Source organism: Talpa occidentalis, unplaced genomic scaffold (genome assembly GCF_014898055.3).
Source record: "Talpa occidentalis isolate TD23 unplaced genomic scaffold, MPIMG_talOcc4v2.1 talOcc4.15, whole genome shotgun sequence".
Taxonomy (NCBI): Eukaryota; Metazoa; Chordata; class Mammalia; order Eulipotyphla; family Talpidae; genus Talpa; species Talpa occidentalis.
The window spans coordinates 2,440,999-2,562,894 of record NW_023601543.1 but is presented as its reverse complement, the minus strand read 5'-3'; the positions used below and the strand labels follow the sequence as shown (position 1 = coordinate 2,562,894).

The following is a 121,896-nucleotide window of genomic DNA, read 5'->3' as shown; positions in this document are numbered from 1 at the left end:
GGTACAGGCCAGATGTGTGGGAGGGTGAGAGGATTCACCAGAGACAGAGCGGGGAGCAGAACAGGCAGACTGACTGAAATACACTGCTGAGGGGAGCAGCGGGCGAGACAGGAGAGGTCTGCTGCGCCATGTGGGTGTCTCCGAGGCCAGCCAGGATCGAACCGGCACTGCGGAGGCTGCGGACAGCTTCACAGTGCTGCGCTCAACCGCCTGCGCCACAGGGGAGGCCCATAAACATTTGACGGTAATTCTGGAGAACCCAAAGCCTAAAGGAAGTGGAACTCCAGCGTGTCAAGATCTTTCCTACTTCCTCCCAGCCTTCTTCAAGTTGGGGCCCTTTCACCCTAGGCTCATTGTAGGGTAAAGAAAATGTCAGGCTTTTCTGCCCTTCCGCCATCAGGATAGATGATGGATCCTTGTCCTGAATGCATGCCTGATGGCGGGCACCTGGAATAGGGTGTGGGCATAGGTAGATGGGATTCAGCTGAGCTAAGACTGTGCTTTTTAAGGGCGGCGTCATGGGGGGACACTAGTAGCAGCAGCAGCAGCAGCAGCAGCAGCAGCAGCAGCAGCAGCAGCAGCAGCAGCAGCAGCAGCAGCAGCAGCAGCAGCACCAGTAGCAGCAGCCGCAGTAGCCGCAGTAGAAGCCGAAGCAGAAGCCAAGAAGCAGCAGAACGAACGCCAGAGAGTCCAGATAGAGTGAAGACTTGCTGGGGGTTGGGAGGCCTGCCAACCTCCCAGCCCCCCAGCCAGCACCCCTGCCTGCCATATGCCTGGTGAACCTCAAATAAAAAACCTGCAAAACTACTGAGGACTCTGACTCCTCCTTTACCCGGTCTGAATGGGATCAGAAAACCTGCACTGTGCCCAGTCCTGCCCTTACACTCATCCACTCTTGGGTATAAGGCGGCTGCCGAGGCACCAGGAATCCAGGTCTCAAGGTTTAGTCTGAAGTTACTGGGTGGGCAGGGTCTGGGATGGCAGCTGGTGCCTCTCTGTCTACAGCCCTACCTTTCATCAGGAAGCAAACCATTTTCTTTATATTTTCCTGGCCACACTTGGGTCAGAGGTGTCTGTCCCTACACGGGGCGGTCCAGCTAAGGGGCTTAGTCATTGTTTCCACTCCAACTGAGACGGGAAGGGTCCTGGCACAAAGACAGAACTTTGCTGTTTCTGTTGTTTTTATCAAGCTGATAAACAAGAGGTTAAACAACCTGAAGGCTGTGGGGCCAGACACCCGCTGCCATCAATTTCCTTGGCCCATGGGTTTTATTACTATTTTCCCCCAGCTTGTGCATTCCTGAGCTATCTCTTTACAGCTTATCAAGTTGGTTGTTGCAGAAGGGAGTAACACCCCTTGAGAGCAGACTGGTTTAAAATGGAGCTGCTGGCACAGGGCCTCTGAGAGATAGTCACCCACAAGATGGTCACCAGCCTGTTCAACCATGGAGCTGTAGCTGAGTGGTGCCCACTATTAGCAACAATAAATAGACTCCAGGCAATGGACAGAGATTGAGGCTGTAGAATGAGGCTCTAGGCAAGCCTACGGCCCTTGCTTTCTCAGCCAGTAAAGTTTATTGCCTTTGTTCTCAAATGTCAGTCATAATCCTACAAAAACCCCTGGCCTTGGCACCTGAGGAAGTCTCTTATGCCCAAAGAGGTGTCCAGAGTTCTTTTCTGGGTCTTTCCCTAATCAATAGGCTCTGATTCCCGGCCTAGCCTGGCCAGTGTCTGTGGAGGCCTCTTTTCAACCTTGGCCACAGGGCCTCAAGAGCCTTTTCCCTGTGTGGGAGCAGGGTACCTTGGTCCATCCGTCTGACTCCCAGTGGGTGGAACAGTGGGCAGTGGGTGGTTTACTCCCAGCAGGTCCTACTGTGTCGTGAGAGAGTGGGATCCGGCCCCCCCGGATCCTCCCCCTTGTCCAGGGACACTACCCCAACAAAATCACTGTCCAGTGACACAGCCTTGAGAGGGGATGAGCTGGTAGGTCATCAAATCCCAGCAAAATGAGTACGGATGGAAGCCTAGTGCAGGAAGCAGAAGTCCTAAATGCTTTCCTCATCAGATATTGGCTTGATTGTCCTGGTGGTGATTTCACCAGCCGAAGTTAAATGTTACTACTCTTAATATAAACCAAGGGCGGAAGTTCTGAGGGTGGCATCAGAACACTCGGTTGCCCTACAGATGGCGGGGAGGTGGGTTTGTCGGGGCGGCAGGGCGGCAGAATGGGTGGGGGAGGAATAGCTGAAATGTGTGCCCTTGCTCAAGCTTCAAGATGTCAAGTCCAGGGACGCCCCGGGTGGGGTGGGGGGGGGCGGAGCAGGGCCTGGGCGTCCCTTACTCCCCAATTTCACTAGGAAGGAAACTTGAGAGAAACAAATCGTTTGTCATCCTTGAATTTCCCTCAGGTTTTTAAATAGCCCTGGCTGTCTAGTCAATGCGGTTGTTTACCGAGCAAATCACGTCCTGCAAAATCCGGTTGTAGATTTTGACCCCAAGGGGCTTGGGAGCGGTCTAGGAAGAGTCCCGCCCCCGCGCCCCGGCTCCCAGGCGGGCGCCCCGGCAGGGCCCGGCGGGGTCGAGGGGACGCGCCGGGACCCGCTCGCCTCGACCCCGCCCCTCCGCTGCCGCCCCCTGCCGTTCCGTGCACCGACGCCCCCCGCCCCGCCGCGCGCCCCTCCTCCCCACTCCCGGCGCCCCGCCCCCGCCCCGCCCCGCCCCGCCCCGCCCCGCCCCCCCCGCCGCGCGCCCCCTTGGCCCCTCCCGGCGCGCCGCCCCGCCCCCGCGTCGCCCCCCCCCGCGCGCGGCCTTGTGGGTACCGCGGGGCCGCCAGGTGACAGCTAATGGCGGCGGCCGCTCGAGCCGGCGAGCGGTGACGCGGGGCGCAGCCGGTAGCGCGGCGGGACCTCCCCGGGCGCAGCTCCCCTCGACGGCGGCTTCCCCGCGGCGGGCTCGGAGCGCCATGGAGCGGCCGGCGGCGGCAGCAGCAGCGGCAGCAGCGGCGGCGGCGGGTAGTGAGGGCGGCGGGGCCCCGGGCCCGGGACCGGCGGGCGCTCGGAGATCCACTCGGGTCGCCGGAGGCCCCTCCGCCGGCTCCCGGCAGCCCAGCGTGGAGACCCTGGACAGGTAAGCGGGGCCCGGGCCGCCGCGGCCGCCCGCGCCGCGATCCCTAGGGCCCGCGCGAGGCCTGGCGGTCCCTCCTGGCGACCCCCGGCCCGGTCCCCCGGCCGGCCCCTCACTCCCGTCCTGCGCGCCGGAGCTCCCCGCACCCCGGAGCTTCGCTGCCGTCCGGCCTCCCCCGCGCCCCCGCCTTCTGTCTCTCCCGGCCGCCAGACTGTCCGCGGCCGGCCGCCCCGCGCAGGGAGGACGTGTCACCCGGGGCTCCTCTGTCAGCGAGGCTTGGCCGCCCGTGGTCTGAAGACCCAACTGCCGCCGCCGCTGCGCGGATGTCCGCTGGCGCGGGGCGCGTGCTGGTGGGGGGCGGCACCCGCGGCTGTCGGAGCGGGCGCAGGTGCAGGCGGACCTACCCTGGTTGGCAAAGCTGGCTTGGCAAAGTGCCCGGCGGTGCGCTGCACGAACGCACAGGGCTTCACCTTTCAATTCCTCAGCCTTGCAGGGAGCCGGTGGGTGGTTTTCGGGAACAGAAACGCCCATCCCTCGGTAGGCAGTTGCAGAACCAAGATCAATCAGCTCCTGGGAGGGCCAGCTCAAGGCTCGCGGCCCAAGGCCTGGGCCGGCCCACAGCCCGGAATATCCCGTTTCTCCACCTCTGGCCGTGGCGCTGACACGGGTGCAGTGAGTGAGGCCAGGGGTGTTGTTGTAAGGTGCTGGGGCGGCCACGCATGTTCCTTCCTGCCCGTCTTAGTCATACCAGTGCGATGAACTTGGGGGAGTTTCCAAAGGCAGAGGAACAACAAGAAACACTCCTTTTGTCTCTCCCTCAGTGTGATGACAGGGTATTTTCTGGAATCGCCAATACTCAGCCTCACTGAAGGTGAACGGCAGCTCAGAGGATGCAGGGAAGGGGCAAGATCCCACTCCTCTGCCAGGCGGGGGTCAGAGGCCAGCAGGAGCCCCAAGCCCAGGGCGCTCTGGTTCGCCATCTCGTGGGTCAGATGCAAGCACAGCTGCCGCTTAGGTGGAAGGTGCTCAGTGCCACGGCTCTCCCTGGCAGTCCTCCCAGACGTTTTTAAAGAATTTCAGGTTCCCACCCCTGAGATTCTGACCCAGGAGCTGGTGGGGGGGTGGGGTGGTGGGAGTTATTTCCTCCCAAAGTCCTGTGGTACTTGGACATGGGGTACTTGCTTTCTTTTTCCGAGGTGGCAGTGGGGTGGGGCCAAATCGGGGAGCATACTCTAAGCGAGGTCCTCTGACACTCACACCGAAGGGTGAAGAATGACAAGTTGGTTACTAGTCAGGCTGGACAGGGCGTTTGGGCCCTGGTGAGCAGAAGACGTGAGCGCAGATGCGGGCAGGTCCCGAAGGGGCTTGAGTGCCTTCCTGGGGACTTGTGCTGGGGCAGGGTCCTGCATTCTGCATGGCCGGAGTCGGAACCCCCTCCAGTGCTCCATGGACATGCACATTCTGGGTCCCCCCCCCCGCCCCGGGACAGAGCCGGGACCTGTGCTTGTCATGGCTTCAGCATGGGTGGTGTGGACAGTGCAGTCTGGCCCAGGGCGGACCTGATCTACTGTGGCGCCGGTGTCGTTATTAGCGACATCCCCCTTTGACTCACAATAGTGTCTTCGTTCCCATGAAAAATTGATATGGTCACCCTGGCTCTGCAGACCGCAAAAGGACTTCCTTCAGGGGAGCTGCAGGATGGGGTTGACATGGAAAACGACTGCTCTGCAGGAGTGAGGCAGATGGAGGCAGGGGCCGGCTTAGCGGGTTTCCAGGTGTGCACAGCTCAGTCATTTGTCCTCCAGGTACGAGCACCTGCTCCGTGTCAGGTGCTCTGCTGGGCCTGAGGACATAGCAAGGGACACACCCCGTGCCCCGCTCTCACAGAGTGGATGTTTGGCGGGAGAGGTAGACAAAGAGCAAGTCAGCTGTGTTCTCTGCTCCGTGGTGATGGGGGCTAGGGCAAAAACATCAGCTGGGAAGGGGGTAGACATGCTGGGGTCCTGCACCTTGGGAAGGAGTTGTATTTTAGGTGGGAGGGTCAGGCAGGCCGAGCTGACAAAGGTGAGTAAGGCCCCTAAAGAGGCGAGGGCACTAATCATATTGATAGCTGGGGCCAGAGTATTCCAGGTGGAGGCCTGTGCACTCCGGGGTGAGAGGGGAGTGAAGAGTTCAAGGGTTATCAAGGAGGCCGGCGTCATTCGTAGGGACGGAGGGGACAGCCGGGGGCGGTCAGAAGTCACAGGGGCAGCTGGTGGACAGTCAGGGCGCCTTGGGAGTTTGGAAGCAGAGGAGCAGCCTGCCCTGGTTGGCTTCGGTGAGCGCTCCAGGGCTGCTGTGTGGACCACGGACTGCAAGGGCGGGGCAGAACAGAGAACAGGGGTTGGCGGCCTTGCAGTCAGGGAGGGAGGAGGGTCTGCTTCTGGATACCACTGGCAGGAAGCCTCCAGGGTGGAGCCTATAGGGTTGGCTAAAGACTGGTTGTTGGGCAGCAGAGAAGAATCAAGGAGCCCCCAGGTTTGGGCTCATGGCAAAATGGTGCTGCCAAAGAGGAGCCGCAGTGGAGCCGGATGAGGAAGCTAGCAGGCTGGCAGCTGAGCTTGGCGGTCAGGACTCTCCGGCGGCCGGCTGGGTATCCCGGAGCAAGTGTCAAAGAGGCAATAGGCACATCTGAGCCTGGAGTTCAGGACTGGTGTCTGGGCTGCAGACCCAAACTGGGGCATCATCAGCCTATAGATGGGGCTTGAGTTCACAAAGCAGGAGGGGAACACTGACCGATGGGAGTCTGGGAAAGGGAATTGGAATAGGCAGATGGTCAGGACACTCACCCATGGGCGCCCCAGCGTGGTGAGCATTCAAGGTGAGAGTGAAGGGGTGGGCTCCAAGGTGAACCCCGGCTTGGGACCCGGGTGGCCTGGGTGACTGGCTGTGCTTTTCTCTGACTTGGGAAATACAGGCGGTGGGCGGGGTAGATAGGTCGGGTTGGCAGGGCCTCTGGACCATGGGCCTCCCCAGGCTTCTGAATACTGTTCTTCTCTTGGTGACAAAGCTGCGGTCCTGCAAGAGGATGTGGCTTGCTCAAGGCCACAGAGCGAGCTGGTGACAAAAACAGGACTTGAATTCAGGCCTCCTCTCTATCAGCCACTCACGCTAGCAGGCTGTTCGGAGCTGTGTTGACTGGGACTTCTCTGGTTGCCGGCGGCATAAAACAAGTCATTCTAGTTCAAGCCAAGAAGTGTCCTGCCTGACATCGCCCCTGCAGATGGGGCTCCAGAGCTGCACACTCTGGTCAGGGCCCCTGTGGCTGCTTAGTTCTTATCTCCGGTTTTTATCTCTGTGGGTTCCCCAAGGTGGGGGTGGCTTGGGGCATGGGACACATCCCTGAGCACCACAAGGGTGGGTTCCAAGAACTTGAGCCAGATGGCTCCCCTACAAGGGGGCAGGAGGAACAGGGGTTCAGCCCCCTCCTCCGCTGGGGAGCCAGGAGTCAGATGGCAGCCACAGGTCACCCCCAGGTAGGCCCCTGCTGTTGGGTTTACAGTCTGGGTAGGTGCTGGCAGAAGGAAGCACAGCCCCAAGAAGCGTGATGAGAGCAGGCAACAGGGGTGAACTAGTCTCTACCACGGCCCCAAACTCCTCCCTTCCTCTTCCTCCCCCCGCCCCCAGCTAGAAATTGTGCTGATTCTCACCCTTGATGGGAAGGCCTGCCTGAGTTTCAACCCCACAGGCGGCACTGGGCAGGCTTGATGAGAGACTGCAGTTCAGACCACTAGTAGAAGACGGCAGTGGCCTGGCACCTCCTGGTATGCCTCTGTGGTCTGTGGGGTCAGGTGAACACTGCTCAGCCACTTAGCAGTCAGGTGACTGTGGTTCCACCCTGGCCCCCAGCTTCCCGGGCTGTTCAATGGGTCACGTGCACTTGGGGACTGGTTTTGGGGGTGGGTGCTGAGTGCTAGAGCACATGCAGGCAGGAGGTGCCACCGTTGCTGTGTGCTGGTGTGTGCAGTGCACCCCTCAGCGCCATGAGCTTGTTGGGCACTCTTGGTTGTGCCCTGTCCTGGAAGGAGGGCCCCAGTGGAGCTAGATGCAGGCTGGTGCCTCTGTGCCTTAGTTTCCTCATGTCAGAAACCAGTTGGCTAGTGCCTGTTCTGCCTCCTTACCACACCATGCTTCTGAGATAACAGACTAGAAGAATCTTTTGCGAATTGTCAAATCACTTATAAAACCTAAGGCAGCCTCACGACCACAGGCGAGACATCATTTTTCTAGTCTGTTTAAAATCATAGTCTGTTTAAAATCTAGTCTGTTTAACTTTGTTCCATTAAGAGTCACTTCAATTCACTTGGAATTACACTATTTTCTAGATTCAAAACTACCAACAAAAAAGAATATTTAAAAAGCATATGCTATAAGATAAATATTTCACTTTAGAATTTTCTGTATATAGAATGTTAAGAATGTTCACTGTCATTGTAATAGAGTAAAATTCAACTCCACGAAATGATAGGGAATGGCATGCTTGGCTCTCTATAGTGTCTAGAATCTTAAACTTGAAAAAAGTTAGTGGCCGTATTTAAGATCAGCATGGAGCTAGTTGTCAGTGTTTTAGTTCTTACATTAAATGTAAAGGTAACTGAGTACTCTAATAAAAGTTCATTTTCTAAAAAACGAAATGTGCATATATCCCTAGTAAGTGCTCATTAGTCTCACCTGGAGCCTGTGTGTATTAAAATTTTTTTAATAACATGATTTCTTTTAGTCCTACAGGATCTCATGTTGAATGGTGTAAACAGCTTATAGCTGCCACAATTTCTAGTCAGATTTCAGGTTCAGTGACATCAGAAAATGTATCCAGAGATTACAAGGTAAGCGACGCTGAGTTCTTAATTCATTTCTCAATATGCCAGATAGCCAAGAAGACTTGCAATGTTAATTCAAGGGCATTTTGGCCCTTTGATGCTCATTTGGCCATTTGCTTAGAAATGAGGTTCTCTGTTGTAAGACCTGAAATTTAGAAGAGGAATTTTACTGGAATCTAGTGTATGTGCTCATAGTTTTATAATTGAAAGGTAAAGGTGTCTTTAGATTATGATCATTCTTTAAAAAATCCAGTTCCATTATTTTAGAATAAATGTGTGTATTTTCTTTGTTAATATTATGAATTTTAGAAAATATGTGATATACAGTGTTTCCCTAACTTGCAAACTGAGTATTCTGCATTTCCGTGATACTAGAAAGAAAAAAAGAGAGAGAGAGAGAGAGAGAGAAAACTAGCAGACTCTCAAAGGAGTGTTGTATGGGTACCTTCAGTTTGCACTCCCAACCGAAGTGAGACATCTCTTCTAGGATTCCTTGCTTATTCTAAAGCTTAGAGTGATAAGCTCTTTGTCAGCAGAGACTGGGGCGCTTTTGCTCCCCCCTGGTGCCCTAGCACGGTCCTAGAACATAACGTGTGCAATAAATACTTGTTGGCTCATTTAACAAATAAATAATATGCCTGGCCCTTTTTCTTGAGGCCCCACACAAACTGTTTTAATGTGCGTAAGCTGTTAACAGGTGCCCGAGCCATGTTTACTTTCAGTAGTAGTGTTTGCTTGGATGGAGGTTTCAGGTTAATGTAGCCATTTCTGCGTGCTAATAACAAGATACTTGATTTTCACAAGTATGCCGTGAGGCCTCCCTCGTCAGCCATGTCTGAAAATCACGTCCTTGCTAGACAGCACATCTTGCAAGCACTGGAAGAACAGCAGTAGAAGTCCTGTTCATTCATGATAGCCGCCCCTCGCTTAAGGCCTCTGACCTCAGTTCCTCCTCAGGCTATACTGTAATAAGTATGGAAACTGCGTCAGGAGGTCTCACCATGGAGAGTGGGCTGCCCTGCTGGAGGGCTGGGTTGTAGTTAATAGGTTTCCCTGTGCTCTGCTTTTCACGTTTGCCCACATAGGAGCTGAGGCTCTTGGTTCTCAAACCCCATCTGGGCGAATAGGCTATCCCCAACCGAGGGAAGTGTTTGCTGTCACCGAGGCCTCAGTCACCGAGGTGACTGAGCAGCTGCTGACTCTGCAGCCGGATTGCCCTCTTGCCCCTGCCCTTACTGCCCACCCTCAGAGTGGAGAGGCTCGAGGACCCACGTTAGCAGAGCTCAGCGCTCAGAGCTGCAAGGGGTCTTCTCCACCGACAAGAGGCGCTCGCCGCAGGGGCGTGGCGTGGGCGCGGGGTGGCTTCTGTGAAAGCCCGCGTGTGGGCCACGTGACCAGATAGGGCGGGCCCCAGCGGATTTTAACATGCAGCAGCTACAGCTTTTGACTTTAGTCTACTCACACATATTGTTGGCAGGATTAGCTCGTGTTGGAGTGGTTTAACAGACGGTATTCAGGAAAAAATAAGCCTTTTCTGTATTTTGGAAATTGAATTTTAAATATCTACAGCAGATCATAGCTGAATCCTTTGATGAATTGCTGTATGAGAGCGTGTTTATTATTGTCTTTGCTCTATTTGCCCTGTGGCCAAGTCTGCAAAGTTGGCGCTAAAGTTATAATCCAGGAGTTATGTTTACTTAAAGGAGAGTTTTTTTTTTTTAAATAATGAAAACATGTTTCTAAACCACAGGGATAATTTTACACCCTGCTTATAAAGTGATTCTTAAAATCAAGTTAATGAGATGTGCTTTGGGGACCCTTCTGGCCTTGAGGCCATTGTGTGGGGCTGTCCCTGAAGGTCCAGATACAATTTCTTGAGGATTTATTTGTAGTCATCAGTCCAGGATACTGAAGTTGTCTATTGTACAAGTATCTTATTTGAAATGCACGCTTGCGGGGGTGGGGCATTGATAGCATAAAGCTCGTGTCAGTAATTGCAAGGAGCAGGCAGTGCTTCTGGTGGGGAAGTGGTGTTTGTGGAGCGGCAGGCTGCTGCTCGGCTCTGCATCACCAGCCTCCTCACTTTCTGGCACATGCTGGTTTTATAATACTTTTTGACACATTCATGTCTGCTTTAGAAACAACCCAGTAAAGTGGCTTTTATTTTAATCCCCATTTAATAGACGAGGAAACTGAGACTCAGAGAGGTTAAGTGACTTGCTTAGTATCACACAGTTAGACTTGGGATTTGAACCCAAGACCTCCTATTGGAAAGTCAGTGAGTGTTTAAATTTTGTGTGCCCCCTAAACACGCAGTGGCCCTTGGGTCTTTGCGTGCCGGCACTCCCTGGTGTGCCCGCAACAATGCAGCCTCCTGGCTTCCCACCCCCTCAGTGTGTGGGCATCTCCGAGGAAAGTAAATGCCTCCTGGATTTCTTAATGTACCATAAAATTTGAAAAACTAGCTTCCTAGATTTAGATCTGTTAAAATTGGTGATGGGCCATGCATTTCTGGTACATTTCTACAAATGTGCATCATTAACATCTGATGTTAGATTTGGAGGACAGTTGTTTTATTATTTAAGCATATTTTCAATTGACAGCTGTTAAACCCCCCAAGAGAGGGAAGACTGTCACTGGTATCACCTGAGGTGAGTTTAGACGCCGTGGCCAGGTTTTGACAGGCTTTGTAATTATTTTAATGCATATGCAAAGAACTAGCACATCAAACTCGTGATTTAATGGATGATACTGCTTAGAGTCTGGCAAAGTATGCAAAAGGAGGGCCTTTAAGTCAGTAGGAGGGCAAACAGGCCGAGGAGCTGAGCCTGGTGGTGCTCAGGCCACCAAATTAAACTCGCAGAGTTGATTTGTGAACTGACAGAAATCTGGGAAACGCGTCCCTGCTGAAAGAGTAGGTAGCTGGTAGGTTGAACTGCCCCTGCTCTTATGCCAAGGCATCCTGAAAATCTGCCCGGTGGTTAAGACTGTTAGAAGAAGTGTAAAAAAGTGATCTGCTTTGTCCCTCTCCTACTACCAACTCAGTTACTTTTATTTTTTTCTGGGCTAACACAGACCAAACATCTCACCCTTGAACTTGTCAAAAATGTTAAGAATAAGATCTGAAAGTAATGTTCCACAGGTTAGGAGAAGTACTGGACTTACAAGCTGTAAGGAAACCTGACTAGGAACTATTAGTATCTACGGCGGCTAACAGGTGTCCATTGTTTGGCAAGTGGAGCTAGGCTAGGACGAGGTGCCGCCCGCAGTTCTGCACCCTCCAGAAGCCTGCAGGGTCAGCGTCCTCATTTGTAAGGAGAGTTTGGATTGGAATATAAATCTCTAAATCGCTTTCTTTCTAGAATATTCTTCAATTCTGTTTTATCTAAAAGGGTTTGATTCTGGCCAGTCTTCAGGAAAGTAGAACATTACAGTTTTCATCTGGTCCCTCTCCTTTCTCTGGCTCTCCTGGGCTCCTCCCATCTTGGCCTCTCTGTTCTGCTGCTCCTGCACCCTGGCTACCCTCTCGCAGTAACCAGAGCTCTTGTTTAAACACTGTGAAGTGAAGGGAGAAAATCGATTCCTGTACTCAGTTTAATGATTTACAGTGACTGCATTCTGGAGGCTCAACACAAAAGCCTTCCTTCCACATGCTTGGCCTTGGGTAATACAGCCTGAACTGAGTACTAACCTAGGGAAAGGCAAACTTATTTTCTCATCATTTTAAAAAAGTGTTTTCAAGGGCCTCCCGGGTGGGGCAGCGGTTGAGCGCTGGGTTGCGAAGCTGCCCGCAGCCTCTGCAGTGCCGGTTCGATCCCCGGCCCCCGGCGAGGGTCCCACATGTCGCGCAGACCTCTCCTGCCGCGCCCGCTGCTCCCCTCAGCAGTGTACTTCGTCACTATGCCTGCTCTGCTCCCCGCTCCGGCTCTGGTGAATTCTCTCACCCTCCCACGCTTCTGACTGTACCCAGTGCTTATATAAACAAATAAATAAATCTTTAAAAAACAAGTGTTTTCAATTGGCAAGTGGAGGAGCAGAGACGTGACCCCATTCAAGTTGTGCAGGTGCCACCCAGCGCTGAACGGACGCGGGGCTGGTCTGGTGTGCTTCTCACTGGGCGGCACATCTCGGGAAGCAGACTTGGATTTCGGGTTTTTATTGACATATGTGTCTCATTTTGAGGTTTTTGAAATCAGCCTATGCATGTGTTTTATTGATTTTCTGCTGGCTTTTTTGAGATGTAATGAATGGATGATAAAATGCACATAGTATTTCGGATTATTTTTAATGATGATACAGCCTCTATCCCGTGGTCTTTATCCTGAGTAAAAGTTAGACAGCTAATGAGAACCTTGGATGATCTGTTTCCATAGAACTTCTAGTGAGGAGATGACTGGCTTTCCGACTTGGGAATGGGGACCAGAGACAACTGGAGTCTTCCTCTGTCACCACTGTTGGCTTTTGCAATGCCCCAGCCACTCTGAGGGCTGTCCCTCTGCCCCGGGCTTCCTGGTGCACCCACTGTGCATACACTTCGGGGTGGCGGAGGTTAGGGAGGACAGCACTGGAAGCGGAAGCAGGCTCCGACTCCGGCTCCGGCGTGAGAAAGCTTGCCTTCTCCTGGCGTGGTTAGCAGCTGCAGGCAGGGCCTGTGCCCCTGCCTCACCCTCCCCTTGAGGACCAGCCAGCTACCTTTTTGCACTGGGAGCTGCCCCTTTTGGGGCAGTAGGCGCTGGGTAAGGGGTGCGCGCCCAGCTCTCCGTGGGGCCGCCACATCAGCGAGTTGAAGTCTGGAGTCCCAAGTACGACTGGAAATGTCATTTCAGTACAAGCCAGGTTACGATTTGTCGTAACCGAACTGCGCTCTGGGTCAAATGTGGGGGCTTTTGTGGATTTGGTTTTGTTTCTGTGGGAGCAGAACTGCCTTTTTATGCCATTGTTTCCGTGGGGAAAATACATCCAGTATTCCAGACAGACACAGGGACTGTTTCAAACCCAGCCGGCTCACAAGGCTTGTAATGGCGCTTGACAGAAGGAAGGGGTGTGGCGCTCACAGTAATGTGTTGGTCTCAGCCTGAGGGTGGTGAGTTTCCCCAAAACATAGACCTGCCTGAAAATTGTGGACAAATGTGTTAGGATTGACTTAATACCGAATAAAACTTAAAAGGGCAAATGTGTTAGGATTGATCGGCTTGGTTTTGTTTGGCGGAGGAGGAGGTTTCTTAGGGCATGGGTGTCTTAGGGAATGGCTCACAGGACGATAGCCGCGTGTCCATGACGATGATTTCTGTATTTTAACTGACAGGTTTTCAGGAGGCCTGATATAAGGGTAAGGATATTTGGCTTTCGGCAGATGGGCCTCCTGCTCGTGTGTCTCTGTGCTTTATTGAACACTTAGTCTATTTAGTGCTCTTTACTTTCTCCCTGTTATTTACGAGCCACTCAGATCAATTTGCTCTGCTGTGTCAAAGCTTTAAGTGTTCACTAGAAATGCTTCATCTGTCATGACGTTGTGTGCAGCACAGCCGCTGTGTGCGAAGGCCAGACGCTAGACGGCGCTGCTCTGACTCTGTCTTTTGTCGCACGCCATGACTTCCAGCGAAAGAAAGTGTGTTAGTGACAGGGCCCACAGCGCTCTCCGAGCCTTGCCCCTCCTGTAACTCATGCTAAAGACTATAGCAAGGGCAGTTGCTAAGTGGTCAGGTGAGGGCCATCCTACCTAAATGAGATTTCAGGCCACCTTTGTGTTTATACGAATCCAAAAGCAGAATTAGTTTGCAGATAAATAGAGTGGAATCAGACCCACTTCGTATTCCTTAAAACATAGATGTAACTGTCACAGCTAGTGGGTCGTAGCTTGCCCTTCCCTCACGACTTTCCCTCCCTTTATTTCAGAGTATTCATAAAGCAAGACAAAGATCGGTAATGTGCATGCAGTGCAACCTGAGTTTCAGCTGTCAAAAATTAACCTATTTCCAGTCTGTGAGCAGTGTGGGTTTTGACAGTAATTTAATGACTTCGATTTAGCATGTTCAGTCTTATAAAGCCAATGGAATCATACAGAAATAAGCAGGTTAAGTCAGATTCTTGGTATTTTAGTTGGTTTGTCTTTGTCTACCCTTGCTTTTTTCTGCTCTTGGGGATTATTTTCTTTCACTGGTTCACATTGTTATACATCCATATTTGGCTTTACACTCGTGCATGGACTTGGAAATACCGGGTGCCATTGGTTTATTCATTCATTTTTCTGTTTCTAAGAATTTTGCAAAGAATGATAACGTTTTCTTTGTATTTTGGAAAGTGGAAATTTCAAGAAACTGGCTGCAATTAAAAAGTTGCACTGCTTTGAACAGCAGCAGTACCAACTGTGTAGGACTGCACTCTGCAGGGGCATGGGCATGTACTGAATAGCTATTGTCCTTCATGCAAAACGAAAAGTGGGGGATGTGGTAAACTCTTTGAAGCCTTCACTCCCTCTTCACTTGTTGCCTTTGGAGAAATAGTCTATGGAACCAAGGCTTGGTGAAGGAAACATTTATTCATGCTAAATTTTGATTCAGCCTCAAAGACTTGAAACAACTTTTCAAGGGGACTACAGATTTGATCTTCATTATCCATATTCTTTAGATCCCCAGTGACCAAGTCCAGTTTTTTAAATTTCAAAAAAATAATTGATTCTATGAGGAGATTAACAACAGTTTTCCTTTAAAGGAATTGGAAAACTTAAAGTCAGTTGACTTTTTAGCTGTTCGAAGCACGTTGATACTGTAATTAGAAATATTCAATATGGTGTTGATTCACATATAAGTAGTAATAGGTTATGTATGTGTATGCTGTGTCTCTTGGCATGTGACATGTGCATGCGCATGTGTGTGGGCATTTTGTTAATACCAGCGGCCTTGACCCCGGGCAATATAGTTCTCTAGAGCAGACGGACACTTGTGCATGCGTGTATATGAGCTGCCTTTGTATTCTGGCTTGGTTTGGCTCTTTACCTGGTTTCTGTGTTGTGCTTTATTTTCTGTGAGCGTATTATGTGTCTGATTTTTTCTCTTTGCCGTGAACATAGTTTGTCGGATTTAAAAAAGATAGTGTGTCCTTTGAAATCCATGATGTTTATTTGCCTTTCATCTTTTTACCTCAACACAAACACAGCAGATGCCCTGTCCTAGGCCCCGGAGGCTATAGGTGCTTGCCCGTTATTTCCTTTCCTGGGGGTTGGGGTGGGTGGGTGTTGAGACTTGCAAAGCTGTGACAGGAGTGTCGACTTTTATATGCTTACTGTCTCTTTAAAAAAAGAACTTCTGTCCTTTCACCTGTCTGTTTGCACGTGTTTCTCTTTCTCCTCTTTGCCTTTTCTTGTCCGTGCACCTGGTGCTGTGCAGGAGCCTCAGGAAGAGCACAATGGCTACCCTTCCGAAGCTGAAGCTGATCAGGTGGCAAGTTCTACATGTTCATCTGTTTGTAGCTACAGAGCGTGTATTTGGAAGCCATTTCATACTAGATCTCTAGGCGATAAGCAAAGCTTTCCAAATGCTTTCGCCACTACCGTAGTGCCCTCCTGTCCAAGGTCCGTAGATCCCATTATGACATTATTTGCAAGAATTGGTTTATCCAACATTTTGTCAAGCAGAAACCTGTTCCTCTGTGTTCCTGGGCATTCCAAGAAAGGTTTATTGATGAGGTTAGCCCGCCTCCTCCCATGACTGGGTTCTGAAGCACCTTTAAAAGACTTAGAGGCACAGGTGCCCGGGGACCCCTAGAGGTGAGGACTTGGCTTTTTTCACATTTGCGTGCTCCGTGCCCAGCACCATACCTGGTGGCTGGTAGGTTTTTGTGGAATGAGTCCCTGTATTTCATATTTATTCATCAGAAGGAAAAGATCACCAAGTACTCCTTGAGTGCTTCGTCTTTCCTCAGTACCGCTAGACCCTCTGGAGTCTTTTAAAGCTGCAGAACATTCCCCCAAGCTTGTGTAGAAACTCCAGGTGTGACACTGCTGGGGGAAGAGCCCCAGAGAAGGCTGGCAGGAGGCTTTGGCCCAGCCCCATCCTCCACTGGGGACCCTGGAAGCACTTTGATGACCCGATTTGGAAGCCCCTGCCCTTGGCATGTGGTCGACACAGAAACTGTCCATTCTACCGCCAAGGGTCGGGATGAGGGGCAAAGCCATGGAGAAAACAGGGCCATCCTGGTGGGCTGGGGCCCTCGGGCACAGACCCAGGCAGCTGGAGGGCCTTCAGCTTGGCCCTCCATGGTCCCCGGAACAGGGTTTAGATGGGAGCAGTTGAGAGCTGTCCTCAAGTGGACAACACTCAGAAGCCAAGAGGAGTGAGCGTGCTCACCTGATCAAACTCGTCCACACAGACACTCCATTCTCTGATTGTGCAGGACGTGGTTGGATAAATCAAGTGTCAAATCATGTCCCATGCAACTTGGTGGTTGCAGTCAAAGCCTGAGTCCCCTCTCCTAACAGCAGCTTTACGAGGGAAATGTGCAATGCCCACAAAACAGTGAGCCTTCAAAAACTGTTCTCTTGAATTCCTATGCTAAAGCTAAATATTTCCTGTGCAAAACAAACCTTTATGGGGAAAAGCAAAACAATGGAATCATTTCTTTGTTTTATCTGATAGTTGCTTTTTCGTCGCTTAAAAAGCATATCTCAGATTTAATTATTACCAGTGGAAGTTTGTCTCACCACATTTGCCCCTCATTCAGGTAAATGCACAGGTGTTTCAGGCCAAATTTAACAGGACTCTCAGAAGAGGAGAGGAATGTTTAGCTTCAACCTTTATCTTGAGAGCTGTGCGCACCTCAGAAGACTCCCAGTCACGCCCTCTCCCATCTACAGCCTTTTATCCACGAGTCCTGGGTTGCGGACTTTAAAGCGCTTGATGTGGCTGGAAGTGGATCTGTTTCCTCCCACCACTTCCAGATTCAGCTGATCAGCTTATGTTAGTAAATAGATGCCAAAAGAACCTGTTCCTGTTTATTTTCAAGTGCCAATTGAGGAATTAAAGTTTATGTAATATATATGATTATATTTAGCCCTTAAAATAAACTCTATTAATGTCACATTTGAAGTAATTTAAAACCTGGATATTAAGGTAGCATTTTTGCTTTGTAACTAACTATACCATAGTTAGTCACTCGTTTGAGTAATAAAGCAGACTTTCAAACTAAGACTTTTATGAAGATTGGTGACATTTTTAGTGTTTCTCAAACTGGACATTTAAAAGTATAGCTATTGGTTTATACTTTATTGTGTAAAAGTATATTTCCAAATCAGATGTGAGTATAAAAATGGATCCTCAATTGCTTCTCCATGTCCCCTTTAGCAGCTCTCTTCCCACAAATTTTGGGTGAAGAGAGTCAGTGTGGCCTAAAAAATTTAAATGAGTAGAATTGCTTGGAGGTAGCCCTAAATCCTAATCTCTGTTCTTTCAAGGATGCATCTGGAGGAGGGGATGGAGGGCACCATCTGGCGTCCTCCCTGTAAACAGACTGACCCTGACCACCGTTGAGCATTGAATTTGCTCTTTATATTTTGACTTTCCCCCTCTATTTTATTAAATTGGATTAAACTGCTCTCTAGTGTTTTTTAAATTGACCTCTGAATCCTGTTAATAAAACATCAAAATACTGTTATAACTGAAAAACAACTATTTCGAATTTTTGATAATTTAGACTAGAGTTAGAAAAGATATCCATTTTTAATGTTTTGTTTCACCAAGTTATGCTGAAAGTTTAGCCTTGTCCATGCTGTCACCAAACACCCGTGGCCTCCCGGCATCAACAGGTATTTTCTGGAGAAAACTGCATGCTCTGGCGCCCTCTTGCGGATTCGGTGTGCATAACACTAAAGACTTGTGTCACTAAAAATGACCAATTTGTTTTCTTTAACTCAGCATTTCCCAAACTTTTTTCTTTTAAAGACTTATTTATATCCCTTGGGAATTTAATGCTCTGTGAAACACAGCTTGGAAATTGCTGGGCTTTTGAACACCTCTTATTTGTGACACATCACATTGGAGATGCTAGGGAGAAAGTGACCAATTTCTGTGGCAACATCTCATGGGGCTGTAATACCTTAGAAGAGGCCTCGAATTCAGACTCTCTTCCCTGGAGATGTAGGCACCATTCCTCAGCTCCCCTGAGTTATCAGTACTATCCAACCAAGCTCAGAAGAGATCGACCAGTGAGCTGCAGCACCAATCTGGACATTTAGAAATGTGCGCATGTAGCTTCCTGGCCATCCCAGACATCCTGTTACCAATATCATATTGGCCAGGAAAGCTAACCACTCACTAGCAACTTGCAGGGTGAACTAGTTGGCTGGGAGGAGCTTGATCACCCCACCTGCTGCGCTGTAGTGGTTGAAATACTGCTGTCTGCCAGGTGAGGGCGCACTCTCACAGCCTGGGTTGGATGCACCCTGACGCAGCCCTTGCCAAGTCTTTGCTCCTCCGCTGTGTGCATATGTAGCACACAGGGCTGAAGTACAAAAGTCTAGGACCTTCCTTAGTAATGTTACTGCCCCCTCCCTAGCTACTTTTCATTAGACTTCAGGGATGCCCACATTACCTCATAAGCTGGCCCGTTTCTACAGTTAGCTAAGCACCTACGCCACATGTTGATTTGATTTGTGTTAGTTTTCCGCTTAGAAGGTAACCTTTTTCTGCCCTTGTTTCCAGATTCGGGAGACACCTCCTAATAGCTATCTGTGTAATGATTATAGTATGTGTCATGTCAAGCCATTTCTGTATTAATGCTTTCTAACTGTGAACTTTAAATATGTGTAACAATTTGCTAGAACATTCAGCATGGTGTCCTGTGATGCTGAGCTTTGAGATTGTCTTGTCAGGGGAGGGGCCTATATTTTGCACACTGCTGTAGCTTTGTAGCAAGAGCACAGGGCCCCCCCCTTTCCCCAGGTAGACAGACAGAAGTGAGTCTTACTCCTGTTTGTTTTCTTGCCAGGCTCTGAGGGATGGAAATAAGCTGGCACAGATGGAAGAAGCGCCACTTGTTCCAGGAGAATCAATCAAGGCCATTGGTAAGTGTAACAAGTTCCCATGGCTGGTGGGGACCTGGAAAATGAACAGCACTTTATTTGCAAGCACAGGTGACGTGTGTGCTGGAGACCAGCCCGACCAGTTTAATCAGGGCGCAAATGGACTTGGTCTGTTTAGTCTTACTAATGTCATCCTAAAAGCTCGAAGCTATGGAGGATCACTTTACGCTCCAAATGAGTATTCTGTGGCGTTACCAGCAGGACCCAACTTCCCGACAAACTGAAAGTGATAAGACACTTGGAACCCTTCACTAGAAAGGAAGTGTACCCAGTGGTGATCCACACCACATTTTAATGACAGTTCTGAGAATTTGACAAAGGAATTTTAGTGGATTTTAAGCTTGTTAGTGCAAGAAGAGGGCATGTGTTCTCACCCTGCATTGGGGGGTCATGGCCTGGCGGCCAGCAGCCTCCCTGGGCCAGGTGTTTGTTCTAGCAGGTAGACCACCTGGGGGTGGTGGGCAGCTTCCCGCAGCCTTTTCGTTTCACAGTTGCCAGGCTCAGTGGCCCGGTTTGGCCGGCTAGGCCGAGTGTCGCCGCCGTCCCTCCTGGCTCTCCCACAGATGTGGCTCGGTCTCCGCGGACAGGCCTCGGCGTCGGGGACGCTGGCGTAGCTGGGCTCACCTCCTGGCCTCCCAGCACGTCTCCCACCGACAGTCCCGGTCTGTGTTCCCCGCTTCGCCCCACTTGGGTGTGGAGCTCTGACTTTGGCATCTGGAACTTCATTCACTCCTGGTGGCCCTCTGGCCTCTCTGGCCCTTCCCCGGGGTTTCTAGTCCTCCTCTGCTGCTTTCAGAATGAGCTGTTGCCATTGCAGGGCTGAGTATGCCACGCCTCTGTAGCCGCCCGCCCGGCGGCAGGCTGCACAGACTTCATGCATACGACGGGAAGAGTACAGACGCATCACCCACCGGGAACGGCATCGTCCCGGTCAGGGTAGTGAACATATCTGTCACCTCCCAGAAGTTTCCTCGTGCCCCTTCACAGTCCCTGTCCGCCTGTGCCTCCTGCCCCACCCCAAGCACTAGAGACTAGTTGATGTGTTCTAGAAAGGTAATTGCTGGACATGTTCTTTTTTGGCAAGCTGCTTCCTCTCGGCGTGTGTGGTGTTGATGTCCCTACACTGTCGCGTGGGCCCTCAGCCCCCGCCCTTGGGCGGCTGCACCATTTGCTTATGTGTTCACCTGTTGACAGCTGTCTCGTTGCTTCAGTTTAATTAATGGGTTTCTGAGGATGATTAATTTATCATTCAGGAAAAATGTTAACCACCTGAACAAATGACAGTTGTAACTTATTATGGGGCCCTTTACTTAAAACCTCATTAAGTAGCAAATCAGAATTTTGTTTTAAAAAACGGGATTTTATTAGAAGACGATCCATCTGTGTCTGTATTTTTAAAGTACTAGCACATTTAAAGTTCCTAGAAAACTCGAATCATGATATGTCTATCTGGAGATGGGGTTAGGGCCGATGCCGCGTGTGTGTGCACGGCAGTAGCACCCGGGTTTGTCTTGCAGTGAAGGACGTCATGTACATCTGCCCGTTCACGGGCGCCACGAGCGGGACGCTGACGGTGTCAGACTTCAAGATGTACTTCAAAAATGTAGAGAGGGTGAGTGCTCAAGATCGTTTTGTGCTTCTAAGACCACTTCAGAGGGTAAACCAATGTGTTTTGACCTAGTGAAGACTTAGTGTCTGTAAGCTGTGTTGGCTGCCACTGGTGCGTGTGTATCTGAATTTTCAACCCTAGGATCCGCATTTCATCCTGAACGTTCCCCTTGGAGTGATCAGCAGAGTTGAGAAGATCGGGGCGCAGAGCCACGGAGACAATTCCTGTGGCATAGAGATCGTGTGCAAGGTACGTCCAGACACAAGTGGAGCAGAGCGGGTGGCGGGATCCGAGTCTTTCTGATGCCTTCCTCTGGTCTCCGAACTCAGAGGAACTGGTACCGCAGCCGACTCAAATGTTTTCAGGACAGATGTGTGTCAAGCAGTACCCGCCATTGCGTATGCCCCTGAAGGAAAGTGCTTCTCTCTCGCGGCGGTGTGCTGATAGACATGGAGCTCTGGCCTAAGCACCAGTAGGATTTGTAACATTTCAGAGAAATCAAGCGCAAAGCAGAGATCAATATTTTTTCCAGTTTGTCATTTTAAGATTACTTTTTTTTAGAACAGTGGATGGTCATAGACTTTGAAAGGGCAGCAGTATTGGTAAATTCTGTGGTTAAAAACTCGGCGAAGCTTCTTGTCGGTTCTGGAATGTCCAACTGAGCCACCCTTATTTTCGGTGTGTGCCCGTCTTCCAGTTAAGTAGAAGGGATGACCAGCCTTGAGGGGAGCACCTTAACTGACCTCTCTTCATCCCTCTGACATTACCCTGTGGAATCCAGCTTAATGACAAAGTACCGAGAAAGGGATCCACCTGCAGAATCATCAGGGTCCTTTCCAAAATTGGGGTGTGCATTCCTGCCATGTGTTTGCTGTGGTCACATCCCTGAGGATAGCTCCCCAGGTGGCCCTGATACTGCAATTGAACCCACTTTTCTCATAGAACCCTTTACTAGTCCAGGTCACGAATCTGTTGGCCGGCTAGGCCCCATGAGCACTGCTTGGCGGTTCTCCCCCCTGGAAATGCTTGTGTCCTTCTCAGGTTGGGCTGCGCTCGTGGAGCAGGCGAAGCAGCTGCAGAGTATGCTTTCTGTGGAGGGTAGCTTGCCTGGCTCTGCGGCTTGGGAGCATGTAGTTCCCCTGTCAAAGTTTTGGCACGGTCTGTAGGCTGGAGGGAACCTCCCTTCCTGCCCCCATGGACCCAGCAGCCACCTGCCCGCCTCCTTGCCCTCCCAGTCTCTGGAGTCGCTCACACTTGCCCCACTCACTGTCCCCAGCCAGCATCTTTACACATGCCCTTCCTTCGCTTGTAACAGTTTGCGCCAGAGCAATCCTACGTGCAAATCAGCCTACCAGCATGATGCACGTGTGAGCAGTGTGGCTCAGAGCTGGGCACACTGGAAGTCATGCTGCTCAGGTGGCTGTCCTGTGGCTGACTTAGTTAAGATAGTAAAAGAAAAAAAATCAGTTGTTCAGTGAGATTCTCCGTAACAGCAGCTTGGGAGGGTCAGTGCTACCTGCAAGAGCAGTCAGCCAGGGTGTCCTGGAGCCAAGGACCAGCTTTGATCTTGGCAGAATTTGTGAGCCCACAGCTTTCTGGTCAACCTGGTGCAACTCTGTCATCTGTTTTTCTTTCTCTGCGTGGAAGAGCTCACCTTCCTGGGGTCGGGCCTCACACTTCTGCTGCTGCTTGAAGTCATCACCAGTGAGCTGTTCAGGGATTTTCACACCATGTCCAGCAGTTTTGTAGGGGTGGCAAAGACACATTTCTGGTGTGTTCTACACAAAGGAACCTGATGGAGGGACTGAGGTCCAGTCCCAAGCAGCGAGCTGTTTTAGGAGAATCCCCCTCCTGCCACTGGTGTCAGCGAGGGTGATCGGAAGGGCCCAGGAGTGGGGCTCGCTTGCAGTTTTCTCACCTGCTACCGAAGGGTCTTTGCCCAGTGGCTTCCGAGGCCTGTCCTCAGCAGGACAATACCTAAGCATTTTGTGGCACTGAACCACTCGGGCACCGCCATTCTTGTCACCATCAACTGCTTTTGTGTCAGTAGCAAGAACCTGCTTTTTCTTTACAATCCTGGATTTAATGCTAAATATTTCCTCTCGTACACGGTCTCTCTGCAACATATGGCGCACTGGGGATCTCTGGCAGTTCCTCTAGGTAGGATGGGTTTTGGCTGTGGGGCTTCCCCTTCTTAGGCACTTTGGCCTTGGGGTTCCCCTTCTTAACCTGGCTGCCAGCATCAGCGTTCTTGGCTTTAGGATTCTTCTCTTGAGTAGCCACATCTCATCTTTCTCGCCTGCGGTCTCGCAAGATGGGAAGGAGCACTTACTAAGCTATTTTTATCGTGGGGATTAACATTTGTTAATAGCTGCTTTAAATTGTTTTCCAGCCTACAACGACTAGGGCTGTGCTCCCAGCCCTCAGCTCATCCCTGAGAGCCTGGTGAGGTGTGGGGTTTGGTTTTTAAATAGCTGATACCCAACTCAAAAGGTACAAAAGTTGTGTGGGGGGGAGCGTCAGGCTCCTTCCACCTAACACCCAGCCATGCTGCTCCACTCCCTGCGGGCCCCCGCTGTTCCTGACTTCCACATGCGATTGTACGTGTAGTCTGGAAATGTGAGCAGAAGCATACGACACCTGCTGTCTGACCCGTTCGTTTCCCCTTAATAGTATGCCTTGGGGTTCTTTGAGCTCTCTACATGAAGAGCTGCTGCTTGTTTGCAGCAGCTCCTTAGTACCCCTGAGCTGTGCTGCACTGTAATTAGCCATCCCCGATCAATGGACATTTAGCTTGTCTGTTCTTGTGCTGTATAAATATCACGGCAATAACTTCTGATTAAAGCTGTTGCTTTAATGTTCATGGTCATATTTATTCTCACATTTCTTCTAACAAATAGCACAGGAACATAGGTTTAAAAAAGGTCTGGGGGCAGAGGGCATGGATCAAGCCAGGCCAGGGAAGGAAGCACACGTCAGAGCCCCCTGACTAGGTGGCTCCTCCCCGCTTGACTTGCAGGGGTGTGTGGGGCCATGTTAAGAACTTGTGATCTTGGTAAGCAGCATTCTGAGTGCTGTCACGAAGTCACTGCGGGCCGTGGTCTCCATGTGACAGAGCCCTTGCCCCGAGGACAGGGAGAAACGTCGTGTTCCGGTGGGCTTCGAGTCCCATAGTTGCTTCACACTCACAGCTCATTCTGTGGCCAGCCTGCAGCCAGTGAGTGCGCACGACCTGCCGGCACGTCTTTGATGCACTAACCTTATTCTTGGTTCCATCTGATGAGTTTTCTCCCCAACAAGTCCCCTTGGCTTCAGTTTCCTTGATTTTATTTTATTTTTTTTGTTTTCTTTTTGAAGTTTTTAATTAGAATTATTACAACTGACAGTTTAGATACAGAATACAAGGAAATGGAGGAATCAAAGAGTGATTTCAGGGTAGAAGGCCAGGCTGGAGAAAAAAGTCATTTGCTTGGATTTTTTTTTTTTTAAAATCAAGAAATGTGGCTTGAGAAAATCTAGGATCCTGACAACACAAAGTATAAAGATCAGATGTTTTGTTTGAGGTGATTTCGTTCATTGCCATATGTTAGTTGGAGCAAGACAAGAGTGTAACATGAGAAATGAATAAAAATATTTACCTGTTTATATCGTGATAACTGGTCCACACTCAATGCGTGTTGAATAAATGACTTTGATGATTGTTTGACAGGATATGAGGAACTTGAGACTGGCTTATAAACAGGAAGAACAGAGTAAACTGGGGATATTTGAAAATCTCAGCAAACACGCATTTCCTCTTTCCACTGGGCAGGTAAATACACCGAAATAAGCCTCTTTTGCATGCGTTTGTGGAAAATTTCATGTTTAATTCTTTTTTGTAACTTCTGTGTAATGATGAAGAAAAGCTGCCAGTTTGTTGTTTCAAAATTTACAGATTAAAATGAGAGTCTTGGGCCTCCCCGGTGGCGCAGCGGTTGAGCGCTGGGTTGCGAGGCTGCCCGCGGCCTCTGCGGCGCCGGTTCGATCCCCGGCTGCTCCCCGGCCACGGGAGGAGGGTCCCACATGGCGCGCAGACCTCTCCTGCCGCCCGCTGCTCCCCTCAGCAGTGTACTTCGGTCCTTCTACCTGCTCTGCTCCCCGCTCTGGCTCTGGTGAATTCTCTCCCCCTCCCGCGCTTCTGACTGTACCCAGTGCATGTATAAACAAACAAAAAAAAAAAAACAAAGAAAGAAAGAAAGAAAGAAAACATGCCTCTATATAAAAAAAAAAAAAAAACCTAAAAAATAAATAAATAAATAAATAAAATAAAATGAGAGTCTTAATATATTCAGCTTGCCACTGGGTGACAAGCTTCAATGTTGGGTACATGATTTAGAGAAGAAATGGTGATGTGTATTTTGTGGTGTTTTTTTTTTTTTCTTTATATCCAGACACTATTTGCATTCAACTATAAAGAAAAATTTCCAATTAATGGATGGAAAGTTTATGATCCAGTATCTGAATATAAGAGACAGGTAAAGTATGTTGCTCATCAAACTGAAAATAATAGGTTGAACATCTTTTTCTTTTGTAAAAGGTTAGAAATGTAGTGGAGAAGAAACCTTTTAGAAGATGGTGTATGTAGGTATGATCCACCCAGCTGGCAGGCTCTTCACTTGTGCATGCCTCTTTCCTCCAGACCAGACCCTTGCTACTGTTTGTCCCGATGTCAAGTGGGATGTGAAGACAGGGTTTAGAAGTGAGCCAGCCAGATAGTTTTTATAAGCTGTTCCGGTAACGAGTTGATGAGTAAGGATTAAGACGAGTGGTCTGAATTAGGGGTCAAATGCATGTTGCGGCCACATCGGCCTGACGGGAACTCCTATACCTCGGCACTCCTTGGTGTGTCGTCTGAAGATAGACCCACATGATATTTTCATGACATTTGAACTTTGTCCCCACCTTATATTTGGTATGGTAATTTATATACTTATTTTAGACACTTGTAAGAAGTTTGTGTCACTAAAGAATCTTCATGAGTGTTTTCAAAAATAACATTATGCTCATTCTTGAGAGAAAACACACAAGAGGTGGGACTTGAGAGCTGGTATGTAGTTTTCATTTTATAGCATGTTTGAAAATCTTTGTGCTTCATTAGGTTTTTAAAAATAGGTCAATATGGCTTATGTTAGATGAGTGTATATTTAAACAGGTAGCAGTGAATAACGTGCTATATGTGGAGTTTAGTAGAAACCAAGACTTGGATGTGGTTCGTGGTTAGTACTTGTTGAACGTGTAAAGGCATGCTTTGCCCCTTGTTTCTTCTCCCCTGTAGGGCCTGCCAAATGAGAGCTGGAAAATATCTAGAGTAAACAGCAATTATGAGCTGTGCGACACCTATCCTGCCATCATTGTTGTGCCAACTAGTGTAAAAGATGATGACCTTTCAAAAGTGGCAGCCTTCCGAGCAAAAGGCAGAATCCCTGTGAGTAATAAGTGCTGTCATTTAGACATGAATGAACCCTGCTTTAGATCTAATATGGAAAGAAGCAAAACGGGAAAAGCCTAGTGAGTAAAAGGCTGAGTAGAAAAATAAGCCTGACAACCTGAACATAGCTTTGCTTTTCAAGAACTACCTGATGATGTGAGAATTCTGTCTGCTCCGCCTCACCTTGCTAAGTACTGGGGGGCTTCTGGTAGCTGGGAACTGTAGTAGAGGAACTGGGGGCCACGAGATGGTGCGGCCTGCTGTCACTGCCTCTGCCTTAACAGTTAACATTGCTGGGTTCCCCAAATCCTCCTGGAGAAACTACCCTGTGTCTCAGATGCAGAGTGGAATGCCACAGCTGCACAGGGGGGACCCATTACAAAAATAAACATAGCCAGCAAGGCGGGGGTTGTGCTTAACAGCTTTATTGAGGTTTCAGTGATATATCAAAACCCCCTCATGTGTTTAATGCATAGAATTTGACAAGTGTGGACATATGCACACACCCGTGGTTCCATCTGCATCACCAGGGGGGAGGGAGAGGACACACACACTTTTGAGCCCAGAACATGCAGTCCTTGCTGCCTGTGTCATTGTCGAGATACTAAGATGTCTTTAAACCAGGAGACAAAATAAAAGTAGTCAGTCCAATAGGAATGGGGCTTAATGTTAATAATAGTTTGACTTAGTTTCTGCATTTCTTAGACTCATCAAATTTTGGAGGTAGAAGGGTTGGCCTGATGCTGATTGGCCTGGCCCTCTTGCCTTGGAGAAAAACATGCAGAAGAAGCTGTGTTTGTGAAGAGACATTTACTAGCTCGTGCACATACCGTTTTCAGAACCCTACTAATATGTGTTGCTTACAAACACTAGGTGTTGTCATGGATTCATCCAGAAAGTCAGGCGACCATTACCCGCTGCAGCCAGCCACTGGTGGGCCCCAATGATAAACGCTGCAAAGAAGATGAAAAATATTTGCAGATGATAATGGACGCCAATGCGCAGTCACACAAGCTCACTGTCTTTGATGCCCGCCAGAACAGCGTCGCTGACACCAACAAGGTAAGTTCCCCACTGTGTTGTGGAAGTGGCGTAGTGGCTTCAGGGCCTGGAATCTTCTGCAGGTTGAATCCCCTGTCCAGTTCCTCCCTGCCCGAAGCTGGGACCCTATGAGGGAGCCCAGCGCTCCCCGGTGTGTGACTGTGCACCAGGCAGCATCCCACGTGGGCTAGGGTCTCATCCCTCTCGAGGCTTCCTCACAATCTGTGCACTGGATAAATTAAGCAAAAACCCAGAGAGAGATTATTACGGAGCAACCTGGGCAGACAGCTGACGAGCCGCAAATAGCTCTTCTGAAATGAGGGGAACCGGGTCTGTCCGTCAGCTGGTTGCACCTGAGGAGTGTTTAGCTGTCTCTCCCATGAGGGTAGGGGATGGGGTTGGCACCACGCCTCTATCCCATTGTTCTTGGGGGGCCTTGGGAGCAGGTGGATGACAGTGTCCCATCACTGGCTTATCTCTGAAACACTGCTTTGTCCTCCTAGACAGATCTGGTCAGCCAGTTCTTGCCTTCCAGAACTTTCTGAAGCAACTCCAACCCCCTCCCCCACCCCCCTACCCTCCGCATTCCTGCCTGGGTAGAGTAGAAACCCTCACCACCCACTCCCCCTTCTCCTGTGTTCTGTGTCCTAGCACAGAGAAGGCACTCTTACTTTCTTCCAGAACCCCATGTTCTGATTGGCATTGGTCTCAGCTGCATCAGTTTCTAGGCAACCAGTCACTCTAAAGCTTGTTCTACTGGTTGATACCAACTCTGAGCTCGCGCTTGCTCTGTGCTGAAGTGCTTGGTAGGCAGATGGTCCAGCTGCACCCCCAGGCCCTGCTTCCTGCCCCTGAGCACTCAGCAGATCCTGTGTCCTCCCGTCCTTCTCCTGACTTTGTACCTGGCGGGTGGCTGGTGAGGTAACAACAGTGCCGAGTATCTTTGGCTGGGGTGGGGGTGGGGGGCAGGCATCAAGCTTTGTGTGGATTAGCTTTCATTCCAGCCACTTAGTTAGGGAGCAGTTAATCCCCATGTACCCTCTGATATTTTTATGGGTGAGAAAGCTGAGGGGCAGAGAGTGGGCGAGGCCCCTATGGCTACTTGGGTGGCAGAGCCAGGATTATGTATGCCCTGTCCCTGGGCCCTCGCTGGCTATGTGGGCAGTTGCCACCTGAGTCAGCAGTGTCCTCAGGGGCTGCCCAGGTTGCTTTTTTAGGAACGAAACTATGCCATGAGGGCAGGGTAGGGCGCTCCACTGTCCACAGTTGGTGTTTAGAAAGTGTTTCACTGGCAGTGAAGTGTCTCATAGTTCCGTGGCATGACTCAAAGGCTAAGCTGGTGAGCAAATGTACAGAATTCTGGGCTTTTGCTGTCATCCTCTGCTACATACACTTGATCAGATTCTCAGCTCCTGCACTGACCCCCAGGTTGCCAGGCTTCCAAGCACACTGGCTCTGGGCCGCCCTGCAGTGGCCTCCCTCTGACCCCTCCCTCGGCGCTGCTGTGCGCCTCGGCCTCCGCCAGCTCCCAGGCTTGCTCCCCAGCTTGTCCATGCCCTGCCCGGGGCCTGCTGCCCCGCCTCTCTTTCTTGGGCCGTCCCAGCCCGTGTCCTGCCAACACCTTGGCTCCTTACCCTTAGGCACCTCTGCCTGGCCCAGCTCTCCTGCCCACTCCCTGGGCTGTGGGGTTCCAAGAGAACAAAAGGCCACCCCTGCTCCAGCTTGAGAGCTTCCCCCCAGTCTCCTCAGGGGCCACTTCGGCCCCTTTATAAAGACTGAGTGTCCAGGTCCCTGCCGCCCCCATGGCTCCAGGCCTGCCAGTGTGCCCCCCACTGTGTGCTCCCCACTGCATGTGCCCCTCTCTTTACCCACCGGCCCCACCAGACTATGAGTGCCTTGAGGACCAGGTCTCCCCTCGTTCCTCACCGCTGCCCCAGTATTTAGCTCAGAGCATTCATAACCACTGAGTAAATGGTAGAAGAGTAAAGGAAAGTATGGGCTTTGGTTTCACTGATATGTGAATATCACCTCAATTTCAAAAAGCCCAGGAGGGGATGGTGGTCACACCACTGTCCAGGAGCTAGCTCCGCGGGGCTGTCCCCAAGGTGGCCATGGGACCCCGGGCTTTTGGCCAGAGAGGTCCTGACTCAGTAGTTCCCTGGTGCTCAGTGACCAGTGGCCCAGAAACAAGGCTCCTCCCCAAGGGCATTCTGAGGAAGCACAACCCTGCAAATGCCCTGACTTCCAGCCTCCAGAACCCTGAGAAGACATTCCCGTCGGTAGGAGCCCCTCGGCCTGGGTGCTGTGTTCCAGTGGCCACAGGAGAGGCAGCCAAGGGTGCAGGAGGCTTGTAAACAGCCATGTGGCTTGCTGCTTTCATGGTCTCGGGTGACACTGGAGCGAAGAGTTAACTCAGACGAGGCCACGCCGATCTTGTGTCTTCGGCAGGCGAAGGGTGGAGGATATGAAAGTGAGAGTGCGTACCCAAACGCGGAGCTGGTCTTCTTGGAGATCCACAACATTCATGTGATGCGGGAGTCTCTGCGCAAACTGAAGGAGATCGTGTACCCGTCCATCGACGAGGCCCGGTGGCTGTCCAACGTGGACGCCACGCACTGGCTGGAATACATAAGGGTAAGGGGCAGCCCGCATGGGCCTTCGGGTGAGACCTCTGTGCGCCCAGAGCTGTCCGTCATGTGTCTCTCAGCACGTCTCTGTGGACTCAGTAGGTGGCCTCGGGACTGGGCTCCAGGTTGGGGGGCGGCTTTTGTGACAATAAAAAGGGACAGCGGTGGCCGGAGGCAGGTTGTAACACTGTTTTCCGGGGCATTCGCAAAGGGCCCTGTTTCCTGCCATCGTTTTTTGAATGAAAGCTTCCCCCTGCGCTGCTCACGTGTCCTAGAGAGTCAATCACATACTCGTTTGGCTAATTGACCAGAACTTCCAGCCCCCTCCCCCAAGGCTTTTGTGCTGGAGTAGAAGTGAGATGTGGCCTGGCCTCACATGCCTTTTAGATGCTTCTCGCTGGTGCGGTGAGGATAGCTGACAAGATAGAGTCCAGGAAGAGCTCGGTGGTGGTGCACTGCAGCGACGGCTGGGACCGCACAGCCCAGCTGACGTCCCTGGCCATGCTCATGCTGGACAGCTACTACCGCACCATTCAAGGCTTCGAGGTGCTCATAGAAAAGGAGTGGATCAGCTTTGGACATAGGTTCGCTCTGGTAAGTGGGAGCAGCGGGTGCGTACTTGACTGTTTTGCTCTACCATCTGCACGTGCCTGTCACACACGACACGGACACACGCGTGCCTGGGCTTTCTGCTCTGCATAAGCTCTCTACGCCATACTAATGCCATGGGCCACGGCACCGCGCATTCCTGGTGGGCCATTCCCCTCTGTATTTTTTTGTGTAAGGGTGCCTTTTAAAAAACACTGCAAAATTCCTGTAACAGTCACCCATCTGAAGCGTGTAGTTCAGTGGCATTGAGTGCATTCACAATGACGTGCAGCCTCCACCCCCTCTGTCCAGCGCCAGGACATTTTCATCAGTCTGAAAGGAAACCCCATACCATGGCAGTCACCCCCTGTTCTTCCCTCCCTGGCAACCACTAATCTGCTTTTCAGCTCTGAATCTGCCTGCTCTGGGTGCCTCAGGTAAGTGGAGGCGTGTGTTTGTCTTTCTGGGACTGGCTTCTCTCAGTCGGCACGAAGTTGTCCAGGCGCCTCACGGAGCAGCATGTGTCAGCGTCTCGTGGCCGATAGTCTTCCAGTGTGTGTATTTTGTTAGTGGCGTGTCCATCAGGAGGTGAATGGATCTTTTCCGCTCTGCGAATGTTGTGACTAGCGCTGCTGTGAACACCAGTGTGCAGGCTTGGCCATGCAGGCTGCACAGACGGGGCTTACCCAGAAATTTGTCTCACAGTTCTAGAGCCTGGACATCCAAGATCAAGACTGTGGCAGGTTGGTTTCTCCTGAGGCCTCTCTCCTTGGCTTGATGACAGCCACCTTCTCCCCTTCTCACGTGGCATGTGGTGTCTGTCCCATTTCCTCTTCTCATGATGTCCCAATTTCTTCTTCACCGAGACCCACCCCAATGGCCTCATTTTAACATAATTGCTTCTTTCAAAGGCCCTCTGTCCAGGCAGTCACATCCTGCCATACCGAGGGTCAAGGTCAATGGTTGAAGTTTGGTGGACACAGTTCCACCTGTAACAGCCTGATTTCACAAACGGGCATAAACCCAGGAGTGGGATCACTGGGTCATCGGGTGGGGCATTCTGGGTTACTGTTTTCCCCATTCTGTCTTCCCCTAAGTGGCAGCCACTTTCAGGTGAGTCGGACCATTGAATGGTTGGGGTTTGATCTGAATTGTGTACGGAATCGAAATAGCCCGATGTGTGCTTGGCCCCAGCATGGGAGGCAGGACGGTGAGCAGAGGACTCCAGTGGACAGGTGCCGCCTCTCTGCCTTGGTGTCCCTCCTCTGAAGTCAGGTGTGTGGGGGCCTGGGTTTCCATACCAGGTTCCCGGCTGGCACCTGCCCTGCCCCATGCTGTTTCTGTTTCAAACCTCATTGTGAGCCCCTTTGTTGAGTCTGCCCCCAGCAGGGCTGGGCCCTGGGGAGCAGAGAGTGGCATCTTCCGCGTGTTTGCCCCCTATCAGCTCTGAACACTCAGAACCCGTTCGCTCCCTGTCTCCTCCCCAAACTGCGTTTTGGGGAGGGAAAGCTGGCAGGGCCTTTTACCAGAGGTGCGGGGGATAAGGCCACGTGGAGATCTAGGATGGTGGCAGCCAGTGTGCCAGCACACCTACAGTGCCCTGCTCCCATGCCCACTTGCTAACACCGGTGCTTCCCAAGGCCATATGGTCACAAGCTTTATACTGGCACCACTGTGTTTCCCACAGTCGTGCAAGACTCACCTGGTTTAACCTGCGGCACCCCGTGAGACAGGCGCTGTCATTGACACAGGCGGAAACTGAGGTTTCAAGAGTGTAAGTTACCAGCCTCAAGTCACCCAGCTAGTTAGGGTGGAGCCAGCGTGTAACCAGCAGCTTCCAGCTGCCCACCTGCTGGGCTCTGCCCCTTTTCCCTTGAGCTTCTATGGATGAGCCTGCTGAGCACCTGCTGAGGCTGGTGCCCGGCCTTGCTGGCCTGCTCCATCAGCTGCCTCATGGGCTGTTTTTTAACCCTTCCTGCCCCCGCTTCCTTCTCCCCTAGGTCATTCCCACTGGTCAAGAACGTGTTATTTATCCCACCCTAAAAAAATCAATCCTCTTGACCTGCCTTCCCCCTCTGGCCTTCAGCCCCAGGTATCTGTTCCTCTCCACGGCAGCGCTCCTTGATGCTGTTATATGTTCTCACTGTCGCCATTTACCTTCTGGTCAGTCTTGAACCCATTTCAGCCAGACTTCCTCCTCACAGCCCCGCCTGTCCCCAGAACTGCTCTTGTCACGTTGTCTCCGATGATTACCACACTGTCAGGTCCTCTTTTTGGTCTGAACAATGAGGCCTCATCTTACCTCCCTCACCTTGCCTCGTGCCCCGAACCTCAGCTGTGCCCATCCGCTGCTAGTGCCCTGGGGTTCCTTGCCGTGTCCCCACTGCCCCTAATGGACTCTGTGTCCACCCCAGAAGCAAGCATCTCTCTGTCCCTTCAGTTTATCTCAACTGGAACCACCTCCATGATGGTGACGTGTGTGACTTTCCGTCCTCGTCCCCCCTTAGCCCCACCCTAGGACGACCTGCTTTGTCCTTTGTGGCCCAGCTCAGACTTGGAGGCTCTTAGGGCATTTTATCACCCTCATCATCTACCAGTTTCTCTCCCATGGCCAGACCAAAGGAATCACTCACAGGGCACTCATCCCTCTCGGTGCCCCGGGTGCCTCACCAAGGCCTGGCTTGCACTTGACACCATGCAGACGCCTGGACTCCGAGGGCCAGGCAGGATGCCTCACGCGCACTGTAGGAATCACTAAGTGGTTATTAGCAGAAAGAGCGAACCGTAAATTGTGAGCTGTCCGTGCAGATTCATTCCCTGCGTGCCCTAGTAGCGAAGCGTGGGGTCTGCGTACGCTGTAAAGGAAGCGCGGGCAAGGCAGCCTGGCAGCTGCTGCGAAGACAGCGTGGCGCTGCCTCACAAAATTAAAATCAGAACCACTGCTGGTGTAGACCCAAATGAAGGCAGAGACTCGAAGCAGGGACTCACGGTAGTCACATGCTCGTGTTCATCACAGCACGAGTCATGGCAGCAGCCCCAGTGGCCGACAGGCGAATGGATAAACTGGACGTGCTCTGGCCGTACGGCGGGATGTTACTTGGCTTTCAAATGGATACACTGTGAGGGCATTATGCTGAATCGAAAGAAGGCACCCACAAAAAAGACAAATACCGCGTATTTCTACTTGTACGGGGTACCCAGAGCAGCCAGGCCCAGAGCCAGAAAGTAGAACGGTGGGTGCAGGGGGCTGGGAGGAGAGGGCTGCGGAGTTGTTTCCTGGAGACAGACTTTTAGTGTAAGGAGAAAAGGTTCTGGAAGTTGGGGGCGGGGGCGGGCGGTGGTTGCACAATGTGAGCACTCCATGCCACCGAACTCCCTGTGCACGGGTTAAGATGGTAACTTTGTTCTGTGGTTTTCACCAGGTAAAGGCGTGGACGGCCACTCGGCCGTTTTCTTGTTTTGGTCTTTGCCGCTGCCAGCTTCATAGACCCAGGGACTCTGTAGCTTTCTAAAGTTTTTTGTCTCAGCCCTTGGCTTCATCTTTAGATTATTTGAAGCCTCTCATAGAATGATCGTTCTTGAGCTGGTTTTCAATTTGACATTTTCTTTGTTTTGTCGATCCTGTTCATACATTTGAGATTACCTTTTATGTTTTGGGATGAACCTTCTATCTTAAAATACCAAAAGATGTGAAATACAATCCTGGACTGCCCTGAGGAAGAACTCCCCATTACCATGGTAGAGTGAGATTTTGGGGTTCTCTGAGTCATGCAGAATTGGTTAAATCGTATAGATCGTTAATCACTGTTTTGACTGTCAGGCTACTGACGTTTCTGAAAAATGGAAAAAACTGTCCTTACGCTTGGAGAGAAATGCCCTGTGGAGCATGCCCTGTGAACCGCCACTGCCATCGTGCGTCCAACCCTTGCGCTCCACAGGGCCCAAAAAGGTAGCCAGCTATGCCTACAGCTTCTGGATCTCAACTGCATTAAAGAGAAGTTATAAAACTCTCAACATGTAAAACTATTGGCCACTTAGATTTTATTTCTGAAGAGTAATGGAAATCACTGCAGTTCAGTGACTGAGAGCTGGTTTGAGTTCTGTTAGGCCTCAGGACATACAAATGAGACATGGTTGTTGCCACTAGGCAATTTAAAGAAACTTCGAGAAGACCATGCTTACCGACTTGTTTTTTTTTTTTTTTTTCAGCGAGTGGGCCACGGCAATGACAACCATGCAGATGCTGACCGATCCCCTATATTTCTTCAATTTATTGATTGTGTTTGGCAAATGACAAGACAGGTGAGAGATTTCAAGTGTATTTCTGACCTATGCAGTCTGATTCAAACCTCTCTTGACGTTGAGGGTTAGATACTTTCATTTAATATCATTCAAAATGAAGACGTGTGTGTGTGTGCTGTGAAATGACCCTTCAGTTTTTTGTTTTTAATTCAGTTTGATTCTAACTCAGAAATATTGTAGAAAATGAGAAACAACCAGCTTCGCACCAAATATTACTTTTTTTGTGCGAATGGTTTTTGTCAGTCAACTTTTTTTTTAATATGTATTTATTTATGCACACAAGGGCTGGGGTACAGGCCAGAGATGCGGGGGGTGAGAGGATTCACCAGAGACAGAGTGGTGGCTCCTCTTGCTCCCTTTCTGTCAGTAAGGTCGCCGCCCTCTGCGGAGTGGCTCCTGTGATTCACCCAGGTGTTAGGAATGGGATGTGACCCAAAGGCCTGCCAAGGGGATTAGATGAAGGACTACAGGCCCCACCCTGCCATCCCAAGCTCACTGAGGGAATGAGTGTCTGAGAAACAGGGGCAGGTAGGAAGCTTTGGGGCATCTTGCCATTTCCTGGTGCTTTATTTCCAAGTCCCACAGCCCAGGGACTTGGGAAGCAAGCGGGCCATGGGGGGTGCCCCTGGCCAGGCCCTGATGACCTCAGTTCATAGTGGGTCAGAAGACCTTGTGTCTCCAATATCCAAACTGAGTGTGGGGTCTGACTCCCAACATAGGAGATAGTGCCAGGAGATGGACTTGGAAGTAGAAAGAACCAGGGTAGGCACGCCAGAGACAGCTGAAGTGTCAGAGATGTAGAGGGAGGTACAGAGATGGAGACAGCGAGAGAGCCTTTGAGAGAGCACAGCAGAGTAGTTGTCAGGCTGGCTGGAGATGGCTTGTGGGGACTGGAGACGGGTGGGGCATGGAGAGCAGCTGTCCGGGCTGTCTCCCGGGAACCCTGGCCTTGGCTGTTTCAGTCCTTTGAGGGGACCCACCAGAACGGCGAAGACCTGCAGTGACTGCACCAGCATCGACCTTCCTGGCCTCCTCTGCCCCCACAAGTCCGTGAAATGCCCGTCCTGTTTCTCCAGTTACCTATAGAGTGTGTGTTTTGGGAGGGATGGGGGTTTGCCCAGCCTCCCTGGGGGCCACCTGGAGGGCACAAATGGAAACTTTTAAGTCATGCAGGCTGGGGCCTCTGCTGGGGGCAGGGTCTCATCTGTGAGGTCTCAAGGTCCTCAAGGCGGTTCTGATGTGCAAATGAGCTAGATACCAGCCAGCCCAGGTCCCTCCCCTCCCCTTTCCCGGCCCCACCCAGCCCTGCAGGCTCTGGGCAGCCTGCTTCAGCCTGGAGCCCACCAATCCCCAAGGGGCTGATAAAAAAGCTGCTAACAAGCTGGCTCCCAGGTGGCACTGCTGGTGCACAGACCATGTTGGGGTAGCTGGGTGTAGACAGGGTACACAGACCTTCAGAAGCAAGAAGAAAAGGCGGGACGGATGTTCTGAGTTGCTGAAGGCTCTTTGGAGTCCCCAGCCCCTCATAGAACTTTTAGACCTGGCCTCTGGGCGCTGATGATTTTGGAGTCCCAGTTAGGGGGAGCCACCTGCATACCTGGGTGGGGCAGGAACGCTGCCCCCGTGTATAGCAGGCACACCGGAGGCTCCCTGCGTCATCTTGTCACAAGGCCTCACACTTTGCTGTTTGTGTTGAAGCCCAGCTGGTAACAGTGAAGTGAGCGTTACACTCAGGTTAAGACAAAGTGTGAAATACACTTTAGAGGGCCTCCCTGGGGATGCAAGTGGTTAAAACGCAGCCTATGAAGCTATCCCCAGCCTCTGCAGCACGAGTTCGATCCCTGGCCAGGGAGCTACCCACATGGCACAGCAGACCTCTCCTGACTCGCCCACTGCTCCCCTCAGCAGTGTTTTTCAGTCAGTCTGTTCTGTTCCCTACTTTGTCTCTGGTGAATCGTCTCACCCCCCGCATCTCTGGCCTGTACCCCAGTTCTTGTATGCAGAAATAAATAAATCTTTAAAAAAAAAAAGAAATACACTTTAGAAATTGCATGAAAAGGTTGATACAAAACTTGGAATCAGTGTTTCTGAGGAGATGAGTGCCATTTCGTGGCTGTGAAGTAGCTTATTCCCCCCGAATGCCTAGAAAATGTGTGTGTTTTAACGTCTTCAAGGTGACTTTTGTTCTTCATATTGCTGAGAGCCTATTTCCGTGTCTGTATCCTTTTTGCACTGTTTATTGGATTTAAGAAAGAAAATAAGGGCTTTGCACTGGAAGATGTCAGATGCCTCTCATAGCTTAGAGGTTCTTTCCATGGAATATGTGTATGATTTTCTTTTAAAAACATGAATGCATTAAAGCATGAACATGATGATCGCTCTTTATCAACTAAGTCGCGCGTGAACGAGACGTAGCTTATTAGAAAAGGCGCATTCATGCAGCCAGGTAAAGCTGTCGGAAACCTCAGAGGAACACGACCTTGACTGTGAGCCCGGGTTGCTCTAAAGGGAACAGAGGGAAAGGAACCGGGCCAGCGGAGGGAAGGCTGTTACACTGGGCTTATTGCGGGTCTTTGCAGTTCTCCTGCTGTGGCCCCTCAAGTGCTTTCGGGCAAGATTCATAATGGTGGCTATTTTGGTCCCTCCAGAGGTGCAGAATTTTGTGCAGAATTTTATCATAGATTTCTATGGCATTTCTGAGCCCATGGTTTTTGGGGAGATAGTGTCATTTCCAGAAGCGGCCAAAACAAACTGGGGGGCACAGAGACTTCGTGTTTTCTTTGGGTCACTCTCGCTGTTGCTACTTCTCCTGTGACTTGTGCTGAGTTGAGTTGGATGCCATGATGCCCTCTGAGCTCAAAGAGCATTCCCGTGTTCGGGTTTGCGGGCACTGATGTGCTCGGGCTGAGATCCCATACTTGCTACCTGCTTGGCCAGAAAAAGGCGCTAGAGCATGCTCAGACAAGCTCCCCGCTCCAAGAATGTAGGCTGGGGGTTAGGAATGAGGGTTCACGCAGCTTCAAAAATGGGCTGTCTTGTGAATAAACATCTCTGTTTCAGTGTTTGAAGATAAAGTGGAGACCATACATTTCTGTGCTTGATTTAATAAGGCCCTCAGTAGACATAAGTGGTACATAGTTGCTTAAAACTCAGAGTTCATGGTACCATTTCTTTGTAAATGAGCATAACTAAGCTGCATAGAAAAATACTGACAAAAGTGGACATAATGTATTTGGCCTTTTTTAAAGAGCATTTTGGAATGTGAGGCATGGTGGGAGTTGCAAAAGGGCAATGTTACACTCTGGAGAGGGAGGCCAGCAGCAGTCATTAGCATTTTAGCCAGATCCCATTGATTTAGTTCATGATCAGTTCCTTCTAAGGACAAGAATACTACTTAGAAGCCACCACAGCTGGCTCCAGGGAGGAGAGGTCTTCTGACAGGCTCCTGAGGAGAGTATTGTCATTCAGAGGTAGATGAGCACAAGCTAAGTTGGAAAATATAATAGCCTTGCAAGGAAAATACCAGTTTCTGGTGGTGTTTGGACAGTCCTAGACGGCTGTTTCTAGTTCAGAAGCTTGTCTTTGGTCTGGTAAAGTAATAAACTAAGCCGAACAGTGAACTTGCTGACCAGACCCCTGCCTGTCTCGTCAGCGCCAACAGGATTAGCTGTGACTGCACACGCTCACTCCGAGCAGCAGCAGGCCTTTGAACTGCCCTCACAGAGAGCAAGAGGGCTGTCGTATTTGCTTGTCTTCTGCTTGGCTTTGTTTCAGAAGGTCAGGGGTATTTCACTGGGCTTTATAGTAGAATTTTGGCACGTGCCAGGCCCCCAGTCCACGCCTGCTGCTAGGATCATTATTACCGTTTCCACATCCTCACCTCACGGCTACTGAATGAATGCCCCTGCTGCTGGCTAGAACCTCCTGGCCGTGCTAAAGCCTTCACTGGAACTCTCAAACACCCCGTTAAGGGCTGCCTCATGGTCCCGTGAGGTCTTTCCTCCTTCCATTAATATGGTAAGCTGTGGTCATTGATTTTTTTTTTTTTTTTTTGTAACATCGATCTTCAAATGCTTAAACCAGCCGTGCATTACTGAAGTCAGCCTCATTTGGCCCTAGGAGTTACCTTTCGCATGTGCTGCCTGACTGCCTTAGTGTCAGGTGAGGCTTTGGACATGTGTGTCCACAGAGCTGTCTCTGTGGGAAGAGCTTCGACGGCGAGCTGTTTCTTGAATTGATAGAGGTGTTCTATGTCTTCTTGAGCCACTGTTAGTGCCTGCCTCCCCCCTCCCTTCTCAGCTCACCACCAGTCGAAAAGCTGGGACAAGATTAGGGCTCCCCTCATGTGTCCCCTTCTCTCAGGAGTCACAGTCCCAAGCTGCTTGTTGCCAGTGTCTGCAAACAGCTGTTTCATACATTTTTTTTTAATTTTTTTTTTTTAAAGAGGCACGTATTTTATTTATTTATTTATTTGTTTGTTTGTTTGTTTATACATGCGCTGGGTACAGTCAGAAACGTGGGAGGGTGAGAGACTTCACCAGAGCCAGAGCGGGGAGCAGAGCAGGCAGAAGGACCGAAGTACACTGCTGAGGGGAGCAGCGGGCGGCAGGAGAGGTCTGCGCGCCATGTGGGACCCTCCTCTGGTGGCTGGGGAGCAGCCGGGGATCGAACCTGCGCCGCAGAGGCCGCGGGCAGCTTCGCCACCCAGCGCTCAACCGCTGCGCCACCGGGGAGGCCCTGTTTCATACATTTTTCTCCAGCTTTCTAGTTGTTTCTGGCAGAGGGGTGAGTGTGGGCCACCATCTTGAGGGGCCACGGAAGCTTTTTTAGGCATAGGAGAGCACAGCGATTCTTGCCTCAGGTTTTCCTCAGGCAGACCTGTAGGTGTGGGCGGGAAACTCCAGGTTGTTGAATGCTATGTGGACTCGGTCTTCCTTGTCATCTTCCACTTTACTCCAAGTGGCATGGAGCTTTCACAAAAAATGTGGGACCGTTTTGTTTCAGAAATTGAACTTTAAAATTAAACCTTATTTTTCTTTTCATTTAAGTTTCCTTCAGCCTTCGAGTTTAATGAACTATTCTTGATTACAATTTTGGATCACCTTTATAGCTGTCTCTTTGGGACTTTCTTGTGCAACTGTGAACAGCAGCGACTCAAAGAGGTAAGTGTGTTACAGCCTGTCCGCCCGCCCCACGGCTCGGCCGGCTTCCTCATTAAGCTCCCCTGCAGAAGGGCGTGTGTGCAGAGGAGGCGGGTTTAGCCCTGCACTGGACACCCTCCAGGGTGTCCCCTCCACCCCAGTGCCCGTGTCTCATTTTCCAGCTGACGTGGCACCCCCCTTGATGGACGCTGGGGACGGGGACCCAGCGAGCCCACAGCTCTCAACAGCCTAAGCTCTCGGCAGTCAGTACAGGCCCTGGGCCTCTAAACTCCAGGTCCGCGGGCTTTCCACGCACTGACTCCAAAATGCCACGCTTCTGCTCTCCACTGCCTGTGCTGCAGGGGCTGGTGACCTTGGGAAGGGGCGCCTGTAGGGGAGCCCAGCACCTCCTCTAAGGAGCAGGCTGGTCTCTTCCATCTAGCTGTGAAAGCAGCAGCCACCAGCTTCTCAGTTATGTCTCGCCTCTTCTTCCTGTTCTCCTCACTGGGGGGCTGAGACAGACATGATCAGAAGTGAGGGGAGCCTTGCAGAAAGACAGCTCAGAGCAGCCTCTGGCTAATAAAAAAAGAAGTGCAGCCCACAGACTGAGTGTACGTATTAGAACAGCGTAAAAGTTAGGGCTGTGCAAGTCACCGGCACCTGCCTCCCTGTCTGTCCTTGAGGAGCCTGCCCTCGTTCTGTGCCGCCTCACCCCAGTTCTCTGGCACCAGCCGCCCCTAGGCTCAGTCTCCTAGGTTTCCCTGACACCCACCTCTGACCCTGGAGTGGCCAGGGTCCAGTCTTGGGGCATCTTCTACCCCCAAACTCTGATCTCTAGGTGACTTTGTCTATGCCAGGGACCTAAAGGCTGTGCTCCTCCCCTGCCCCTCCCCTGCTCTCTGCCTATGCACACGGGGACCCCTCACTGCTCCCCTTCCCCAACCGCCGCATCCAGTCCATCCACAAGTCCTGCTGTCCTGTCCCCCAATTAAGTAGCCTCTTAATCTGCCACTTCCCCCTGCTTCACGGCACCGCCTGCATCGGGCCCCGCTGTCCTGCACCTGGGCTAAGGCGCGGCATCCCAGGAAGGGGCTTTGGTGCCTGATTTCCGGCCCCCCCCCCCAGTCCACTCCAAATGCCCTAGCACTTCCGACGTCAGCCCCACGCCGGCCTCTGCCCTGGCGTCCCACTGCTGTCAGCTTCATTAAAAAAGAAACAAAAGTGAATTTTAAAAATATTAGCAAAAGAATGAAGTTCATACGCAGAATTTAAATCTTTTCTGGTCTTCATTTTTTTGTCCAGATGTGTTCTTTACAAACTAAAATGGGTCTCTCAAGGTGCTGGTACATGCCGTACAAGACACCTCTGCAAAGTGCACGGCCTGTGGTTTGTGGCGCCCTCCGTGCACGACCACCGACACCGTCTCATTTCATGACACTCATCACCCCAAAAAGAAACCCCGGGCCCACCGGCAGTCACACCCTGTTCTTCCCTGTCCCGGCAAATACCCACCCACTTTCTGTCTCTGGGCCCGCCTCTCCGGGCGCCTCACATGACTGGCGCCTTGCGATGTGTGCCCTCTCACGACCGGCGGGTTTGCCTTGGCATGTTTTCAAAGTTCACCCAACCGGTAGACTGCCCGGCCCTCCATTCACGCGTGTGCGGCCCGGCCGCGCTCCGCTCGTGGCCCGGCAGACGGACGCCTGGGCCCTTTCCGTTCGGGGCTTGACGCATGGTGCCGCGGCGCAGGGTCACGCGCACATCTGCGTGCGGACATGTGCTGCATTTCTCTGGTCATTTGCCCAGAGGAGGACTGCGGGCGGATGGCAACTCGACGCTGAACTTCTGAGGACCCGCCGGGCCGTTTTTCCAAGCGGCCGCCACAGCGGCCATCCCCACCGGCGGCGTCCGCGGGCCCCGCTCCCCCGGTGCTTGCAGATGCGCGCGTTCGGGGGCTGATCCCAGCCGTGGCGGTGCGGTCGGGTGGGATGGCGTCGTGGGGCTGATGGGCGTTTATCACGTGGCTACGGGCCGCCTGTACAGCTTTTGGGGACAAGTGTTTGTTCAGCTCCCTTGGCCCTTTTCAGTTGGGTTATTTGCCTTTGTTGTGGAGTTGTAAGAGTCCCTTATATATTTTTATATATTATATATTGATTATTTCACTGTAATGCACATTGTAGGACTAAAGAATCACTATTAGTTGTCTTGCATTTTACAAAAATCCATTTGAGAGGCAAACAATGCCATCTTACAGTGTTACCAGGGGGGTTCTGCCTGCACTGGAAAATAGCTCAATTTCTTTCAAGTGAATTCAAGGAGATCTGTCAACATTAGCAGCTATCTGAGGCAATCCTTTGTTGTCCAGTTTGTAGATTAGTCAGAAAGCATCATTGTACCCTACCTATTTTTAATTCCCACATTTTATTTAAATCCTGCTATGTTCCAGATAGATCTCGCGGTTGGAAGTACACAGTGAAAGAGACATAGTAAAGCTTCTGTTTGAAGGAACTTTTATTTTAGGGGAAATAGGGGGAAAGATGTGATTTGCAAAACTTTCTCCATTTCTATGCACTGTCAGTTTTTTGGAGTGGCGTGATTTGAAGCCCACAAGTCTTTAACTTTGATGAAGATTCAATTTCTCTTTTTTTGAGATTCTGTTGCTTGTACTAATGGTTTCTTATCCAAGAAACCACTGCCTAACCCAAGAGCATGAAGATTCCTTCTAAGGGTCTCAGCTCTTACATTTCTGTCGCGGAGCCACTTTGAGTGAGGGAAGGCTCCAGCTTCATTCGTCGGCGTGTGTTGTCCCGCTTTCCCGGCACTGTTTGTTGGGAAACCCCCTCCTCCCCAGTTTTCCTGGCACCCTATTGAGAAGCAGATGACTGAAAATGTGGGGTTCATATTTGTGTTCTCCATTCAATTCCACTGGCCTAGGGTTCCTGTCCATCCCGTGTCCGCACCGCCTCTGTTGGTTACTGCAGTTCAGTCATGGTTTTGAAATTGGGTGGTGTAAGACCTCCGCTTTCCTTTTCAAGACGGTTTTTGCAAGTTCCCCTGTGGCTGAGGGGTGGCATGGGCCTTGCTAAAGGCACCCGGAGGCACATCTGAACTCCATTCTTCAAATCGTTTTCCCTAAGTGATGCTAATTCTGGAGGCCATGAAGAAAAGTCGGCTTTATTTCCGGGTGTCCTTTTTTATTTTGCAGGATGTGTGTACGAAGACTGTATCATTGTGGTCTTACATCAATAGCCAGCTTGATGAATTTTCTAATCCCTTCTTTGTGAATTATGAAAACCACGTCTTATATCCTGTCGGTAGCCTGAGTCATTTGGAATTATGGGTAAACTATTATGTGCGATGGAATCCACGCATGAGGCCTCAGGTACGTTTTTGTTCATGTGAAAAGCGTGTTTTTCCTTCCGAGTAGAGCAGAAGGGTGCGCAAGCTTGTAGCATCTCCTCCCAAAGGTCCTCTGCCCGCCCTCCTGGCGCTCAGGCCCTGGGTTAGCGCTGAGTCTTGGCGCCTCTGCCTTCTTCCAGGAGGCTTGGTCAAGCTGCCATGGGCCTTGCCTCCTGGGCTCTTGCCTCTCTGGATGATGGGGGGCGGCGGGAGTGCCAGGGTGCAATCCAACCCGCCTCTCTGGGCTCTTGGGGAGGCAGCGCGGGGCAGGACAGCGGGAAGGGGTCCGCCAGGTGGGGCCGCCGACCCCGCCCACCCGCCTTCTTGTGGGGCTGGCCTGGCACGCCTGCCTCGCGTCTGAACCTGCTCCCTTTCACACCTCCTTGCGCTTACTCTGTCCCGTCGCCTCCCTGCCCGCCACCTCTCTGGGCTGGCACTGCGGCCGCCTCCTGCCGCTAGGAGGCCACTGCCTCTCCTCCCCAGCCTGCCGTGCCCTCCCCGAGCCTCTTCTGCCCCGTTACCCCGGCGCCAGGACGACCACACGCTTGCCCTCCAAACAAGCGTGTTCACAGAGGAAGGGGGTATCCTGGTGTGTGGCTGCTGCCCCCACAGACGATGAGCTTGAAACTGCATGGGCCCAGCCTGATTCAGTCGGGTGTCCCCAGCACCCAACCTGGGGTCCAGCAGTTCCTGGGCTCCTACAGGTGTGGCCTGGTGAGTGAAAGTGCACGAGAGAGGCTGCCTCCGGCTGGTCCCCCTGCAGTCAGCTCTGACTGGCTGCCAGTCACCCGCCCTGAGCTCCCAGGTTCTGCTCAGCAGGCTGCGGTGAGAACATGGCATCTCACCCCTCAGCCTCTTTGTGCCTCGCCACATGCCCTCTTTGTCCTTGGATCAACCCCCCGTGCTCCCCACAGTGAGGCTTGTGTTCGGGGGAGCACTGTCTTCGCAGCGGCGACTCGCAGGCCTGGGACAGGCGCCGGGGCCCCGCTGTCCTTTCGCTAGGGCCCCTGGCAGAGGACGCAGACGGGGGGCTTAGGGGCAGAGCCAGCACCTGCCCTCTGTCAGCTCCCCGACGGGTGCGCGCTGTGGGCTCCATGGGCACAGCACCCCGATCTTCACCAGGCAGGCCTAATCTCTGCCGCAGCCACCAGGAAGATGCGTGCGGAGAGCCGGAAGGCACTGGACGCCGGGGCCCGCAGAGGCGACCGATGGCGTGTGGGGAAGCCCCGCGCGGCCACTTGAACGCGGCGGCCTGCGCTCGCCCTGCGCTCTGGTCTCTGCAGGGCCCGCGTGGCTGCGCTGCATCTGGGGTCATGGGCGCGGAGTTGACATGCCGTCCCCCGGCCGCAGAGGCGCCTGCCCCCCGCACGGGCCCCCTCTGCTGGTGGCGCCCCGTGAGACGCGGTGCCCGGGAAGGCCGTAACCAGCTGTGTCGTCCCCAGATGCCGATCGACCAGAACCACAAGGAGCTGCTGGCCGTGCGCGCGGAGCTGCAGAAGAGGGTGGAAGACCTGCAGCGGGAGGTGGCCACCCGCGCCTCGTCCTCCTCCGAGCGGGGCTCCTCGCCGTCCCACTCGGTCACGCCTGTGCACACCTCGGTCTGACGGCGCCAGAGGCGCAGAGGGACCTGCCCATGGGCCGTCGCTTGTGATGTCTGTTAGGATTAGGCCTGGTGCCCCCGCATCTGAAGGGACTTCCAGCCCCTGACCCGTGTGGTCAGGGCAGCTCCCCCACTGTTGATGCTTCGTGTGTTGTGAGCACTCCGTCTCCCTCCTGTCGGCCGTCTCACAGGCCGGCCGGCCCGTCCACCCCGGCACCGGCTTCCTCTCGAGCCCCGCGCCCCGCCCCTTGGCCAGAGAAGCCTGCGGAGACAGCCGCGTGCTGGGCCTACGGGGTCGCCCACAGCTTCCTGTAGCTCTGGGCTACCGTCGGGGAACTGTTCTGGAATGAAGTATGTGGTGGGGAGGCAGCCGATGGCCTCTGTTCCGCACTTGTTTCCATGCAGGGGGTCCGTGGCCCCAATTTAGTGGCGCATACATAGAAGGTATTTTTTAATAAGAGAAACATACCTTTATTTTCCTATGTCCTCTTAGGGTCAGAATGGCCGCCCGAGCAGGCATCTGCTTGAGCAGACTGCGAGGCACTCTTCAACCCTCGCTCGGGCCCGCCTGTCCATGGTACACGGACGCGCGGCTTGCGGATGGCTGCGTGAGTGGCAACGGCTTTTGTCCCCACCGCGCCTTGGTACTTGCCTCCTGAGGTGGCTGGGCCGTCGACGGCATGACGGAGGGGAACCGAGGGTGCTGGCCTCCCTGAGGCACGCCTGTCCCCTCCTGGGCTGGCTGACGCCCCTGTCTGCCCTTTGCTGCCGCTGCCCACAACGCGGCGCCCCTGCTTCCCACGGCCTCCCGTATGGGAATCCCTCTGACGCCGTTTCCTCCTGCACGTCAGCATTTTGAAGGAGCCAGCGCCCGGCTCCAGTCGCCAAAAGCACGACAGCCTGCCCCTCGGGCCTCTGCTCCTGCTTCCCCAGCTGGGCGCCCTGACTTGGAGCTCTGGGGCCCCCCTCTCTCCAGCCGGGCATTCATCTACACAGGGCCATCCGCTGGCACGAGACCACCCCCTCCTGGAGGCACAGGGTCCACTTGGGGTTGGCACTTGCCGGGTCAGAGCCCAGGAAACTGCCTGGTGGTCAGCGCCTTACGGGGCCCGTGACCTCGTTCAGGGTTTTTACAGTCAGTTACTTAGAATAGATGTTTTTTTTAACTTGGAACCTTCTGATTCTTACAAAGGTTTTTCTGGTATAATTCCGTATTTATTCAAGGTAATTTGATAACCTGAAATCAATTCTCCATTTTTATCACCTGGGGGATTTGTTTGTACATCATCGTTTCATCCTAGTTTGACTTATGTTCCCAGCACATGTGAAAGCTCCTGTCCGCAGGCGCCCCGGACGAGGCGTGCGCAGTGGGGCGCGGGGGCGGTCCCCACGCCCGTGCCCAGGTCTCACTCTGGCGGCCGCACTAGGCCCGTGGGCTTGATCTTCTGCCAGAACCACCCCAGCAAAGCAGGCTCACTCTCACTGAGGTCCGCGCACGGGGGGCACCCCTAGAAACTGCGGCTCCGCTGGGCAGCAGCCGGCCAGACACCCTCTGTCCCCAGGGCAGACGACGTTTCTAAGCCAACCTGAAGTCTAGTTGTGACCCAAGCAATTCCTGTCCTGTCTGTAAGTGTCCTAGAGCGTCAGCCCTTCACGGTTTTTAAAAACTGGTACAATATTGTATTTGCTGCATCTGATGCACCATATTTCAACCTGGAATTAAAATGTTTGCTCCGAAGTCTGTTTCTTGTCTCTATTTCGGTGGACTTTTCCCTTGCGGGAAACTTAGTAATAAAATGTCCACTTAATGTTTACATGTGTGAACTGGGCTTGGCAGATAAAGTGCCTTGTAGGATTTGTTCATGTAGTAAATCAGAAATGCAAGGTAGTAATCACGTGGCTGAAATGGCCCGCGACCTTAACCTGGAGATGTCGTCCAGGCCACGGGAAACACTGGCGGCCCCGAGGTGGGGGTCCTGAGGCCCGGCCCTGCGTCCCAGACCTCCAGGAGGGGCCCAGGTCACCCCCCCATCTCCAGAAGGAATGCAGCCTTTGGGGTTATCAAGGCCTGGAGGACAAAACACCGCTCCCTGCGGGTCACCCTCTTCAGGGCCTGGGGTCCCTGTCCCTCCCTCTCCAGACTGTTCCCAGCGCTGACACATGAGCCGCAGCTGCTCCAGGCCTCGGTGGCCTCTTGCAAAGGGGCGACATGTGGCGGGTTTGAGGACTTGGGGTCCTACCCTCCAGGCCCTGAGACCACCTATCTGCCTCAACAGATGGGCAAATCCTCCTCCAGCTCTGACCAAGGGTGGGGCCGTCGGTCCGGGACAGCTGATGACGGTCCCACTGAGAGGGCGGGAGGCACTGGGAAGAGGCCCGCCTGAGACCTGCGCCTCCCTGTGGGTTCATTTCCTGCACTTGGGGAGGCCACGTTCCCCTGCCTTCAGGGCCCACAGCCTTCAGACACGTGCCCCTGGCCGACCCGGGTGGACCTTGGGGGTGGGCCTGGCCTGCAGCACTACCACTGACCACTCAAACCAGCTGCTGCGAGGAAGTGGTCGGTGGTGGATCTCAGCCTGTGGGGTCTGTGGGGGAGAGGGCCACCCGTGCAGTGCAGGGACACTTGAGCCTTCGGACCTAGGACCCTACCTTCCTGCCTATGTAAATGATGCTTCCAGAAGTGCTCTCTGACAATGCAAATTGATTATGACAGACTCGATCAACCTCAGTGCAGAGGCCCGGATCGAACCGCATGTGGGCCAGAGGGAACATTCCAGGAAGCCAGCTCTGCTGCAGTGCAAACCAGACAGCATCAGCCGGCCTGTGAGGGCCTATCCCGCCTCTCCCCCGTGCTCGTCATCAGAACAGGCTGGGTCCCCAGAGACAGACCAAACAGGTGTATTTCACTAAAACAAGCAATCAGTCTCTCCCCTCAGCCACCCCTCATTTTTACAAGCAGCATGCTGCAGGCCTCAGTCTTCGCTCCTGATGTCTGAGGCTTTAGCGGCAAAACGAGCACGTGGGGGGAGAGGGAAGCCCCTCTCCACCAGCATAAATTCATCTCCAACACAAAAAGGATCCTAAACCTCAGTGGGTCAGCCTGGAGCCCGCGCCGGGGCCCCTGTGGAATCAGATGGGCGTTAGGGCCTGAGAGTCGCGGCTTCTCCATCCTGGCATTCACGTTTACACTTCATAAGGAAAAGCCTGCATCTCGGCCAGCTCCCCGGGAACCCAGGGTGGAAGAGCAGGAACTGGAAGGGTCCTAGGGCAACCCTGGGGGAAATAGGGGGATCCCCGGTTTGAGGCCTTGCCCAAACACTAAACTTGGGCCAAGATCCAAAAGCATGCAGGGAGAAATTAAAACCCCAAAAAAGGTCTTATCGACGAGGGGATTGAGAAGGAGGCGAGAGGTGAATTGGCTGACACGTTCTGCCAGTAATGCCATCGGAGCCGAGACACCAAGGTCAAGTTAAAGCTGGAAAAGCAAAAGAGAGCATGGACGTGTTCAGCCCTTAACCCAGGCCCCAGCAGCCGCCCCCCCCCCCCCCCCCCCGTTTTGGAAGCCAGGTTCATGGCAGGCTAGGAGTTGTAATCCTTGGCACCTGAGATCTGGTCAGCGGGGAGAGGGGATGGGATCCAGGAGGATGTCAAAGGGTGGAGTTTGTTCAGTATCGTTCACTGGCCCGGAGTTTGCTCCTTCCAGTGCCTCTGGCAGAAGGACTGAACCCCCCCCCACCCCCACCCTAGGGCGCGTGTGCGTGGTGGCGCCAGAGGCCCCGTGGCTTGCTCCTTGCAGGGCTCCCAGTGGATGTGGTGCCCTGAGCCCCGAGTCCTGGAGGCCAACGCCGAGTTCTGGAGCAGCACACACACCAAACTCAGACGCCGAGCTCGCGGGAGACTCGAGGAGAAGCGGCGGCATCGAAGGTGAAGGTACGGTGTGGCGGGTGGGCCGCAGGAACGAGGTGCCTCAGATGTGGGAGGACTCGGCTGGCGGCTGCGCGGCCTGGGACGGCAGCGCCATGTAGGTCACTGCAGAGAGAGCAGGGGTGAGCGGGACCCGAATCCACATAACGGCCCAGCTGGGGGGCCCTGGGCCAACTGTTCCTTCCAGGATCCTCTCCCTGCCCACGGCCCCTCAGACCCCCCGGGCCTCCCCTTCCTGGGCTGTCTAATGGCCAAGGGGCCACCGGCAGGAGGACTTGATTTTACTAATTTGTGTTCCTTGTTTACTAATTGAGGTGACGCTGCCTTCTGACAGGACGTAAGGTTCAGGTGTTCGTTGTTGAGAATCAACCTGCGTGTCTACGACGTTCAGGTCTTTGCTAAGAGTCCAAATCTAGGAGGATTTTAGGGGCGCGCTAAGGGCAGTGTAAACCCATCCTCCCCGTGTTCGAATTCACGCAGTGTGCCTGGAGCCCTGGCCTCCCCATGCCCCGGCTGTGGTACCCCAACACCCCAAAGGCATCCCCACTGCTGCCCTTAGCTCCTGACTCAAGGTACACCCAGGTCCTGCCGACTGGCCTGCTCGCTCCCCTCAAGGCCTGCCCCTCCTCCTGAAGCCTTTCCTGGCCACCTTGCTGGCCTTCTGGGGCAACAGGCTGTACCTCCCTTGAGCGGCTGGCCACTGGCGGCCACAGGTGCGAGCAATTGTGCCAACTGCTGCAGAAAGTGCTGGATGGCCCTGAAGCGGGCACTTGGGGGTGGCATGGACCCTGACAATAGTCTCTGTGTTTTAACCAAATTCCCTCTAGCCTTAGGCAGTTTCCAAGCAGCGGTTCTGGGGGTCCAGGTTAAGAGGCCTGTGCGTGTGGGGAACTCTGCACATGCATCTGCTTTCACAGACAGGTGCCCGTGGGCCTGGGGCTCGGCTTGAGCTGAAGCGCAATGAGAGGTGGAGCCCACCAGGCCCGGGAGCCCAGGCCGCGCGTCCAGTGTCGCTGATGTCACAGGGCTGGAGCCTGGCTGGTCACACAGTGCGGGGACCCCCAGGCCCCTGTAGTCCCTGCTCTGGCTGGCAAATCTAGAAACAGCGCGGTGCTCCCCAAGCATGGGGACTCAGCACAGGCCGGCGGCTGAGAAGTCCTCACCTTGGGGCTCCTCGCACACCACGGCTTCCAGGTTCTCTCCCCTCACGTAGTCCGCGCTGAGCCCCTCTGCAGAGGGCGAAGGGTGCATTAGTGAAGACACGGCTCCCAGCAGTGCCCTGCCGTGACCGGGACCTCCTGCCCGAGTCCCACCGCAGCGAGAAAGCGCAGCTCCCGCAGGAACCCCGTGCCTGCGCCGCCCTGCACCGTGGGCCCAAGGGCTGGCCGGGCTCCGGGGGTGCAGGGCGGGCCAGGACAAGCGCGGCCGGGCCCTTCCCTGTGGAGCGGGGCGGGCGGTGGGGCCGGGGAGGCTGTTCTCAGCGCCCTGAGCCACCCGAGCGGGCACCGGACCACGTTCCCCCTCAGGGACGACTGCCAGCGGGCACCCGGGTCCCAGATGGGCCCCACCCCGGGCACCGAGCGCAGCCGTGCTGGCGGGACGGAGGCTGTGGCGGCCGCGTCCTCCATGCGCGTCGGGACGGGGAGAGCTGGAGGCAGCGGGCCCAGTGGGTGTGCGGCGAGGGGCGGGGGGGTGGCGAGAAGCGAGGGCGGAGGTGGGCAGGGCGCACAGCGAGGTGGAGGCCAAAGCGAGGGGACAATAAATAGAGCACGTGGTTACCTTGACCTTCCGCTGCATCTGAAGGCAAGACACAAAGCTTAGGACCCTGCGGTGAGAACTCGCCCAGCGCCCACACCCGGGCTTTCTGCACACGCGCTGGCCCTGGCACTCAGGGCCAAGATGGGGGACGCAGAGTGTCCCCCAAGCCCGGGCCTCCTGGGTGGCAGCGGAGGCCGGGGGCCCTGAGTGCCAGTGGGGACTGGCCATGCTGGCAAGCACCCCGGCTGCCGGAGGCGTCCCGGCGCTGGGTGCCACGCGGTTTCTGCACTCCCTCCCCAAGGTCACTCTGGGTAGAGCCGCTCAGGGGGCTCAGCACCCCACACATCCACAGGCTTTGGAGGCTGATGTGCCCGGACCGGCCCCGCCGAGCGCACCATCCCAGCACGGACAAGCCTATCGTGCCCGGTGGGCCCAGGCCAGGTTGGCAGGGGGCGCTGTGGCCGCGCGGGCCAGGCGCCTGCGCCCACAGGCCGCCCTGGGAGGCTTCCTGGGTGGGTGACCCCATGTTGGGGCAGTGCTAAGGGAGACAAGATGCCGGACATAGCGGGCACGCGTGGGGAGGTGAGTCTGGCTGCCAAGAAAGGCTTCTGTGTCCGCAGAAACAGTGTGAAGATGTGGTGGGAGCGGAAGGATGTGCCTGGAGGCGGGGGCTTGGAGTGCCGAGCGCGGCGGCTGGGCCACGGCAGGAGAAGGGACCCAGGGCGTCCAGCACAGCGATCCCTGTGCTTTCAAACAGGTCCTCTGGCTACGGGGGGAGGGGGGTGTGTTGCCAGCAGGTGTGGAGGGACTGGGGAGCTGGAGGCCTATGGAACCATCCAGACGGAGGAAGAGGAGACCTTGGCCCTGGCCTGGCAGGGGCCACGGCAGTGGGGTGGTGGAGAGGTGGGACCCCAGGATCAAGGGGATGTGGGGGAGAAGACCCAGGGGCTGGTGGGATTCGTGAGGAAGGCCATGAAGATGGGTGGGGACCGTTTACAAATTCCCCAGAGGCTGTGGAGCGCTGGTAAGCTCAGGGAGCGGACGTACAAACAAGGGAGAACTTTTCAAATTTGGGGGACACGCCATGCTCAGTTCCCTTTTGTGTACACCAGGGGTAACGGTGGTGCTAGTGCAAGTGTCTGGGTAAGGAACTCGGCAAGGTGTGGATTTAGCAATGACGTCACTGACAGACTGAACGCTGAGGGTGGGAGGGTGCAGCTCACAGGAGGAGGGTTCCAGAGGGTGAGAGGGGTGCAGTGTGAAGTCTGTGAGGGCCGGGGAGGGACCTGCTGGCCTAGCTGGGTCTGGCTAAGGCTCCCACTCAGGGGGCTACGTGGGCTCAGGTGCCCCAAACTTCTGCAGCGCCATCAGCCTTGCGGGCAGCTTGCATGCAGTGGAGCCCCTGGCCGGGCCCCCCGCCCCAACCAGGCTCAGCCCCCACTGCCCTGCCCGTTGAGGCCCACACCTGAGGCTGCGGCCCCAAGAGGCCACATCCGCATCTGGCTGTCATCAACGACACCCCTGTTTTTGGTTGATTCACTGGCAAACATCGTAGAAACTGTACCGCTTTACACACCGAGGCCTCCGTGCTTGCACCTTCCATTTGCCTTTGCAGGCTCATCCAGCTTGCAAAACCTCACGCCTCTTCGTTTTAGGGAACAAGCGTGAAAATAATGTATTTTCATTTTACCTTAATGCCGCATAGAGACCGCGGGCACACTTCCGACACCTGCTTTGGGCCGCAAGTTGACTTCTCTCACCCTCTTGGTTCCTACTATGGGCTCCCCTGCCCTGCTCTTGGCTCTCAGGTAGAAGGACGTCCCTTCCAAAGCCCCTGGAGGCCCCATCTCCTTGTCTTGAAGATGAGGGGTTCTCAGGGCGGTCACCCATGGGCAGCAGGCTCAGGATGGCATGATGCCTGGGGAGCCCTTCTGACTATAGCTATAGGCCCAGCTCTGATGTCGTTTCTCTTTCACCAAACGTGCTTTGGGAAGGCCTGAAGCCTTCCTTGCATGTGAGCCATCCTGGTGACTGGGGCCTATATACATCTCATTGTTCTGGGGTGAGTGGCCCCCCACAGGCACATGCACATCCTTGCGCCTGGAACCTGGGACGATGACCTTACTCAGAGAAAGAGTCCTTATGGATGTGACGAAGTTAAGGATGTCAAGATGAGATCATTCTGAACTTAGAGGGCCCTAAATTCAATGACCAGTGCCCTCAAAAGAGAGAGAAGAGGAGACACAGAGAGGCCATGTGAAGACCAAGGCAGAGATTGGAGGATGGGGCCCCAAGCTGAGGGATGCGTGGGGCCAAGACTTGGAAGTGGCTGGAGGATCCTCCCCTAGAGTCTCCAGAAGGAACCAACCCTGCTGACATCTTGATCTTGCACTTCCGGCCTGCAGACAGTGAGAAGAACACGTTTCTGTGGTTTTAAGCTCCTTGGGCTCTTTGCTCTTGAGCTGGGCAGGGAGAGTGCTAAGGACAACCCAGCGTCCAGCTCGCTCTCCTGACCCTTTCTGCTCATGCCACTCTACGGCCCAGCATCTGGGCCCGTGGTGGGTCGACAAGGTCTCAAGCAGGGTGACCACGAACAGTTGTGCAGGTCGCACACTGGGATGGGACTCGTACCCGTGGCGTGCTGCCGTGCACAGCTGCGGGGCCGCCTGGGGCGCTGCCCTGGAATGTGGGACCAGAGCAGGAGCTTGGCCGATGTGCCGGCCGATGCCAAGATGGCTGGAGACTTGGCAATAACCACGCTCGAAGCATCGCAGTGCCCCCGTTTTCTAGAAAGGTCAGCTCTAGGATAGAAGGGTGGGGGCCCGGAGCAAGGGCAGGGGAAGTCACAGGTGACGCCCCTAGCTTCAGGCCAGGGGAAGACTGGCCAAGTCGGGCTCTGTCCCGTGACCTGAAAATCACGGACCCTGGCGCGGAAACACCCAGCGAGCCACCAACGCCGTGCTTGTGAGAAGAGCAAGCGCTTGTTCCCCCTCGACAGCACCCCCGGGGTGTTCTGACGTGGGGTGACTATCCCCCTATTTGTGGACTCGCAGCTGGGGCAGGGCCCAAAGCTCTCAACAGAACGCAGCCTGTAGGGGCAGGTGGCTCTCCGGGCCTTCCTGCGTGTCGGAAACATTTCTGATGGACCGGACTGGAAGATTCTCTGGCTCATGGGGGGAAGATCAGGGCGCCCGCGCGCTGGCACCTCAGATCTGACACGGAAGGTTCTGGAGCGGCAGAGCGCTGGCTGACCAGGGCCTCTGAAGACCCGAGCCCCGCCCCGGGGGAAGTCCTGGGCCATTTGGGGACTCTCGGGCTCCTCCTGTTCTACTGGCAGAAAAGTCTCAGGCCACCTCAGGAGCAAGAGCCCAGGGCGGGTCAAGGGCGTCGTGCCCGGCCCTGTCCTCCTCTCAGGAGGGCTGGCCCTGCGGGTCGGCTGAGATCCGGCCCTGAGGGTGTCCCCAGACGCCACTGCCGCGCCGCCTGCCCGGGGAGTCCGCTCCGGACCTGGGCTCGGCCAGGTGGGGCCGCGACTCAGCTCGCCTCACCCGTTTCTGCCCCTTCGCCGCCCGCCGGTGTTCCCGGCGCGGGCCGCACTTACGCTGGATGCTGAAGCAGAACTTCTTCTGCTGGTAGGACACGTAGCTGGAGATGGCGCCCACCAGGGCCATGGCGAGCGCGCTGGCCACGCCGGCGATGGTGCCCGTCTCGGCCGACATGCCTGCCGAGACAGGGAGGGGGCCGTGAGGAGAGGCGGTGGCGCGCACGGCGCCCGGCCCCCAACCGCGAGCTGGCCAGGCCACCTAGATCTCGGGGCGCTGCCATCCCCCGGGGCTCCCTGTTGAGCAGCTTGGGCGGGGCTGTGGAGGCAGCGCCGCTCTCTATAGAGGCCCACACAGCCTTCTGGCGGGCCAGCACCCCGGGGGTCCCCATCTTCACACTCCAGTCCTGACTTGAAGAGTCCCTCTGCCACTGGCGGGGGCGGGGGGTCCCCTGGGCCCGGGTCCTAGTGGAAACGCACCAGATTCGGAACCATCGTTGCTGTCGTACCTGCCATCACCTGCAGAAAGAACACAAGGCTTAGTGGCCGCCGTCACCCCGCGTGGCCACCGGCCCCTGCCCGACAGCTCCCACGCACTGAGCATGTCATGGCCGGGGGGGGGGGGTGGGTGCCCTGGGGCCCCGCACAGGGCAGGGACTGGCCACCGTGGTGGTGGCAGAGTTGGCCTGAGCAGGTGAGCCTGCTCGGTGCTCCCCGCTGCCGTAAGATGTACTGGTTCTCTCTCTGGTTGCACAAACGTGCTTATGTCAAACTTGCTTTAAAAATAAAAGGATGAATGAGCAGCTTACAAATGACTCCAAACCCCGCAGCCCCGGGACCGGCGGCTCACCTGCCAGGGCACCTCCCCCTCTGCCTGCCAACCCCCAAGCCTCTCTGCCCACAACTTCAGTATAGACGGGTCCTCATGGGGCGCCGCAGGATGCACTGATACAGGGGGGCCCTGGTAGGCCTTGGCTTCCAGCTTGGCCTAGAGTTGGGGTTATCCTGGGAACATTAGCACAGGCAGGCTGGCAAGCCCTTGTGCAGACACAGAGACCAGATCAGAGGTGGGGGTGGGGCAGGGAGCATGCTTGGAACCGAACAGGATCCTGGGAGGGTGACTTGTGGCCACGAACTCTACGTGGTCGGACACCCCACACCGCGATACTATCTCATGGGCACGCATGCACGCACGCACAGGGCAACTTCCTTAGCCAGCAGTGCTGACCGGTCACTGGTGCCATCAGGACACTTACTGGCCGTGAGGGCGGCCTTGCCAGTCGCCTCTTCTCATTAGCACGAGGCGCTGTGACAGCCCTCACCAGAGTTGAGGTGGGGCTTGGACTGTGCATGTACCTGGGGCAGGCGGTGCCGTCGAGGGGGCGGGTGTGGGTGTGGAGTCAGGGGCAGAGGGAACTCTGGACTTCTGCTGGATATTGCTGGGAAACTGTGGCTGCTCTGCCCCCAAACAGTGCTCATCTCTATTTAAAAATTGAAAAAGGGGGGTACACGAGGCTCCCTCTGTTCCCTCCGGGGGCCAACCCTGCAGCTCAGCACATCGTGCGGACCCTGGTAGGGTGCAAGTGATTGCCTGCAAAGAAAGAACTGCCAGCTTGTGAGACCACACCCTCACAGGTGTCCTCTGCTGACGTACTCAAGTCTTGGGGTCTCCAGAGAGACGTGAGGGATCCAACCTACCCCTCCCTCACCTCCAGGTGGAATGAAGCGTCGTATTCCCAGGTTAAGGCTGGGTCACAGGGCCCACTGCGACTGGACCCTCCCAAGCCGTAGGTGGCGCTCCGGGGGTGTCACAGGGAGCATTACCAGGGCACCCTGCCTGCGGGCCCTCTGCAAGCCTGCCACCCCAGCTGTACTGGACAAATCCTAGGGCACATTCAGCAAACAGACCGTGCTTCAGCAACGTGAAGGCCGTGCATGACAAACAAGCCTGAGAAGGACCCCCAGGTCCGAGAGGCCAGGGTCTTCCCATGAGGTGCTGGGGGAGAGAGGGGCCCGGAAAATGAGCACTGCTCTGCAGCTGCCAGAGGGAGACTCGTGCACTGCCACGTCATGGGACATCAATGGCAGGAGGAGCCACAGCCCCTCAGTCCATCGGGCAGGCGCCGAGCTGGGAGCCAGGGAGGCCGGCTGAGGGGGCACACAGCCTCAGGTGCCCTGCAGCTGAGCACGCGGCGGGCAGAGACACCCGGTATGGGCCGAAAGAGCACCCTAGACATGGATGGAGCAGAACAGAGAGTCCAGAAGGAGGCCCCGAGGCTACGGTTGGTGGGTTTTGGGCACAGGAACCGAGACAATTCAACGGGCAAAGGACGAGCTTGTCGACGAGTGGCGCCGGACAACTGGCTGCAGAGGGGCAGACTCGGGCCCACCACAGACCAAGGAGCTGGAAATGGGGAAAGACGCACGTGTAAGAGCCAAAGCTGTAAAGCTCGCAGGAGACGACATGGGAAAATTCTTCATGACCTTGAGGGCCCTCAAACACCCAAACACAGGTCCGTACGAGCAAAAATTGAAAAATGGAATTTCATAAAAATACTTTCATTCCTCACACACTTAAAGGGAAAAGAAAAGCTACAGGCGAGAAGAAAATACTTGCAAACTCATAGACCTCATAAAAGATTTATATCAGCTTATATAAAAAATCAATTTTTAAAACGGGCAAAATAGCTGAACAGAATTTACCAGAGAAAAACATAAAAAGATGCGCGACATCGTCTCTCGTGAGGGGTCTGCGAAGGAAGGCGAAATTGGCGCAGTCGCTTGGGACCACAGCTTGCCAGCCTGCCACGTGACCCGGCAGGCACGTCCAGGTATCCCCCCCAAATGGAAGCCTTATGCCTACACAAAAACCTGCAGCTGCGTTTGTGAATCTTTAGGGCAGCCTCAATCACAATCACCAGACCCCGGACGCGAGCCAGGGGCCTTCGAGAGGCGAACGGACAGGGTCCACGCAGACGACGGAACGTCACTCGATGCTGGCAAAGAGCGAGCTGTGAGGCCCGGCGCCCCCCAAACGCGCACTGCTAAGGGAAGGGGCCAGTCTGGAAGCCAGTGCTGTGTGGTTCTGGAGATAGGGCGCTCTGGATGAGGCGAAAACGAAACGGCAGGGACAGGGAACAGATCAGGCTGTGGAAGGGGAGGCAGGCCGCTCTGAGAGGGGAGGGAAGTGTTCCCGGTTCCTAATGCTGTGGGGCCCCCGGAGCTGGGGTGTTGCAGTGTCTACGTGCACACTCTAGTTTGGGGGGTCCCTATCGCTGTGGGGGTCACTATTTCTATAGCAGCAGCAAACCCTAGATCTACGGTGCTCCACAGAGCCTGTGTAGAGGTTTCTGGCCCTGGAGAGGTTCCAAGGTCCTGGAGAGGGCCGCTTCTAATGTGATCGAGGCCGCTGTAGTGTCTTTGGTAAACAGCTGTCAGCTCAGAAGGCAGGTGGGGAAACAAGTTGCCCTCAGCAGCAACAATCCTGCCTGTGGCCTGAGGCCTGAGGCCTGAGGAACAGCCTCTGTGACAGCTCCTGCCACTGCAGGAAAGTAATGTTGGTTAGACTTGCATGGGGCTTACACACTTTAAATATTTTTTTTTAATTATAGGAAACGTACTTGCTTATTATCTAACCATCTAGAAGGGTCACCAGGATGCCTCTGTGTTCATGCAATATTTTTTCTATACATAATTATGCCTTGGTATATATTTCTGTTGATTTTTATAGAAATGGGATCCTTTTTAGAGCAGTTCCTATTTAATATCCTGAATCTCTTTCGCTGTCATGGAATAGTCTAAAACGCCATGTCAATGGCTGTGAAACATGTGACATACCTGGTCATCTGACCAGCTCCTCTAGCCCCCCTCAGCCATCTTGTGCCACAGCATTGAGGATGCAGTTAGAATCATCTGCCACAGTCTACATGCCACCACGGGCTCCCCCACCGCCTATAAGACGTGCGCAAGGGAGAGGCAGAGAAGTCAAAAGCCACAGCAGGGCCACAGCACTGAGGGCTGTGGCCAGCAGGAAGTCATGGGGGCCAAAGAGCAAGTTCAGGGGAGAGGGAGCGGAGCTGCCATGTGCTGGCGTGGCAACGACAGGAGCCATGAGGAGCTGTAACCCAATAACCGCAACTTTCTAGCTGGTGAAAGTGCTGGAACTGGAAGCGGAGGGTGGGTGGTGTGGAAATGGCACCTATAGAGCCAGGGGAAATGATTTCTGGAGAAGAACGTGTCAGCACGTACTTCAGAAAGAGGCTTCAAAACTGGAGTTGAGTGGATGGGCCCAAGCGCTCCGGTGAAGACTAGCTAATTGGGGTTCTTTTCTGCTGGAGACCATCATCGCTTTCAGTATGGTATTTTGTCTCTGCTCACGGCATTAGCGTGTTTGTGAATTTCATCATGGGCTCATCAGGGCCACGTTGCAGTTTCACGCTTGTATTTTCTGCCGGACCCACCCCCCCATTTTCTTTTGCTGACACCTATAGCGACAGAGGGTATAACTTAAGCTAACAACTGATTACTCTTTACAAGAGAAGTTCAAATATGAGCCTAATTAAAGAATTTCCTAACACTTCCTCCTTACTAAAACATGTACTTTTAATAAGGAACCCCCCCACTCCCAGACATGTCATTCAGACTTTCACTTGTGTGTGCCTGCACACCACCACTGCCCTCGTCTCACCATCTGGAAATACCATTTGTCACCCACGAGTAATTGGCTAATTTGCAGGGTTTGCCCTTTAAATGTCCCATGTTCTCCTGACACCCGTGAGCTTCATTTAAAGGCTTTAGAGCCTTTTACTTGAGATGAGACAGTCTGGAAAGCGTTCCATAGGCCACACTGGACTACCACATCCTTCCGCGGTGGGCCCAGCTCCCGCGTGCGATGGTGGCAGGTTGCAACCAGGTACGCCGCAACTTCTTCCACGCACACCCACAACAACCTGCCATCGGGAAGGGCTGCAAGCACAACTCACCATCACAACGTACCATCACCACAGGTGCAATCCAGAACACTCACCATCACAACAGGTGACAAGCACAAGTGACAATCAAAAATTACAACCAGAACCTGTTCGGCCACATGAAGTCTGGCTCGCAATGTCTCCCTGCTAGCATCCAACCTCAACTGGTATTATGGTAAAATGGTAAAGATTTAAATGAGGGCCTCCCCTGGTGGCGCAGCGGTTGAGCGCTGGACTGTGAAGCTGCCCGCAGCCTCTGCAGTGCCGGTTCGATCCCCGGCCACCAGCGAGGGTCCCACATGGCGTGCAGACCCCTCTTGCCGCCTGCTGCTCCCCTCAGCAGTGTACTTCGTCGGTCTGCCTGTTCTGTTCCCCGCTCTGGCTCTGGTGAATCCTCTCACCCTCCCGTGCTTCTGACTGTACCCAGTGCTTGTATAAATAAATAAATCTTTTAAAAAAATTAAATTAAATTTATATTTAAAAATTTAATTTTTAAATTAAAAGGGCAATTTAGGGGGAACCAAAAATATCTGGGGGCAGAGGTGACACTGAAGGGCTAATATGGAACACGTGTGCATCCTTCATGCAGGTTATGGGCCTGGTTGCTGAAACCTCCACACGACAAATTTCAAGGGTGTGTACACACACGCCACACACGCCACACACACACACACACACACACACACACATGCAATGCGAGTATGCAAAATCTGATGGACTCTGAACAAGAGCTGCATTTAACCAGAACACTGCACCAACGTCAGCTCTGTGGTTTAGACAATGTACTGAGACTATTGCAAACGCACTGTGGCCTGACATCATTAGGGGAAGCTGGGTGAAGGGTACCCAGGAATTTTCCTGAGCAATTTCACAACTTCTTAGGAATCGAACTATTTCAAAATTAAAAAAAAAAAAAAAGGATTTTACAGTGAATTTTGCTTCTCTTACCCCAAGGGCGACAGGACCCGGTTTCGGGCTGTTCCCAGAGACCCTGACCCCCAGGGACTGTCACTGGCGTTTCTGCGGGATGGAGACCTTAACCTGTGCAGCACGCGGCCATAGGAGCAGCAGGTGAGATGTGTGGCTTTTCCAAATGGCTTTGTAAACGCTCCCACCACGAGCTGCACGGCCCATGTCATTCCAAGTGAGCCCCAGCTTTCAAGCAGGGGTGTCTGGGAACTTGTTACCCAGAGGCTGAGCCATACAGCTCAGTCAACCTGTGCTCACGTGATCATGTTTTAATGAGAAGAAGGGGCGCTGCTCCTACCTTTACCCTTGTCGGGCTTGTAATCCCCTAATATGTCTTCAAGATCCTGGTCCGTAATTCCTGGAGAAAACAAAAGAGACATTTCAAGGCCCAGAACCACTTTTCACCAACAGGAAACTTGCGTCGATGTGGCTGATATCCCTGGAAAATAATTGCCCCTCAGAATGTTCTTGAAGACTGTGGGAGGCACAACTCCCGAGAAGTGCACGCCTGTATCACATGCCCTGAGAACGGCAGTGGGACCGTGAACAGGGCGCAGAGCACCTGTGGTGAAGGGAGCGGGGTTTGCAGATGGAATGTAGGTGCCCAGTCAGTTTGACGCTGCATTATTCAACAGACAGATTAACCTGGGTGGGCCTGACTTAATCATGTGAAGCCTTTACCAGAGAGTTGAACCTTCCCCAAACTCAGGCACCAGAAGCAATAGTCTTCCTCTCATGCTGATCTTGACAAAAGCCTGAGCCTAAAGCTCACTGCACCTGAGCCAACGTCAGCTGACACCAGACACCTCGCCAGCCAACACCTGGCTACACCTGGCCAACACCCTGAGGCAAGCCTCAACAGAAGACCCACTGAGCTGTTCTGGGAAGTCCTCACAAAGCAAATGGGAGATACGCAATAAACAAGTGCTGTCCCGACTCGCTTTGGAAAGATCAACACAGGGAAACAGCAAACTGACGTTTAGAACATTCCATGTGGTGACAGTGAGTGTTCTGAGAGCACTGCTGTTCATTTTAAAGCACTGACGTCACCCCAGAGCACGTGAGCCCAAGTCACTGTGGAGCTGTGCTCGCTCCTGGTGGCAGGGGAGGCCTCTGTCACCAGGAAGAACAGCGGTGGCTACACAGTGACCTGTAGCTGGGACATCTAGCAGATGTATTCTGGACAGTGGCCACAATAGGGCCTCTCAAAGAAAGCCACTGGTGGTATTTGTTGCCAATGATAAGACTTCAAGAAAAACTAGAATTTTGAAAATCTATATGTCCACTACTGTGAGCTTAGCAGCTTCCCAATACCGAGATCTTTCTCGAATGAGATGGATGGCGATGCTAACAAATGTGAAGTTGTCTGCACAGTGCTCTGCGGCATTAGCAGGAAGCTGAACCATCCTCCGGCCACCGTGTCTTGCAGGTGAGCAACGCCCAACGTTCCTCAGCCTCGAATGGGAAAAGCAGAGCCCTGAAGAGCAAATTGGGCCACGGGGGCATCACTGGAAAAGAGCACGACAGCTAGCTGAGGTGACTGCGTGCCCACGCCACACTCAACCCGCATGAGGCTCCCACCTCTGGCGTCACGTGAAAGAATGTCCACGTGATCTAAAAGGTCCATCCCTTTCCCAGCGGTGTCTGTGAGGCTGCTGCCCCTGCATCTACTTCAACCACAATAACACGTCACAAGTGAATCCAGAAGCAGATGTGAGCCCCGCTCCTCCGCCAAGTGACGTGATAGAAATGTGCAAACAGGCATGAAAAAATCTGATTCTTTTTTTCGACTTTGGTTCGAAGATGACAACTAGTGACAGCGGTGGCCCACGCAGAGCAGCTATGGATGTCCTCCAGAATCACAGGGCCCTGACACCCACTCTTTCAGACCCACTGTTTCGGGGTAGCCCCGTGCCTTGCAGTGCCCCAGCTCTGCCCAGCCAGGAGCAGCACCGTGGCCTGAGGTAGTTACTGAGACGCAAATGACAGAGAGATCCAGGCTCGGCCTGTGTTCCCGCCACCTTCCACTTACCTCCCCCTCCCGCACTTGGCTTCCTAAGGCCATCATCTCGGTCGTTTCGATCGTCCAAGGCATCGGCCAGGTTGAAATCATCTTCGCAGTCCCCAGCACACAAAAGAGAAAGTAATTAGTTCCACTACAGGCATCTCATCTGGACACTGCGCCAAGGCGGCTCCACGGGCCCTCCGCCCTTGCGGCCCTCCTCAGAATGGCCGTGTTACCTTCAGGCTTTGCAGGAGCTCTGGTCGTTCCTGGCCTCTTGGTGGTGGTGGTGAAATAATCCCTCCTCTCTGAGCGGGGAGGGCAGACAGTGAGAGAGCACATTTAGTATCAAGACATGGCAGCCGCTTCACGGCCCGGGCAGTCCTATCACGCGCAGAGCGCTAGCTCGCTCCCCGAGGCCCCTTCTAAGGCCTCGGAAGAGTCCCTTCAAGGATGACAAAGAGATGTACAAGGTTAAAATGAGATGGGTTCTGCTCATTTTCTTCAGGGCCGATGGTGGTAAGGCAGGCCTGGTCCTGCAAGTGCGGCTAGAGCTTGAGTACAGATCTGCTGGACACGCTACATGGCCCAGGGGGTGCCGCAGCTTCCGTATGACCCCGCAGCGCTCGGCCGCTGTCAACCTGGCACCATAGTCATAGATGAGACTTCCCAGGGAAGGGTGAAGTTATAGTCCAGCATCGTGAGGGCGTAGCTCAAGAACTGAACATGGTTATAACCCATACGCACAAGGTTTTATTAAGCGTGGTTAGTATTGTAAGTGTGAGGTCTTTGGGATCAACCAGATTCGTCTAAAAACACGGGTTCCTTCCACATCAACTACATGGCACGTGTGCGTGTGCACTAGTTTCTTTTCTTAAATTTCAGGAATATGCTGTCAACTGTTCCTGCAGCTGGAGGTAGAAGAGGAAAAGGAAATTTGAGTCATGGGACAGGCACAGCTGAGAGAGGGTGACCTTTCTATACAGCAGCCACTAAATTACCAGCCGCTCTGGCAACTGATAGAAACCGGCCGAAAATGGAAGGATGGACACAGCAGACACTATGCAGACGTCAGCCACAGAGAGCCGGAGCAGCCTCTCTGGATACTACTATCAGAAGAACAGATTGAAGAAAAAAATAATTATTACTAATAGATGAAAGAAAAGTTATTCCGAGAGTCAGAGTGGGGTCTATGACGAGGAAATCATGTACCCAGCCACTCCTTTCGCATATCTGTCAAGAAGGCTCGCACGAAAGGGCACCTGCAGGCACTCTGAGACCGACTTCTCTGGAGGCTGCGCACAGTAGGGCAGCGCGATCCCCTGTGAGGTGATTACAGACAGAGAAAAAAGCGTGGGAGCGTGGGAGGGCGGAAGGGAGAGAGAGGGAGGTTGAGAAGGAGGCAGGGAGATGGGGAAGGAGAGAGCGCAGGAAGGGGCGGGGGAGTGACAGGGCAAAGAACGTTTTTGAAAGCAACATAGATGACCTTGAAAATATTATGCTAAGTGAAGCAGCCAAACAAAGCGCACACTTAAATATGCCTCCATGTCCAGGAAGAGTCCAGAATGCAGCCAGAGAGGCAATCAGAGGGGCTGAGGAGGAATCAGGGGACCAGGGAGGGATAAAGGGGGATGGGGTTTCTTTCCAGATGTGATGAGAATGTGATACAACTGGCCGTCGTGACACCTGCACAACCTTGCAAATCAACTAAGAACCTTCAGATTGTGCATCTTCTGAGTGGGTCCGGCAAATTCATCATAATTGCTTGCTCTTTATAGTTTAATTTACTACTCACGCTTTAGTGCGAAACCTTCTTTCAGTCTATCTTCCACATTGAGGCCATCACCGAAGTCCCCGGATGCTAAATATTAAAAAAAAAAAAAGGAAAAAAAACTTTTAAATTTCTTTTTGCATGAAACAAAATACTACTGAAATATTGTCTTGTAGAAGTCATCTTCCCTAAGATAGCATCACGAAGGTAATGCTGCCAAAAGAAATCAGCTAAAGACACCCAAAGATAAAGACTTCCTTCCAGAAACAACTGATTCCCAACAAAACCAAAGAAACAGCCTTCGGTCACCACAAGGTTGAGGGATCAATTTACATGGAGCACAAAGTACAATTTTACAAAAAAAAAAAAATGTTCTTCAATGAATGGCTTTTACCCACTCTCTCACCCCAGCCCAGGTCTCTCCAAGGCCGCTCTGCATTTTATCAACCCAGACACCTCCCCTCACCCCAGCACCTCCACCAGACTGGTAGCTCTGATGACACACAACTGAAGAGGCTCTGCAGAAAATATTTCCACAGGAGAATCTGTCCTCAGAAGTGGACCCAGGTGCCCGCCCCTGTTGCTATGGAACTTGACAACCATCACACATTCCTTCTAGGTGCCATATAGTTTCCCAGAGCATTACATTCACATTATTCATTCTCAAGCACACCACAGTGTACACACACTGGAACTGAACAAAAAGTACATAAATGGGGGATTATTGAAGTTTTTTTCTTTTAGCATTTTTCTATGAATTAAAAAAAATATTTTATACGTTTTTTAACATCATTTTTCATTTTTGTACAATGTATGCATTTTCATCTTGGCTATAGTCCCTGTAAAAGTCCCACCACCCACTCACCCGTGAATATATCATTCCAGCCTCTTATGGCCTAAAAGGCTTCTGCTGAGAAATTCGCTGACAGCCTTGTGGGGGTTCCCTTGAATGTAGGTCACATCTTACACCAGTAAGAGAAATTCACTCAAAAAGGACCGAAGACTTAAATGTGAGATGTAAAATCATAAAACTCCTAGAACACAGGGGAAAATATCCGTAACATTGATCCTGGCATTTTTTTTTTTTAAGTAGGAGGCCAAAAGTACAAGCAACAAAGGCAAAACTAGAGCAGTGGGACTACAGCACAACTAAAAATATTCTGGACAGTAAAGGAAACAAGCAACAAAATAAGACCAGCTATGGCATGGCAGAGAAATTCCCAACTGTGTATGGACTAAGGAACTCCTACAACTCGAGGAGAAAACCCCCCCAAATAATCGAATTTAAAAAGAGAGGGCACAATTAGTTATTTTCCCAACAAAAACATACAAATGGTCACTAGGCGCGTGAAAATATATTCACTATAACCAGGGAAATGCAAATCAAAAGCACAATGAGATAGCACTTCACACCCACTAGAGTGGATGGGACAAAAAGGATGAGAAATAATGAGGGCTGGCAAGGCTGTGGAGAAAGGGGAGTCCTCGCGCCCTCGTGGTGGGATTGTCAAGCGGTGCGGCCACTATGGGAAAAAAATGAAGACTAAAACTATCACGTAATCTGTCAGCCCCACTTCTGGGTGCCTGTCCAAAGGAAATGATGCCGCCCTCTCCGGATCGCTGCACCCCGTGTCCACGGAGCAGGATTCACAATAGCCAAGAGATGGAAACAGGCCAAGTATACGTTAATGGGTGAATGGATCAAGAAAATGTAATCACATATAGTCTCATTGCGGTTTTGACTTACATTTCCCTGATAAGTGACAGTGAACATCTTTCCAAGCGCCACTTAGATGGAAAGAAATTAGAGATGGAAAGACATTCTGTGCGCATGGATTGGGAGACCTGACATTGTTTTAATGGCCATCTTATCTAAAACAACATCAAATTCAATGTCATTCCTATCAAAATCCCAATGGCATGCTTCACAGAACAAGAAAATCTGAAAACTGTGTGACACCGTGAAATACCCCAAATAGTGCCAACAGTCATGAGGTGGACAAGCCCTGACTGAACCTCAGCACCAGGCCCGGGCTCAAGTATTTGGCGATAAACTTGCTCCACTGCAGACAGTCCCAAAGACGTTCTTTTTTTAAAAAAAGATTCAATTACTTATGCATACAGAACTGGGGTGTGGGCCAGAGGTATGGGGTGGTGAGAGGATTCACCAGAGACAGTGGGGAACAGAACAGGCAGATCCACTGAAAGACACTGCTGAGGGGAGCAGCGGGGAGACAGGAAAGGTCTGCTGCACCACGTGGGTTGCTCCCCAGCCGGAGATCAAACTTGTACTGCAGTGGCTGCCAGTTGCTTGACAGTGCTGTCTTTAACCCCTGCACCACCAGGGAGGCCCCCAAAGACATTCTCATGATGGAGAAAGCACGCTGCAAGCTGCCAATGACTGCCTGAAAATGTGTTTGCTCGTTGAACAGAACATTGGAAAAGTTAACCTGTGTGCTCGTAACGTCCTTGAGAAGATTCGGCTAATAAGAAAATGTCAATTCCACCCACAGACCCCAGTGGTCTGGTCTGTCCTGAGGTGGGCTGAGTCACTTTGTGGGGAAATGTAAAGTTGACCTCACACTGCAGCCTGGCCCACTGTGATGGGTGAGCGCAGTCTGGAGCGAAGGGTGCAATCTGACGAGGGCTGTGAGGAAATAAGGCAGGGCCCTGCCAGAGAAGTCTGCCCCACTGGCCGATGGAAGCGTGCTGTGCCAGCCTTTCAGTGGACTTGATTCATCAGTCACCCACCCCCCTGAGGGCACCCCGAAAGCTCAGCCATCCCAGTGTGTGTTCACAGCCCTCCTCTCTCGATGCCTACCCTGTGCAACGGAGCCGCCACCCACTCCTCGTGCAGGTCTGCATCAACACCCTATAAAATGAAGGTCCCCCTCCCTCGCTGCACTGGCCATGGCCCGACAGCTCCCAGCTGGGCCATGCCCCGGCTGCCCAGGGCTCCACGGGACAGCACTGCTCTCGGCGAGCCGCTGGCGGCGCACCAGACCCGGTGCTCTCCATGCCATGCTGGACGCAGCCCTGGCAGCGAGGAGGCGCAGCCCTGGCAGCGAGGAGGCGCAGCCCTGGCGGCGAGGAGGCCCACTCCACACGTTCGCGGCGATTCTCGAAACTGTCTGCATGCTGTCAGTGTCTCGCGCCGTTCTCCCAGCATTAGCAGCACCTAGGACATGCTGTTTCTTTGAGACACATCCATTTGGGCTTCATGCCAAGAGCAAAGTCATCTCTGCTCCCTGCTGGGGGTCTGGGACTGCGGGGGCAGGAGGCAGCCCAGACCCTGGCCCGAGAGATTCAGGGAGATCAGGCCTGGCCCGGGAGAAGGCACCTGTCAGAGGCGCGCTCCATCTGCCCCTCTGGGTGAGGACGCCTTCTTGTCTACATTTTTCCTTTGTACGTAGAAGCAGCTTTCAGTATAACTCCTAAACAAATACTCCCCTAAACTTCTTTGATTTTCAAATTTTGCAGTCCTGACCCTTTCCTGTGGATGGCTAAGACCACTGACCCATGAGACTGGCGGGCCACACTGCTGCTGCCTCGGGATGTCCCCGGTGCCCGGTCTGACGTGGCTCCACGAGCAGGCCCGCCACCCACGGCCCCCTGAACAACATGGGCACAGGGGCGCCCACAGCTGTGCCGCACAAAGCCCAGGACCGCTATTCACCACAATCCACAGCTGCTCAAGATCTTGCATTTCCTGGGCGCTGCCCGCACGCTGCTAGGCAGCTCCCAGGCCGGTGGCGCCTCCTGGCTTTCCTCGACAAAGTGCCATTGACAACAGGGTGTGGGTAAGTGAAGATGCTCAGGCTTCTGCACCGCTGGTCTCTGTGGCTCCCACCCGCGGCCTCCAGTGCAGGAGGCGCCCGGGAGCGCGGGCGCAGGGCCAGAGTGCGGTGCGCGCCTGGGCCTGGAGGCCGAGCATACAGGGCAGCGAGGACGTCTATGAAAGGAAGCGGCCGAGAGAGAACGCCGGCCTCCTGGCCCCCCGGCCCCTGCCTTGCCAGCCTGCGGGCCTGCCCGGCAACAATTGGTGTAGAAAGAGCATTGAAAGCCTGAAAAAGCCACGGAGGGCTCCGGGGCTCTCCCTTGCCGTCTGCCCCCATCGACAGGGAACCTGCCCCGAGCCTTGTTGGCGCCGCAACGGGCTTCAAGCTCCGCGTCCTCTTACACTTCAATCTGGTTTTCAGTAAATACAGCGAGGTGCCCTGTATCGGGCTGACTCTAAGGGACCTGAGCATCTGTGGATTTGGGGACCCCTGGGGTCCTGAAACCGACCCCCCTCAGATACCAAGGGACGACTGCAGCTAAGTTTTTGGAGCAGAGTTTGATTTAAGGGGCAGCGAGCTGAAGGAAGATGCTCCTGCACCCCATTGCACCCCGCACCCCCTCAGACACAGGTGTCTCGGGCCGGAGCCCTCCAGGCCAAGACTCAGAAACTGCTGCTGGGAAATGGCGGCCACGGTGCAGGTGAGATCCGCGCTCAGGTGTCTGGGGGAAATTTTTTTTCTTCCTCAACACGAATCCGTGCGGACCCTCCTGGAGAGGGTGGGTGCCAACCCCACATGCTGAGTGAGCTTCGTCCCCATCGCCTGGAATCTTTGCAAGGTTTTAACTCTTGTTGCCTCCATCTAATTCAAACCCACTTTTCTGACTGACGTGGCTCTCGCCCCTCGCGCGGGGCCTCTGACGTGCTCTGGGCGCGCCCAGCACCGCGGCGCCTCGAGAGGGAGCACCGGCCTCCATTCTGATGACTAAATGGAGTCGGCTCCTGCCACCCGAGCTCCCACTCGTCTCATGAATAAATTTCAAGCACTCCTGGAGAGGACGCTCATGACGTGACGCCAGCGGTTCAACGCGAGGCAGGTACGAGCGTCTCAGGCCGCGGCCGCCTGAGCAAGGGAAGGACAGAGGTGCAGGTGATGTGGCTAAGACCGGTCACGTATTGCGGGCAGCACACATGTGCTAGGCCCATCCCGAGTGTGTGTGTGTGTGTGTGTGTGTGTGTGTGCGGGGGGGTGGTTATTTTTTGCAAATGGCCTAAGTCACTTTGCTGATGAAAGGACTTGCAAGCTGGTTTTTCCCACAGAAAGGGGACGGGCTATGATGGCTGCTCACAAAGCATCTTGGGGGCGAGGGGGGGCACCTGTGATGCCCAAGGAAGTCAGCATGGAGGGCCAGGACCTCCTCAGCCAAGGAAAAGTGGAGTTTCTGTCGGGGGCTAGAGGCAAGGGGGCTCATTGCCAAAGGGTGTGGGGTTCTTGGCGGGGCGGGGTGGCAGAAAGATTCTAGAATTAGAACTGATAGTTGCACAACCTAGAGAGTATATACTAGGAAGCACTGAATTGATGACTTCAAAATGGCGACTTTTTGGTATGTGAATTACATCTCAATGAACACATGCAGTCCCTGTCCCTAGGTGTCATCCCGGTGTCCGCTCTGTGAGGGTTACCCCGAACCTCACCATTGCTGGCCTGATCAAGTGGGAACCCGAGGGCCCCCTGCAGTTAACCATTGGATAACAGAAACCTAAAGGGCCTGAAGCCAAAGGCTCCAGAGTGCTGGAGCGGCTCTGCCACTCGCTGACTAGGTGTCCCAGGGAACTGGACCTCACGGGAGGGACTTGCTCCCACAGGTCCCTATTGCTCCCCTCACCCCCACAGAAGAAGGTGGATGACACGATGGAAACAAAACCGCCATCGTGAGCCGCCAGGAGGCTTGGGGGTGATGATCGCCCTATGTCAAGTGCCGGAGGTGGCACTGCTGGTGTAGCCTCAAGATCTGCCGCCTGAGGCTTCCCAATCCTGGTTCTGGGCTGGCCAGAGACAACGTGAGGGGAAATCAATACTGGGGGCCCACTCTGGAGCCAAAGACCCTGGGTGCGGACCCCAGCCTGCTACTCACCAGCAGAGATACCTTGGGCAAAGGACTGAACAGCTCCATGCCTCAGTTTCCTCATCTGCAAAAGGGTGATAACAACATGTTCTATTGCAGTGTGCCAGTATGAGGACCAAATTGGTCATTATGTACAAAAGGTGTTTAGTACCATATCTGACTCATAGGCATCTCCCAAATATTAGCCATTATTATTACTATATTGCTTATTAAGTAGAATGTACTAGATCTAGTGAGTTTAAGGCCTTCAATTGCATGAGTAAACAACACATAGGGCAGTCTTATTAAAATGTCCCAAGTCTTAACAGAAGCAGAGAGAACACAGTCACATTCCCATCTGAACTCACCCAGTGGGTGATGAACCTTTAGATTCTCCCAATGTGACAGCCTGAGAAAGGGCAAGAATGCCACCAGGCCATACCAACACGCTTCTAAGCCACAGGCTCTTAATAACAGGCTCTTGATACCAATGCACGTGGCCTCTCCTCCCACCACACCCAATATAAACACAAACCGCAAGTGGATGCTTGTGTAGCTTCTTCGGCGAGATGGAAAGCTTCCTCTGGCTCCTGTTGCATCTATGGAATTTTCCAGCCAGAGCCCTAGGCAGAGCCGAATAGCACCTCAGAGCTCATCTCATCCTACCCACTTGCAGAGATACAGAGCCCAAGAAGAGGTTGACTTTGGGGGGAGAGGTTTCAAGTCCGTTCAGCTGATACAGGAGACTTAGTGTCACCCTGCTCAGTGTGCAGTGCAGGGGCGCGATGAAGCCCAGGCAGCAACACGGACCCTCGCAGAGCCGACCCGGACACATGCGTCACCCAGCCAGCCTTGAAGGCCAAGGATGGGAACCACGCCACCAGGTACAGCATCGGTGAGGGGCTTCCCTGGCCAGCTCCTGAGCAGGCTTGGTGGTGGAGTCCGAGTCTGCCTGGACAGGCCCATCGAACTTCTGGCCTCGCCACCTGGTCAGGCCAGTGCAAAGGGAGAGAGCTGCTGTCAGTCCCAGGTGGTGCCCACTGGGCCCCAGCCCAGACCCCTTTCCTGAAACCCACTCCCGTGGTGTGCTGTGAAGGGGCCAGAGGGGTCTGGGCTGGGGCCACTGAGATCTGTCAGTCCCACCCTTGGTCGTCCACCCACCTCCACACCTCCACTGCTACCCCTCTGGCCCAGATGGTGTCATCTCTTACCCGAACAACCAAACAGAGCCATCCGCCTGGTCATCCCAGGTCTCCTCACCCAGCTATGTGGCAAGCGGGGAGACACCCTTCGTTTTCATACCAACATCACAGCTCATCCTTCTCTGGAAACCTCAAGTACGAGCTCCATGCGCCTAGCCACGGCCTACCAGGCCCTGTCTGCCCTGCCCCCACCTGCCTGTCTCTCTGCAGGCAACTCTTGCACCATGCCTCTGTTTTATGTAATTTCTGCTATTTGTTTTCAAGTAATGTCTGTTCACTGTGGAAATCTCAGGAAACATAGAAAAGAATAAGAACCCAAATCTCAGAGAGTGATCCGAATACAGATGACCCTTGAGGACATGAGGCTCAAGCCCAGAGACAAGAAGCAGAATCATGGGTGCGGGGGCTGGGCTGGTGGGTGGGCAGTTGTTTAGACAGCATTTCAGTTTGGCAAAATGAAAACTGTTTGGAGACTGGCCACACCGCAATGCGCATGTCTACCAGCACCGAGCTGTGTGCTCAGAAGGATCAAGACGGGAAGTTTTAGGTTGTGTTTTGTAACCACCATTAGAGAAAAAAGTGAAAACAAGTCATGGTTTCTTAGAAACAAACCTCACAAAGCCAAAATCAACTATCAGAGAGCGCTTGAACTTTGGACAGTTAATGAAATGTCATCTTATCAACCATCCCTTTGAATGCGGCAAACTCATGTCCAATGTATACTTCAGAATTTTTCAACCAGGACAGATGGGCTGACCAAGCTCAGCAAGGTCCTCCCTCTCAGAAGCACCGGCTTGAGAACCCGGGCAGGTGCTTTGGAAGGTTAGTCATTGGAAGGAGTCAGGTTGTTGGAAACCTCTTTTGTGTTGACCCAAAAATGGGCCCTGAGCCTCTGGTGCTACAAAGAGTAATCTCATCCCGTTGCCCATGACAGTCCTTTAGGTACCTGAATCCTGGGGTGATGGCCAGTAAGCCCCCAGCACCCCAGGAGAGCTCTTCTTTCTGCCACGCCCCATTACTTCTTCCTGTCGATTCTCCAGGGCCAGTGTGGACAGCCACAGTGGCAGTAAGTGGCTTACTGCACCTCCTTTCCCTGATGGAGCCAAGGGCTGACTGTGGCTTCTCTCAACAGTCACGCTTAATCTCACAGCCTGGGCACAAATTAGGAGGTGCATCCCCTAGTGCTAGCTCTGCAAACACAGTGACCCGCGGAGGTATCAGAAACTGCCTCAGCCCACGGGAGTAAGCAGGTCTGCCAGGGTCTCCTGCGGGGCTAGCTTGTCACTGAAGCAGGCAATCAATCTGGCTGCTTCTCTGGCACAAATTCTCAGAAGTGAGAGCCCTCTGGGGGGTGCATCTGGGGAAAAGGGAAGATTGGTGTGTTCAGCTACCTAGCGATTTCAAGGAGCATATCCCAGCCTATGTCTGCTTGATTTGGCCAACTAAATCCCTAATCAGCCAGTTCCAGGGGGGAATAGAAATCAAATAAGCTGCTTAATAGTATGCAAAATAAGATCATAGCTCATCAGCTGACCTCCCTCCTTACCACTCTGAACTTGGGTCTCTGTAAACAAGTGGGGCGGCAGAGGGCACACTCCCCATTAAGAATCCGAGCAACCTAGTCGACCATGCTTCTCCCCCAGTTATACCAGACGTGGGCCCCAGCTCAAGAAACACTTTGCACCCACACCTAGACCATGCAGGCTGCCAGCAGACAGGCACAGACAAACAAGTAGTGCGGCCAACCGCTGTCCTTGAATTGTCCTGGCATCTCTGTGAGACAGGGAAATCCAGCCAGCTGAGTCCTCACTGCAGTTCCTGGAGACCTTGTCCACAGCACCCGGAGAAGACCCACAAGGCACCCACACATTTGCCCAACGAAGCCACCTCGTTGAGTATTTTTCAGTAACACTCAGGTCTTCTAGAAGGAGGAAGACCTCCCTCAGGTCTTCTGAGGGAGGAGAGGGAATAAATGGCAAATACACCTCGCATGGATAAAGCTGAGTGGCAGGAGCCAGACCAAAAGGATGCGTACCTGGTGTAGGACCTCATTTCTAGAAAATGCTAGAAAGCATAGTCATCTATGGTGACAAAACAGGTTGGCAGTGCTGGGGGATGGGGTACCAGGAGGAAAATGCAGGGGCCAGCGGGATGGCCTCATAGGCAGCACAGACCCAGAGCTGACCACATGTCACCTTGAAATGTGTGCAAGTTTATTCCACATTGCTACGCCCCATGAAGCTGTCAGACAATGACAACAAAACACTCTGCTTGGAGGAAAAGGGTGAGGCCTAGACCCTTATAGCATCCGATCATCCTGGGGGCAACTCCCAACACCAGTACATGTTGGTCTAGGCTTTACGGGAACAAATGGAAAAGCCTGGGCCCAAGTCAGTGTGAGGGAGGAAGGAAGAGGCTCGGAGCCAAGAATGCAAGCGACCTGCAAACCGTCATTAAGCTTCCAACTTCCAGAATATGAGAGTCTGTTTGTGTTGCTTTAAGGCTAAAAGTCAGTGGTGATCCATTTCAGCAGCGATAGGAGACTAATGCTACAGTCCCCTGCGCACGTTTCTCTGTTCATCTGCTCTGTTAGCAAAGGTTTGCAAAGTGTCCGCATTTGTCCAGACACCATGTGAGGCCCTCACGCCCTCCTCCCGGAAAAAGGGCCGGAGCTGCAAGCCTGTGCTTGAAAGAGGCCTGGCTTTGTGCTTCACAGGTCTGCCGTCCTCACTGGGAAGTCTCCACACCCCGTTATGCTCACCCTGCACCGTCACACTTCCAGGGAGCAATTATTTTTTAAAAAGAGAACCTGACTTGTATTTATGTATATTCTAATTGGGTAATATGACTGGCAAAGGCCTTAATTATGGCCAGTAATTCACGCCTAGTATATTTTAGGCCTTCGCTACATGGTGGCATTTGCGATTGTGACACCATTGTCCCATCACTGTGCAGCTTTCTCCAATTATTGGACTTGCAGGGCATGAGGCAAGCTGACAGATAGTGGTGCTTCCACCCCCACAGCCTTTTATTTACCCGAGAAGAATCTTTCAGTCACTTTGACCCTAACCATGGAGAGGGGCTTCCTGTGGGATCAACTCTTCCCTCAGGAACTTGCTTTGCTAAATCTTGTCACTGGTCACAACCAGGGTAAAGGCAGGTCAGTGACACTGCTGCCTCAGGTGGGGAAACCAAAGCGCAAAGCCATCGAAGGTGGTGAGTCCAGAATGAGCCTCTCTTTGCCATGGGGATCAGGCAGTGCTGGCCCAGGGACAGTCACCTGGGCTTCCACACTGTCTTGTCATCAGCACCGAACAGGCTTGTTCCGGTGGTTTTGGGGAAAACGCTTTGCTGCAGTGAAATCTGCCCAGCGAGGGTCTGGCTCTGGCCCACGGCCTGTGGAGGGAGGTGCACAGTCAGGGGGCACAGGGAGTACTGGAGACCCCTTGGGTGGGTGTGTTTGGCCTGCGGAGCAGCAGGGTACAACACGGGGACATTTACAAAGAAACAACCAGTCCGTCAGGCAAGCAAAGCCACAAACCCAACCAAGCAACAGTGAGAGAGCTTGAGAGCGGGCTGAAGGCAAACAGCAAGGCCCGGAGTGCCCAGCAAGATCATGCAAATCACAAGCCCACGACAGATTCCACGGGGCCAGGAGCACTTCCAGAGGAACGAGTGCTTAACAGGGCAGGGGAAAGGAAGCAGAGATGGGGTGGAGGGGCACAGGATCTACTCTAAGCCCAGTGTGGGGGTAAATGAAGATCACTCAGGCTTCTGCACCGCTGGCCTCTGTGGGTCTCACCTGTGGCCTTGAATGCAGGAGGCAGTTGGGAGTGTAGGTGCAGGGCACGCATGCCTGATGGTGGACACCTGGAGTGCGGTGTGGGCACGTGTGAGTGGGCGCCCCTGAGCCTGGAGGCCGAGCATATAAGGAGGCAGAGGACCGTGTGTGGCAGAGTGAAGTGGGGAATGGCCGTGAGAGGAAGAGGCAGCGAGAGAACACCAGAGCAAGGCCAGAGACTGAAGATTCCCTGGCTCCGGGCGCAGTGGGGGCAGAGTCCCAGGCGTCTGCAAGAGCCTCGCCCGCTTGAGGTGAATGACAGAGCTTCGCAGGGGCCGGGACTTCTGCTGCTGGATGTGGAACCTGAAGCTGGCTCTCGGGCCTTCCTTAAGACAGGCCCCCAGGGGGCCACATCAGGACAGGCTCCTGTCCTGGAACACTTTACTGAGCCTCCAGGAAAGTCTCAGCCATTGCCAGCCTCCCGGGCACAGCTCTTACCCCCATCCCCACCCCGTGCCTGGCTGCTGCACGACAATTGGTGTAGAAAGATATTAAAGCCCGAAAAAGCCACTGAGGGCTCTGGACTCTCCTTTACCATCTGCCCGAATCACTACAGAACCTGCCCCGCGCTTCTTCCCATGACACCCAGATACGGGCAGGCGGCCACGGCCCGGGGCCTGAGGACCGAGCGGCACTCCCACTCCGGGCTCTATGCCCGCCGGGCACACGAACACCAAGAAGGCAAAGAGCACCTTGGCTGTCAGCACAGGCGCCCCGGTGGGAAGACCTTTCCGTGGAGACATGGCCCCAGAGCAGCGAGTCACCTTGAACACTACCAGACGAACAGCCGCAGGGGAAGGATGATGACAGCCAGGTGGCGGGGTTTTTATAAACCCCGTGGCGTGGCGGAAACAGTCTGGGTCAGGGAGAACCCAAGGCCCTGGGAGGTCTGCTTTTAGCCCCTTGGCCGTTCCTTGCAGCGATGCGCGGGTGCAAAATGCCAGGGAGGAGAGGGGATCGTGGGACAGAAAAGAGCTAGCAGGGGCAGCAAAGGACCTGGAATAACGCCCGGACGCAGGTGAATAAGGTGTCAATCCCGGCTCATAAAGCGTGACAAGCGCGCAACATCCCAGTGGGGAGGCTACGTGGCCTCTCTGACCTATTCCTGTAAACCTGACCTGGTCTAAACTGTAAACTGTTTTCTTGGGCGGTGCCTGCTCTCACTGTCCGGCCCAAGGGCTTCTGAGTACGCCCAGGGGAAAGGAAAGGAAAGCAGGTTGATCAAGAAAACGAGGATCGCCTGAAGTTCAAATCTGATGCAGCATGCATGGCTGCACTTTGGTCACTCTAAAGAGAAAGCAGAGAAAAGCAGCAGCCGCCGCAGGCTCGGCAGGAGGGAGCAGAAGTAAGCCAGGTGTGCTGGCTTCAACTGCAGTGATGCTTTTAAAATTCTTTTTAAAAACTAGGTTTTTTTTTTTAAAGGTCCAGGCAGGCACCTGGCCCTCCTTCACCTACTGCTCTGCGTGGGTTTAGGAGGACAGAGGCTCAGGGGGCAGGCTCGCGCCCGAGCGCACAGCCCACGACGGTCTCAGCAGAAGAGAATGAAAACTGCAGTCTGCACACAGAATCAACAGATCAGATTTCTAGGATCTTCCCTTTGGTGATCTGCCAAACTGTCTGCTCTGCTACAGGCTCTCTCATGGTCAACGCAGTGGCTGAGACTTTCCTGGAGGCTCAGTAAAGTGTTCCAGGACAGGAGCCTGTCCTGATGTGGCCCCCCGGGGGCCTGTCTCAAGGAAGGCCCGAGAGCCAGCATCGGGTTCCACATCCAGCAGCAGAAGTCCCGGCCCCTGCGAAGCTCTGTTATTCGCCTCAAGCGGGCGAGGCTCTTGCAGATGCCTGGGACTCTGCCCCCACTGCACACGCAAGGCACCCGCACCACCCGGGTCTGGCGATGGGCCGCTCTGGCTTTGCTCACAGATGGAGACCCTGCTCCGTGGAGCTCAAGTCAAAACAGGAGAAGTGCCCAGAAAAAGGCCCAAGGAAGAACAGTTACTGAAAGCTGCTGCTCTGGGGGAGACCTGGTCCTGGCCGTGCTGCGGGAGGGGCCGTTAGATTTGAAACGGGAGTCAGTCACCTTGTGCTGGGGCTCAGGATGCGCAGGGCTACCCGTCCGAGGACCGACTGCAGGGGAAGACCGCGACATCGGGAGCCGCCAGCGTGGGCACGAGCTGGCAGTTTACATGAGTGACACATTGACACGGAAAGACCTTCAGGCCACATGGCTGAGCAACAGGGCTGCACAGGGCACAGGCACGCATGTCGATGGAAGATGCAGGAACAGAACGCGCCTCAGCCCACGGTGCAAGGCAAGGAGGCGCTGACACGGCGAGGAGGCCGCATTACACCAAGTGAAGGAAAACGAAGGCCAGAGCCGCAATTCCGTGGATAGGAAACATTGGAGTCCGCCGACAGAAGGCGCGGTAGTGGTTGGGGGGACGGGGGTGGGCGAGTGTGCTTAGTGGGTGCAGGTTTCCTCATGGAGCGATGAACACGTGTTGGGATTAGCAGTGACGGTCAGGCGACACTGTGAAGAGACTTTTAAAAGCAGTGACATGTCTACTTTGAAGGGTCAGCTCTATGATACGTGGTGGCCTGGGTGAGCTTGAGCAATGAGATTGGGATGCAGAGGAGGCCGATGGGCACCGTCCCAGCAGCCGCAGCTCGGGGGTGAAAGCGTTCACCCTGAATGACTCCGGAGGCCCTTGATGCTCCACCAGGCTTCCTCTGTGTGGGGCTGAGAGCAAAAATTCTCCTTCCGTACCTCAGACCAGTTTGCCTCAAACCATCACCATCGAAGCAAACGGAAGGGGCAGTGACTATTGCTCAGGCTGGAAATTTGGGTGTCATGTCCTTGACGCTTCTATCTCCTCACCACATATGTCCAACCCATGAAGGAGGCCAGTGAGGTCAAGAGACCACCTGCCGCGAGCACAGCCCTTTCTTTCTCACCCACCGCCATGTCTGTCCCCTGGCTAACAAGCACCCCGCACCTACCTTGCTCCCTCATGCGTTCCCACTTTGTTTTCCCTCCTGTCTGCATGGAATTCTAATGCTTCTTCGTATGGGCCCCTTGCCTTCCCTAGCACCTTTCTTCTGCATCTTCTCTGCCTGGACCCAGACAGCCGATCAGCAGATGGCACGTGTGCCTGCCCCCGGGGCCCACCGAGACCTCTGCTAGGCCTCTCCCTGTCTTCCTCTCATGACCTTTGCACTAAAGACTCGACGCCCTCTTTGAGCAGTGCTCCTTAAAAACGACTACACTACCCACCGGAGCATGTGGATTTTAAAAAGAAAAACCTTTCGAACGCATTTGTGCGTTTGGCCTTCAGGGAAAGGGGAGGGAAGGAGAAGGGCTGGCTGACTGGGAAGGTGGTTCTCCCTCCCTCTGCTGGTGAGGCATTTGATTTCATAAGTATTAATCAAAATCACTCTTGATTATAGCAAAAACAACCTTTGCTATAATTTTAATGCAATTAACTGGAATATATGGTAATTCTGAGCAATCTTGCTCTTGAGATTAAAGAACAGCCTGCCAGGAAACATACGAATAAAGCTTTAAGATCAAAATTTGCATAATTAGGTTTCTTTTCCCACTCTCCCTGCCCCCACCCCCAGCTTCCCTAGAGAAGTTCTGCTGAAAGTCGCAAGCCCTCCGCTGCGCTGGCCCTGCTCCCTCCATGCTGGAACGTTCCTTTCTGAAAGTGGTTCTGGCTCCTGCCATCCAGCCTGGCTGGACTAAAACCCTGAAAACAGGCAGAGCGAGGCCGTGCAGATGCTTGAGCACAAAAGGAGCAAGGCCCCCAGGGCTACGAAGTGGCTTCGGCAGTGGGGGCAGCGCTCCTGGGTGCACCGTGCTCTGTAGGAGCATCTGTTCCCTAAGAGCTAACCAGGCCTGCCATGCAGAGCCCCAGGCTGCGGGCTTTGTGTGTGAAATCTGTTTCAATGCCTGGTCACAATGGGCGTCCCTGTCACTTATCCCCCAGGTCCAGGATTGCTGCCGCCAGAAAGGCTCCACCCCACGTGCCATGCTCCCCTGACAGGGGCTGCCACTCCCGGCCAGGCCCGCTGCTCTCCTTCCTGCAGCCGCGGAGTCCCTAACCGAGGCCTGTGCTGCCCGGGGGTGGGCGGAGCATCAGGCAGCTGCCAGGCACGCAGGATACCTGATGTGAAGAGAAACGCAAGGGCGCTGGGCCACGTCGTCCAGGACCCGGAGAAACAATTCTACCCCCACCCCAGAGTTCTGTTCAGTCCCACCCCAGAAAAGAGCTTTAACATTTAAAACGGTGTAAAATGTCAGCGGTCCCATTTCTCTGAAATAAGTTGTTCTTGGACGTGTAGTAAAGTTTAGGCTGAAAGGTTAATATTCCTTTATCTGAAGGCTCAGCGGAAGCAGAAATCATCATTTTTGTTCTTTGCTGCTTGGAAAACCAGTGCGCAAGGCGGAGGAAGGCAAGGCAGGAGACCGGCGGGTCCTTCTTCAGGGAGACCGGCTATCAGGTAACGACCACCCTGCCCCCCACCCCGGCACTCCTGCCCCCGGAACCCCTGGCAAACAGCAGGCAGGTGAGAACATTCCAAAAAGTGCCTGGCCTGGGAGGGGGTGGGGAGGAGCCAGGTGATCCTAAGATGAACTTCCAGAAGGAAGGTGGATGAGATGGTAACATAACCTGAAGACAAAGGAGCGGGGGGGGGGGGGGGGGGGGGGGGGGGGGGGGGGGCTGAGCTGTAAACGTGCGGGTGAGAGCGGGATAGGGCACGACGGCTTTGGAAAACTCTAACAGTTTCCTAAAAAGCTGAACATATTCACACTGAGTCAGTAGCTGCCCTGGTAGGTCCTCAAACAAGAGGAAGGAAAAGCCATGTCCACACAAAGCCCCGCACAGACACAGCAGCTCCCCGGGCGAGACAGGAGACACCCGCATGCCCGCCAGCAAGACAACGGGGCAGCACACGTGCCACCCTCTCCCACTGGAAAGGCGCCCCGCGCGAAAAGCACCAAGACCCATGATGTGGATGGACCTCAAAACGAGCCGCAGACACAGAAGGGTAGACAGGTATGGTCTCGGCGACATTCTGGAACAGACAAAACCAAGCAGAGGTGTAAAAATCAGCAGTGGCTGCTTGGGAGGTGGGGGTGGGGAGGCTACAAGTGATGTCAGGGAACATTCTCGAGTGATAAAAGCGTTCTGCCTTGATATGCATTCATCAAAATTGATTGAACTTAAGGATCTTGATACCTTAGCATTTGGCGGCACATAAATTACACCTCAATAAAAAAAATACTTAAGACCATTACTGGATGTGCACAGAAAATTGCAAACGCCACTGGGGATCTTAACATGTCAGCATTTTCTTGAACGCGCACTACCCCTTACCGGAAACAGGCTCAAGCTATGTTAGAATGGAGCCAGGACAAACTTGGACACCAGCGCAGAACACAAAAGAAGACTTGAGCAAGCGAAGACACCCTGGGCCATGGCTCCTGAGCAGCCCCCCTGCAGAGAAGCTGGAACCCCTTCTCCCCCCAAAGAAACCGAGCCAGGTACTGGTGGCCTGAGCAGCTCCGGGGCCTGGAAGGACCCTGTTCAGCCCAAGCCATCCTGCTCAGTGGCTCCATCGTGGCCCGCATCCCCACACACCGGGCCCACCGGCCTCCCAGCCCAGCTGGGCCCCCACGGAGAAAGAGCAGCACCGTCTAGAACCTCCAGACACTGGGGGCACCAGCAACTCCATTCGTTTACCAAACCGCGGATACCAGCGCGCAGGAAGCCAGTGCTGGGCAGCCTTCTGCGTGAGGGGTACCCTCGCAGGGCAGGCCCCAGCAGCAGCGGTCTCGCCCTGCGAAGGGGTTTTTCCCAGAAGTGGGATGAAGGGCTGGTCCACGCTCCACCCTGGATGAGCCTTGAAACCTCAGGTGACGGGTAAGCGCCCACATCCCGCAGCTTCCACTGCCAGCAAGCCCCCAAATAGGCAAGACCCCGCAGACAGATGACAGGGCTTCGTGGCTGCCAGGGCCCAGGGCGTGGCCAAGTGCTGCAAGGGTGAGAGGGCGCCTTTTGGGGCGATCCAACTTTGTGAATGTCCTTCCTGCCACTGAACCGTACACTCCAAGGGCACATCTTAGGGTATGTGGCTCGCTCTCCGTTGTGTTAAAGGCACTGAGAGAAAAAGGAAAGGAAACTGCACTTCAAGATGATGAGTTCCCGGGGAGGCCAGCGGACGGGTGACTGGAACCAGAGGCCGCAGGGAACCGGGCAGAGCTGGGCGGCCCACTCGGAAACCAGCACGGGCTGTACCAGGAGGGGGAGGGGGAGGGCTGAGGCCAGCAAGGCGGGGGCTGGGAGGGTGGGGGCAGGTGTCCCGCTCCCTGTGAACACTGCCGACCTCTAACCGGCGTCTGATCGCTTTCTGGGAGTGGAAGCAGAAAGCCACCAGGGACTATTTAGCCACCAGATACTGAAGGCAGCAGAGGGACGGGCATTAGGGGAGAGACAGACTTGAAAAGCAGTTTCTAGAGCCCAGTGTGGTGACGGAAACATTGAAATGGATGGTTCTCGAGCTGCACGTGCCCTGCATCCCTGGCAGGCTATCAGGAGTGGGTGGCCGCTGGGCTAGGTCTGGGAGGGGAGCAAAGGACCGGGGCCGGGAGGCAGCCATTATTTCGTGAGTCAAGCCTGAGAGGTGCAGGCGCCTGCCATTCCCAGAGCAGGGAGGCCCCTGGGGCGGGAGAAAGCAGAGGACATAGCCGGGCACGGCCCAACGAGGGAAGATGGCAGATGGAGGCCAGAGAGCAGAGGGACCGCGCAGATCGTCAGCGGGGGCCGCAGGGGTGGGAGGCCCGTGAGGATGACCTTCATGTGTCCTCGGCACGGGGGCTGGAATGGTGGCACCTTGGGCCACGCTGGAGAGCACCGGCTGCGGCGGGCAGTGGGGGCAGGGCCAGGGCCAGGCACTGAAAAGGATGCGCTTCCAAAGCTGCATGTGCTGCGCACGTGCACCCCCTCAGGGGGCGATCCCCACTGCACCCCGGCCCTGGCACAATTTCAGCTCTTATTGTTCCCTCCCCCAGCCTGTAAATCCCCAGGCTCGAAGAGGCCCGAGCCAGGAGCCCCTGGCCCGGGTTCCTGCTGGGGAGGCAGCGGCGTACCTGGCGGATCGGCCCTGCGGTCGGAGCCCGGGCTCCCCGCCAGCTCTCCCCTGGCTTCCCCTCCTGAGTCCGCACTGTCGCCTCGTGGCTCTCGGGGTGTTATTAGGTAGATGTCTCAGGGATGTTCCTAAGTGACATGTCACTTTTGAGATAACAACACACTCACACAAGCACGTGTGCTTGTGAGGAGGAACAGCTATTGTGTGGCGCCCAGCGCCTGGAAAGGTGGACCTGCACGCTTGACGCAGTGCGGGCACTACAGCGCGCCCACTTTATCCGATCCCCCGGCTTTGCTGGCGCGCGTGTGTAGGAAGCACTGCACACCGTGTCACTGCGACCACCACCGTCAGGATAATTCCACCGCCACACGGCTCCCCTTCGGCTTCTGCCGCCGCCCCCACCTGCTCCTCACCCCTGACGGCCGTGTGCTCGCCACGTGCACAGTGATGTTCTCAAGAACGCCACAGCAATGGAATCAAGTGCGGCTGACCTTGCACAGCATGGGCTCGAATCCCACAGGGACACTGGCACTTTGGTTTTCTTATAAACAGACAACGCAGACTTCTGTCAGTGGGTCTCGTCTCCCTCACGACTGTCCTTTCTGTAGCTGGCATTACTGTAAGACGACAGTGCACAAGACAGAACCTAGGAAATATACCCATCGACTTTGATGTCGCTGGTAAGGTCTCCGGTCGACACAGGCTATTCGGAGCAGCTAAGTCAAAAGCTGCGCATGGACTGGACTGCAGGAGAGGCCTGTGCCCGCGACGCTGCATGGCATGTATTCTCTTGCGCAGCACCACGTCTCAGACTCACCCCGGTGGCCGTGTTAGCAATCGTTTGCTCCTCGTTATAGCCGAGCATGTGGGCCAATTTCACTGTTTGATAATTACAAATCAAGCAGCCGCCCATGGTCATGTACAGGAAGCCTGACATTTTCTCGAATGCCTTGTATCACCTCTCTGTGAGCAAGACAACGTGGACACACTTTTCTCCCCACACCCATGGAGAGGCATCGGCCTACTGTCTTCCGGCGTCAAACACTGTCTGAAGAGAACCTGACTTTTCTTCCTCTGCACAGTCCACCCGCTCCTTCTGCCTGCTTTCTTCACACAAGGGTCACGAGGGGGTAAAACACTCACTAATCTCATGGAGAAAGAAAAGAACTGACAGACGCATTAGAAAGAAGTAGTAACTACTAAGGCAAGGGAATCACGAGAAGACAAAGCTTTCACGGCTCCTACTTGTTCACTGCTTGCCTCTGTCATCCATTCCATGGGCTTGTAAGTGCCTACTACGTGCCCTACCTTCTTCCAGATCTTAGGGCTACAGCAGTGAACAAAACAGACCCCAAAAGCCCTTGGATTGAATGGACATTATTCTAGAGCCATATGAATTTTCAAAAATCAGTCAAGAAGAAAGAAAAATGAAATAGAGCAACCACCAGGAGGGGCATGAGAAAGCCCTTCGGAAAGAACCGGCCAGACTCAAGCCGCAGGAAAATAATTTCAATCCTCAAAAGGCAGATGATTTCTCCACTGGTCAAATTTTCCAGAGCACAGAAACAAGGAAAACGTCCTGCTTCTTTTAACGACAGCAGGAAGGCGTAGCACAGAAGCGGCACAGGAAAAAACGGGCCTCACTTTTGAATGTCACCAGAAAAAGCACCAGGTACGCACGGAGCGAGCCCGGTCACGTAGGGAAAAGGGAAACATTGGAACCGCGCTGGGCTTGCCGAGCTACCCACGGGCTCGCCCGGAAGGGACTATCCCCGCGGGCCAGGGGAGCTGACATCCTGAGAGGGGCTGAGACACAGCTTCATCAGGTTTCGTGCCTAACTCGGCTTTGTTAAAAAGCCAAATCTAGAATGAAGATTTATCCTTAACACGCTCAGACCACGTGGCGCAGAGCAAAGCCACAAACAAGCAAGAAGTCACTTCGCGCTACTGTGGACATCGGCACTGTGAGGACGCGGGAGGCGCACGCCCGGCCCCGAGGGAAACAGAGGCAAAGCCATGGCCATTTGCAGATGACACGATGGCTGCTGCGGACCCCGGGAGACTGAGCGTCCTGTAACAACGCTGATGGGGAGGAAGACAGCGCAGGGGTCCTCAAGGACCTGCTCCTGCTCCAGGTCCTTTCGCCGAGAGCCAGAGTTTCCAAGAACCAATCAACACTGCCGAGCAGCTCTCTCAGACAGCGACAAGCACCATTCAGCAAATGTCATGGCAGGAAATCCCATTTATAACAAATACATACTAAAAAGTACTTGGAATAAGACACAAGAAATGTGAAGTATGAACATGAAGTTATAAAATGCAAAAGAACACAGAACTAAAGAAAGAACCCATGTGTTTGGATCAAAAGATTTAGTACTGCACAAAGTCACCCTCTTCTCAATATCAGCCTGCCTAGTCAATGCAATTCCAACCAAAATTCCCAGGGACTTTCATTTTTTAACTTCAAATTTGTTTTTTTTTTTAAAAGATTTATTTATTTTTATACAAGAATCGGAGTACAGGCCAGATGCGCAGGAGGGTGAGAGGATTCACCAGAGACAGTGGAGAACAGAACAGGCACACTGACGAAATCCACTGCTGAAGGGAGCAGCAGGCGAGACAGGAGAGGTCTGCTGCACCATGTGGGACCCTCGCCAGCCGGGCGGGATAGAACCTGCGCTGCAGAGGCTGCGGACAGCTTCACAGTATGGCGCTCAACCACCTGCGCCACCAGGGAGGCCCTTAACTTGAAATTTGGACCCTAAGGTATAGCTGGATGAAATGTATGGGGAAATAAGAAATTCAAAAAAAAGGACTAACTTGAGAAAAGCATATCTTGTTGGATTCTACAATTTCTGCATTTTTTAAAATCAGAGCAATGTCTAAATACATTTTTTAAATTACAGTACATCACCCAGATAACTCCACAGTAAGGACAGAGCGCCACCCTTACGAATGCATCGTACCATAACCCCTAAGCACAAGCCCAGGCACCCACTCAGCTGGGCGTGGGGGGTGGGAGTCAGCTCCAAGCCTCCTGCTTCCCGGTTGAGTGCCCTTTGCACTGAACAGACTCCCGCTCATGCACATGCTCCGCTAAGCACATAAAAGTCTGCTCAACTCCGCCTGTCACTAGGGCAATGAAAGTCAGAACCTCAGAGGCAACTGCTCCGCGCCCATTAGGATGCCCTTCTCCAAAACCACCACCATCACCACCCAGAAAATACCAAGTGTTGGTGAGAATGTGGAGAATTTGGGGGCCACTGCTGGGGGGATGTACAACGATGCAGCACAACGATGTTGTACAACGATGCAGCAGCTTTGCAACACGGCCCGCTCATGCCTGAAGAAGTCAAAAGCTAGCATCGCCATGTAACCTTGCGACCCCACCGGGGAGACCCGGAACCCTAAACCCACACAAACACCTGTGCGCGCATGTCTATGCAGTTTACTCAGCAGCCGGAAGTAGAAACCACCCAAATGTCCATCTGAATGGACAGGCGCCACCCCCATGCACCCCCTGGAATACTACTTGGCTGGGAAAAGGCAAGCAGCGGAGACCTGCACAGAACACGAGCAACAGTAGCTGTCGGGGCTGGCGGGGGAGGGGCCTAGAGCGGGATGCTAAGGGTAGGAGGTCTTTTTTGGGGGGGGTGACAAAAATGTTCCAGATTCAATAGATGGTTGCTCAACACTGACTAACTAGCAGTCACTGCACTGCACTGTTCACCCTCAAAGGCCGAGGGGCACGGCGCGTGGAAATGAAAGTGGCTCAAGACAGGGTGGGTGGAGGGGGCAAGAAGGCACGACCTACCTGAGCCTCCTGCAGTTCCAGGGAGGGAAACACACCCTGTGTCCACTGCAAGGGCCTTGGCAACTTTCTGCCTTCTTCGTCCCCTGCAGGAAGACTGGGGCCTTCCAGGAAACCCGCCCTGCCCTCAGCCAGCCTCCCTCCTCTTCTGGGGTTGCAGCCACCTTGAGGCTGAGCGCTCCTGACTTCCAGCACCTTCCCTCCTGGTCATGGAGTGACGAAGTGGCACTGGTCAGGGGTTCTGTCGCCCCAAGTCATCCTGGCCCAGGCCGCCATGTGTGGCCTGGGTTTCCTTCCTCTGGTCCTCCAGAGCCTACCCTTGGCCCCTTCACCTCCTTGCCCAGCTCCACATCTTCAGTTCAACACAATGCTCGAGCCCACTCCATTCAAGGGCCTCTCGGGCTCCATACTTGCCTGTCACTAGATCAGGCACCTCATTTTTCTAGAGACCACTCCGTCCCCGCCTTGGGTGAGACACGGTCCTGCCTGGGAAAACCCGCTCTCTGTCCGGGCCCTACCTTCCTAATCCTGGGGTGACCTCCTGTCCCACAGACTGGAGAGCCTGTGGGCAGCTCCTTGCCATCCCTCCCTGCTCTCCTTGGGGTCTGTGCCCCTCCTCCTCCTTTTCCCACCTGACACAGCCCCAGCCTGTCACCGCAGAGATGGGAGCCAGCACTCGCAGTCCCTGCCACAACGTCCTGTCCCCTCCCCCTACAGGGCCCCACTCCGAGAGAATGCCCTCCCTGGCCCCACGAGGGTATGGCGCACAGTGGCATGGAATCAGTGCTTCCTGCAGGGGGCCATGTGCCCAGCGAGGGGCCCCACCTTCCCACATTTAGAGGGACCCCAAGGAGCCTTTAGGGCGGTGTCATGTTGCAGGGGCAGGTCTCCTAGCCTGGGCCGACTGGCACTGGCACAGCTGCCAGCTCAGGGCGTGTGACTGGCGCCAGGCCCTGGGGCGCCTTGGTGAGCAGCTCTCTGTCAGCTGATGTTACTCCTTCTAACCTTAACTCTCCAGCTGGCTCCCTCCCCTCTCAACTCAGAAGAGAGGAGGCCGGGAGGCAGGACTACCCATGTGCAAGTTCTAGAATAACAGTAATGCAAGTTGGTACAAGTGGTATGCCCGGTCCAGACCCCCACCTCCCACCACTCCCAGCCACCCCATAGTGAGTCTCCTCAGCCAAGTATCAGGTACAGGGGTACGGAAGTGTGATTTATAACAGCAAAGACCCAAAGTTCACCTCGTTATCAAAAGTCATATTTGAAAGAATTTTAATTACGAATGAAAATACAACAGCAGGTTACCTGGATAAACAGGGTAAGGGTTTCTCAGTTGCCTTCATCTGGCTTGGAAGGTTGCCAAAACCATGGTCAGTGCCTGCCCAGAGGAGCGTGTGCCCATGGCCACCCACACTGACGACTATAACGGAAAATTCTTCCCATATTTAAGAGGAACCCCAAAGAGCTGCACCCTTGGGATAAAGGTGACTCAGAAACAAACTTGCCCCTCCCCAATGTAAACCCCAGAGGGCTGCATGGAAGGCAGCCTTGGTGCGGGGGAGACACGAGGGGAAGCTCAGGCACTTATTTTCGGTGGTTCCAGGCCCTGGGTGAAATCAGACCCAAGTCTTGTGTGAGAGAAGGCCTAGCTACGTGAACTTCAAAATAGCCCCACGTGCCTATTTCAAGAACGATGAGCAGTACAGAGCCAAAACTACCCAGGCGTCGGGAGTGAGCAAGCAGGCGGGTGAGTGAGTGAGAACTATGGAAAAAGAATAAACAGAAAAATGAGCCAAGACTTGACCAGGCAATTCATAAAAGAAATCAAATTGCACAACAAATGCAACCAGAATAACATTAAATGAGAGCAAAGCCTGACGTAGCAAGTACTGATGAGGCTGTGGCACAGGGGAGACTTCAGTGCTGACAGAAACTGGCGCGCTCACTTGGGAGAGCTCAAGGCCTGCGGGTCAGAGGAAGAGACAGGCCCCAGGCAGCCCAGGAGGTGCTCTGTGCCGTATACCCCAGAACAGCAACTTTCTGGCTCTCTGGTCTTAGGACTCAATATACTCACAAACTGAGACTCTGAAGGAGATTTTACTTATGTGGGTCCTGTCCAAGGATATTTACCATACTAGGAATGAAACTGAGAAAGTGCAGCATGCAAGAAAACAAGCACACACTCCATGTACCAGCATGGCACGTCAGAGCAAGTCTGCGTAGTGTCCAACCAGCAGAGCTCGAGAAGGCCGCACGGAACAAGCAGCACTTTGTCTGGACCTTGAAGTCTCAGTGGAATTACGTGGAATTCTGAAATTGTGGCTGAAAATGAACACGCCCCCATTGTGAGGTGGGGTACATGTTCTCACCTTGAATGTGGATGAGCTTCATCAAGCGACTCAGTTACAGAGCGCAGCGCAAGCGTCATCAGAGGCCAGGCGCTGGGCATATGGCCCCCGGAGGAAAAACAGACCACTGTGCTCAACAGATGCAGCCCCAAAGGGAAGACAAGCCCAAGTGTCCATCAGCTGATGAAGAGACAAAGCAAACCGTAGTGTCCGCAGACAATGGAATCTCATTCAGTCACTGAAAGGAATGGCGCGCTGACCCAGGCCGCCACGCGCTGAACCTCAGGAAAGTGACCCTAAGTGAAAGAAGCCAGTCACAAGAGACCACACAGTGGCTAATTCCACTGCTATGAAGGGTCCAGAACAGGCAAATTCAAATAGACCGAGAGCTGGCCATGGCTGCCAGGGGCTGGGTGAGGGGGGCTGGGGACTGACGGGTAACGGGCATGGCATTCCCCCTCAGGGCAATGCAAGTCTCCTGGCGGCATCGTGCTGATGGGTGCAGCGTTGACAAGGGACTTCGTGCCTTTAAACTGCACACTTTAAAAATAGTTAAATGGCATTTTGTGTGTATTTTACCACAGTTTTTAAAAAGCCAGGTGGTTCCACGCTGTCCACTGGAAGACTGGCACATGGGGCCTGGGGGGGCTGTGTGGACGGTCCAGTACAGCACCATGCTGTAGCATGCCCGAAGGCCGGGAGAGGCCACATGGCAACAGCCTCAGCTGTGCGGGGCCCTTTGGGACATGCGCGTGTAGGAACCCCCCATTGTGTGCATCTTCCCAGGGGAGGGCCTAGGAGACAGCATCCCTGCTGTGTCCTGACTCTCAGTCTCAGAATCAAGGAGCGTAATTAAATGGTGGTTGTTTTAAGCTACTAAGTTTGCAGTGGCTGATTAGGCATCAGTCGAGGACAGAACAGCTTTCTGCAGGGGGAGAGAGGGGGTGGAGGTCTCACGGGCAGACAGCATGGCAGCCATAATGGAATCCTGTCTCCTTCATGATGGCTCAGGCGCACTAGGTACAGCTGCTTCCAGGTCTGTCCAGACTGCGCTCCTTGAGGAGTAGGCTTGACTTTATCCTGCTCTGTTTCGCCCACCACGCCCGATACCCAGTAAGTAGCTGCTCGTCCATGCAGTAGCAGCTCTGTCCTCAGCAGGGCCTGCCACTTATGATCACCTCAGAACCACCAACATGGCAGTGCCAGTGGCTTCCCTTGGCCTCCGATTTCCCACTGGGTTCAGTCCATAGATTTCCCCTAATGTCTCATTGATTTCTTCACAGTACCCCTCAACCGAAGGAAGACCTAATAGTTCCATTTATTAAGTTGTTCCAAGCAATTTAATAATAGTTTGTGTGGCATCTTAAATCATCACTGCATTTCCTTGAAAATTAAAAATATGCATGGGACGAGTTCACTGCCATGCCCCTGGGCACCTGGGTGCAGATAAGGCCGGTGTAGCCAGCACATGGGGAGGCCACTGGACTGCAGGCCTCAGGAGACCAGATGGTCACAGTGCCAATGTCTGGGGAGTAGTTGTGAGGGGAAAATGTGTGAGAGGCAACAGAGGCCTGGCGTGGCAGGTATTCAGGAAACGGGAGCCCTGCTATTGCCCAAAAAAAACAGCTTCCCATCTCCGTAGGTGAGCGCCGGGACACACATCAGTGGACCAAAAACCCATCCGGAATTAGCGGGGCAACGCTTGTCAACACCCTTTCAAACTCCTGGGAGCTTAAAGTCTGTCTCAACGGGTCACCTGGTGTTTGCTTACTTCAGTGCAGCAGTTCTGACACTAATGTCCCAGTCCCCAGGGAGGCACAATGCAAAACCCGCAGCTGCCATCTGATTTGGCATAAAAGACCCAGAAAACTGGGTCACTACCTGGAAGTCAAAACTTCCTCTGGTTCGGATTCCTTCATCAAAGTGGCTGAGAGCCTGAGTCTCTCTTCCCAGCTGTGTGACCGAGGCCCCTCACCTGGAAGGTAGGCCTAATAGTTAACCCAGGTGGTGGGACAGTTAAAAGCAGTACACGGGACATCCCTGGCGCACAGCAGGCCCTCAGGAGACGGTACTACTGGCAGGGCTGCAGATGTGAGAGTGACACGTCTGGTCCTCGTCAGACACCTCCGGGAACTGGTGGCATTATCTGGACGAGCAAACACAGTGAGAACTTTCCCAAGGCCGCCTGGCTGGCAAGCGAGAGGAGGACGGCTTCCCAGCGTGGTGGCCTTGTGCAATGACGCTGGGCTCACACGAGCCTGGGATCCACTCAGTTCTGCCGCCCGAGGCTCGTGACTTCACCTCTCTGGGTCTGCACTTCCTCAGCTGCAACATGGCTGAACTGGTGTGTGCTTCCCCCACCCGCTCCCGCACAGCCTCCTGCAGCAAGCGAGGCGAATGGGGCACCGATTCTCGCTGCTGTGCATCTCTCAACGCCTCAGCGTCCTTCAGGACACGGCCTGGCAGGGAGTATGGCTTTTCCACCTGTCTTGCGCTCCCACTTGCAAATCTTCCATCTCATTAGCTGTAAGTGAACCGATGATTACGGTTTTCCGCACAAATGCATCATAATCAAAACAAACGTGTTTACCCCAAAACAAAATCCCACAACCCTGCAACGTGTTTTAATCTTCTTCACAGCACTAATGTTACGTAGACCAGGACATCTGTGCGCATTGCTCCACACCGGGACCTCCGGGCCCTAAGAGGACTGTCAGTCTGTTGTTTGCTGCAGTAACATCTAGAACGCAGCCCGGCCTTTTATAAAATGGTGAGTGGCTCTTCTTGTATTCACACCATGGGGACTGCCCACATGAGAAGCATTTTCGCATCTTTTACAAAACTGCCCTGGTTAGCACTGTTTTCCAAGATTCCTCATGTGTAATATAAATCTCACCAGAACTCAGCTCTACAAGGAAGTTTGGGTTTTGCTGGCCTCGTATCTTTGACAGTAACTGAATGTGCCTTCTTTGCATGTGCTCAGGGGCACTGTTTTCTTCAAATCCCTTTTCTGATGCAGAGATGGGATTTAAATAAGTGTAAGAAGATTCTGTTGGTACAGGTTGGAGAACCTATTTTTAACCAAAGACTGCATTTGTTCTAAGAAGATGCTTCTCAGGCTCCAGAGTGCCAGGGGATAACGTGGGAATCTAGACAAATGGAAAGTCTGACCCAGCAGGGCAGGGGCAGGGCCTGAGCTGCCGCAACCCTCACATCCCCAGGTGAGGCAGTTCTGCTGGGCCCTGGGGCACACTCAGTAGTAGGGATTGAAGAAACTTGGTCCCTTCGTTTGCAGAATTCCTCTCTCCTCCTTGACATCGCATTATCAATGGTTAGAAAACTGGGACAGGCACCAGAAGCACCTGGGACCTGCTTAGAGCTAACACATGCTCCCTGCCCCCATCCCGGCACGATCCTAACAAAAGGGGATAGAAATCCATGCAAGAAGTTCCCCACGGGCTTCTGCTGCAGATGACCCCAAGCATACTTCTAGAAGTCCCGCTCAAGGGAATGAGTGGTCTCTTGAAGGTCCCCCGAAAGGCAGTCTTCTGGGGATAGCTGTTGTCAGCGGTGGTGACACCTGCTTGTTCCGGATTTTAAAGGAGGACAATCCCGTGGCTTTCCAGCCCAGCATTAGCAGGGGGCTCGGGGAGCTCTTCTCTGGCCACAAGGATCGAGCAGGGTCGGCCCTGGCGAGCTCGGGGATCGCACCCCAGCCCTGAGCCCCGCGCGGGCACTGCAGGCCAGCGGGGCGGGGGCCGGGCCGCTCATGCGCACCACGGAGCCGAAGGGGCGCCGAGCCCCCGCCCCGCGGGCCCACCGGGCGGGGTCCCCCCGCACCCCCCGCCCACCTTACCTCTCTGAACTGGCGCGGCCAGGCACAAAGCGAGGCAGACGAGGACCGCGGGGCGCCAGGCCGGCATGGCTGGGAGAGGGCGGCGGGGCCCGGCGGAGCACCGCTGGAGTGACAGCGCCCGAGGGGAGGTTGGGGAGGAGCCGCGGGGGAGGGGGCGGAGCCCACCTCTCGGCGTGGCCCCGCCCAGAGCCGGCGCGCGCGCGGCCCCGGGGAGCTGCGGAGGGGTGCGCCGGCGCCGGGGGCGCCGCGCGGGGGCCAAGGACGTGGGGCGGGGAAGTGCCTCGCGGGGCGCGACAGAGCCTGCGGTGTGGGGGCGGGGCGGGGCGGCAGGGGCGGAGCGAGAACGCAGTCTGGGGGCGGAGCCGCGACCCCGGGGGCGGGGCCTCCACCGGGGGTGGGGGGCGGCTTGCCGTCTGGGGGCGGGGCGGGGCGGGGCGGGGCGGGGTCCCGCAGGCCGAGGGGGGGCCCCCAGTGTGCCCGGGGCGCAACTCTGGAGCGGGGGACCGCATTGGCCGCGGAGCGGGAGGCGTCGGCCGCCCGGGTGTTCGCCGATCTGCACCGGGGCCCGTCAGACTCCTCCCGGGCCCAGCGCGCTCGGCCGGCCCAGTGACCTTGGACCCGGTTCTTCCCCTTCTGGCCTGGGCGTCCTTCTGGTAACCGGCTGTTCCCTAGCGGCCCTTCCAGCTGCGGCTCCGAGACGCAGCACGCGCGCCCTCGCCCGGGTCGCGGTGGCCGAGCGGACTTTCCAGAACCGCGGGCCGTGTGCCCACTCGCCGACGCCGGCCAGAAGCTGTAGCGAAACCCTGTCCAGAGACTAGAGAAAAGGCCGTTTTCGTGTTTGCTCGCTGTTGGCAAATAGCCGCACGTCTCGGGGGTGGGGAGGCGAGCCCGACGCTGGAGTCGCCGGAGCAGATGAAAAGGCAGGGTGGGGTGGCCTCGGGCCGGGGTGTCCCGAATCGGGCGCAACTCCAGGGCCCGGGGGGCTAGCGGGGAGGCACCGGGTCGGCTCTCCCGGGGTTTTGATGAATGCGCCCGAAGCGCAGATTCACCTCTGCAGAGCCGACCTGTAAACGGGCTCCACGATCCACAAACGCGCTGCGGTCCTTTCCCATGAGCCCCGCAGACCCGGTCCGACTCCGGGACCGGGGAAAACAGATTCCGGCACTGCCCCGAGCCGCAGAGTGCCTCCTGCAGCCTCGGACAGGAAAGGAAAGCTTTCCAGAAGCGCCCTCCTGCAGCCAGCTTTTGAGGACAAAGGGAAAGCGCCGCTTCCCTGCGCAGTGGCGGCGGGGCGGCTGGAGCCTGTCTGCCATTACCCGGCACTGGCTGCCCTGGGCCACATCTTCCTTAGAGAACAACTACCACCACTCCCCGCCAGCGCCGCTCGGAAGCCTTCCTGTGCCCCCCATCGCTCCCACCTCCAGGGGCACCCCCGCAGTGAGCCATATTGGGGGGACCGGGATCTCCCTGAGATGGAGGTGAAATCTTTCCCCTGTGAATTTCATCCAGTGCTTTGACTGTGCGACTGGAAAACCAAAACATCTAAGGAGATTGAATGTCCCCATTACCAGGCACTGCTGGTTCTCTGACACCGACTAGCTGCACACTTACCACAAATCACTAGTGCTCATTGAAAACACTAGCTACATGATGTATTCCAGGCATTTTACCCTGATTTTTAAATTCCTTACAGAATGTCCACGTCAGCTCCACAATTAATGAGGGAAAAGGAGCAAAATGAAGGTTCCTTCAGGTTCCATACTATCGAGGGAGAGCACTAGAAACTCCAGCAGCTGATGGGCTAGGAACATGTGCTTTACAGCTGCAAAGCATTAAAATCCTGGCTGGACCCCATCAGGTTGTGCTAAGGATGAAATGAGATATCGCAAGCTGAGTACGTTAGACAGTGAGCAGAGAAGCCAGATTTGCTCCTCTCCTAACAGCTACACAAACACTGCCTACCCTGTATGGTGCATTCCAGGATGCGGGTCTGCCCCCAAACTTCGCACTAACTCTGGGTACCGTGGGCCATTCCCTGGCCCTCTGGTCTTCATCGTCCTGTCTATACCAGGCTGTAATGGCTTCACCCCGGCACCTGTACCCTTGTCCTGGCGGAAGAGCTATGGGGTGGGGTGTGAGACCATCTCATCCACACACAGAGTCACAGTCATACCCAACTGCTACTCTCACTGGTAAATATGCAGTGGAGACACCTAAACCCACCAGCAATACACTGGCTAAGGTAGAGTTTGCGTGGGGGGGGGGGCGTTGTGGTTGAAAAATATCAAAAGAAAATGATTTGGGACTTGAAAAAGTTAGAGGAAATTCAAATTCAAGGGTCCACGAAGTTTGTGGGAACAACCCTGCCCACTCGCTTTTGCACTACCCCTGTCTACTGTTGTCCTGCCACTTCAATAGCCCCAACACAGCACACAGAGCCAACAGAAGTCTGAAGTACACAGGGCCTGGCCGTTGACAGCAAGTTTGCTGGGAAGAATGCTAAAAGGTGACAGTCAGGACCTAAGGAGTGTGCTCCTGCAGAACGGGATATGACCACAGAGATGACTCAGGAATAAGGACACCAGAAAAGGACACTATTCGCCTCTTGCCAAAGGATGCCCACTTAAAGATATCAGTAATCAAAATAGTCAAATGTCCAAAGTCAGTTATCCTACCAGATAACTCTCCCTGTACACAACGACCCATGTGGGGCCTGACTTGTCACTCAGTGTCTTATTAGGTAGGTTAGTGTGACTCTGAGAGGGCTGGTGACCTCGAGGTCCTGAGCCTGCCAGCTTGAGGGCCTGCCTGGAACTTCCCTTTTGGTCAGATAGCTGCTACCCTGTTGAACTGCCATGGAATTGGAGGCTGATTTACATACAGAAAATTCTACACTTGGAAACCATCAATCAGTGTCACCCCCATTATAGAAACATACATTCCCCACTGCCACTACACATGGGTGCTGGCACTGATTCCTGGCCAGATCTGCCTGGTCTGTAGCCCACTTCCTCATCTCCATCCTCAAAAACCTCCTTTGAAAGTTCCCCAGCGAGTCTGCTCTCACAGTGACCAAGATCAGCGCCACCTGGGGCCCTGGGCTGGCCTTGCCACCCATGCCATCACTGATGAAGATGCCCATCTTGAGAGCAGCACTGTCCAAGTGAGGAATGCCATTTCCTGAGCCTCGCCAGTGATCCTTGGGGTGCAAGACTGGAGGAGTCTCCAGGGAACCTAGCCTTGCCCAACCCAGGGTCACCCTTTGTACCCTGGGGCCCAAGGCAGCTCAGCTGTGCTCATGGCTTGGGTTGTAATCTCTGAAACCAAACTAATTTGAGGTGACCATCTCAGTAAGGGTGGGAAAGCAATAAGGACCAACAACAGCCCCCTCTCCCCAGCAGGCCAGACAAACAGCACCCACGTGTCAGTGGAAGGCAAACAGGGATCTGTGAGGGGAGCGCCACGGGCCATCACACTTGACCCAAAGGCCTGAATTCAGGAGCCAGTCTCCCTACCAGTCCCGGACAAAATCAGAAAAACCGAGGCAGTTGTGGCAAGTCCCCCAGAAAGCTAGAGTGCTGACCTTTATACTGAAATCCTGGTTTTTTTCAGTCTACAAAAGTCCTTTATTTCATGAAAAGATGGTAGTGTTTTGTTTAATGTGCTTATTTTGCAAAATAAAAAGTTGGCAATCTTACTGCCCCTCAAATTAACAGAAAGAAAGAAATCAACTTGCCAGTAAAATTCACCAGTCTGGGAACCACTCCGGAGAGCAGCGATGCTCAGCCCGCCCACAGCCTGGAGGCACAGGCACTTCTGGAACACACCCTATATGTAAACAGATGCCCCCAAATGGATGGGAAAACAATGCTCCCTCTCAGAGTTTCTGGGTTGTAAGCAGATTTTCCCTCAGTCTGCTCCGGCACTCCCCAGCGTTCTTAATTCTCTCTGAGCGGGGAATTCATAGGAAGGCAAGGCCAGGCAGAGCCTTGAAGGCCATGCTGCCGAGCAGAGACTGGACCCGACAACGGGGGACGCCCGGGAACGGGTGCAAGCCCTAAGCAGTCTGTGGTCAGTGGCGCGGAGCTTCGCGTGACCTGCGGGGAGAGGGTGGCAGCCACGCGGGGCTGCGTAGAAGGATTTGGACTCGGGGTTTGAGTGGGAAGGAGGGGACGGCTGAGGGGGCCTGGCTCTGTCCTCAGCGCGGGGCAGGAAAGGAAGTGCCGGGCCTAGGGCAGGAGACAGATGACTGGTGTGATTGTGCAGTTCGAGAGGGGAGCACAGGGCACTTGTGGGAGCTCCAAAGAGCCCTCCTCGGCCAGTCGGATGGTCAGGGCCCAGCTTCTTAAAGAAAAGTGATAGTTCATCCTGAAGATGTGTACAGAGCGCGGGTGATTTGAGGGATCTGCAGAGGCGGAGGCCCAGAAACCAGAGAGGGGGAAACTATAGGGTTTGAGTGGGCCAGACCAGGTCATCAGTGCAAGTCGGGCAGGTGAAGTCTGGGCTGATCCCAGGGCCCCTGGGGCCTCTGAAGGGTTTTAAGGGAAGATGGGCGAGGCAGCAGCTGGCAAGGTCACACAGCCATTTGGGGTCCATTATTCCAGGAGACTTGCCAGCATCTGCCCTAGAAAGTGCCCTTCAGATGACAGGAGGCTCTGCAGGTGCAAAACAGGGCAAGTAAAAGAAGGGGGGGGTAAGGAGGCAGGGAGAGGAGTCCGGGGGGGCACTTCAGCCCTGCTCAGGAGGCGGAGCAAACTGAAGGGGACTCTGGGGAGTTGCTGACTGCCTGGTGGTGAGACAACCAACCCCGTGTGGCTGGGCAGAACCAGCAGCCTCACTGACAGCTGGCCCACTTCCATCCGCGGTGTCTGCAGAGCCCCCAGATCACTCCAGTCATGGCTCCATGTCAGTTACTTACCCAGAAGGGCCCCCTGACCAGAGTGCTCGGCCAGCTAATGCTGCAGAAGCCCACGAGGTACAGACCCTCCATGCCCTCGGATTCCTGGTAGAATCGCATTTGGGATTTGAGGTGCTTTCTGTATCCACCAAGGACCAAACAATGGAGACGATCAAGACAAGAATGACTGCAGTGACGAAAGAGGATGGCGTGAAGGCCAGTGGGTCACGACCTTGGTTTCAAGGCTCATCATCATGAGGAGTCCTCTTCGCTGGAAATCTAAATGCAGAATATCCACCGTCTTCTGGAAGCCTGCGTGCAAGTCATGCAGGGCCAAGCCTCATACCTGCATGTTTTCCTAATGCGAGAGACTATTCTGTGAATTTCTTTCCAGTGCTCAGTCGGGTTAATAGGGAATTTGCATAAGCCCTTGGCAAGAAAGAGCTGCTGTCTCTGTACTGTTTCTGAGGCAGCTCTTTGCGCCTGAACCCTGCCTTCCTCGGGAACAGGGCTTAGCGAAGGAGCAGGCTTTACTTGTCTCCCCGGTGACATCTCCCCGAAGCACTGGGGAGACTCAAACCTCCAAAACCAACATTTCAACATTTGGCCTCTTTGTGCCATTTCATGGGATCACAGCAACCCAAGAAGCCTCAGAGAAAGTTGTAGAACACAACTGGGGAAACAGTGTCTGGTTAACAGTATAGCATTGTGTTCGCAAATACCTCTTGTTGGTTTTCAACAGACATCGCCGCCCCTTGCAGGTACTGAATTCATCACACACACACACAAACACACACACACACACACACACACACACACACACACACAGTGCTCTACTTTGTTGTTTACAGAAGCCCAATGCCAGCAACCAGCGAGACATTCAATTCCATTAACTCCTAGCTGAAGACAAACCTCTGTTTAACTGCAGACACTCATCACCTGGCCTGGGGAAACTGAGGCAAAGACAAATTGGAGCAGCATGGATCTGCCTCTACCTGCTTATGTGAATTTGAGCAAATGTGGATTAATACCTATCGATTGAGTACCTGGCAGTTTTGCCTCTTCAAGTCTTCTCAAAGCACCCCCTTCTCTCTATTCCCACCAAGGACACCCCAACACAAGTCACTGCCTGGGACTGCCGAGATAAACCATCTTAAACTGGTGTCCTTCCTTCCACTTTGCCTGCTCTCCTGTCCGCTCTTCATGCTACAGGAAGAGGATTTCCGACAACGGCGAGTCAGCTCCCCACCCTCCCTTGCGCGAGCCCCCCAGTGGCTTCTTCCCATTGCCCCAGGGTAAGCTCCTGGACTCGGCTTTCAAGGCCCTGCAAGACTGACCCCAGATGCCTTCTCCAGATGTGTACCCCCAGCCACTCCTGGTCCGGGGTTCTGGCCTTCGGGGAGCACTCACTGTCCCCAAACTGCGATGCTCCTTCCTGCGTCTGTGCTTTACTCATGCTGTCCCTTCTGCCAGGCCCTGTCCCAGGCCTCTCCTCTCCTCACTTTGTCCTCCTTGTGAGGCCATCTCATCTACGCCTGCGTGGGGATCACACCCACCTGTACCTCTCTAGCCCTGCTTCTCTTTGGAACCCAGATCCTTCTTTGGAAGCTTCTTTTCCTTGGAACCTACATTCAAATCCTACCTAATGACTTTTTTGGAGGTATTGCTATGTCCAACCCAGTCTTGCCTCCAAGATTACCCTGCCACTCCCCCAAATGTCCCCCCTTTTGTTCAGTGGCACCCCAGATTTCCCATTTGGGGCCCCAAGCCCGGGAGGCAGCCTTGATCCTTCTCCTGTTGTACTCACTCCATTTCCAAGCCCCATGAGCACTGCCTTGTAAGCACTGTTGGATGCGCCCTGGTGCTGAGCCACCACAAAAGCCTTGTTCCCTAGCTTAGAGCCCACCAATCTCACGTCAGAGGTCTCCATCTCAGAGTCAATCCACGTCCTTCTCACTGGCTATTCAGCCCCATGTGATCTGACCTGCCCTCGTCAAGCTACTTCTAGCCTGCAGATGGGCCCATACATGGCCGCTGTGTGTGGCACCACCCCTCCTTCGCCGCCTGGCTCACTGTGCTTGCATGTTGGGCCTTAGCAGCATGTACTGCCCCTCCCAGCCCAGGAAAGGCCGGGCCACCCTCCTCCCATGGCTCCTGTGCTGGATTCGGCCTTGGTCCTGGGCCGAGGCTGTGATGCTGCCTGTCTCCTCCTGCGGGCCCCCTGGTCCATGAGAGAATCAATGAGGACTTTTTTAAGTTGAGGTAAAATTCATAGAACAGAAAACCCACCCTTTTAAAGTGCACAATTCAGTAGCATTTTGTACATCATAGTCTGGTACATTCACATTTTGTACATTCACATCACCTCCATTTACTTCCAGAATTGTTCTGCCATCCATACCCATTAGCAGTTGCTCTCTATTTTCCCTGTTGGGGCCCATGAAACCACTGATCTCCTGTCTCAAGAAATCTGCCAATTGTGGACATTTCCTACAAATCACTTAGACACTCTGCGCCTCTGGTGTGTGGCTTCTTCCACCGAGCAGGACATTCTCAAGCCTCACCCATGTCGCAGCGTGGGTCAGAACCTCTCTCCTTTTCGTGGCTGAATAGTACTCCACTCCATGGTTAGAGCAAGGACAGCGTATGTGCAGTCATCAGCGGAGGAGTATTGTGTGGCTCGCTTCCTGTGCGGGCCGCTGGTGCCTGGCACCGGGTCAGCAGGCATATGCCTTTCATTGTGTGAACACATGCTTTCCTTTCACTGGGCTCTAGTCCTGAATGGCTGGGTATCGGGGAAACTTTTGGAATGGCCACTGCCAGGCCCCATTCCCTGAGATTTTGGGATACTTGAGCTGGCCTGGGGGAAGCATTAGTGTTTTTCTAAGGACGCCCCTGGGGGTCCTAATGCCCATCTGAGGCCGAGGAGCACTGACTGAGCAGGGCTGCCCCCCACCTGTTTCCCTCTGGCCCGCGAGCTAAGAATGCGAGAAAATGACAAAAAGAACACTTTTGGACACGAGAAATGATGTGACATTCAAGTTTCAATGTCCATAAAGAAAGCTTTATTGGCAGACTGCCACTGCCATTCTTTTCCCAATGGCCTCTGGCTGCCTTTGTGTTACCAGGACAGGGTTGAGTGGTTGAAACTGACTGCAGGGTTCCTGAATCTGAACAACAAACAACAACAATTTTAGACTTTAAATCAGAGGTGATATTTTTAGATCTTTTTTGACCCCATTGCAAAATTATCTATTATTCACATGTAAATCGCTGGCCTTTTAAGCTCTCTATTTACAAGTGGCATTCTTGTCAAGGTGCCGCTGGATTACGCCATTATGTGAGTTTCCGACACAGCGTTTTGACTCTCGTCTGTGTCCAGCACCTCAAGTCCCGTGTCCACCCCCCTTTACCCATTTCACTGCCCTCGGGCCCCTGCCCCTCTGCGCACCGCCCACCCCACCGCTGTCCTGAAGAGCTCGTTTTGGCTTTGCTTGGCTGGTTGGTTCGTTTAAAGTTGGCACTAACTCCAGTCTGGTCGTTTGCAGGGGAAGTTGGCCGTGCCTCTCGGCCCTCGCATCCCTCGCCCTCGCAGCAGCGCTGGGCCGTGGCCGCTCTCTCCCGCCTGACACTCCTTCTTCCCCTGACACGGGCTACAACAGGAACGGACCTTGAAAACATGGTGCGAAGTGAAAGGAGTCAGACGCAGAAGGCCACACGGCGTGTGGTTCTGTTTCTGGGAAAAGTCCACAAAGGGCAAAGCCACAGAGATAGGAAGCAGGTAGCTCTCGCCCAGGCCTCGGGGCGATTGGACACGACTGTTTAACAATGTGGGGCTTTTTTTTTTTTCTTTTTTTGGAGCCATGTAAATGTTCTAGAATTGACTATGGTAGTGATTTCCCAACTGTGTAAATGCACTGAAAGCCACGGACAGTACCCTCTAAAATGGCTTCAGCGGTCAATTTTCTCTTTAAAAATGTCTATTGTGGTAAAATATACATAAACATACAATTTACCTTTTAGCCATTTCACGTCTGTGATGCAATGGCATGAAGTATGTTCATATTAGTATGTGCCCGTCACTGCTGTTCCTCCCAGAACTTTGTCATTGCCCCAGCCTGAAGCTCCACCCCGCTGAATTACAGCCCACTACCCCTCTGTCAGCCCTTGAAAAATCTTTTTTTTTTTTTTGAAGATTTATTTTTTTATGCATACAAGAGCTGGTGCTCACCTCACAGAGGTGCGGGTGGTGAGAGGATTCACCAGAGACAGAGCAGGCAACAGAACAGGCAGACTGACTGAAACACTGCTGAGGGGAGCAGTGGGCGAGACAGGAGAGGTCTGCTGCGCCATGTGGGTAGCTCCCTGGCCGGGGGTGGAACTCATGCTGCAGAGGCTGCGGATTGCTTCATAGGTTGCGTCTTAACCCATTGCGCCACCAGGGAGGCCCCAGCCCTTGGAAAATCTTTAATCCACTTTCTGTCTCTACGGATTTCACTATTTTAAGTCCTCAGAGAGATGGCGTCACACTATACGTGTCCTCTTGTGACCGGCTTCCTTCCCTGAGCTTATTGCCAAGGCTAATCCGTGCTGTAATGTGTCAGGATGTCTGAAGTGGTCAGTTTTATGTGAACTTTATCTCAATAAAAGACACCGTGTGTTCAGGACAGGCACCTGCCCGCTCTTCGGGCTGTGTAACAAACACCAGGCTGGCCGGCCTGGAAGCCACAGGGATGTTTTCCTCACAGTGCTGGCGGCTGGAGTCCAAGACCAAGGGGCATGGTTGAGGTGGCTCATAGCCAGCACCTTCTCACTGTGTCCTCACGTGCTGGAGGGGCTCTGGGGCTCTGGGGCCTCTTTTATAAGGGCACTAATCCCACGCATGAGGCCCCGCCCTGACGACCTACTAAGTAATCTATAATACCACCACTCGTGCACAGTTAGGATTTCAACATATGGATTTTGGTGGGTGGCGGGAGGGGGGCATTCCAAGCATGGTGGCATCTCTTGAAGGACCTTAGCGTCAGTGTGTGGGGCCAGCCACATGCACCTTCCAAGTAAATAGCAGCTGTACAGAGCCGCGAGGACGGAGAGGACTTTCTTTTGGAAGGACTGGCGAGGAGAGTTGTCCTGGGGCAGTGGACCTTGGGAAGCTGTGTGGAGGAGGTGTGAGGTGCCAGTGGCTGTGTGACAAATGACCACCAACTCGCTGTTCTCTGTTGCTCTGGGCATCAAAAGTTCAAAATAAGTCTCATGGGTTAGAATCAAGGTGTTGCTGGCAGGGCTGTGCTCCTTCTGGAACCTCAAGAAGAGAGCCTCTCTCCTTGCCTTTGTCAGCTTCGGGAGGCCGCCTGCATTCCTTGGCTCATGGTCCTTACTCACACAGCTCCCTCCTCTGGCTTCTGTCTCCTCGGCCTCTGTGTCACAGCTCCCTCTGCCTCCCTCACGTGAGAACACCGGTGACAGCCGGTGGGGCCCATCGCAGAGGGCAGCCTGACCTGCTGTCTCAGGAGTGGGCTTCAGTCACATCCCAGAGTCTCTTTTGCCACATGAGTTCCCGTTCAAAGGTCCTGGGGATGAGGAGGGGCCGCCACTGGCTTCATCACCTAGTAACCGAGTGGCCTCGGACGGCCACCTCCCGTATCAGTTGGATTTCTGGATGGTGCACCTCTTCTTTATACTCCCATCACCTCAGCATCTGCCCCATGTCACCCCACGACTTTCAGGGCCCCATCCTCTCTGCCCCTGCAAGACAGAGGCCAGCTCATTTTCCCGGTGCATGTCAATACTGGGTATGACCCTCCTTTGGGAACCCAGGATTCTGAAACCGAATGAATTCTCCACTTTGCTTTTAATACCTGGAGGAAAATGGCACTTCTCTTCCGTGTCTTTGAGGGTTGTCGATGACTAAAAGAAATGTGATCGAGTGAGGACCTGATGCCTTTCTGCTCCTGAATATGTGGACCTTGAAAGCCGAGCACGCTTGGAGACAGAGAAGCGACTGTGGCGCTCCCGGCCGAGGGTGAGCTGTGCGCAGAGGCACAGAGGGCCCGAGCAAGCTCCAGGAGGCCAGAGGAGCCCAGGGAGTCCTGGCTGGGGGTGGAGTGAACCCCCCTCAAGGCTTGATCGTGGACTGCCTGAGGCCAAGCTGGGCGCATGGAACTTGAGCTTGCTGGCAGTGAGCCACCGAAGGGTAACAAGGAGTGAGGTGAGGAGGCTAGACATTAGGACGCTCACGCTGGGGCAGCGAGGGGGCACGGTGTGTGCATCAGGGAGATAAGCTGATGGCCTGGCCAGGTGCTGGGAGTGTGATGTTCCTTGGGGGAGTGCAGGTGCCCCACTCTGCTGTGTCTGGACAGGCTTTGTGGGATGTACGGGGGCCGTGTGGCGCCGCAGTGAGGCAGGGCAGGTAGCCGCTGCCAAGCCCAGGACACCTGGGGTGGAGTCACTGAGCAGGGACCTGCAGACCTGGGCGTGGCAGCTGCTATTGTCCAGGAGCAGAGTCCAGTCTCGAGCCCCCAGGCAGCTGACCCCAACTGCCCGGGAGCAGTGACAAGGGGCGTCATCGTAACCGAAAGCAGCAGAAAGGGAATCCCTTGGGAGATCCTAGAGGCTCCTCATTGCCTCAAGTCCCCTCATTTAGGGGAGAAATTTCGGGCTGGTCGGTGTAGCTAGCAAACATTTCACCTCTGTGCCTGCGGCTGGTGAGCAACGCCCCACAAAGATTGCTGGGTCCTCATCCTGAGAACTGTGAATGTTCCCTTGCCTGGCAAGAGAGACTCTCAGGTGTGTTTTCGTTAAAGATTATCCAGGTGGCCTCTAAATAGAAGCACAAGTGTCCTCATAGGAGAAAGGTAATGTGACCACTGAAGCAAGTGCTGTGCTACTGGCTTTGAAGGTGGAGGCGGGGGCACGAGCCAAGGAACACAAGGAATGTAACTCCAGCTGCCTGAAAAGACAAGCAAACAGATTGTCCCCTCGGGCCCCCTGAGGGGGGTGGCCCGGCTAACACCTCAGTTTCGATCCAGGGAAACCGATTTCAGACTTATAGAAATGTAAAGAATAAGTACATGTGGCTTTAGCCACAGAGTTAGTGGAAGTTTGTTACAGCAGCCGAAAGAAATGAAGACAACCCCCCTGCCGTGACACGCTTCAAGAAGCTGCTGCGTCACAGAAGTTCAGGCTCAGAAGCAGGGCATTCAATGTCTATTCGGTCCTTGCCTGACTGACTTCCTTTATGTGCAATGTCCTGACTGCTCTGGAACTTGCTGGAATATTCCATGGGAAGCATGATCGGGGCAAGACTTTTCAGTTCAAGCAGACCAGTGTAGAGAATCCTGCTCCCTTAACCTGGAGTTGTGGGCAAAGCCAGTTCTGCCCAACTCTGCCCAGGCATCTGACATGCCATCTACCCTATGTGTCAGGGCAGAATGTGGTCAAAAGGAGTATTCATTGACTTAACAAACCTACGCTGCAGGGTCTACTCCAAGAAATGACTAGCGGCTCACTCCTCAGTATCTCTTGGTATGTCCAGCCAGCATCAGGCATTTGTGAATATCCACTTGTGCCCTCAACTTTGCTTGGTTTAAAACCTGAGCTATAGTTGCTTATTCATTCACAGAACATTGACCAAGGGCCGCGCTCCCTCTGAAAGGCTCTAGAAAGGAAAGTGTTGCCGGCCTTTCTCCCGGTTCCTGCAGTTGTTCGTGTTTCTTGACTGGAGAGCCAGTCTCTGACTCTCTTTCCTGCTTGCCATTGTGGCCCTGGGTCTTCACTGTGTTATTATTATTACTCATTGTTATGGAAGTATCATTGTCTTATATTCTTGCAAGTGTTTGACAGCGTAAGATTTCAAGGCCATCTGTCATTGGATTTAGCGTCCACCTTAATCCAGTATGAAGTCTCCTGAAATGATTGCATCTGCAAAGACCCCTATGTCCAAAAAAAGTCATATTCACAGGTATCCACGATTAGGATTTCAACTGCTCTCTTTGGGGAACATGATTCCACCTATAACACCCTCCAAATACTCCTGGAAATATCTTGCTGCTTGGGGGCAAAGGCGACTGTCCTTCCCCTACAGCATCAACTGTGTTTCTCTTCCTTCCAGCTAAATCACTGGCATAAGCAGCAGCCACCTCCAGGGCCTGGACATTCAGGACTGACCTATGGGCCCAAAGACCTTCTACGCTGACTGACAATTGGTGAAGAAACGTGTGCAACTCCTGACCACGGCCTGTCTGGGAGGCCCAGCTCGGAGGAGCTGCTCATAATGGTGGGTATGCCTTTGCCTCAAACTTGAATCAGGTGAAACTGAACACTAACGTCTGCAGGGGTTCTTCCCAATAGCCAAAGGCTCAGTAACAGATGGACAGAGAAACAAATGTGGCATGTCCGTAGAGTAAAATATGACTTGGCCACGCAAAAGAATGAAATGCTAGTGCATGTTACAAAATGGGTGAACCTCGAAAGCTTCACGCTGCGGGAAAGAAACCTGGCATATATGGTAGATACTGTTCCACTCTACTCATACGGAAGTCCAGAACCTTGCGTCTTCAGGGGCAGAGATGAATTTAGAGCTTGTAAAAGAATGGGTGGGGGATGAGCTGGAGTTAAAGGCTGTGAAAGCTAAAGGGTGCAGGGTTTCTTTTTTCAGTTGGTGAAATGCTCTAAAACTGACTGTAGTGATGGTTGCACGTATTTGTGAATATACTAGAAACCATCAAATTGTTCACTGTAAGGGGGTGAATTGAATGGTATGTGAATGATACCTCAACAAAGCTGTTTAAAACATATGCTAAAGCCCTGCTATCTGTACACAGTGCAGTGTCTGTAGATGGGGTATTGTTCCCATTCAGCTTGGCTCATATGAAGGGCTCACACTAAATACCTTGCCGTTACATGGTCATTTTGTTTAATTAATTTGGGGTCACTCCACCTCCATTTTAAGATTATCATTTAGATTCTGTTGACATGCAACAAAGACATCTAAATCTACTAAAGAACCTGCACTTAGTTCTTTAAAATAATTGGTATTTGCCCTCACTCTGTTCTATTCTATAGAATTAAGCCTGGTGTTTAGCTTAGCAAATGTATTCCTTTCCTGTTTGCTCTTGTAGTAAATTACCATCACCTTAGTGGTTTTGAATGACACATCTTACCTTATAGTTCTGGATATCTGAACTCTGAAAATCAGGTGTCAGCAAGCCTACTTTGCTGCTAGAGGGTCTAGGAGACAGTTTCCTTGCCTTTCCAAGCTTTTAGAGGCTGCCTGCATTCCTTGGCTCGTGGCCCCTTCCTCCAGCTTCAAAGCCAGAAGCACACCACCTTCGATTCTGTCTCTCTCTGTGATGCTGACCTTCCTGCCCTTCCTCTAACGAGAACCCTGTGGTTACTTTGGGCCTACCCAGATCATCCCAAGTAATCTCCGTATCCCAAGATCCTTGACTGAATCACATCTGTGAATATAAGGTACTAGAATCACAGTTTCTGAGACTTAGGAATAGACATCTTGGGGAGCCAGCCAACCCCAGTTCAGTTCCCATAAGAGACAAAAGGAAGAGATGTAGCAACATCTTCTGACAATGATGCTCCTTTGGGAAGTGCCATGAGGTCCATCTGCTTTCCTGTCTGGAGGCTCTCTATCAACAGTCATGGAGGGATTGGTGCCCTCAGTCCCAGAAGCACTGCTTTGCCCACACTAGGGACTCTAGACCCACTGGTGCAGGGCTGACTGGACATCTGCTGACAGAGGATGAAGGACAATCAAAAGGAGTCCCAGTTGATGGCTATTTCAAGGTCATCACTAAGGACTCAATTAACAACTGCACTCCCAGAAGTTCTTTGGAGCTCATTAAATCTCGCCTACCTCTTCAATTTTTAAAAAGGGTTTGCAATGGGTGGGAATTGGATCTTCTTTGAAAGTTTGGTAGAAGTCAAGGCATTTGTGCCCAGCTGATTTGTATCTTGTTGAAGGCAGACATCATAGCAAAACAGACAGAACATGGAATTTGGGGTTAGAGGCATGAATTGGAGTTCAGCTGTGACCTTGGCTGTGTGACCCTCAGCCATACACCTTCCTACCAAAGCCTTCTCTTCATTTGAAAGGAGGGGTTTCTGGGACTGGGGATGCGAGGCAGCTGAAAATTCCTGTGCTTAGCCCCTTCCTTCAAAGAGATGAGGGTGGCCGGGAGAGGGGTCAGAGGGAGGACGGGAGGAGCACAGGGGACTGAGGTGATGGTGCACGGGTGCACTGGGGAAGGAAATTCTGTGGGGACTACACCTGAGAGGGGGGAAGCAAACACGTTTAAAAATGAGCAACGATGTAAAAAACAAACAAACAAACAAATAAATAAGAAAAAAAAAACCCAAAGAGACGACGGTGGGGAGAGACTCCCCAGGCCCTTTTGGTGGGATCTTGCTGCTTCCCTGAGTCTCTTGATCAAGTTACAGCAGAATGAGCACTGACTGAACATCACCTGCAGAAACTCAAAGTGAAACCACAGCCTTTGGGAATGAGACTTTGAGCCAGACAGAGGGTAAATCAAATCAGTTATCCTTTCCATTAATGGATCAAAGACATAAACATGAGCGCGCCCACTGTGAAGCATGAAGCACTTAGAAGGAGACGTCGGAGTAAACTGGCAGGGCCTTGGCAATGCGCTCCAAGAAATGACACCAAAAGCACCAGCTACCAAAGGAAAAATAAACTGGAGTTCGTCAAAATTAAAAGCATATCTTTTTTTGTGTTTACATTTTATTGAACTACATTTGGCACCTAACACTGTGTAACGTTAAGGTGTAGAGCATGTTGACTTGATAAAAATATTTGTTTCAGAGGATACATTTGGCGACGATACTTCTTGGTTTTTATGTTGTTTTCACAGCACTGAACAAACAATTGCCTGGGCCTGCAACAGGCAGAAGAAAGGACAGCAAGATCAGTGGGATCCCATTGAGGGTCTGGAAATAAATCCTCACATTTATGGCTAATTGATTCTCTACAATTGTGCCAATGGCGTGTGTACAAGTCAGCAGAGAAGAAATCGGCTTTTCAAAAAATGGTGCCGGGAAAACTGGTTATTTACATGTAAAAGAACAAATTTGGACTTCCTGCCTCCCCTCACATACAAAACCTAATTCAAAGTGGACCAGAGATCAAAATGTGAGCGCGAAAACGGTAGCATTCTCAGGAGAAAACGTAGATGCGGAGGGATGTGGCCTTGGGCTGAGCAATGGTTTCATGGATGTGACAGCCAAAGTAGACGGATGGGGCTCCGTCAAAATACAAAACTTTGGGGCTACAAAGGACGCGATGAGAAAGTGAAGGACGGAGCCCCACTCCGTCGCTGGCGGGAGAGAGAATGGTGCAGCATCAGTGGAAAACAGGCTTGCGCCTCCTCAGAAAATTCAGCATCGAATTACCACATGCCCCGCTAATTCTCCTCGTAGATGTAGACTCACGAGATCGCAAATAGCTGTTCAAACAGGACCTTGTCGAAAATGTTCATTGCTACGCTCTTTGCAAGAGCCAAAGGGAAACAACCCAAATAGCCACAACTGATGCGTGGACACACAAAACGTGGTCTGTGCACACAGTGGCCACACAGTGGCCATCAAAGGAAAGGGGTCGAACCTCGACCCCCGGTTCGACGCGTGGCCGAACCTCGAGAACCCATGGTCAGTGAAAGGGACCAGACGCAAAAGGTCACAGGGTGTGGGATTTCACGTGTAACACGCCCAGAACGGGCGAATTCGTAGGAACGGAAAGTAGATTTGTGAGTGCAGGGGGCTGGGGAAGGGACAAGTGGGGTGTGGCAGTTGTCGTGGGTGTGGTGATAATTTTCTGGAAGGGAGAAGTGGGGTGTGACAGTTGTTGTGGGTGTGGTGAAAGTGTTCTGGCACTCCAAAGCGATCATGGCTACACAACACTATGAATACACAAAAAACCCCACTGAATTGTGTGAATGTGTGCAAGTGTTTGCACGTGTGTGCTTCTTCCTGGGGCACCGTCATCACCCTTTGAAAGGGGTGACTGTCTTGTGGACAAGAGCTAGGACAGGAGGCAGTGCGGATCCCCCTCAAGGGGTGCGTGGGCCCAAAGCTATGCACACACCACGGGGCACCACAAGCCACGAGAAAGGGTGAAATACTGCCGCTTGCAACAAAATGGAGAAATTTTGAAAAAAAAATCTACGCAGAAAAACAAGACCGAAAGGTGCAAACAAATGCTGGACGGTCACATGACAGGCCGCTCAACAACAGAAAACACTTAAAAACTTGTGGGCATCGACAAGCACCCTGAGGGCACTGGGGTTAAGGGGGAGGGACGAGGGACGATGGGGCAGAGGGACACAAGGGGGTGGGGGGAGTTAAAAGGGGTGATGAAAGGCAACCAAACAAGTAAAAGGGTTAACGTCATGGCGGATGCTTTGTGCTCAACAAAAACAGACCGCACCGGGAGTGTGCGGGGGCGGGGGGTGCAGAGGTCAGGAGCCAGGGGCTCTGGAGTCAGGGGACCTGGGTTCAAGTCTCTTTCCCTCCCTTCTGAGCTGAGTGCTGTCCAGCTCTTGCTGAAACTCTCTGTGCCTCAGTTTCCTTCTAGGTCAAATGGGTCTGAATCCGCGTGGCCGGCGCTGTTGTAACTACAGCCGAGGCGGTCGCGGTTTTCATCCTGGACAAGAGAAGACTCGAGGCGGACTGGGATCTGGCCTCAGACCCCTTCAGAGTGATGAAGCAGAGAACACAGACTTGCTCCCCTGGGCCTGAGCAGTGAAAAGCAGGAGCCGAGGAAGGATGTCGAGAATTCACCAAGAGGCACCGGGCGGCCTCGGGGTGGTGAGGAGGTCACTGGCTATGGGCAAGCAGAGTTTTGATGGGGGGGGCTATGGGGGCTGCTATGGGTAGGGGTCACTGCACCCAGGTCTGGGCCGGGCTGGGCAACCTCAGCTCGGACGTCAGGGTTGCACAGTGAGCCGGGCGATGAGTCTGTGGGGCTGCCGGGTCCCCCTGCTCTCCCGGGCGGGTGGTGAGCCGCAGCCTCTTCGGGCAGTGGGCTCTGTAAGGAGGCCGCGTGCTCCTCAGCAGGTTGGCTGCCGGCGTGCCCGTGCGTCTGAGTACCCGCGTGTGCGAGCACGTGTGCGTGCATACAAGCATTGCCTCTCCTCCTGGGGTACAAACAAAACCAGGGTTCTCTGCAGCAACCTCCTGAGAATGGAGCAGGTAGCCCCTCCTCCTCTTCTCTAGGGACAGCAGCCTCGGAAGACCGGCAGGGAGGGTGGGGTGAAGGCAAAAGGTGGGACAAGTCTCTGTGGGCAGAGTTCACACTCAGACTAGGGGGAGACCCACCTCTCCATGTCTTCCACGCCTGGGATCGTGGTCTCTCCTTTTCTGGCTACCTTCCTCTCAAAACGGGCCACCTACCCCCAGCCCCCAAATTGTGGCCTTCTGCCCCGGGGGATGTTCCTTTTGGCAAGGCCAGTGTGAAAGTCCACACACACCATCCCCGCTACAGTTGAAACTGGCGGGGGGCTATGAAGACAGGGGCTGGCGGATGGAGAGGCAGAGGGACGCTGGCTCAACAGTGCAGGGCTTTTCTCTGGGGTGAGGAAATGTTCCGGGCGGACGGTGTGGTGCTACTCAACCCTGGGGTGCACTGAGCCACCGCCCTGCTCACCTCCAGGCGAGCCGTCTGGCGGAGGACCTGGATGGCAGTACAGCTGGGGTGTTGGTTCGTTTTTGGTTTTGGGGTTTTGAAAAGGAAAGCCAGTCTAGGGCCGTCTTTCCCTCGTGGACTTATGTCTCCTTAACTTTTCAGGAGCCCCCAGTAGCCAAGGGCCATGGGGTGGTCAGCACCCAGCCTGCACAGCACCCACCTGTGCCAGCACTAGGCTGCGTCTGCGGTGCCGCCAGTGGGTGCCGTGCCACTGGGCTGGGCGCCTTGCTAGGACTGCAGATGGCTGGCCGACGCAGTGTGTGCATGCAGCAAGGAGAACTATCTGGAAGGCATTTAATATAGTGACTCACAGGGTCATGGTTGGAAAATTAATTCAAATTGGCTTGGCACCAAGCCAAGGAAAACTGTCTGAGGAGGCTGTAAACAGAAGGTAATGGATTGAGTTGAAGGAGGGATGAGGGAAGATGGCTGGGGGAGGCCCTGCCCAGCCCCCAAGGCTGCCCACAGGGAGGGGCTGATGGGTGGCTGGTCCTCTCTGGGCTGGGCGGGGGGCTGGACCTGTGTCCTGTCACCCCTCTCTCCACTCCGGAGTGCCCGCTACCTGGTTCCCCCAGCAACACTCATCTCGTCACCCCTGGATATCTCTGTCTTCCAGAGATTTCTGTTTGCGTGGATTTCCCCTCCTGCTCCTTGAGGGCAGAGAAGAGGCCCCTATAGACAAATCATAGCTTGTGCTGCCCCGTGACAGAGTCTGCAGGAGCTGCCAGGGCTCCCGCCTTTTTAAAGCCACACCTCAGTAGACAAAAAGATGAAGGCAGGCCTTCACTTCCTGGCGCTCGGGTTTGTGAAGAGATGTTAGGGCGCCTTTGTTTTCCCGGGTTGAAGGCCTGACAGGGTGCTGCCGTTGCAGATGCGCGCTCAGTCCTGGGAGGGGGTTATAGACCTGTGCGCCGGTCACCACGGGACACTGTACGCGCTGCCGCCACAGACAGGCCTTCCTAACACTGCACACCCTGCATTTGGATACACAAGGGTGCAAAATGCCTCCTTTCTCCCTTGCCCCACTCCGAGCCCCTAGGCCAGGTGCCCCCTGGGCTGCTCAGTTCCACTCGGTGGGCCCAGGGGACAAGGCTCACTGTGCCGGTGGTTGCCGCCCCACCCCTCCTGCCACTGTCACCGTGCGTGCTTCTCGCCAGCACACGCCTGCACCTTGCACCCTCTCCCACACTCAGACACACCTCACAGTTTGCCTACCTACTCACATTCGCACCCTCTTCCACAGTCACACACCGCACCCATACACAGGCATACTTGTGTACCCAGACACACTCATACTCATAAAGCTCACACACATATCCTCACATACTCACACTCACTCTCTCTCACACTCACTCACACCTATACCCTCACTCACATACACCCAGACACATTCACACACAACCTTACACATGCTCACACACATACCCCCGCACATACCCACACACACCCTTTCTCTCATGTTCACACACTTGTCCTCACATACACACTCACACACACATTCACAATACTCCACACACATGCCCACACTATCACACATATGTCCTGATACAGCACATACACCCCCAACTCTCACACTCACGTGCTCTCACACACACGTGCTCTCATACACATGTGCATATACACACAAGTCCACATACACTCTCATACTCTCACATGTCCCCAAGTAGCCACGTACCCTCACATGGCCACATTCTCATACAAATTATACACACTCACAATACTCTCTCATTCCTAGCACATATGTGCTCACATCCACACACACTCATACCCCATGTAGCCTCACAAATCCTCCCCAAGTGGCACACGCCACCCGTACAGTCATCATCTCTCCACGTTCACATGTGGCTGTCCTCGCCAGGCCACCAGTGTCCTTGTGAGCTGAGGAAGCGCCAAGGCCCAGAGGTCTGGGTGAAGAAGGGTGTTTTCACACAGCTGTGACAAGGGAAGGTTGGCCCCTACATGGAAAGGGGAACAGAAGGCATTTTTTTTCCAAACATATGGACAGCTTTTCAAAGATACCGCTTCCTTTGACCACGCCTCTTGATCTCACTGCTGGGTGAGGGGAAATACAGGCCTAGGCACCTGGGTCTGTCAAGTAGTAGCAGAGCAAGTGTGTTCAGTCAGGCAGGCAGTCAGGCACTCAGACAGTCAAGCAGTCAGATGGTCAGGCGGTCAGGCAGTCAGTCAGACACTCAGACAGGCAGTCAGGCGGTCAGGCGGTCAGGCGGTCAGGCGGTCAGGCAGATGCCGGTAAATATTGACAGGGTGCCTGCTAAGATCCCAGTGTCAAGGATCCCTATAACCTTGAACAAAAGCCCCAGCCCCTGCCAAGTGGAGGATGGCAGTGGGGCCCAGGGGCTGTGGAGGCAGAGGTACTCCTTGGGCACATTGAGGATTCTCCTGTGACCAGGGCGATTGTGCCAGGTGGCGCTATTCCCCACCTGCTCCGGAAGGGGAGGCCGAGCGGGCATCAGCAAGCTCAGTGAGCATCAGAATCCCTGGAAACTTTTTACAACCCAGATTCCTGGGCCCCGCCCAGACTCTCTGAGATAGGGGGTGTGGGTGGGGCCCGAGCACTTGCACTTCATTATTCTTGGGGGGGGGGGCTGCTAACCGCTGCTTTTATTGAAATAAAATCAGAAGGACAGCAGGGACAAGGAGTTGAGTAGCTGTGGGGACAGGAGATGAACAGGACGCCGAGAAAGCATTTGATTCCCTGGGAGGACTAGTAATGCTAATAAATAGTGCCCGTTGCCAGCTGAGCACAGGCCATCGAGCTGTGCTGTCTTTCTCAATACAGGGAGACCGCAGAGTGATTTTAAACTCTCTACTTTATTAGCGATGGCAAATATACACACTGTTCATGCACCCAGTACTGTGGCGTTTTACATCCATTGATGCCGCAAGACGGCCTCTCCACCCTGGTGGGGTGGCAGCGGTGGGGGACGCACCAAGTGAATTGTTGTCTCTCCATTCAGAGCAAGACTGGACTCACCAGGGAGGTGTGATGGGGATGTGAGACCCTCACCGCGTCGCCCCTGACTCCCACTCATCTCGGCTGGGCAAATGATGAGAGATGATTTCAGGGACCCGAACGACCACCATTAGGTTCATTCTTTGACCTGAGAATTTTGCCCCTGTTAACCGGCAAGTGTCTCTGGGAAGGTTGATGAGTCCACAAATCCTTTGCCTCCTTTATACTCAATTGCGATGTTGCAATCTGACCGCCCGGGAGGTGTGGTGGGAGGGCCCGGAAGCTATGACAAGAAACTCAGATCTCAGCCTGGGACCCAGCCAGGGGAAACGAACAACGTTTGGATGATTGTGTGTCCAAAGCAGATGGCGACCTTCCAGAAGTCTCTGGTCCCAGCACAGCATCCTGGGGTCACGGGAGAGGTGACTGGTCTGGCCACTTATCCCCTGTGAGAGAATTCATCAGTCTGCACTGCTGGGGGCTCCTCTTTGCCAGTTCGAGCCTGCCCCTGCTTCCTGTAATTGCTCTATCGAATGACCATAGACAGAGGCTTAAAACATCAAAAACGCATTCTCTCATGGTTCTGGAGGGCAGAAAGCTGAAACGGGCCTCCTGGAGCAGAAGCCAAGGGGCTCCAGAATCACCCCCACTCTGCATGCCCGAGGGGAGCATCCCCCTTCACTTCTTCCAGCTTCCAGGGGCTGCCAACATGTCTTGGCTTGTGGCCACACAATCCCTTCTCCCACTTCAGGTGGCCTCCTCCACTTCTGTCTGTGTGCATCGTAACAGCCTCCCCTTGTAAGGACCTTTGTGATTGCATTTGGGGCTCACCTGGATCATCTAGGACACTGTCCCCACCTCAACATCCTTAACCTAGTCACAGCTGCAAAAATCCATTTTGCTTTATAAAGTAGCATTCATAGCTTCCATGTATTTGGACCCTAGATGTCCAGTACCTAGACGAAGGCCCAGCTCACAGCAGGTATTTGAAGAGATGTTTGTGGGTTGCTGAATGAATTGCAGTTTGAGCTCTAAATCCCATGGCTTCCATGTGGATTCAGGGCCCCCTGAATTGTTTGGGGGTAAATTGTTTACCTGCCCCGCATCGGGGGAAGAAGCTGTAATACTCTGTCTTGGGCTGTAGAGGGACAGACAGACAAGTCAAGAGTACTAAGCCAGCTGGGTTTCTTTGAGTAAGTCCGTTGTCCTCTCTGGACCTTGGTTTCTGAGAAAACAGATCTGCAATCCCTGTCCTGCCTGCTTGCGTCCAGGCATCAGTGCAAGGACTTGTGCGGGAGGAATGTCTCAGGTCATACCAATGCCAAGCCTGGGGGGGCTGGCGGGGACTCCAAGGTTCAGCTCAAAGGACTGCATCTTTAATAGTGGAGTTTAGGTCTGTGGGTGCCTCTCAAACCCTGTGTCCTCCTCCGCTTTCCATTCAGGTGGCCCCAGGACTTCAGCCAGGGCCCCTTGATGCCCCTCTGCTGCCCTGGGAACAGAGGTCCAAGTGGGAGACTGTCCTGAGCCCTGATCTGCTGTCGGCCTTCCTTCTGTTTCCCCGCAAGGTGAGCTGCAGCCCACAATGCCGGACCACTCCCTGGTGGCGCAGACAATTGGAGGGGGTGGCCAAGGAGCCCAGGCGCCCAACTTCCGGGCCAGGGTGCTTTCTGGGGCCCAGGGGGCAAGCACACCCGGGGAGGATTGGGTCCTGGAGAAAAAATGCAGCAGTGAAATGAAATAGGGTTGTTTTGTTTCTGGGGCTGAGGGTGAGCCCCAATACCAGCCCATTCAGCAAACCAGGGTAGCAGCATGCACTTGTATTGCAGGGGGAATACAATACACTGGGGCTTTGTGGAGCCCCAGTGGGGTTTTTCTCCTCACTGGGGACAGTGAGGGCTCCTGTGGCAGCGCTACCTGTCCTCAAAGCATCACGCCAAGAGCGGGGCAGTAGCAGGTGCGCCCAGGCTGCCTGCTCCGCTGCACCTGCTCACAGTGGCTTCCCGTCGAGGAAGCATTGGCTAGGGCATGGCACGGCCACCTTGGTGCCAGGTTTCCTGCAGGTTCCTCTCACTTGTAATTGCTAGTAGCAGGTGGGGTGCATGTGAGGGAGGGTGCGCCAACTCAGAGCCTGAGGGCTGCGGAAGAATCCAGAAGCCCCTGGTTCCGGCTGTCAGGAGCAGTCGGGGACAATGCAGAAGCACGGAGGGCAGGCGGCGGGGAAGATGCTGAGATGTGGGAAGGAAGGGGCCGGCTGGGAGAGAAAGGACGCCCACCAAGGGCCTGGGGCCCAGCTTCCAGTGTCCGCCGAGCAGTTTGCGAGCTGGGGCAGAGCACGTCCCCTCAGGAGGCTAGCGGCCGGCGGGCCAAGTGTGTAAAGTCACTTGTCCCCTCTGAATGTGAGAGTAGAGCTAGATTTATTGGTTTAAGAAAGACAAAAAGACAAACAAACCATAACTAGATTCACTGGTTCATTCATGGGTTGGCAAAGATGCACTGAGCAGCTACCGGACTCCAGACGCCGAGCAGAGGAGAGAGCTTGTGTGCGTGCTGCCGGGCAGGCGAGGTCACAGAGCAGCGCAAGGTCCAGCTGCTCAGCTGAAGCTGCTTTCTAAATGCAAAGGGTTCTCCCCTCCCCCCGCCCCCGCCGGCACCCCTTTGACCTGTTCTCCCACACTCCGTCTTGCTTCCTTTTAGGTGGCCGTAGTTTGGCCAAGTGTTTCGGCCTGTTGAGTCACCCGCTGTGTACCTGCAGTATTTGCCTTTGTCACCGTGACCTCGGTGCCGCACAGAAGCCCCTGAGCTGCCTTCCGCGTCGCGTCCAGTGCGCCGTCGCCCGTCCTGGGGCCCACGTCCTGGCGGCCGCCCGGCGGGAAGGCTCTGTCCAGGCCCCGGGCCAGGCGCAAGGTGCGGCCGGTCGAGAGGAGGCGGCGCAGAGCAGCCGGCGGGCGGGGAGGCGGCGCAACCGTGACGGCCCGGTCTGCACCCGCTCTGCCGGCTCTCGGGGAGGAGGTGGGGGGGCCTGAGCTCCGGCGCCCAGTCAGCACCTGGCCGGAGGCGGGGACTCAGTGCACTTGGATGGAAGGAAGAGGGGAGAGAGGCAGAGAAAGAAGGAAAAGGAGAGAAAGAATCCGCAGAGAAAGAGCTAGAGGAGAGGGAGAGGGAGCGGGGCGGCCGCGAGGAGGGAGGGAGGCAGAGCAGCTCCAGGTCTTGGCGGGGCCTGCTGGGCGCAAGGGCGGTGGCAGCAGCCCTACTGGGGCTGCGGGCGCCAGGGTGGCTCAGGAGACCTGCAGCCGGCAGGCCAAGTGGTGTAAAGTCACTCGGGGCCAAGCTCCCCCTCCCCCTTTCCCTGGCCAGAGCCCTGTGGCCTGGCATCAAGGCTGTCTGGGAGGAGAAAGTCCCGCAGGCTCAGCCCTTGGCCTCGGCTCAGCCCACGCTTGACCTTTCCCTGCGGGGCCTGGAGCCAGCGGTCCCCGAGCTGTGTGCTGGGGGGGGGTGGTGGGCGGGCAGCGACAGGCCTGACTAGCCTGCTGGGGTGTCCCAGGGCGCTGGGGTCTCCGAATGCCCTGCCAATCTCCCTGGGAAGCCCGTACTTCCCAAATGGAGAGTGATGGGGTGGGGAGCCAGGGTGCCTGGGAGGGGGTGGGGGGAGGTGGCAAGGTGTCAGGACCATCAGGCGGTGCTGCCTCCTTTCCAGAAAGCCAGTCACTCCTTCCAAAACCTTTCCCATCTGCTCCCGGAAGATGCTGAACGACCCCTGTGCCCACCACAGCCGCCGGGCCCACACCCACCCAGCCGTCTCCCAGAGGCATCCTGGGGGAGTCCCTCTGGCATACGCGACCTGCAGCGATTTCCCTTCCCCTCCCCTTCATCTTCATTTCTATGCCCCTTCCCCTCCCCTCCTAGCCCCTTACCCCTGTTCCTTCCCTGAAGCCCCATTTTGCTCCCCTCCCCCTCTTGTATTCTCCTTCCCAGCCATCCCTCTCCCTCCTCCCTCCTGCCCCCTTGTCTGCTTTTCCCTTCACCCTGGCTCTGTCGCCTCCCTCCCCAGACACCCCCCTCTCTGGCCCAGCCACCCCTTTCTGAGCTGGTTGTAGCCCTTCCTGCTCTCCTCACACTCTTCACCCAGCCCAGGGAATCTGCCACTCTTCCTCCCTGGCCAGATGGAGGAGGCTTGGCCACAGTTGCCTTCGCTGGGGAAGGGGTGGGGAGGAAGCAGGAGGGAGAGTTGGGGGCAGGAGAAGCAGAGAGGGGTGTGGGGGGGAAGCTGCGATCAGCCTCTGGAGGGACTGGTGAGCAGCGAGGACAGCTCCCAGTGGGGCCTTGTCTACACCCCACGCTCCCCTCTCACACCCCCTCCTGGGCCCCCAGTGCTGCCGCCAGAGGAAGGAAGGCAGGGCGGCCCTGGGGCTGTGGCTCCACATGGGCGCTTTCTAGGTATTTCTTGGCTCCCTTCTGAGGGACCGACTGTGATGACGGCAGCACATGGCGGGGCATACTAAGGCTCGGGCGTCCTGACAGAGTCCTTGGTAGGGGGTGCACATAGAGACGGAAGCGACACTGAGCAGTCTGCACTTGGCCACCAGGTGACCTTGGTCAAGTCTCTGACCTTCTTGGTGTCATTTCCTTCTAGAATCTCTTGGTCTGAGTGGCCCTCGGGCTCCTTTGAGCACTGGTTCCTGGTGACAGTCACCTGCCGACCCGTCCTCCCCAGATTTCCTAGTGCTGCCTGCTGACTGCGAGGTGAGGGAACTGGGCCCTGAGCCTGTGCGCTGCTTCTCTTGCCTCTGCTCAGCGAAGCTCAGAGCTGCGAATCCTCGTGCCCCACTCCAGACTCACTGACTCCAAAAGTCTGAGGTGGGCAGGGAGCCTGGATTTTAACTTGCCCTCTGGGTGAATCCAGTACACTCACACTCCAAGGCCCAGGTCACTGCGTGTCTGTTTGTGCGTGATCCCTGGGCCTGACATGCAGTCCGCAGCTGGAGCTGTGTGCTCACGCACGCACACGGACAGCAAGCTCTTATGGTTTGCACGACAGCCCCTGACTAGCCCACCCCTCTGTTGGCGATCTTGCTTTAGAAACTGTTGATCATGACAAAATTAAGGATTCCTTTCCATGATGGACACCACAGAGAGTTAACAGACAGACAACAGATGGGGAGAAGATATTTGCTGTTTAAAGCCGACGAGGGATTAATAGATAAAATATACAAGAAAATTCTGCAAACCAACAAGAAAAAGACCCAACAGGAAAATGAGCAAAGCATCTGAATAGGCAATTCCCAGAAGGAGAAACCCAAAAGGCTAACCAGTAAGTATGCGAAGAGCTGCTCAGACTCATTAGCAATCAGGGAAATGCAAATTGAACAATGAGCTGGATACACACGCGTCAGATCTGCGGCCTGTGATGCCCAGCATTGGCTACAAGGGGATGAGGCCGCTGCATGCGTGGGCAGGAGCCCAGCAGATGGCTGCAGCTGCTTTGCAAAGCAACCTGGTGGCGTTTAGCCTCATCCAGTGCGCATGTCTACACTGCCCCCAGGAAGCCTCCCCCAGGGAGTCCCGGAGAAGTTCTCCCACTCCTCTGAGAAGGGGCTATTCCCTTCCTGTGGCCGCTGTAACAAATCATTATAAAACAACAGAAATCCCTTCTCTCTCATCCCACTTCCAGTGGCCAGATGTCCAAAATCAGTACCACAGAGTGAAATCAAGATATCAGCAGGGCTGTGCTCCTGCTGGAGGCCCTTGGGGACATTCCTTCCTGGCCTTTTTCAGCTCCTGAGAGCTTCAGGCATTCCTTGGCTTGTGTCCACATCCCTCCGATCTTCAAGCTAGCGTCTTCACGTGTGTCTCTGTTCCTCGTCATATTACCTTCTCCTGTCAGTGTGTCAAATCTGTGCCTCTCCCTCGTAAGAATACAAGGATACCCATTGAATAGTGTCTCCTCGATATTCATGTTCCCCTGGAACCTCCAGAAGTGAGGGTATTAGGAAACGGATCTCTTCAGCCACAGTTGGTTGAGATGAACTCGAACTACCTCAAGTGGTACCTTATGGTGGAAAACACGTGACTGGCATCTTCATGAAAGGAGGAAAGAGCACAGATAAGCTCAGATAAGGGGCCTTGTGAAGACAAGACAGAGACCAGAGTGATGGGGCCACCAGCCAAGGAATGCTTGGGGCCTTGGAAACTGGACAGAGCAAGGAAGGGTTCTGTGTGAGAGCCTTTGGGTGCAGTGCGCCCTGCCAACAGCTGGGTGTCATGCTTCTGCCTCCAGAACCATGAGAGCAAATGTTTTCTGTTTTAAGCCACTCACATTGTGGTACTTTGTTCCAGGAGCCCCAGGAAACTCGTGCAATGTGTGCTTGCACCGCAAGCTCCCCTATAGCCAGGATAACCTCTCCACCTCTGGATCGTTCACTTATGGGTTCCAGGGACAAGGTAGCCCTGGGGGCCACTATTTAGCTTGCTGTAGGACTCCACATGGGCTCATTGTGCTTTGCTGGTGCTAAAAGAGGATTGGGGAAACCCAGGTGTATACCACTGTGGGGAGGAGAAGCAGCCAACTCAGGAACGTACAGCAATGTGGGGAAGTCACGCACGGTCAAGTGGAGAAGCACCCAGGAAGACTAAACACGTTCTCGAGGACAATATCACATGTGTTGGAAAACACAGGAGTGCGCATGCACGCGCGCGCGCACGCACACACACACACACACTCCTCTAGACATTTGGCAGAGCTTGCGAGGACTGACTGGATGGATCCACTGGCCCAGCCAGAGAAGGGCCTTACGCTCCACGAATCGGGGGGCATCATTATATGGAGGCCAAAATAAACAAAAGAAGTGAGACTGTCAGACATGGGTGGGTGCCAGTGAGGCAAGTGCCTTGGCCTGTCCTGCCCCCTGAGCTGCTGTGCCAGCGGGTGGCAGTCAGTGAGCTTCATCCTCCCCTTCCGGTAGGGAAGGGAGGAAACATGTGGGCTCCGGAGTGGGGGAAGGCACCCCCTTAGCAACATCAAGGAACAAAGCCACTGACACGAATGCCGTTTGCGGTGACCTGACAGTTGTTTCCCATCTGCCGAGCGCGGTGCGCCCTCCCGGCTGCCTTGAGCACGCAGCTGATGCTGTTGGCTCGCCATGGGTGTCAGTTCAGGCCTCCCAGCGTTTTGTTCGTTCTTGGAACATACTCTGCTCCCTTCTGCCAGTCATGATACTCCTCCCAGTGCTACTTGATCGAGCGGCAGGAGCACGAACAGAACGAGGCCAGAGGCCCTGGAAACAGTCAGAGAAATAAATCATCGCGCGTTCCCCATCGGCTTAGTAAATCGTCAGCCATTTCAATCCCTAGGGAGCGAGGGTTGGGCCTGGTTTGCCTCTTGCCCACTGGGTTCCTCTGAGGTCCCTGCAAAGTTCCCCTGGAAAGCACCATCCTCCTTGGCGGGGCTCAGGGAGGAAAGAGAAGGCGACGTTTAACGTTTTGTCCCCTAGCACCACAGCCGGGCGGAGAAGGGGCGAGATGTCCCACTGCAGCCTTCCCTGTACCCCCACGGAGTCCTTTGATCACAATTGACCTTCCACGTTTTCAATCTAACAGCAAGAAGAAGCGGAGTGTGCTGTTCAGCTCGCTCTGGCCCGGGGGCTTTTTGATTTACTTCAGGATTTGTATTTTTGGGTCCACCAATGGCTGCTTCATTTTGTTCTTCATTCCTGTCTGCCACCTCGTGCCTCCTGTTCCAGGCATACCCGGGAGGCGAGATTTCCACATGCAGGTGAAGAGTCAAGCAGCGCATTCATCTCCGAGGACGCTTTGACAGCCTATTCAAGGCCTGTGCTGCTCGCGCGCACGTCTTTCTTTCGAGCCACATTTGACACAGAAACTGCTCAGAACAAAATCTATGTAGACTCCACTGAGGATGAATTGCTTGCTTTGGAGACAGGGGTTGTGTTGGAGCAGGACTTCGAAGATGAGGGAGGAGGCCTGTTTCCAGGGACAAGGTACCCCTGGGGGTACCAAGTTGGTGGCCCCGCCCTGCCCCAGCCCCACACTGTTCATCTGCGCCATGAGGTGGTTGGAACTATGGGGAGCTCTCACACTCTGTTGGTGGAAGCTTCTAGGAAGTGCTACCAAAGGCTCCATGGATGAAGGGAGGAGACCTAGCAGGTGGGGATCCTACCCACTTTTCCTAACCTCACCCCTCTACTTTCATCTGTTGTGTTGCTGGCTGCGGCACGTGGTGTCATTTCAAAGTCCTAAATTTTATTGCTAAAAATGGATGGAAGGCACTGGACTATGGGCTCATCCTCTGTGGCTGCGAGACAACTAGGCATAAACCAGGGGGCTTAAAACAGAAATGTGCAGTGTTCTGAGGCCCGAGGCTCGAAACAGCTTCCCTGGGCTGACAGGAAAGGGCTCTCGCCTCTCGCCGAGAATCCACTCCTCTTGCCCATGGTGGCCGA

General features: G+C 53.9%; 2 protein-coding genes across 5 annotated transcripts; one reads left to right on the top strand and one right to left on the bottom strand.

The window, feature by feature from the left end:
- Nucleotides 1-2,811: 2,811 nt before the first annotated feature.
- Nucleotides 2,812-46,586, top strand: MTMR1 (myotubularin related protein 1). 2 transcript variants are annotated; one of them, XM_037511823.2, is made up of 16 exons: nt 2,836-3,126; nt 7,883-7,988; nt 13,288-13,311; nt 18,963-19,038; nt 20,574-20,668; nt 20,807-20,914; nt 24,375-24,476; nt 25,096-25,179; nt 25,980-26,129; nt 27,006-27,194; nt 29,622-29,807; nt 30,188-30,394; nt 34,598-34,690; nt 39,739-39,852; nt 43,037-43,213; nt 44,673-46,586. In XM_037511823.2, exons 1-16 carry the CDS (start codon nt 2,963-2,965, stop codon nt 44,832-44,834), a joined length of 2,037 nt encoding a protein of 678 aa, XP_037367720.1. In that variant the 5' UTR covers nt 2,836-2,962; the 3' UTR covers nt 44,835-46,586. The 2 variants fall into 2 exon arrangements, with proteins under 2 accessions (XP_037367721.1, XP_037367720.1); XM_037511824.1 differs by lacking the exon at nt 13,288-13,311 and having other exon boundaries at nt 2,812-3,126.
- Nucleotides 46,587-48,387: 1,801 nt separating this feature from the next.
- Nucleotides 48,388-91,947, bottom strand: CD99L2 (CD99 molecule like 2). 3 transcript variants are annotated; one of them, XM_037511825.2, is made up of 10 exons: nt 91,856-91,947; nt 63,790-63,855; nt 62,234-62,302; nt 62,025-62,105; nt 60,291-60,350; nt 54,534-54,572; nt 54,114-54,233; nt 50,534-50,551; nt 49,918-49,983; nt 48,388-48,859 (listed from the first exon to the last, which is right to left on the bottom strand). In XM_037511825.2, the coding sequence occupies exons 1-10, from the start codon at nt 91,920-91,922 to the stop codon at nt 48,798-48,800; spliced, it is 648 nt and encodes a 215-aa protein (XP_037367722.1). In that variant the 5' UTR covers nt 91,923-91,947; the 3' UTR covers nt 48,388-48,797. The 3 variants fall into 3 exon arrangements, with proteins under 3 accessions (XP_037367722.1, XP_037367723.1, XP_054551480.1); XM_037511826.2 differs by lacking the exon at nt 50,534-50,551; XM_054695505.1 differs by lacking the exons at nt 48,388-48,859; nt 49,918-49,983; nt 50,534-50,551 and adding an exon at nt 51,969-52,911.
- Between the last annotated feature and the right edge of the window lie 29,949 nt (nt 91,948-121,896).

Excerpts from the sequence above, each read along its gene's own strand:
- MTMR1 (XM_037511823.2), top strand. The coding sequence starts at position 2,963 with ATGGAGCGGCCGGCGGCGGCAGCAGCAGCGGCAGCAGCGGCGGCGGCG. Across the intron at positions 25,180-25,979 it reads TATCTGAATATAAGAGACAG|GGCCTGCCAAATGAGAGCTG; the intron begins GTAAAGTATGTT and ends TCTCCCCTGTAG. Across the intron at positions 26,130-27,005 it reads GAGCAAAAGGCAGAATCCCT|GTGTTGTCATGGATTCATCC; the intron begins GTGAGTAATAAG and ends TACAAACACTAG.
- CD99L2 (XM_054695505.1), bottom strand. The coding sequence starts at position 91,922 with ATGCCGGCCTGGCGCCCCGCGGTCCTCGTCTGCCTCGCTTTGTGCCTG. Across the intron at positions 60,351-62,024 it reads GCCAAGTGCGGGAGGGGGAG|GAATTACGGACCAGGATCTT; the intron begins GTAAGTGGAAGG and ends TGTTTTCTCCAG. Across the intron at positions 52,912-54,113 it reads GTTCTGCTTCAGCATCCAGC|GCCGGAAGTGCAAGATCAAG; the intron begins GTAAGTGCGGCC and ends CACTGTCTGCAG.